A 143,605-nucleotide genomic window follows, 5' to 3' on the forward strand; every position below is an offset into this window, starting at 1 on the left:
CGTCCGGTGCCACATAAGGAGCGTCCGGTGACCCCGAATCAAGCGCATATAACCCGCGCCCAGGGGTGTGTCGCGGGCAGTTCTTTTCTCTCTCCCGTGACTTTGCCTAGCAGAAACCGCGCCCGTGCCCGTGCCCTAGCCCTCGTCACCGAGAAGTCCGCCCCCGCCGAGATCCTCCCCTCCTCCGGCAAGTCTTGCGCCAGATCTGCTCCAAGGGGCTACTCTTCTTCCTCCCCATGCGTAGGAGCTTTCTTCTCACGTGGAGATTGGTTTTTAGGGTGAGTTTCCTGAGCAGCACCCTTAAGGTGTTCGATTCATTGTCTAAACGAGTTGGGATGTTGTTTTTGACGACGTCCACGTTCGTTTTGTCTAAACAAGTGGCTTTGCGTTCTCCGGTGATTCTCGATCGTGATCCATCATTTGGAACGCATCTCGTCGCCCGATCGTAAGCCGTTCGTGCCCGTTCTTTATCTAATCTTGCGATCTATAGGGTTTTCTCACCTCTAGCTATTATGTTTGCTTATGTATGCCCTATCTATTCCATCTCTTGCAGCGCGTTGATCTCTCTTGACAGTTTGGCAGCGACAGTCAACTCGGGGCCAAGCCCGCGAGTACAGATTGAGGCCAAGCCTCTTGAGTGACAGTTGGTCAGTTGTCGGTAGTTTTTCAGGGTTAGTTTCTTGAAATGGCACGTTGCAAGAACGTTAGTGGTCCGGTAGCCAGCTCAGGGGGTTCTCTAGGAGGTGATGGTGGAGGTGATCCTCCCCGTCGCCTGTCAGCGGCTGAGAAGGGTAAAGGCAAGAAACTAGCCACCAAGAAGAGGAAGGCCAGTGATAGAGAGGCAGAGGTGGCAGAGGCAGTTGCAGTTGCAGCAGCAGCTGAGGCAGCAGAGAGGGGTGGACGTTCAGGTGCCCTGAGGATTGGGGCCGATCTCACGCCACGGCAGAGGCTTGCACTTCTAGAGGTTGAGGCACTCCATGGATCCCCTCCTAGCACTATCATGCTAGGAGGTCAGCGTGTCTGGATAGCAGTCAGAGAGTCAGCTCAGGAGGACCCGGACATGGAGACAGAGGCAGAGGCCCATTCAGAGGGCCCGATAGAGGCTCAGCAGCAGGAGCAGCCCCTCAGGAGGTCGACTCGCGCTCGTACTCAGGCCATCCGTAGGACTGGTACGCAGGGTCAGTCTACCTCCGCTGCTCGCTCTACTCCAGCTCGAGGCACTCTAGCTCCACGTCAGGAACCAGTGAGGATACACAAGGATCTATACGAGGCTCTCGTCCGCTCACAGGCTCAGTTCAGAGAGCACAGGGTGCTCGACCTTGAGATTCTAGGGAACGTGGTCGGTGCGGATATCAGGCAGTACTTCACCTACCTGACCGGTCTCTCAGAGTTACTTGCTCTACCTGGTACTTATTGTGAGGAGTGGGTCAGAGAGTTCTATGCCTCAGTGTGGGTTTCACCAGATCATAGCTATATCCACTACGCACAGGTAGGCACTGACTACAGGGTGACAACTCAGAGTGCCACAGAGGTTCTTGGGTTGAGAGCCTATTCCACCAGGATCCAACAGCTGTGCTACGGGAACTTCAAGCCCCTTGACGTCCTCACGGTGGTGCTCTACCACCGGTTGACTTTGTAGCTCCCTATTTTCGAGAGCCTTTTGGAGAGGGCTCTAGGAGGACTGTGGGAGACTTAACTTGCCCAGCTAGGATCCTTGACTTTGCCGTACTCATACTAGATCACCATGCTCATCCTTCGTGCTAGGCCAGTACCTCTTCCAGCTCACCTGCAGAGAGAGCTGTCAGACTCAGACATCGTGTTCCCCCACTACGACCCCCGATAGATGCTGAGGGCACACTACGACCTTAGAGCTCCGCTGCCTCCTCCAGCACCACGCGGCCAGGTGCCACCACCTTCTCCTAGGGGCACTCGCAGCTCAGGAGCAGTCCCAGAGACTGAGGAGAAGTAGGATATCGCCATTGGGGCGTTTGCAGATGCGAAGGCCAATGAGGAGTTTGACTTCGGTCGAGACAGCTCAGACGATGATTATCGTCTTCCAGTGCTAGACCTTCCTCCGAGGCCGCACGACCACGAGGTAGGAGGTTCCTCGAGTGCTACGGACCCCGCACTGCTAGCTATACTAGAGGGCATGAGGGCAGATTAGCGCAGAGCAGCTGAGGAGCAGGCCAGGAGGGACAGGGATTAGGCTGCCATCAATGCAGCTATAAAGGCCAGACAGGATGTGCTTTAGAGACAGTTTCTCGCTTTCCAGGCACAGCAGACTGCGATGATGGCCGCATGTTGACGGTCCTTAATGCTCCCATTTAACCGTCAATTAATCATGGAAAAGGACCTTTATGCAACCAACACCCAGACTTAGGGTTTTATCTGACAGAATTCCACGAGTTTTGGTGTTTGTCTATTTCTGTAGGGGGTTATCAGGAAATACGGAAGAAAGGCCCACACGTCGGGATTACATAGAGATATTAATGTGCTGCGCAATTATCTTACATCTAGAAGACTCCAGAAGCCACGGAAACGAACGCGAAGGCGATCGGGCCCGGGGGCAGGGCGCCCGCCCTCCCCCCTAGGGCACCCGCCCTGACCTGGAGTCCAATCAGGACTCGCTTCGGGGATCATGCTCCACCGACCTAAAGGATCAAGGATAACCGTTCAATCAATGTCGGTTTGATCCAACGGCCCAGATTCATCTGAAAAGACTATATAAGCAAGGCTCCCTAGCCCCTAGAGATCATACCTCTTCTACAGAATCAAAGCTAGGGTTTCAATTCTTCATCCAAGTAGAGAGGATCCCTCTAGTTCATCTAGTTCTAGCTCTAGTTCATCTAGTTCTAGTTCATCTAGTTCTAGTTCATCTAGTTCTAGTTCTAGTTCTAGTTAGTTCTAGTTGTAATCTAGAAAATAGGGAGAGAGAAGAGGAGAGCGGAGGAGGAGCCGGATCTGTCGGATCTTCCTAAACATTGTACTTTTGCAGCATCTGGTTCGTTCTTCATCGTTCTCCAAGTTCTTCAATTCATAATTCCTGAGTTCTTTAATTACTTTTATTTACATTCAAGTTATTTATTGGATTCCCACTTACATCAAGTGCTCTAGTCTTTATAACGCTAGAGTAGTAATTAATAGATTAGACGTGGTGTTTAGTCTTGCAATTACCTGGAATTGCACCCAATGCTGCGGATTGTTGTGGTAGCCCTGGGTAGTGACAGCCCTAACAGTCGACGTATTCCACCTCGTTCGGATCGGTGTTTGTAGGACCGTAGTCAGAGCTTCCTAGCCCCCTTCTCATCTCTTTCTGTGGTTAGCGTTCTGATGTCCCAAAATAAATAACCTTTGAAGTAATTCTTGATTCTTAGATCAACTAGAGAACTCTCAGGAAACTTCCTCTCTTCCCACCAAAAATAATTATATAGTTATCCATGGGCGATCTTGATTCTTAATTAGTACACTCACGTTCCCTGTGGAAAATCGATACTCTAGAATACTCCCGGGTGAAGGCTACATCGGTATCCGTGTGCTTGCGGATTTTTTTTGTTTGTGTTTAAAATACCCAACAAGCTTTCTGGCGCCGTTGCCGGAGAACGGTAGCTATGCTAGTTTCGAACCAAGTCATCCGTGTATCCTTTTCTTTTCCTTTTTTACCACACTCACCTTACCATTTTCACCATACCACATGGATTTCACTCCAAACATTAATGAGCATGGAATTTTTTCATATCCACTTCATTTACTCCATGCTCATATGTAACATCTTCACAATCCATTGGTCTCTCCAACATCACCACATTTGAGATCTCCAACCCCCTCTTCCTTTCTATTTATAAAAACTTTAAAAGGGCGGTTGTCGATGCATATGTCTATAATAAATATTGCAGATCTTGTTGAGTTGATATAGGTCAGCGTTGGAGGGGAAACCACTTCGCCGGCATAAATTGATGGTTTCCCAAGGACAAGCTTAGTGTCCTAAAATAAGCACTGATCAGATCGTAACATGAGCTTTTAATTATTTGCAACATTACCTTGTGTATTGAGCATATAAGGATAATTGTAAAAAAAATTCCTTCGGGTATTCTTGTCACTAACCTATCCAGGATTGGAGCAAGAAGATCAAATGAATGACAAGCACAAGGTATGTCCAACCAATCATCATACAATATTGAATTAAATTCATCCAAACTTGAATTTTGCAAAATTCAAGCTTGGGGGAGTACTTTACATAAAAACATCCTTTGCCAAGTTGCTATGTTGGTTGTCCATACCTTTGAGATATGCTCAATTTGTTAAATACTAATCACACTACTTCATCTCCACTTGAGTAGAACTCTATAAATGCTCTCATGCTACCTTTATTTGCTTTAGTATATGTCTAGGTTTGGAGTAGTTTCATTTATCTCTTAATTAAGCATGGTGCTTAGTTTAGGAATGATGATCTTACTTCCAAAGGATTTTAAATTAAGCATGGTGCTTAGGTTAAAATGCCCTCCTAAATCAAATTAGACATGGTGTCTAGGTTGATTTTTGAGCCGATAGTATGCTATAGTAGATATTGGATATTTTGTTGGACTAACCCCTGCAGGAAAACTTTCAATATCGACCTAGGAGGTCCTGAGATAAACTCACATTGGAGACAAAGAGAGAGACACATGAAGTTTAACAATTTACACAAGGAAGGCATAGCTCACAAGAGATGATCCATGGAGGGTGCCACAAACACGATGCATAACCGCTAAGAAAGGAAAGCTTCCACAAGGTGATACTTTACCATCACTCTTCAAGTAAGGTAACATCTTAAGGTACTTGACTATCACTTTTATAAGCTTCTCCTTGGTTCTAGCGTTCACATGAATAAAAGAGACAAACATGTATGATTTACAACTCTAGATTAACCAACCCAATCGATTCAACATGTTTAGTCCTTCTACCTTTGTGATCCCACACTCCTAATCATATGAGCTAAAATGTTGCACACTCAATCTTTGGAAGATATATATAAAAAAATATAAGTATAGATAGATTATCTTTCCATTAGGTTGAGTGATCTGATCTGACAAATGTTTTAAATGCTACACTCATGATCTTATTAACCATCAACTTTGTCTTGCTCACTATGCTTAAGGCTAGAGAGAACAAATACACTTTTGGTTCTGTTGGTGTTTTCCACCAACACGGCCCATGCACTTGATCTCTGCCTTGTCTCTATGAGCAGGTACACTTCGAGCAAAATATGGAGGAGTTTTACAACTCCTAGACTCCATCAAGTGAAGAACCTGGATCTACGAGCACAAACACACTGGAGATACTGGACACTCAGGCAATCACTGCCCTGAGATGCTTGAGGACATAAACTACATCAACAACAACAATTACTACTACAACCGTCTGTTGATATTTGGGAACGCAATAAGGAATTGATCTGCAAGCACACGGATATCGGTGAGCACTTCACCCGGGAAATTATCCAGAGTATCGTATTTATTTTTTTACCACTAGGAGAAAGAGTGCATCTGACTAACCGGTCTACTACTACTAACCCTTTAGGCATAAAGAATGTCTTTCGATATGAGTGATAAATAGAGAAGACTGCAACCATAGTCTCCTTCTAACCTTGGTAAGGATGATCTACTGTTCTAATGGGGAGGCTAACAGAATCTAGACACCACAAAGGATGTTCAACCCGCACCTATAAACCCTATCCTTCCTGCTAACGAGATATGGTCTGCAAAGGTAACTCGGAATTGTCACGTTCCTCACTACTACCACGGTCCAGCTAGTCAGGGAATATCTATGAGTACCCCAGCCTAAACACCACGTTTACGCCATCAATGATTACTCTAAACTCTACGCGAAGAGATTAAAGTAAACTCATAAACCATAAGAACAATAAAACAAGAACTTACTAGAATTTAGAAGTCGAAATATTGAAGAATCCTAGGAGCAAGCTTCGGGTTAGGAGAACTTGATCCCGCAGGTACAAGCTTGGAGTAGACACCGACAGGCCGGGCTTCCTCCAATCTACACCTCCACTCTATTCTCTCAATCTAGTAGAAACTAGAAGATCTATTTCTACTTTACATTGGTTGCTAAGCCTAAAAAGAAATATTAATTAGAGAAGAGGTTTTCCTTCGAGGGCACCCCTCAATCTCTATGATAATTTCTTCATGTCTCCTCCAGGGGCCAGGGGGGTCTCCTTATATAGTCCTCCTCCTTTATGCGTTTTTGGGTCGGTAGGCGAGGTGGTACTACATTATTCTGGATCCAATAGGTCGGTGGAACATCCCGTGCGAAGAGAGTCCCGATTGACATCCAGCAGGGGGCGGGCGCCCAGGTCACCAGGGCGGGCGCCCTGGGCCTGGCCCCTTTCGGCCTCCGTCTTCTTGCCCTGGCTTCTGGAGTCTTCTAGATGGTAGAAAATCACGCGGTGCGTTGATATCTCTATGTAATCCTAACATGTGGGCCTTTCTTCCTTATTTTCTGATAACCCCCTGCAGAAACAGATAAACAACAAAACTCGTGGAATTCTGTGAGATCAAACCCTAATTCTAGGTGTTGGTTGCATATTGGTCCTTTCCCTTATTTATTTAATAATTAAAATTGATACTTAAGAACCGTCAACAAATACCCCCATACTTAGGCTTTTACTCGTCCTCGAGAAAAGGATGGTTAAGAAAAATATCTGGGGTAAAACATTTAAAGCATTCTCTTTATAATTGCAGGGTGTTAAAAATTCCACTGTGTACCATAGTCAGGGATGTTTATGGTTAAGAGTAAAGATCCTTTCTTCTCAATCGTGTCACTTGGAGTTTTTGTATATTTTTGAAGGAAAGTTAGTGTACCTTTTTATCCTCATAGGTTCTCTCAGATCACTCATTATCTTTTATATATCTCACTGAGGTTATTTTAATTTGCAAAAATTCTCAAGCATACTTACTCTGCATTTATTGCCTGATCAAAACGGGATCCGAGGAGGGGAATGTCATACTCTTAGATCAAAGACTTTGGAAATTAAAATCTTTGTCAACTCTTGCTGGCATATTGCTTATTAGAGGGACCATGGGCTATCATTTTTTTCTCTTCTTCTTTTTCTTTTTTTTAAGTGGATACCGAGGTACCCCTAATTCTACTGCCGAACACTTGTCAATTTTTTTTCTGCGACGTTGTCGAGCACTTGCTCCTTTTTATTTCCTCGAAATATCTCTATTTTTGCATAGCCCATGCCTCTAATGCAATATTACTTCGGAAGAGTGAATCTTTCTGAATAAATGTCTTGATCTTAGGAGCATGATAAATCTCTCAACAAGGGTCTAACTCATTTTGAACAAACTCAATACAGAGGAGATAGCTTTTATAATCATAATTTTCAGTTTTATCACTGAGGATGGTAGCTAGAATTTTGAATTTTGAAATAAATTCTCCAAGTAACAATGATATCAAGAATAAGAAACTCATACTCTACCATCACATATTCCATATTGACTTAAGTAACACAGGGTTTTAAAATGATTTTATAATAGTTGCAAGTTTTTAGGAAATATCATAGATTGAGATTAATCATGATTAGAAATATTTTAATCTTTTTATTTTATCATGTCGGAAACAATATTCTGCATAATCCAAAATATATGTATGTGTAAAGTAAAGTGTGCAGAGTGTGTACCTGAATCGTGGAGTGGTGTAGTCGGAGTGTGTTTAGCATGTCGAGGGATCTCCCCCATACTTGTTTTCTGCTTTCTTGCACAAAAGTAAAGTAGAGACACACAAGACATAATAATAATAATACTCTTTATTAATCTTGAGGCATTTATTACAAAATACTAGTAGCAAACTGATAGCAAACTGATAATAATAAACTGATGATAATAGTAAACCTAAACCGAATTTAAAGATAACTAAGATGCATTGCCTCAAGGTCTAATCTAGATAACTTAGCGGCGCTCTAATTTCTTGATCTTCTTGTTGGCACTGGCAAGATCCTGCCTAAGGCCTAGTATAATGGTGTTGTGGTTAGAGAGCTGCCTAGTGAGGGAATTAATCGAGGACTGGAGGTCTATGATAACTCTGTCTAGTCTGCGAACGTCCTCATCAATATCCATTATAGTCTTGCGACGCTTGGGAGGTGTCTCAAAAGCATTGAGAGCGTGCTTCGGGGCTGCCTTTGGAGGGATGAAACGGACTTTGGCTGCTCTAATCCCTTCAAAGTAAGGCCTTTCTTCCTCCGTAGTGTAGCGAATACTGCTGATCTCGCCGCTCCAGTTGGTCTTGACTCTAACGACCTTCTCATTGGGTCTAGGTGGAAGGATCCTTGTGCCGGTTGGCACCTTGACAGTGGTCTTCGTCTTGGATGATGATCCTTTGACGAGTAGGGGTTGTGGCGGTGCGGTGAGAACTGGTTGAGCATGATAGGATTGGGCGGAGCTGCGTTGGCGTAATGGCATGGCTTCTAGCTGTCGCTCTGTGTTGACCGGGACGAGAGCACGAGCATCGGGGTCTTCCACAGGCTCGATGTTGAGGTTGAAGGGGACGACTTCCCAATCATCGTGGTACTTCTCGGCCATTGGAGCAGCAAGGAACTAATCAAGCTCTAATTGAAGGAGAGAAGGTTTGGTGGCTTGGTGTTTGAAAACTGAGGTCAGGGATCTGTTTATATAGGGGTCAAAAAGTGCCTCTATGGGTTGTTTGGGTTGCTCCCGTCGATATGCGTGCGAAACTTTCCATCTGAGAGATTATTCGAGTTACCATAAGTGCATTTTCCATAACAGAGAAAATCGGGACCGAGGGGGAACAGGAGCTGGGCGCCCGCCCACCTGATCTAGGCGCCCGCCCTCTCTCTGGCCCCTCTGTGGGCCCACTTTCCCGAGCGCGTTTCTAGATGTGAAATTATTTAGAAAAATATATATATGACCCAAAAACATCAGATTAAAAAGGTCGGGCTCTAATTCTCCATGGGAAGGTAAAAGTGGACTACGTCTATTTCTTCTAATCCTTTATTGGGATCTAAAAATAATTTAAGACGTTGACCATTTACCTTGAATAACGTACCTTCGTCATTTTGAAGTGTGATAGCTCCGTGGGATGATGAATTAATTACCTTGAATGGTCCTTCCCATTTGCTCTGGAGTTTTCTATGCCCGAAAAGCTTCACCCTGGAATTAAAAAGTAATACCTTATCTCCGGGTGTGAACTCCTTCTTCTTGATTCTCTTATCATGCCACCTTTTGACTCTTTCTTTGTAAATCTTTGAGTTGTGATATGCCTTCTCTCGCCATTCTTCCAATTCTGATAGTTGCATTCTTCTATAATCTCCAGCAACATCTAGGTCCATATTCCATCTCTTTATGGCCCAGTGTGCTTTGAACTCTAGTTCAACAGGTAGATGGCAAGTTTTCCCGTACACCAATTGGTATGGAGACATTCCAATTGGGGTCTTGTATGCTGTCCGGTATGCCCAGAGTGCATCAGGTAACTTGTCTTTCCACGCCGTTCCCATTTCATTTACTGTCTTCTGAAGAATATTCTTGATTTGTTTGTTGGAAGTCTCTGCTTGGCCACTTGTCTGAGGATGATAGGGGGTAGCGACGTTGTGACGGATTCCATGTTTTGATAGATATTGCTTGAAGCGTTTGTCGATGAAGTGTGCTCCTCCATCACTTATCACTACTCTGGGGACTCCAAATCTTAGAAATATAATTTCTTCAAACATCCTCTTTGAACTGACGTTGTCGGCATGCTTGCAGGGTAATGCTTCTACCCACTTATAGACATAGTCAACTGCCACCAAGATGTACTCACACTTCTTTGATGGAGGAAATGGACCCATGTAGTCTATTCCCCAGACATCAAAGAGCTCAATCTGAAGGTTGGTGGTGAGTGGCATTGCATCCCTTCTATTTATGTTTCCGTGTCTTTGACATGGCCCACATCTTCTGATATATTGCTTCGTGTCTTCATACATTGTAGGCTAGTAGAATCCACACTGCCAGATCATTGAATGTGTACGGAATGCTCCATAGTGACCTCCATATGGTGATGAATGACATCTGTCGATGATCTTCCATCCTTCCTCAGTGGTCACACATCTCCTGAGTAAGCCATCAGAGCATACTCGGAAGAGGTATGGCTCATCCCATATATGTGAACGACTTTCTTGAATAAGTTTCTTCTTGTCTGCTCCTGGTGGTACATACCCTGAAACCATAAAATTAACAATATCTGCATACTTGGGGTCAGACCTGTTAATCCCATAGAGCATGTCGTCCCAGAGTGAATCATTGATGGGGGTTTCCTGTGGACTCTTAAAATACATTCTAGACAAGTGATCAGCAACAGAATTTTCTACTCTCTTTTTATCTTTTATTTCTAAGTCAAATTCTTGGAGTAATAAGATCCATCTAATCAGGCGAGGTTTAGCATCTTTTTTAGTGAGCAAATATTTTAGTGCAACATGATCAGTGTAAACAATTATTTTAGCTCCAACTAAATAAGATCTAAATTTATCAATGGCAAAGACAACAGCGAGAAGCTCTTTTTCAGTGGTTGCATAATTAAGTTGAGCTCCTGTCAAAGTTTTACTGGCATAAGCAATTGCATGATGCTTCTTATTTTTAGTTTGTCCCAATACTGCCCCCACAGCATAATCACTAGCATCACACATAATTTCAAAAGGCAACGACCAATCAGGGGGTTGAATGATTGGTGCAGAGATGAGTGCTTTCTTTAATAAATTGAAAGATGTTAGACATGCATCATCAAATTCGAAAGGAGCATCCTTGGCTAGCAAAAGAGTAAGTGGTCTAGCAGTAAATGAAAAATCTTTTATGAATCTACGATAAAAACCAGCATGGCCAAGAAAGCTTCGAATTCCTTTTATATTCACAGGTGGAGGTAGTTGTTCAATTACTTCAATTTTAGCTTTGTCTACCTCAATACCTCTTTCAGACACTAGGTGTCCTAGCACTATTCCTTCCCTAACCATGAAATGACATTTTTCCCAATTAAGGATTAAGTGCTTTTCTTCGCATCTTTGCAAAACCTTGTCTAAGTTTTCAAGACAACTATCAAAAGTTTTTCCATAAACAGAGAAATCATCCATGAAAACTTCCATAATCTCTTCAATCATATCAGAAAATATAGACATCATGCATCTTTGAAAAGAAGCTGGTGCATTACATAACCCAAAAGACATTCTACGGTAAGCATAAGTTCCATAAGGGCATGTAAAAGTGGTTTTGCTTTGATCATCGGGATGGATCAGGATCTGATGATACCCTGAATATCCATCTAAGAAACAGAAGAACGAATGGTTTGCTAACTGCTCTAGCATCTCATCTATGAAAGGTAAAGGAAAGTGATCCTTTCTCGTGGCTTTGTTTAGTTTTCTATAGTCTATGCACATCCGCCATCCTGTGACGGTGCGTTGCGGAATTAGCTCGTTCTTTTCATTCATAATAACAGACATGCCTCCCTTTTTAGGCACAACTTGTACTGGGCTTACCCACTCACTGTGCGGCACAGGATATATAATCCCTGCATGCAGCAACTTTATAACTACCTCTCTCATAGTGTTATTGAGTCTACGTTGGGGTTCTCGAGAGGGTGGAACAGAAGGATCTGTTGGAATACGATGGGTACAAATTATAGGACTGATTCCTGTAAGATCTTGGAGTGAGTAGCCGAACACTGAGTGATGTTTCTCAAGAATGGTCATTAATCGCAGAGTTTGATCCTGAGTGAGTTTATCGCTAATGATTACAGGGAACTCTAGATTATTGTTTAGGAAAGCATATGTAAGACCGGGTGGTAAAGTTTTAAGCTCTATGGGGGGTCTAGGTGCTTCTGCAAACTCATCTAAAGGTTCAGGCTCAGAAGGCTCGGCTTCTTCTTCTGTGAAGAAAGGAGTTTTGTCTTCTAAGTCTGGTTCATCTAAAACCTCTAGAGATGCAGCCTTTGTTGGGTATTCTTAACATCATTACCAAAAGTAACTAAGTTCTCTAAATCTAGTAACGGTGCCAAAAATGCCAAACCTATCCCTCACACCACTTAAGCCAAGTTGTCATCCCCAGCATGATATAAGAGACGCGGTATTGAAATATGCAATTGCTCTTCTAAATAAATAATGAATGGGGTCTGCAAGCGCACAGAATAATACCGATGCAGCATTTTAACCGGGAAGTATTCTAGGTATCGTTATTTATATTTTTACCACTGGGAAGGGATTAACAATCATCAATATTGATTACAGAATAGAATATGAGATTGAGTATCTATCATTGCATGTATAATTGAGAACATTATATCTAACTCTTCATACAGGGATAAGTGTCACATAAAAGATATATGAGATAATAATAGTGACAAAGATAATTAATCTGATCTAGCCACATAATAAATATGATAAGCACCTCAATTAGATACTCTAGAAAGTCATTAGCATGGTATTAGAACGAACCACAAGAATATTCCCTAAGTTATTCTCAACTATATAGTCTAGCATTATCATAATTAGTGCAAGCATACTTAGCAATCATTGCGAGACAAGACTACGCCCATGCATAGTGATATTAGCAAGGTAAATGAGAAACATAGCAATCACTCCCCTATAATAATATTGCTCTGCCACCCCAATACACGAGAGGGGGACTATATAAGAATCAATGAAGCTGTCACTATCACGAACCACCCCACGATCTGGCATATTGGGTACAATCGCAGATAAATACGGTATAAGCACCACGCCTACACAATATCTATCATTTACCCATGGATCCGATGGATAAATGCTATACGATCCTAAGCATGTATATAGATCCAATCTAACTAAGCCAAGTACATAACTATGATAAACTAAGAACAATATAATCTTGAATATAAGCAAGTAGAGCAAAGTCATAAGCAATATATTGAAGTAGAACAAAGTCATATTCATAATATTGAAGAACAAAGATAATTAGAAGAACAATTAGAAGCACAATTAGAGAATTACGAAGAATCCTCTTGACAGATCCGGAAACCAATCGAAGATTGACTCCTTCTAGTTCTAATCCTATGTAGCTATGCTAATCTAGATATCTAATTGATGTGGTGGCTCTAATCTTGATCAGAGGCTTCTTCTCCCTTGAGGAACAACAAATTAGGGTTGAGAGGCTCTCTCCTCCAGGGGCCAGGGGGTCTGGTTTTATAGTCCCTTCAAGTGAATATGGGCCGTTGGATCAAACCGACATAGATTGTATGGTTTAGATTCATCCTTTAGGTCGGTGGAGATCTCCCACGAAGCAGAGTCCTGATTGGACTCAGGAGGTGGGCGGGCGCCTAGGGGAACAGGGCGGGCGCCCTGCCTCTGGCCCCGTTTCGCCTCCGCTTCGGTCTCGTGGCTTCTGGAGTCTTCTAGATGTAAGATAATTGCGCGGCACGTTAATATCTCTATGTAATCCCGACGTGTGGGCCTTTCTTCCGTATTTCCCGATAACCCCCTGCAGAAATAGACAAACACCAAAACTCGTGAAATTCTGTCAGATAAAACCCTAAGTCTAGATGTTGATTTCATTTGGATCATTTTCTTTGTTTATTTGATAATTAAATTTGATACTTAAGGACCGTCAACAAACTCCCCCAAGCTTACCTCTTGCTCGTACCTGAGCAAGGATAGACTGAGCTATGGATCATAAGTTGTTGCAATATCTTTTAAAAATTGACGGTACACATGCTTTTTAAATAAGATATCATCTCTGAGTTAGAGTAAACTGTCAAGACTTAAAACTTACTTACTTTACCTTCACCATGGGACTTGTAACCGTCACTTCCATCTTGAGTAGTTAAAAGATAGAACAGTCTAGTCAAGTGCCATGTCTCTTATTCTTGATCAGCTATAGCTCTGGTGTTTTTGCAGATTTTCAAATAAAACTCAGAGATTCCTTGTATGACTCTCTCATATCTCTCTTTTGTGGTATTTCTAGATCCTTACCAAGGCAGTGATGTTATATGCCTTCTCTCAAGATATGTAGTATTTGTAGTATAAAACATAGTGACATTATCTTCTCTCTCACCCTACTCTAATAAGGCTTTAATATCTGGAGCTCATAGGTGGGAGATAAAATATACATACTTACAAGACATTTATTGCATAGTCAAACCATGGATCCAAAGAAACAAATCAATAAGTCAAATCAAGATGTGCATGTGTGGCGAATGAATGGTGTATGGTGATGATGGTGATAACAATGGTGGAAGTCTAATTCTACTTTTGCTCTTTGAGGGGATACATACCTTCCTTGCTTTTTGAATAATGAGGAGAATGAGATGCTCTTCTTTTTCTTTTCTCTCAGGTGGGTATCTTGTACCCCTAATTCTACTGTCGGACACTTGTCTATTTTTACCTCTCGTCTCACTTTTTCTTTTCTTTCGAGGTTCCGAGCACTTGCTCCTTTTTATTTCCTCATATTTCTCTTCTTTTTTTAGAGCACTCATCCCTTGAGATAATATAGCAAGTGGTAGTAACAAGATAACTGGAGCATTTATTTCACAAGGGAAAACAGAAATATTTTTGGCTATTCTCTCCCGGATTAGGAGTAGAATATTTTTGGGTGATTCTGGAGATGAAAATGGATGGATATATGTGGATGGTACTTCCGGAGTAGAAGTAGCATATATGAGTGAACGTGCAAGTGAAATCTTGATTTAACCACATGACAAGCTCCTAAGGGTCTACACAGCTTGACCACACTCAATGCTCATAAGCAGTAAATAGTAAATGTGTGGCTTAAAGTCTAGCAAGCATGTATATATGGCTGTGGTAGGAATTTAAACTCTCATCATACAGGAACTCATCATGCAACATTTTAAAGATTTTTCAAAGATGAAATTCTCCAGAATTCTAGCATCTCTAGGAACAGATAAACAGCAACTCAACCTTCCCATATCGTATCCGTTAACAACTGAGACTTTAGATCAAGTTTTCATCCCACAAGTTTAGGTCTAGAGGAAGATTTAAATTATAACAGTTATGTCTAAACTTGAGAGAGAACTTAAAATGTGCAAATTAGGCAACGCAACTATTCATCATATCCATGCTTAAGTTTTATTTAGATACAGATTAGCATAGCCACTTTATTTATTTATTAAACATACTAAGCAAACGATATATATATAAGCACAAAATCTTTATTTGGTTTTTTTTCATAGTTATGTATATTTATATTCTAAAATAATATAAGTATAAAGATAGATAGATAGAAATACTTATCGAGATAAATGGGGGTGCTCTCCCCCAAGCTGAATTTTGACGTAATTTCTCTTGATGTAGCTAGCAGGTGGCAGAGGTGTATTTGAAAGTCAGCAGCATTCTAACAGCGATTAGAATGTCCTCCGTCCGCTAGTCTTCTTGATTATTAAATTCTATTGGAGCTCAAATAGACAACAAAGCTTGTGGAACTGATTAAGTGTTAGCATAAATATCTAGCCTTTATCATGTTGAGACTCCTTAATAATTGTTACTCCCTGTTTTTATATTTTCATTTTATAAAGCAGAAAAGAAATTTTTATTTTATTTTTATGCCACCACAGTGAATGTACTTATGGGTTTTATACCACTCGCATACTCACATGGGGCTTACTGTTTTCACATTTTTATTTTCTCTTTAAGATAGTATGAATATGATTAACTAAATAAACTATTTAAAATAATTGAAAGGAAAAGGGTAACTACCAAGTTTACCTCTTGGCAAGGCGTTCGGTGTTTTTAAGTCCTCCGAACGGGACTCTGTTTTCTCAATTGTCCTGAGGTTCGTTGGGTGGCGTAGTCGGTACTTCCGGTGGCGCCTCTTCTTCATGTATAGTTATCTTCTATTTCCATACCTGACTCGGTGCTTCAATCTCCTCTGGATAATTCTGTTTAAACTCTACGTCTTCTGACCTTACAACTTCTCCTTCGTAGTCTGCCCATCCGTCCTTGATGATTTGCCTCCTCTAGTTGCGGTTGCGTCTCTTTCTGACCTGCTTAGATTCTTCAACGATATAGTTAGGGTCAGTAAAATAACGGCGTACCTTCTCTGAGGGGAAGTGCATATGGACTTCTCCGGTTCTAATGTAGATGATTGCTTTAACGGTGCTGAAGAACGGTCTTCCAAGGATGATGGGTGGATCGTACTCATCTTCTCCCATGTCAATAACTTGAAAGTCTATGTAGACAAAATGATCGGTTACTGCTCCTTTAACTTCTCGAAATGTCTGATCTGCCATCTGGAGCTCAATGTATGTTGGTCTTAGGGGCATGGTTCCGAACAAGAGCCGATAGGTGACTGCGGCCATTATGTTGACGCCCGATCCGGTGTCACAAGTCGTCTTGTAGAAGTTGTATCCATTTATGGAGCAGTAAATGCTTGGCATTCCTGGGTCGTCCTTCTTGGTCAAAAGCGGTGACTTAAGTTGGTGATCTTGGCCTCCATGAACTACAGTGACCATTTTAGCTGACTCGGTCCACACTTGCTTGTTCCTGTTCCTCCTGTTGGTCCTCTTCCTTGATTTACGTCTGGATTGATCTGGAATTTGTGTAGTCTTGTTCTTGAAGAAAAATATCTCCTTTCTCCCTTTGACGTAGAAACTGATCTTGGCAGCACTGGCGTAGATGATAGCTCCCGTGGTGTTCAAGAATGGTCTCCCTAAGATGATGGGTGCCCTCTCATCATTTTCGGTCTCTACTACTACGAAGTCGGCTAGAGCATACAAGGTACCAACTCGGACACAAAGGTTCCTCAATATTCCTTTTGGAAAAGTTATCGTCTGATCTGCAAACTGCAAACACATGGTTGCTTCTAATAAAGGATATATAAAGAATTTTTCATAGAGTACCCTAGGTATAATGTTGACGCTAGAGCCAAAGTCGCAGAGTGCTTCTGGGACGTCCACCATGCCGATGGAGATCAGGATGACGGGGCGTCCTGGATCGCCTCTCTTGACCGGCAGAAGGTCAGTAGTGAATTCAGTGATGGGGTTACTCCAGTTACCTACATCAAACATGTCTACAAGATTTGCAGATTCTAATCCTTCCGGTTGTGATGGTATACCGAGGTTAGTAGTAGGAACAGCAGCAGCTATTTGATTTAATTGAGATTCAATCATTTTATTAAAGCTAATTTGATTCTTGATGGCAGTAGAAAAATTATCCATTCTATTATTTATATTTTCTAGCATTTTATCATTAGATGCCAATTTCTTAGATAAATTATCCATTAGCTTTCCTTGATTAGACACTAACTCTCTCAAAGGTGGAAAATTATTATTACTGTTGTAAGAATTGTTACCTTGATAATTCCAACCTTGATTTTGTTGAGGACGGTTGTAATAGTTGTTGTTGTTATTGTTGATGTAGTTCACATCCTCAAGCATCTCAGGGCAGTGGTTGCCTGAGTGTCCAGTGTCTCCACACTCCTCACAAGTCATGTGAGAGTCGTAGATGTGCATAACTTCTTTCTTGTCTCCAGCTCTATCATCGAGCTTCTTCATGAGCAGGTCTAACTTTGCAGACAACATGTCTACCTCCTTCAGCTGATGCATACCTCCACCTCTCTTGCGTGTCTGGGTCCTCTCTTCATTCCAGCTTTGATTGGACGCCATCTTCTCCACAAGAGTTGTGGCTTGTGGTATAGTAAGTGATAAGAATGCTCCTCCAGCTGCAGCATCCATGGTCTCTCGGGCACTGTTGCCGAGCCCATGATAAAATGTCTGCATCAATAGCCAACTCTCCATTCCATGATGGGGACATTCTAGGATGTAGTCTTGAAAGCGCTCCCATGCTTCTGGAACAGATTCATCATTTTGTTGCTGAAAACTTGTAATCTTCCCACGGAGAGCATTGGTCTTGCCCATGGGAAAGAACTTAGCCAGGAAGTTTGTTGAGCAGAGTGCCCACGTAGTATTCTTCTCCTTTGTAGCGTAGAACCACTGCTTCGCTCTTCCTAATAGTGAGAATGGGAAGAGGCAAAGTAGTATAGCATCTTTGGAAACTCCTGATATGGTGAATGTGTTGCAAATCTCCAGGAAGTGTTGTAAATGAGCACTAGCATCTTCGTGTGCCTTCCCACAGAACTGGTTGGATTGCACCATGTTGATAATTCTAGGCTTGAGCTCAAAGTTGCCATCGATCTCTGCAGCAGGTCCAGTGCGGATGTTGTCCGTAGTGGGAGCTGAGAACTCGTGGATTGATTTGTTCGCCATGGCCTCGAACTCTGAAGACAAGTTCCGGTGATCTTCTTGATTGGATGAAGCTTCTTGCTGAAGTGTTGATGATCTCTTCTTGAGCTTGGCTCTCGTCTTCTTGAATAATGCTTCGGGATTGTCAACAAAATTTCTTGGAAGATGTCTTCTATTCATACATTCCCCTGCATAAGATAAAATAGAAAAATATCGGGGTAAAACTGTATGAGAGAATAGATAAGCTCAATCATATTAGTGATGCGAATGATAACTCAAAATCTTTTATTCCATTCCTGATTAGTAATCAACCTTCCCCGGCAACGGCGCCAAAAAAATGCTTGTTGGGTATTCTTAACATCATTACCAAAAGTAGACTAAGTTCTCTAAATCTAGTAACGGTGCCAAAAATGCCAAACCTATCCCTCACACCACTTAAGCCAAGTTGTCATCCCCAGCATGATATAAGAGACGCGGTATTGAAATATGCAATTGCTCTTCTAAATAAATAATGAATGGGATCTGCAAGCGCACAGAATAATACCGATGCAGCATTTTAACCGGGAAGTATTCCAGGTATCGTTATTTATATTTTTACCACTGGGAAGGGATTAACAATCATCAATATTGATTACAGAATAGAATATGAGATTGAGTATCTATCATTGCATGTATAATTGAGGACATTATATCTAACTCTTCATACAGGGATAAGTGTCACATAAAAGATATATGAGATAATAATAGTGACAAAGATAATTAATCTGATCTAGCCACATAATAAATATGATAAGCACCTCAATTAGATACTCTAGAAAGTCATTAGAATGGTATTAGAACGAACCACAAGAATATTCCCTAAGTTATTCTCAACTATATAGTCTAGCATTATCATAATTAGTGCAAGCATACTTAGCAATCATTGCGAGACAAGACTACGCCCATGCATAGTGATATTAGCAAGGTAAATGAGAAACATAGCAATCACTCCCCTATAATAATATTGCTCTGCCACCCCAATACACGAGAGGGGGACTATATAAGAATCAATGAAGCTGTCACTATCATGAACCACCCCACGATCTGGCATATTGGGTACAATCGCAGATAAATACGGTATAAGCACCACGCCTACACAATATCTATCATTTACCCATGGATCCGATGGATAAATGCTATACGATCCTAAGCATGTATATAGATCCAATCTAACTAAGCCAAGTACATAACTATGATAAACTAAGAACAATATAATCTTGAATATAAGCAAGTAGAGCAAAGTCATAAGCAATATATTGAAGTAGAACAAAGTCATATTCATAATATTAAAGAACAAAGATAATTAGAAGAACAATTAGAAGCACAATTAGAGAATTACCAAGAATCCTCTTGACAGATCCGGAAACCAATCGAAGATTGACTCCTTCTAGTTCTAATCCTATGTAGCTATGCTAATCTAGATATCTAATTGATGTGGTGACTCTAATCTTGATCAGAGGCTTCTTCTCCCTTGAGGAACAATGAATTAGGGTTGAGAGGCTCTCTCCTCTAGGGGCCAGGGGGTCTGGTTTTATAGTCCCTTCAAGTGAATATGGGCCGTTGGATCAAACCGACATAGATTGTATGGTTTAGATTCATCCTTTAGGTCGGTGGAGATCTCCCACGAAGCAGAGTCCTGATTGGACTTTGGAGGTGGGCGGGCGCCCAGGGGAACAGGGCGGGCGCCCTGCCTCTGGCCCCGTTTCGCCTCCGCTTCGGTCTCGTGGCTTCTGGAGTCTTCTAGATGTAAGATAATTGCGCGGCACGTTAATATCTCTATGTAATCCCGACGTGTGGGCCTTTCTTCCGTATTTCCCGATAACCCCCTGCAGAAATAGACAAACACCAAAACTCGTGGAATTCTGTCACATAAAACCCTAAGTCTAGATGTTGATTTCATTTGGATCCTTTTCTTTATTTATTTGATAATTAAATTTGATACTTAAGGACCGTCAACAGCCTTTACCTCCTCCATGGGATCAGGCATAAGATATGATTCGGCCTTATTGTTTAAGGAGTGTGAAATTGTTATTGGGAATTTAAAGGTTTTTCCAAAAGAAATGTGTAGCTTTCCAGTATGACCTTCATAAAGGAGTCTTCTAAAAGGTTGTCCTATCAACAGGTCGAAGTCCCATGTATCAAAGATATAGAAGTTCAAATGAACCATGGAGCCTTCTACCGAAAGAGGTAGGACATTAATAATTCCAAGACTGGGGACTAATCGTCCCGAAGATTCCTTTATGACCTTTGTTGTGGGGGTTAAGGCAAGATTTTTAAATAATTTAAGTGCAAAAGATTCAGACATGATGTTGATCCCCACAACAGGATTATAAAGAGCATTAAATCGATCAAAATTATAAGCACAGCGTATAGTTATAGAGGGTGTGTCCAAACGGATCACATCAGAGGTAAGCTCTGATTCCTCCAACCATTCGCTACTCATTACTGAGATAAGCTCTATTAATTGTTGTTCACTTGGTAAATAAATGCTAAACTGGCCGTTTTGGGGTTTGTCGATAGAATGATAGTTTGAAATGTTTCCAAAATCGGCAAAAAGATCGGATTCTATATCCAGCATGAAGTCCGGTGGTGGAATTTCTTCCTCTTGTGGCTCAGAACTTGGGATAGCTAAAGTAGATGAAGAATTTGGCAGAGTGTCTACTTCGGCTTCGTAGGTTTCATCATGAATGGTATTATCCATCTCAGCTTCTAGGATTCTATCTAGGATCACTCTAGCTTCATCAGTAGGGATGCGAAAGAAAGAACCTCTAGACATTGTGTGTAGCATTTGTTTATGATTTTTCTGAAGACCTCAAAAAAAGTGAAATAAAAGAACAGGGTCTTCAAGATTAAGGTTTGGACCAGATTCTAAAAGATCAGAAAACGTTTCTAGGATTTTCCTAAAGTTTCATTATCTTTTTGTTTAAAAGATAGGACTTCGAGTCTAAGGTTGGCTATACGGTCAAGGGAATAGAAATCTAGACAAAAGTTGGCTCGTAAAACTCCCCATTCACCTTGTTGTTGACTTACCTTCTGACTGTACCATTGTCTAGCTTCTCCCCTTAAAGAAAAAGGAAAGCTTCCAACGTAAAGTTTTATCAGAAATGCCTTCAATGCGAAGATAATCACATGTTTGCTCAAAATCTCTAATATGAAGGTAAGGGTTTTCGTCTTCCTTTCCCGAAAAAGATAGGTTTTGAATCATGGCAATCAACCTAAAACTTAACTTGTATTGGGATGTTTGGATAGGCTGTGATGATTCCCATGGTAAAAGGTCAGTTACTGAAGGGATTGCAGATTCATGGATCGATTTAGAATTTTGGTTTTCCATAAGGTAAGAGTAAAGAAAATAAATACAGAATATAAAAGATAAGAAAAGATAAAAGTATAGATACAAGCTAGTAGTAAGACTCAGGTTATCTCAGCAACCGTCTTTCTCCCCGGCAACGGCGCGAGAAATGCTTGTTGATATTTGGGAACGCAATAAGGAATTGATCCGCAAGCGCACGGATATCGGTGAGCACTTCACCCGGGAAATTATCCAGAGTATCGTATTTATTTTTTACCACTAGGAGAAAGAGTACATCTGACTAACCGGTCTATTACTACTAACTCTTTAGGCACAAAGAATGTCTTTCGATATGAGTGATAAATAGAGAAGACTGCAACCGTAGTCTCCTTCTAACCTTGGTAAGGATGATCTACTGTTCTAATGGGGAGGCTAACGGAATCTAGACACCACAAAGGATGTTCAACCCGCACCTATAAACCTTATCCTTCCTGCTAACGAGATATGGTCTGCAAAGGTAACTCGGAATTGTCACGTTCCTCACTACTACCACGGTCCAGCTAGTCAGGGAATATCTATGAGTACCCCAGCCTAAACACCACGTTTACGCTAGCAATGATTACTCTAAACTCTACGCGAAGAGATTAAAGTAAACTCATAAACCATAAGAACAATAAAACAAGAACTTCCTAGAATTTAGAAGTCGAAATACTGAAGAATCCTAGGAGCAAGCTTCGGGTTAGGAGAACTTGATCCCGCAGGTACAAGCTTGGAGTAGACACCGACAGGCCGGGCTTCCTCCAATCTACACCTCCACTCTATCTCTCTCAATCTAGTAGAAACTAGAAGATCTATTTCTACTTTACATTGGTTGCTAAGCCTAAAAAGAAATATTAATTAGAGAAGAGGTTTTCCTTCGAGGGCACCCCTCAATCTCTATGATAATTTCTTCATGTCTTTTCCAGGGGCCAGGGGGTCTCCTTATATAGTCCTCCTCCTTTATGCGTTTTTGGATCGGTAAGCGAGGTGGTACTACGTTATTCTAGATCCAATAGGTCGGTGGAACATCCCGTGCGAAGAGAGTCCCGATTGACATCTAGCAGGGGGCGGGCGCCCTGGGCCTGGCCCCTTTCGGCCTCCGTCTTCTTCTCGTGTCTTCTGAAGTCTTCTAGATGGCAGAAAATCGCGTGGTGCGTTGATATCTCTATGTAATCCCGACATGTGGGCCTTTCTTCCTTATTTCCTGATAACCCCTTGCAGAAACAGATAAACAACAAAACTCGTGGAATTCTGTCAGATCAAACCCTAATTCTAGGTGTTGGTTGCATATTGGTCCTTTCCCTTGTTTATTTAATAATTAAAATTGATACTTAAGAACTGTCAACACCGTCCTCAACAAAATCAAGGTTGGAATCAACAGAGGCCTAACTACTCAGGTAATTATCAAGGTAATAATTCTTACAATAATAATAATAATTTTCTACCTCTGAGAGAGTTAGTGTCTAATCAAGGAAAGCTAATGGATAACCTATCTAAAAAATTGGCATCTAATGATAAAATGTTAGAAAATATAAATAATAGAATGGATAATTTCTCTACTGCCATCAAGAATCAAATTAGCTTTAATAAAATGATTGAATCTCAGTTAAATCAAATAGCTGCTGCTGTTCCTGCTACTAACCCCGGTATACCATCACAACTGGAAGGATTAGAATATACAAATCTTGTAGACATGTTTGATGCAGGTAACTACTGGAGTAACCCCGTTGAGGAAGTAATAACTGACCTTCTGCCTGTCAAGAGAGGCGATCCAAGACGCACCGTGATCCTAATCTCCATCACCATGGTGGACTTCCCAGAAGCACTCTGCGACTTTGGCTCCAGCGTCAACATTATGCCCATGACTTCGTGGTGGTAGAGACTGGTATTGATGAGAGGGCACCCATCATTCTAGGGAGGTCATTCTTGAACACCTCGGGAGCTGTCATCTATACTAGAACTGCCAAGATCAGTTTTTACATCAAGGGAAGGAAGGAGACATTTTCCTTCAAGAACAAGACTACACAAATCTCAGAGTCCCAGCATGAACCAAGGAAGAGGACCAACAGGAGGAACACGAACAAGCTCTAGTCACTGCAGTTCAAGGAGGTCAAGATCGTTGACTTAAGTCACCGTTCCTGACCAAAAAGGATGACCCAGTCACCTATCAGCTCCTATTCGGAACCATCCCCCTAAAACCGACATACATTCAGCTTCAGATGGTAGATCAGACATTCCGAAAAGTTGAAGACAAGTACGATCCACCCATCATCCTTAGGAGACCGTTCCTCAGCACCATTAAAGCAATCATGTACATTGGAACTGGAGAAGTCCACATGCACTTCACCTCTGAGAAGGCACGCCGCTGTTTTACTGACCCTAACTATATAGTTGAAGACTCTAAGCAGGTCAGGACAAGAAGAAGACGACGCAACCGCAACCAGAGGAGGCAAATCATCAAGGACGGATGGGCAGACTATGAAGGAGATGTTGTAAGGTCTAAAGACATACAACTTGAACAGAACTATCTTGAGGAGACCGTAGCACCGAGTCAGGTGTGGAGAGAGAAGATAGTTATACATGAAGAGCAAGGCGCCGCCGGAACCACCGACTACGTCATCCAACGAATCCCACGATGAAGAGCACGGAGTCGCCGGAACTCTTAGGAAACTTCCTCTCTTCCCACAAAAAATAATTATATAGTTATCCTTGGGCGATCTTGATTCTTAATTAGTACACTCACGTTCCATGTGGAAAATCGATACTCTGGAATACTCTCGGGTGAAGGCTACAGTGGTATTCGTGCGCTTGTGGATTTTTCTATTTGCGTTTAAAATACCCAACACCGCCTCAGGGATTCACCTTCCCCAGGTTCAGCTCCTAGGCACGTCGTCAGTCAGGCCTTCTACTCCAGTGCCTCAGAGTCAGTCTCAGCAGCCGCTTCAGCTCCCTGCTCAGAGTCAGCCATTCTCGATGCCACAGCACCAGGTTTCTTAGGGTGCCATCTCGTCTAGCTTTGAGCAGGTACCTCAGTTCACGCCTCTACGCTCTGGATTTACTCCACAGTCAGCGACAGCGCCACAGCTCGTGTTGGACTCGTTGGCAGGCCAGCACATCAGTTTCTCAGGTGCTCTGACTGGTGACCCTATGCCTCCACCCCTGCAGGCTCCTGTAGCTTTTACGGTCCCAGTCACCACTACTGAGCGCCTGTCGTCGTTAGTAGCTTCGTCTGAGCAGCTTGCACCTTCGTCTACTATGCCAGAGACGTCAGCTACAGCGACCGAGTCCGTGCCAGCCTCGTCAGCAGGTCTTGAACAGCCACCTCAGCCTGTGACAGCTTCAGAGCCCGTAGAGCCGACCCAGACCGCTTCGCCAGCACGTGCAGCTTCAGAGGGTCACTCTATCTCCTCTCACTCGACGGCCGATGGATCAGACGATGAAGCACGTTTTCAGGCCGTGCCGAGGGACTCCACTGCTCCGCCTCCTTCAACTTAGGATTTTGCCGCTTGATGCGAAAGGGGGAGAGAGTTGAGAGTATGAGAGTTAGGGTGAGCTAGAGCTAGAGAGGGCTTTTCATCTTTTGATTCTTTTGTGTGCTACTTCATCATGCATCATGTTTACGTTTATGCTTTGCACTTGTGTGAGATACTTTTATGGTTGTGAGACATGTCTTTTATGCTTATTTGTGAAATATTTATGTCATGTGTTTGGCTCATATTACTTTGCTTCCGTGTTTTTACTCTGATGTACTATGAGCTATTTGTGATATATCCTGTTGTACACATCTCACATATTTGGATGCAGGATGGTAGACTTGGTTGATATAAGCATGCCTAATCCCTTTGCTCTTTTGTATCATGCTTATAGAAACCAAGTCATTTGAAAACCTCATTTCTTTTCATACTCGAGGTTATTGTCATCAATCACCAAAAAGGGGGAGATTAAAAGAGCATCTAGGCCCCTAATGATTTCGGTGATTAATGACAATGTTGATTACTATGACTAACGTGTGTTTTGTAGAGGCAAAGTCATTAGTGAGGTAATGGTAATAGGTACTCGATGAACAGGGACGTACATGCCTACTTAATAGTGGAAATCGTTTCGCTTTTCAAAGGATGGATGGACATCGTCAAGACTAGACTAGGTCTAAGTGCCATATGGTGAAGAAGGGCACTTAGAGTAGTTTAGGACTTTGTTTTCCTTTGACCGTACTATTAAGAGGGGCTTTGATCTAGTAGCTTGACTTAGGCAAGGCTTTAGGTTTAGGTGTGGTGCACACTTGGTAAACCTAGCACTAGGCAGCTCAGAGATAGTCCTTAGATCAAGAGGAACCAACTTTGTTTTGGAACGATCGCGTTTCGAAGAAGTTAGGGTGCCAAAGTAGGCACCGGACGCTCTGTGAGTGCGTCCTATGAGGTCCTTAGCCGTTGGAGAGCTTTGGTGCCTAGGGTTAGGCACCGGACGCTGGCACCGGACTCACCGGGCAGCGTCCGGTCCCATACCCAGGGAGGTTGCAAACCTGCCCCGAGCACCGAACGCTAGCACTGGACGCACCGGGTAGCGTCCGGTCTTAAACTCAGGGAGTTTGTAAAACTCCCCGGAGCACCGGACGGTGCCACCGGACGCTGGGAAGTAGCGTCCGGTGACCTGTCAGACGCAGGTACAGTTAGCCGTTGGGTGTCACCGGACGCTCGGTGCAGAGCGTCCGGTGCAACATCAACAGCGTCCGGTGACCCCGTTTTCAGTGGAAACCGTTTGGCTGACCTTTGGACTTCGTGGGGTGTATTTATACTCCTCCACCTCGTCCATGAGAGGTCTCTTGCCCATTTGAACATCTAAGAAACTTGTTGTGGAGCAAGAGAGTAGCAAGAGCCTAGAGAGGATTGAGATTTGAGTGATTTCTTGTGAGAATCCTCCTCTAGTTGAATTTCAAGAGTCAAGTGTGCATCCACCACTCTCTAGTGCCTTGTTTGGGTCAAGTGAGACTTCTTTGCTTGTTACTCTTAGTGATCGCCATCACCTAGACGGTTCGGTGGTGATTGGAGGCACAAAGACCGCCCGGAGTTCTTGTGGGTGGCTCGTGTCAAGCTTGTGAGCGGTTTTGGGCGATTCACCACCACGGAGTGTCGAAGAATCAGCACGTAGAGAGCACTTGGTCCTTGCGCGGACCAAGGGGGAGCAAGACCCTTGCGTGGGTGCTCCAACGAGGACTAGTGGAGAGTGGCGACTCTCCGATACCTCGGTAAAACATCGTCGAGCACTTTCTTCCACTACTCCTTTACATTCTAGCATTTACTTTGTGTTTTTACATTCTTAGAAGTGCCATGCTAGAATAGGATTGGAACTAGGTTGCAAAACGTTTATCCGGTAGCTCTCTAGTCACACTAGGCACAAGGGGTTGAATTGGAGCTTATAGGTTGCTTAAATTTTTAGAGAAGCCCAATTCACCCCCCCCCTCTTGGGCATCTTGATCCTTTCAGTGCCCATTATCTCTTGTCCTATTTGGTTGCGGGCGTGGCAGAGATTGGACCCCCATCTTGTCTGAATGTACCGTGGCCCCGTCATGAGATCGTGGATGACATCATGGATGGTCTCGAGCGCACCAATGGGAGGAAAGCATCCGAGCCCTGGGGTCGGGCGAGTCGGAGTTGGCTGGGTCTCAGCCTCACTCGAGGCCTTGTTGTTGGGCCTCGGACATCGGATTGGTCTTGGTCGCGCTTGAAGCCTTGTCATCGGGTCTCGGGCGAGACGGAGAGTGGTTGTTGGTTAGTTTGGCCTCTTCTTTGAGAGGAGTGGAGGGGGGTTTTAGTTCTTTACTTTGGGTACCCCGGATTGTAGTACTCAACAATACTTCAATAGGAGGAGCTAGAGTTAGGATGTATCTTCTAGTATGTAGATTTAGGATATCTCAATATTATTATTTTTGGATATTTGGGAAGTTCCTACAACAATAGCCTAATATATCTTCCTTAATACTAACATAAAAAGTGGGTCCTATAGATGTATTGTGTATGTACAGAAATATGGCTAAAAAATGATGACTAGGCTAGGCCCTATGGTATTATTAGGGACATATTAGGGAGATGCAACTCTCCTTTTACGTGAGTACAGTCGAGTGACATGTTGGTGGCCAAAACAAAAAGAAATGTTGGCGCATTACCGGAGCAAAGAAAAAAATAGTTAACACAATTTTATAGAGATAGAGGAAAACATGGAAGACTACTACAGATGATATGATGTCTTTGTTTACAATGCAGGTCATCATACTTTAGATCATCTATATTAGTTGGCATGATTAAAAAATAGCTCTTTATTCTAACTCCCAATTCTTCTACTCATGTAAGACAGAGACATCCACGTGCAAAGATACACAAAATGATTGCTACTCTCTATTATGGGATGGTAATTTTTTTTCTTCAACATTTCATCGCCCCAAGCGCCACTGCCTGGAGGTTCATCTAGGGATGAAAACGATTTATAGGATAGGAGCCCAAATCACTTTCATTTTCATATTTTTTTCTTGAAAATGAAATCGATACAATATTGTCAAAAACAAATATGACACCGATATTTCGGTGACTTTGAAAACGATAGTAGCCAATCAATAAATACATAGATAATGATTGGAATCCATGAGAACGATATCCTAAAAAATAATAAACACGCTAAACCGTGGAACATGAGAAGAACCATATAATTTAACCTATCTCACATAACAATAGTAAATAAAGCCACAATTAATAAGAAACAAGCTAAATCATGATTCACACCATCTTAGATCTCAAACAAAGCTAAACCCTACAATATGTTCATGTTCGTGGTCGATCACTAGCTAGAGGTAAGGTGCAGTATGTGATTGCCTGATTGCCTTCTTATTCCTATACGGTTGAAATACTTGCCACATAGTTCCTTTCAAGAAAATGTCATGTGCTTTGTGTGTGCAGATGAGATGCTTAGCTGTGGGCCAACTCGGCCTAAAGTCGTCTTTAGGATTCAAGGTCTTTGAATCGGTAACTACCAATGGCAAATTATTGGCTAAATACGGTAATCTTCAAAAATAGTTGGAACAGGGCAAAATCATTTTCATTTTGTTTCTGATTATTTTATCAGTGTCATTTTTGTTTTTTTACCACTACCATTTTCATTTAGGCATGAAAATCGAAAAAAAACTCAGAAATAATTTCTAAAATTATCATTTTAGTTTTATCTCTAGGTTCATCTAAATTGAATCTTCGCCCATTACTTTTAGATGTGAGAATAATAAAAAGTAGAACAGAAAATGGTGTTTTTTTAATAAATTCTATCTATGAGTTAGGGTGCTAGGATGGCGAGGCAGTCATAATTGCCCTGTCACTATGTGGGAGGATATCAAACCATTAATTTCAGATCTAGGCCTTGTTTGGGTTTACCTAGCTAACTATTAGTTGTATTAGCTTGGAGAAACCAATGACCTATTTGGATTTACCCAGCTAACTATTAGTTGTGTTAGCCAGAAAAAGCCAGCTAATATATATATAGCTAAATGGTAGGTAAGATATTAGTTGGGTACTAAAACAAGTCTTACTAATCTTTAGCAGCTAAGTATTAGTTGTAGGGATCCAAACAAACCCCACTAGGAGGTAGAGCCATAAATGGAGTTTCCATTTTAGAGGTTGGTGTGTGCTAGGTGCCAAGTTGGTTAATTGTGGCTTGTGGGGTGATTGTTAGCGGTAATGGTGACCATGTTAGCGTAGGTACAACATTAGATGGTGAAAAAAATCTTGGAAGTGGGTTTTTTAGTTTAGGAGTAAATTGTTAGAACTGTTAATGACTAAGTAATTTTTTTGTTATTTGTTGTAAATATTATAAAACTAGATTTTTAAATTATTTTTCGATACCGTTGGAGGTACTCCAATAAGTGCAGAGTAATAGATGGACAAAATATAAACGTTATAGTCACAATAATATATGAACAGAAGGTTTGCGTCAAAGGAAGACAAACAATACAACCCTTTGTTAGATGTATGTAAATTTATAGTCCACCTATTGACCTATTCATATAATTAATGAGTTCACCTCTGACTCATTTGTTTGTCTTATAAAATTTATTAGTTCTTGTGGTGTAGTTTGACTGCAAACTTACAACACACGTCTCTTGTTAGGTGCCAAGTTGGTTAGTTGTGGCTTGTGGGTTGATTGTTGGCGGCAATAACGATTGTGTCAACGTCGTTATGACATTAGTTGGTGAAATATTTCTTGAAGTGGGTCTTTTTTTAGTTTTAGGAGTAAATTATTAAAAATGATTAGTGACTAAGTTTTTTTCTAATATTTATCGTAAAGATTATAAAATAGACTTTTAGATTAATTTTTGGTATCATTGGAGGTACTCCAATAAGTGCGGAGTAAAGGATGGACAAAACATAAATGCTATTGTTACAATAATACATGAACGAAAGGTATCCGTCAGAGCAAGACAAATAGTATAACCTTTTGTTAGCTGTATGTAAATTTATAGTCCACCTATTAGCCTACTCATATAATTAATGAGTTCACCTCTAACTCATTTGTTTGACTTATAAAATTTATTAGTTCTTGTGGTGTAGTTTGACTATAAACTTACAACATGCGTCTCTTGTTATGTGCTAAGTTGGTTAGTCGTGGCTTGTGAGGTGATTGTTGGTGGCAATAGCAACTGTGTCAGCGTTGGTATGATGTTAGGTGGTGAAAAAAAATCTTCATGTGGGTCTTTTTTAGTTTTAGGAGTAAATTATTAGAAACTATTAGTGACTAAGTTTTTTCTAATAATTTGTAAACATTATAAAAACTAGATTTTTGGATTATTTTCTAATACCATTGGAGGTACTCTAATAAATGCATAGTAACAGATGGACAAAAACGTAAACGTTATAGTTACAATAATACATGAACGGAAGATGTGTGTCATAGGAAGACAAATAGTATCACACTTTGTTAGCTATTTTTTTGGTACAGTTGGAGGTACTTCAATAAGTGTAGAGTAATGGATGGACAAAACGTATACGTTATAGTTACAATAATACATGAACGGAAGGCGTGCGTCAGAGCAAGACAAATAGTATGACCCTTTGTTATAGCTGTATGTAAATTTATAGTTCACCTATTAGCGTACTCATATAATTAATGAGTTCCCCTATGCCTTATTTATTTGTCTTATAAAATTTATTAGTTTGTATGGTGTAGTTTGACTATAAACTTACAACACACATTTCTTTGTTAGGTGCAAAGTTGGTTAGTGTGTGGCTTATGGTGTGATTGTTGGTGGCAATAGCGGCTGTTTAGGAGTAAATTATTAGAAATTGTGAGTGGCCAAGTTTTTTTGTAATATTTATTGTAAACATTATAAAACTAGATTTTTAGATTATTTTTTTGGCACCATGGGAGGTACTTCAATAAATGTTGAGTAATGAATGGACAAAACATAAATGCTATATTTACAATAATACATTATATAAGACGTCAAATAATACAACTCTTTGTTAGTTCTATATAAATTTATAGTCCACCTATTATCCCACTCATATACTTACTTATTTGTTTATCTTATAAAATTTATTAGTTCCTGTGGTGTAGTTTGACTATAAACTTACAACATGCTTTCTTTTTACTACGCCCTCTTCTATCTTCCTTCATATATAATGTTCACCTATAACCTTATACTTGCTAGTAATTATATTAACTATGTATTATAAAAGTATAATCTAAAAATCTAAATAATTACGATGTTAGCTAGTAATTAAAGTGATGATTAAAGCCGAACTACTTATTCTAGAATAAACGTTAAAACAGAGAAAATACTAGTACTTCGTCCAGAAAAAATCAATTCCTAGAATTTGTGTCAGTGAATTTTTTTTTAAAATTTGACTAATTTTATAGTAAAGAGTAACAACATCTATAACATAAAATGTACATTATATGAAAATATATTTTATGATGATCTAATGATACTAATTTGATACTATAAATCTTAGGGCTTGTTTAGATCCAAAAACTTTTTGGATTTTGATGCTAAGGGGTTCACGGCGCAATGGCAAAGGTCATTGGTTGGGGGCTCCCATCCAGGGTTCAAATCCTGGGTGCGGCACTTTATTCTGGATTTATTTCCAGGATTTTCCGGCGCTATGCATTAAGTGGTAGGCGACGTGCCCGTCGACAGCGAGGCGCCTGTGGTGACTTCGTGAACTTCAAGATTTGTCGGCTCAGTCCTTCGAAGGTGCTCATAGGGGTAGGGTTTGCGTACGTGTGTTCATAGGGGTGTGTGTGCGTGCGTGTTGAGTGTCTGCGTTGTACTATGTAATCTCAAAAAAAAAACTTTTTGGATTTTGACACTATAGCACTTTCGTTTTTATTTGACAAACATTGTCCAATCATAGAGTAACTAGGCTTAAAAGATTCGTCTCACGATTTACAGGCAAACTGTGTAATTAGTTTTTATTTTTATCTATATTTAATACTCTATGCATGTGCCGCAAGATTCAATGTGATAGAGAATCTTGTAAAGTTTTGGTTTTTTTGGTGCATCTAAACAAGGCCTTAGTATTTTTTTTAGAAAATTGATTAAAGTTTAAAAAGTTTAATTTAAAATATCTCTAAAACACAACGGAGTCTTTATTTCAAACAAACGTACCAACGCCAGGCATACGTAGGAGTATACGCTAGGGGTACTGTAGGTGGTAGGGGGCAGGCTACTAGGCACTAGGCGGGTACTATCGTGCTTTTTGGTGCAGAAAAACACGCATCCCGCTCACGCCAAGGACACGAGACGAGAGGCGGGTGTGAAATCCGGTGACCCAAGGATTTCCCGCCGCGGCACCGCAGCCAGGCTTTTTGATCCCTCCGAATCTTCCGTGCGAGCCCTCCTTTCCTTTCCCCACGCGCGGCATCCCTATCCACTTCACTGCCTGGCGGGGCCCAGAGTGGCGGGGCCAGTAGGGACACGAGAGGCGCTCGCACGACGATGAGTAGCTGCGACCTGCGGGGACGGGTCTTATCCTGGGACAGGTCCGGGTCTGCGGCCCCCACGGCCGTTCGAACTGAGGCGCGGTGAATTGTCGGGTCCCGCCGAGGATCCTCTGCGTCCAGTTTTGCTTTCTGTGTCCTCTGGTGTTGCTTCATGCTAGTGCGCTAATATGGTGTCCAAATATAGCAAAGTGTGGCAGAAGAATCTACCTGAAGATAAGATGGGGGTATAATGCCTTAGTTTCCCAAATTATAGCAATTATAGGACCATGCAAAGCTTCCACACCAAGTTACCTATTTCATTTGGTACTCAAGGCATGGATATTTCCATGTCGAGTCACAACAATAGGCAAAGACAGCATGCTCCACCGTTACATGCAAATCCATCAATTCTAGGACATGCATAATATATCAATTCTCAAGTTAATTTACCTAGATGCATCCAACTATTTTAGTGATTCCTTTGGTACTAATCAATGAGAAAGGATGCAACCTTCTCTAGATAACCGCAAGCACGCACAATAATTCTGGATTACATGCATGCATGAGGGATGTAACTAATGCTAGTAGCCCGCCCATAAGCTATAGGGCTTGTTTGACACAGCTCAACTTCACTAGTAAAGCTGTTTTTTTAGAAAATAGCTTCATGAGTGACTTTATAGATGAAGCTGAGCTGTTTTGGAAAAAGTATTTGGCAAAATAGCTTCACCAACTACTTCATACATAGTTGAGAGAGAGAAATGAGGAAGAAGCTGCAATAAGCTACTTTTTTCCACCTTCATCCAACTTATGTTTTTGTGAGAGGTGGGAAAAAAACAGCTTTACCCATGAAGCTGTTTTGGAAATAAGTGTTTGGCAAAAAAAACAGCTCACAACAGCTTACAGGCCCATAATGTTATGTTTTATGGGATAACATTCAAATGCTACTATGATATAATACGTTTTAAGAAGAGAGGGAGCAAAGTTTATCTGTGTTTGATAAAATAGCTATCAATTTCGTGAGCAAATTTATTTTCTACTCAACCAAAGCCCAAGATTTGAAATGCAAAGGCGTCATCTTTTGGTGCCCTCAACTGATGCCACTAATCCATGTTTGTTAGGTATTATTCGTGAAATATAATCACCTTTGCTAGATGGAATAAAATATGTTAATGTTCGTGATAGATAGCATGTTGGTAGATTACTTGTGTGTTTGGCATCGAGTAGAAGGAAGAACATCAACTGATGTTATTAATATTTTTAAAATGACGTGAGACAAGAGGTCACGATTAACACATATGAAAAACTAAGACCCGGAATCAAGTCACCAAAAGATAAGGGATAATAACTCAAGTGATTTGGTAATAACAACCAAAAAGATAGGGCCACCGTCCATTTTAGGCAACATGCTTATTACACGATAATTTAGGAGAACTCACGGAACTTATGCGCCACAAAACTTATCCCGTATTATAGGCAATTTTTAGATGAAAGAAGTTGTATTTTAAAAGCAAGTTTTAGCTCCGCCCATAAGCTATAATGTTTAGGGTTTATGGGACAACATTTAAATGCTACTATGATACACCTTTTAAGCAGAGGGAGCAAGTTTCTCTGTGTTTGATAAAATAGCTACCAATTTCATGAGCAATTTTAGCTGCCTCCACCAAAGGCCAAGATTTGAAATGCAAGGCGTCATCTTTTGGCGCCTTCAACTAATGCCACTAATCCACATTTGTTAGATCTTAAATGTGAAATATAATCACCTCGTGATTGCTAAATGGAATAAATATATATGTTAATGTTCAACCACTAAGTGCGATAGATAGCGTGTTAGTAGATCACTTATGTGTTCAACATTGAGTTGAAGGATGAACCCGGCCGATGTTAATTATTTTTTATAACAACGTGAGACAAGAGACCGCAGTTAACGCATATGAAAAACTAAGACCAAAAGATAAGGTCTAATAATTGCATTATTTGGTAAGAACAACCAAAAAGACTGGGGCATCGTCCATTTTAGACAACATGCTTATTACACGATAATTTAGGAGAACTCATGAAACTTATGCGCCACAAAACTTATCCCGTATTATCGGCAATTTTTAGATGAAAGAAGCTGTGTTTTAAAAATCAAGTTTTTAGCTCCGGTAACAAGATAACACAGTTGTGCATTTCTATTTTGATCCACAACTACAATGAGTGCTCCGCAAAACTTGCAGTTGAGATGAGTAGTCCGCATTTCCTTTCATATACGAAGGAGGCATCACTTCCAAGGGAAAAAAAATAGTAGCCCTGCCACTACCAATGGCCAAAAAAGAAGGTGCTCTGAATATCATCGACTTTTAATACTCCAATTTGTTTGCAATAATAAAAAACCGAATGATCGATCCTGAACTGTTAGAGGAACATACGAATCTTCCATACTGGTGCACAGAGACTCTGAGCAAAAGCATGGGTTGAAAGTACTACTACTGTCAGCCAAAGACTGCAATTAAAATGAGGCCTTGTTTAGTTTACAAAAACTTTTGCTTTTTTGCTACTGTAGCGATTTCGTTTGTATTTGATAATTATTGTCCAATCACAGACTAACTAGATTTAAAAGATTCATCTTGCAAATTACAGGTAAACTGTGTAATTAGTTTTTATTTTTATCTATATTTAATACTACATGCATGTGACCAAAGATTCGATATGATAAGAAATTTTAAAAATTTTTATGAACTTGAGAAGAAAAGCATCCTAAGGCCCTGTTTAGTTACTCGTCCAAAAATTTTTCATCCATCCCATCGAATCTTTGGACACATACATGGAACATTAAATGTAGATAAAAAAATAAACTAATTACACAGTTTGGTTGAAAATCGCGAGACGAATTTTTTAAGCCGAGTTACTCCATGATTAGCCTTAAGTGCTACAGTAACCCAAATGTGCTAATGATAGATTAATTATACTTAATAGAGTTGTCTTGCAGTTTCCTGACGAGCTATGTAATTTGTTTTTTTATTAGTTCCTAAAAATCCTTCCCGACATCCTTCCGACATATTCGATATGACACACAAAAAATTTTCATCCTCAAACTAAACAGGGCCTAATGGAAGCATCCATCTATATAGCTGCAGCTATATCTCCGGCGTAAGCAAGCAAGCGCAGGCACGCCGATGGATGGATGGAGGGATGCCTTGTCCTAACCAACTCAAGCCCAGAGCCCAACTCCCACCACCCAAATTTAAACCCACCTCCCACCAGTGCACCGCTCTCTCCGCCGGATCCCACTGCAGCGCTGGTCCCATCCCTTTCTCCAGTAACTGACATGGCGGCCAGCCCAGACGTGGGCGCCACCTCGTCAGTTTCAGGTGGTAGTCGCAAGGACCCGGGGCCGCCGCACGCGCCCGCGGTGCCGTGCTCCGCGGTTGCGGTCACCGGGGCGTCACCGCGGGGTCCGGTATAAAGCGCGTGCACACCCCCCCCGTGTCTCGCCGCCCCCACCGCATTTGGGTAGGTAGTTTTGCTCTTCTCCCCTGTCCCAGAGGCCGCCTGCGTCTCCGCTTCGTCTCACCACCCACCACCTCCTCCTCGCCGGGGGACCCCTCGCCGGAGCCCACCAGAGCTTCCGGCGAAGAAATCCGGCGGGCACACCACAAGGGGGCGGAGCAGGGGGGACGGGGGCGCGCGCGCCGGAATGGGGGGCCAGCGGCCGGTCGTCGTCGTCGCTGGTGTCGCGTCGCTCTAGGGTTAGGTAGGTGTCCGTAGCTTTCTTCCCTTGGCTTCGCTCCCCGCGGCCAGGGCTGCGCTGCCCCGGCGTCGCATTGGGGGTCCCCGGCCGACCGTCTGGCCGCGTGATCCACCCGTGCTCGACCTCCGAGAGGGTCCCGGTTCCGTGGCATGGGGGCATCTCTTCCGCCTGCTGCCGCTGCCCGCGAATTCGGCACCATTTTTGAGCTCTGAGGAGGAGGAGGTGGCAGCAGGCGCCGATCTGGTGAGCCCCCCACTCGCTTCCCGTTGCTGGTTTTTCTCGGGGATGTTTCAATTTTGGGAATTTTGGGAAGCTCTCCCTCCTCGTATCCTTGCTTGCTTTGTTTTGTGGGTGTCCTTTGCTTGCTGTATGTGATCTGAGCTGGAATTCGGTGGGCTGGCAATTAATTTCGGCTGTGCTCCGCGGAATTCCTCGTTTTGTTTTGACGGTTACCTTTGATCACAAGGGACTTGCTTGTTTGGAGCTCGTAGAGCCCGAGGCGCATTAAATTCCACATCTTCTGTGCTGTTTTATTGGGGGAATTAAACATTTCTCTCACAAGTTTTGTGGGATTCGCACTCGGATTTGTCAAATCTACTGCTTCTGATTCAGAAATGTTGACTTTGGAAGCTCACACGAACTAAATTCCGCTTTTTTCTCCGCTGCCCTATGGCTCGGTTGTCACGGATTCACAGATTTCTGCGCGTAAAATTGCTCTGATTCGTCATGTTTACCCCCTCGACGCTTCATCTTTTCGGCAGTTTTCTGTTTCAATTTTGCCTTGATCCCGGGCAATTGAGGTGCGGTGCTGTTGTCAAGGTTTGTGCCTAACACGTTATATGGTCTGGACGCCTGCAGGATGCCATCTCAAGTCATGGATCCGAGGCGCCACCTCTCCCAGTTCAGCAATCCAACCCTGGCTGCGTCCTCCTTCTCTGAGGAGCAGCTTCGCCTTCCCACTGAGGTAATAATCTGCAATTGCAGAATTGTTGCCCCAGTTATTGTTTTTTTCCTGTTTTTGTTAGTTTATTTATGCTAAGCCCAGTGATGTCTTTATTGTTTTAGTTCATATTTGACACCTATCATTTTGTCACTTGATCATCTTTCTCGAGTCTTGACTATGGCATGCACTACTTTTTTTTTCCCCTTTTATCTTTGCAGAGGCAGGTCGGATTTTGGAAGCAGGAGTCGTTGCATCACATTGGTGAGTACTGAATTTGCTTCAATCTCCCTTAGCTTTTCATTCATTTCCATGCAAAGGATGCCTTTCGGCTGCAAAAATCCACTGTGTTATTTGGGGGCATTTTGTGCATTTAACGAGTCACAACATTTTATGCATGACTAAATAACATAAATAATTTGTTTGCATGGGATGATTTTAGCTTACCCTAACTTCACCGTCGTCGTGTTGGACATCATTTATTGCATTTTTCTTTTGTTGTTTCTGTATTTAGGTGAAGTCGTTGTTTTGTGTTCACCTTGGTTTCCAAAGGATTTTTGACCTATTTGATGTCCAGGCTATCCTTTGATAAACAATCGGTTGCTGGCAGTTTCTATCTTATTATTTCTTTTTATTTCTCTGGCACTCGTGTCATACACTCTCTTTATTACCACAATGGCTCATGCATTTTGTTGTTCATTATCAAGATGTTTTCTCAAAACAAGATGTTTCTATTGTTGTCAGGAAGCAAGTCAGTTGCATCTTCTCCAATTGAAAAGCCCCAACCCATTGGGACAAAAACTGTGGCTCGGATAGATCCACAACCATACAAGCTGAGAGACCAGAAGACTGCATTTAGCCTTGAGCACAAGACTTTTGGTCAAGAGAGACATGTTAACTTGCCACCATCTCTGTGGAGAACTGATCAAGACCCTAACCTCCAATCTGATTCATCTTTGTTTCCCGACGGAAGGAGGACTAATCCAAATGAGGCCTACAATGAGAATGGGCTTTTCTCAAGCTCCCTGTCAGAAATTTTTGACAGAAAATGTGAGACAGTTTACTCTGGCACTTCCATCAACTTAGTGATTGATTGTACTGTACAGTGAGCTTGAACCATGAGAACCATTATCTTCATCATAGAAAATGCATTGAACTGTATCACATATTCCATAGCATGTATTGTGTATGGGTGCACCTTGAAATCAATAGAAAGGAATAAAAGGTACAAGAAAGGATATCAGTGAGTTTGAAAGGGAAGAACAAATAAAAAGACTTTCATCTTTTTTTTAGCATTTTTGCATCTTATTTTCGAAGGAATCTACCTGCTTTATTTTTCTTTGGCCTAAGAATCCTTTCACTTTAGTTTGGTATCGTTATCCTTTTATTTTCAGTCACATCTTGTGCAAGATTTGTGCAGTCAGACACTCCGATTAAATCATTGCTATTGTAGTAAGCAATATATTGTTCCTGTTTATTGCTTCCTAACCAGTTTTATGCTTCAATCTGTAGTGGGACTGAGATCCAAGGATGTGCTTCTACGTCAGCCAGTTGAAAAGGTTGATCCAACTCATGTAGATGAGGAGCCCTTTGAGTTAACGGAGGAAATAGAAGCGCAAATAATAGGAAACATACTTCCTGATGATGATGACCTATTATCAGGTGTTCTTGATGTTGGGTACACAGCCCATGCTAACAATGGTGATGATGTCGATGATGATATATTCTACACTGGAGGCGGGATGGAACTGGAAACCGATGAAAATAAAAAAAATACAGAAACTAATGGTGGAGCTAATGATGGCCTTGGGTTGCTTAATGGCACAATGAATGGTGAACATCCATATGGGGAACACCCTTCAAGAACTCTCTTCGTCCGAAACATTAATAGCAATGTTGAGGATTCTGAATTAAGGCTCCTATTTGAGGTACGCTGCTTTTTACCGTTTTCTGCTCAAACCTATTGTTTTTGTACAGAACATTTGTTTCTGAAGATCATTTACTCTTTACCCACAGCATTATGGAGAAATCAGCAACCTTTACACTGCCTGCAAACATCGTGGTTTTGTGATGATATCTTACTATGACATAAGATCAGCATGGAATGCCATGAGGGCACTTCAAAACAAGCCACTCAGACGTAGAAAACTTGACATACATTACTCCATTCCGAAGGTATTCACAACTCTGCCTTACTGGCTTGATTTGTAGACATATTTTGCCCAAGGATGCCAGTTTGTATGTAGTTTGCAGTTTTTAGTCTTGTAATGCTTGTGCTAATTGTCACCTTTTTCCCTTTAGGACAATCCTTCGGAGAAGGATATTAACCAGGGGATGCTTGTTGTATTTAATGTTGACCCGTCTGTAACAAATAATGATATCCATCAGATATTTAGCGACTATGGTGAAATAAAAGAGGTAAGCTATACTCTTACATTAACTACCTACTACTCCATTATAACTAGGACTATAATATCTTAAATTAATTGCAGATTCGTGATGCACCGCAAAAGGGTCATCACAAAATTATTGAATTTTACGATGTCAGAGCAGCCGAAAGTGCAGTTCGTGCTTTAAACAGGAGTGATCTTGCTGGCAAGAAAATAAAATTGGAGACTGGCCGTCTGAGTGCTGCTAGACGGTATGTATGTATTTGAAATGTTAATCTTGCTGTCCATTCTCGTATTTCATCAGCAATACTTCCTTTATTACTTTTGAACACTCCGGATTTAACCATTGATCATTTGATCACAGCTTTAGTGAACCTTTGGTTAGTTTTTAGCAAGCTGAATGATTCTTGCTTAGGCATCACTGGTATATAGTGGCATCACTTATTCTATATGACGGTACCTGTGGATAGTATGCACATTAGTTATATGCTCTGGATTTTTATTTTCTTTTCTCAAGTGGAAAATCTCTTCCTGGAGCTGTAAACATTGCACTGTTTTTATCTTGTCATGTATAGATAGTTACTTAGGGGGTGTTTGGGACTGCTCCGCTCCACGTTTTTCAGCTCTTCTTCATGTTTTTTAACCAAATGGTTTCAGCTCCATGCACTCCGTTCGAGGAAAAAAAGGTGGAGTTGTGAGAGCACCTAAAGAGGTGCTCCATAAACTCCAGTTTTTTTGTGGAGCTGCTCCACTGTGTGTGGAGTTTGTGGAGCAATCCCAAACACCCCCTAATCTTTGTTTATTTCTGTATATGGGCTCTCCTGTCCTAAACAAAACATATTTTTGTTTATTCTTTCATATTGTATTCCTAATTCTTTGTATCATATTTAGGTGTATTGATATATACTTAGTATGTTAGTTCTTTAATTCATCCAGAAAAAGAGCAATTATTATGTGATGCAACAACAACAACAACAACAACAACAACAACAACAACAACAAAGCCTTTTAGTCCCAAGCAAGTTGGGGTAGGCTAGAGTTGAAACCCAACATGAGCCCCCTAGTCACGATTTGTGATGCAGCATTCTAATTTTGATTCTATTGTACAAACTTTTGAACATGGTGGTGAGAAAAACACATAGGTTTTAATCATTGCTCTAACATTTATTTTAATGCTGTTTTGTAACAGTTTAACACAGCACATGTCCAAAGAGTTGGGGCAGGAGGAATTTGGTGTATGCAAACTGGGCAGTCCAAGCACAAATAGCCCTCCATTGGCTTCATTGGGTATGATGTTTATTTTTTCATCTTTATTGTATGTCATGTCAATACCTGCATTTCCTGACATGGAGGATTTATTCTTGAAGGTTCATCTAATATGGCAGCAATGACATCTTCTGGTCGTGAAAATGGGAGTATTCATGGTTTGCATTCTGGACTTCTCACATCAATGAGCCCGTTCAGAGAGGCTTCTTTCCCGGGTCTATCATCTACCATACCACAGAGCCTGTCCTCTCCCATTGGAATTGCATCTGCTGCAACTCATAGTAGTCAGGCTTCCCTTGGTGAGCTCAGCCACTCACTTAGTCGGATGAATGGGCATATGAATTATGGTTTTCAAGGCATGGGTGCCCTTCATCCCCATTCCCTTCCTGAAGTTCACAATGGAGCAAATAATGGCACCCCTTACAATCTAAACACCATGGCACCAATTGGTGTCAATAGCAACTCGAGAACAGCTGAAGCAGTTGACAGCAGACATCTTCATAAAGTGGGTTCTGGTAACCTCAGTGGGCACTCATTTGATCGTGTCGGCGAAGGAGGTAAGTTTGTAAATTTGGACAAGCTAATCTCCATTTTTATTCTCGACCCCATTCTCTCTCAATTCCATTCCTTAAGCATGTGTTTTGTAATAAAAATGTTAGGTTTATCAGGATTGTGACAGCTAACTGTGAAAAGTTGATCAATTAATGTATGTTATTTAATTGTTCCCTGCATGACTGCATGTGTACCAATTTTTGCAGCTATGGGATTTTCAAGAAGTGGAAGCGGTCCTGTCCGTGGTCACCAGCTAATGTGGAATAATTCAAATAACTTCCACCGTCATCCCAATTCCCCTGTGCTGTGGCAAAATCCGGGATCATTTGTAAACAATGTACCGTCTCGCCCCCCAGCACAAATGCATGGAGTTCCAAGAGCACCATCACACATGATTGAGAATGTTCTTCCAATGCATCATCATCATGTGGGCTCTGCACCAGCAATCAATCCGTCACTTTGGGACAGGCGGCATGGCTATGCAGGGGAATTGACGGAAGCATCAAGTTTTCATCCTGGCAGTGTTGGGAGCATGGGATTTCCTGGTAGCCCTCAGCTTCATGGTTTGGAGCTAAATAGCATATTTTCTCACACCAGTGGGAATCGCATGGATCCAACCGTGTCTTCCGCTCAGATCAGCGCACCATCTCCTCAACAAAGAGGTCCTATGTTCCATGGAAGGAATCCTATGGTTCCTCTTCCATCATTTGATTCACCTGGTGAGCGGATGAGAAGCCGGAGAAATGACTCAGGTGCTAACCAGTCTGATAATAAACGGCAGTACGAGCTTGATGTTGACCGCATAATGCGGGGGGAAGACTCACGAACTACACTGATGATAAAGAATATCCCGAATAAGTATGTTTTGAGATCACCCAATTTTATGCTACATTTATGTTCTGTCTCAATAATATATATATATATTTGTTCTGGTTGTCTCTTTTGGGTTCCAGGTATACCTCCAAGATGCTCTTGGCTGCTATTGATGAAAGTCATAAGGGCACTTATGATTTTATTTACTTGCCGATTGATTTTAAGGTAGTTTGAATTTAATTCATAAGCGACCGGTGCCTCATATTAATTTGGACTGTACCTGTTCATGTTACTAAATGAGATCAATCTGCTTTTCAGAATAAATGTAATGTTGGCTATGCTTTCATCAACATGACCAACCCTCAGCATATCATCCCGTTTTATCAGGTGAGAAAGTTATTCAGTTGACAAAGTGCTACTGCATTGTTGCAATTATGGTTATTTTGGCCTTTGATCAACTTGTATGGCTTGCAAAATTTGTACTTTGATAAAATATCTAGCTTGAACATCTATGTGCTATCCTGAGCCATTTTGTCATCTTTTTCAGACTTTTAATGGTAAAAAGTGGGAGAAGTTTAACAGTGAGAAGGTGGCATCACTTGCTTATGCCAGAATCCAAGGGAAAACAGCCCTGATTGCTCATTTCCAGAACTCTAGTTTGATGAATGAGGACAAACGCTGCCGCCCCATACTCTTCCACTCAGAAGGTCCTAATGCAGGAGATCAGGTATGCTTATTATGTCTTTTTTTCCTGGGTAGTTTCCCTGCTCTTGTTCTACAGTAGTCCAGTTACATTATGTATCGCTGCCCTGTGACAAGTCTTCTCTATACCATCTTAGTCATCCGTATATACCTTGAAGCCTTGATGGGCTGATGGCAGCTAAAAACATAGGTTTTGTGCAAAAAAAAGGTGTGAGGTAAATGTACACCTGCCATTTTTGCTGCATTAACTGCCCTGTGACAAGTTTTCCTATAGTCATCCTATATTCCTTGAATCCTTGATGGGCTGATGACAGCTAAAAACATAGGTTTTGTGCAAATAAAAAGCTGGGAGTTAAATGCCCACCTGCCATTTTTGCTGCATTAACTGCCTAACTGGTAATGAGTCCACAATTATAGAAAATGTAACGTCTGTGGATATCTTTTCATCTGCACTTTCATACTGTGCACCAATGAACTAAGATGCACATTTCACAAGTGGGGTAACATTCTTTGAACACTGAAGCAAGTTTGGTACATAGTTGGAATCGTACCATACTTATATGGTCCCAGTGTCTGCTTAATAATTTTAGAACTTGCTCTATTATTGTGCCTGCAATGCTTTTAAGCATATGGTTGCAATTTTGACATTTTGTTGTGATCTTTCTCAGGAACCTTTCCCTATGGGTACAAACATCCGAGCCAGGTCTGGGAGATCCCGAACTTCCTCTGGTGAAGAAAATCACCATGACATCCAGACAGTCTTGACCAACGGTGACACTTCTTCCAATGGAGCTGACGCTTCAGGTTCCACCAAGGACACTGAGTAGCTGAACTGCAGCTTGCTGCCTCGCTAACCACAAAGGCCCAAGCTATAACTTTTTGCAAACCCATTTTCAGTTCTAGTTTTCCCCCCTTTCCCATTTTGGTTTTGTTTGGTAAGTCTCCCGATCTGTATTTATTAACATCCATGATGTGGGTCACTGAAGACTTAGGTTGCTGCAAAAATTTTGTCTCTGGCGGGAAGCTATATGCAAAGAGGGTGCTACCTATTCCCCAGAATCTATGTGCTTGTTAACCTGAAGGCCGAGAAAGGTGAAAGGCGCAGGGAGAGCCTCCAGATTTTGGTCGCTGTAAGAATTAACCCCATGTTGTACAGCAGGTCCCAGTAACTTGTGCTGAGGGGAGAGTGAAGGAGTCATTTTAATCAGTTTAGTGGTGGTGTGTGTGTGTGGAGAAGAAGAGTCTTGCCTGCATTTTCTTTTGGAACCTTCTCTTGTGCCTTCACCTGTGTTGCATTTTGAGTCGAGGGCTCCTCTTAAATTGTGTGCAGAGGGGCTCGATTTTGTTAACCGGAACATGGCGCATTTGCGTCTGGATCAACCCCGGTCTTGTCTTCAGGGCACTGTCGCCGTATTTATCAACCTTCTTATGTACATCTCCATCTTCTTCTACATATAGTACATGAGTTTTGATGTCATCTATTTTGTGGCTGTTGCCTCACAAGGTTGTTTATCCATATCAACGTGTCTGTTATGCTTGCGGTGTGTATAAAACCTTCATGAACCTTGTGCTTGGTTGCTTACTATGTAAGCATGAATGCGAGCTCTATGAGTGCGTAATCCTTGTTCAAATCCTTTCAAGAGTATACCAATGTATAGGAGACGATTTTACAAATCACTAGTCTTTGGCTCTTCATAATTACCCGGCTACGTCGACGCATCCCAAAGAGGAAGAATGCCAAAGTGGGCACACGACTCGCATATCCGACCACTCCTTGGTAAATGGTTAGAAAAACGTGTCGTTTGAGATTGAGTGCAGTCAATACCCTTACTTGTCAATCAATATCTCTTTGAATATTTTGGTTCAACTTTTGAAAACACATATTTGTCTTAGGGTCTGTTTGGTCTGAATTCTGAAGCGGTAAAGTTTATCACCTGTCACATCGAATGTTTGGACACATGTATGAAGTATTAAATGTAGACTATTTACGAAACTAAAAGCATGGCTAAAGAGTAATTTGCAAAACGAATCTTTTTAGACTAATTAATATATGATTGGATATTAATTGTCAAATAAAATATATTTAAACTTTAATAACCTCAACCAAACACCTCAGAATTTGGAAACCGGTGTAGGGCAACTTTAGTGTATCCCTAGAGTATATATAAATATAAAATAGGGTTGGTGATATAAGTAGTCGAAAATTACCCGGGCGTGCTCTGCATTCGACTCGCAAATGCCAAAAAGGCTTTGGCCGTGACATCATAGGAACTGACTGCAACTAAAGTTTACCAACCAAACATCAGAGGTTTTCATACAAATTCACCCGAAAACATAATGATAGGCTGATAGCTAGAGAAGATAGAAAACTAATTACAAAGTGAATAAAGAAGAAAGAAAATGCACAAGAAAGATTTAGTCTGTACACATACCAAATGATTATGAGGCAAAGTTACCACAGGAACCTAGTTAAGAAAATGTGATCACAATTCACAAAAAGAATCAATGTACCAAGCCGAGACCTTTTAACCGAGCTACAGAACCAAGTTTTCAGCCTTGTCACAGAAAAAAGGAGGAGCAACTACTGATCATCCACTATCCTATTGGCACCAGCAGTTTGTGCCAACAGGATAAAGAATCCAGAAGTATATGCCTATCTATCTCGTCAGTGTATGCATAATTCTCGATCTATAGCTTCTCAACAAATGCTCACCATACTCATGGTCAGAGACGAACTAACTTTCCTCCTCCGCAGTGTGTTTATCTGATATCTCACCAGTGGAGGTGGAGCCCTCTACCTGGTCAATCTGTTGATTTGATGTCTCACCGCTGCAGCTACCTATCTGTTGTTGACTTGGACTCTTAGCGGCCGGGCTTTCTGTCTTGTCAGACCGCTGACCAGAGCTCTCACCAGGAGTCACAGGACCCTCAGGATGGTATGGGTATAAGATGTCATAGTGCTCCTGCGTGTATAGCACGGTCACACGGGGTACTTCATGATTAGGGGGTATTTGATGATGACGACGTGGCCAACACGTGCTTCTTGGCATATCATCTTGGGGACCTTGGCCAGTGTAGAGGTCTTGACCAGCTTCTTGAAAGAGGTACTCCACTCGCAGAGGCACCCGAAGCGCCCTTACTAGTGCTGTTATCTGAATATGATCTGTAAAGACCCTACGCTGGATAACTTCTTGAAGGCACCACTGTTTTAAATAAAGAAAGATGTGAGTATAGAATGAGTGTCATGTTTTCTGGAAAAAGATGCATTGGGTGGTCCAGAACTAAGTAATCCAATAACCCAAGGTAAACTGGCGGTGATACTTACTTGGGTGAGAGTGCGACCTTCATTGAGCTCAGGTATAAGTGGTACAAACTCTTCACGGTGCGAGCATATCCAGATAGCTGCTACCAATCTGAGGAAAGTAAAAACTGACCAACAAAATGTGTTGGAACAATGAACTAGGAATTAGGATACAAGTGGAGGAAGGATAGCTTGGTTCAAAGGGGTGTATTACTCACTGTCGTCTGTCCTCTTATAATCGTTGAAGAACTCAAGAAGTTTCTCTATGCGGTAGCTGAAAAATGGCACATACTCAATACATTATGTGAAATGCATTGGCAGCAACACTCTAATGGAATTGCTGGGAAGAAACATATTAGAAACCTGTTAATTGTTGGTACATGCTTCAATCGTTTGTGTATCTTCCATCTCATTACTTTCTTTATCAGCTTCTTAAATGCCTAAATGAATCAAATAATCACTATATTTTCTTGCAATAAGGCTTACACATTGACTATTATAACAAGGTACGAAAAGATATAAACAACATAAGATTTGCCTGCGCAGCTTCTACCAGTAAACAGCAACTATAAGATAGTAGTTGAGAAAGAAATTATTTTATAAGCAAGTAGGAGAAACAAAACATTAGTGATTTGATCAGATGACCACACAAAGCAGCATGGGCGCATTATCTTGGTGTAAGAAAGAAACATGATCTCTTTTATCTCTCTACAATGATATCTCATTATTGCTGTTTCATGAAAGTGAACTTATGTAAACATGTATTTTTTTTATTAGCATTAGATTGTTACGTTTCAAATAAAATCAAATTTGAACCCATGTCAACAGGTTGTAATGTTGTGATGGCATGCTCCTATGCCACTACAGTGAAACAATGGTGCATATCCTGCAAACGATAAAAGAAAAAAAAAAGGAAAGTGAGATGCCAGATCCAGTTTGCGCCTTGATATTAGTTGAAGAAATGATCTATCAATTAAACATGTTTATCTCATAAATGGTAAACTTGAAGGTGAGCTTACTTTGTGGCTCCTGGAAAATTCGGAGGCCCACCCAAGGCGTGCATGTTGCCTAGCCACTCCTTTAACAGCAGCAAGAAGACGGTGTTCCTCATGTGTATCCTGCCTATGAAGGACTTGCTCCTGTTTTAGAGTGGTGCATACTAGGGTGTTAACCACAAAACATAAATCTTATTCAAAGGAAAAGGAAGGAGACTTACGAGGTAGGAAAATATGAAGCTCCTGTAGAAACACTCTCCATCTCCATGCACTGGCCTAAATTCAGAATAGGCACGGCGAAGATTCAGAGCATGTGAATCAAATAATACTCCTCGTCCAGCTACCATTTCAAGGAGATTGTAATGCGTAATGATCTCGGTTATGTGGAGTTTCTGCACAAAAACAAGAGCAAAGGAATTGAAATCAAAATGATCTGAACCACGAAGCAGAAGTTCTAATATGGGATTGTAATTTGATAAGTTTTCAGGTTTCCACATTATAAGAAAACCTTAAGCCACTAATAAATGCAATGTTTTTGCTGATATTGATTTGTTCGATGAATAAAGAAAGAAAGAACATATACTGCATTTCTTGAATTCAATACAAACTCAAAGCCGATTAAGGTCCCATCACAAATCAATAATATCAATTAGAAGAGGCACGTAAACAGTGTATGGAGTCAAACCTTGTAGTTCACATGAGGTATTGTGTAATTTCGGTTGGAGATTCCTATCCTGTCCAAAATCTATTCCACATAAAATGGGTTAAAAATTCCACAATTTTTGCCAGAATTAGAAGCAACAGTAAATAATTAATGCCAAGATCCATCCAATAGTTCACAGAAGGAAACAATGAAGAAGGCAATGGAACTTTTTAAATATTTATTACTACAGAAATATCCAAGATCTTATGTATATGACAATTGTCTCTTTTGTTAATCATATAATTTCAACTATTAGACCATTCATCGACATCAGATACCTGTATGTTTGTCTTCAGAATTCCTTAGAAACACGTCAACAAGGACAATTTGTGGTACAATGAAGAGTAAGACATAAATACTGACCGTTAATAATATCAGTGTAAGCAATAGCACTTTTAAAATTATGAAAACATCACAACAACATTGTTTTTCCCCTTGAAATTCCATATCAGATCACAACAATAATCAAGAATCATCTAATCTTGGCAGAACAGAAACTAACATTTGCCATTGCTCTCATATCTATGCTTCACCCATTTTGAACATGATCTCCTGCCAGAATAAATTTTGTGATCTCGATATTTCATATAAGCATGGAGAGAACAAAGACTGAAGAAGCCTGAATTCCTGATCCAACATCTCAAACAAAAAATTGGCACAAGAGTGCTCACACCAGTTACCAATCACAACCAAAGATGTAAGAAATATTCAGGTCATATTGTTATTGTTACCTTTCTCCAGAGCAGTTTCTTGCCTTTTTTGGGCCGAAGTGCTGATGACCCCACCTGTTCCAAAATTAACGTCGAAAGTCAAATATTCAAAGGAGCAGTGATAACAAAATCGACACTTTCGAGTCTCCTCTCAGCTATTCAAATATGATTATGCTTTAGGCAAGAAATCAGCCAGGCAAGGGCTAAAACCAGCAATGCATGTAATCCGCCAATGATCTAAAGAAACTACATTGGTTTATGCTATCTCAAATAAACATAGAGATTGGCCCTGACATTTGACGGTGAAATGAAAGCATGACATCAAACTGAACAGAAATATCGATCATAATAGTTTGGTCAAAAAAGAAAAAGAAAAAAAAAAGAACATGCACCTAGAAAAGCCCCTGCAAGATCGTTGTCACTCTAAGCAACCCAGAAAGAGAAATTAGCCCCAACATCTGACGAAGGATTCCACCCCTATTCTAGGATGCAATACAATTTCTTAGGTCCAGACTCCAGTATCCTAAATCCTCCCCCAAGATCCCCAAGAACGGCAGAATTCAATATCCCAAAGGCCAAATCACAAGCAAACAGGAACCGCGCAAGAACGTAGTCAAAATATCCAGGAAACAGCACCTGTTCATTCTGCTGCCTCGGCGTTCCCTCAGCCTCGGCTTTCTGGTCCGTCTCCACGCTCCTCTCCCTCTGGGACTCCAGCATCAGTTCATCGAACACGTCCTTCAAATCGATCGCGGAGCTCGGACCTCCGGCTCTCGAGAAGGAGGGAGGGCGTGGAGGAAGAGGGGGCTTGCCGCCAGCGGGGTCCCAGACCGCCCAGAAAAGAGACCCGGTCTCCTCGCCCTTCTGCTCGGCCGCCGCAGCTGTGGCGGTGGTGGCGGAGGGGTTCCGGCCTCCGGCTTCCTGTGACCCATGGACCTCTTCCTCTTCTGGGATGACCTCGAGCGGCGGAGCCGAGGGCGGCGGCTCTGTAGCGGCGGCGGCGTTGGACTCCTCGCGCAGGCGCAGCAAAACGACCGGTTCTTTGGTTTCGGTGTCGTCTTGGTTCTTTCCTGAACCGGAGGCCATCGTGGCGGGAAGAAAAGCCTGACGGGAAGGGGGTGCGGAGGGTCTGCTTCGCGAAATCTGGGAGAGCGAGGGGGCGGAGGGGAAATACGTGGAGGGTGTCGTTGTTAATTGTAGAGATGATGGGGGGATATTTATAAAGGCCGTAATGGTCGGTGCCCTCGAGGCCTGGAGGTACGGAAACGGGGGAGCAAAAGGGATTTGGGCACTTTGGTTCTTGGATGATTTTCTTGCTGTTGTATCTGAGGAGAAGGTAGATTTAAGTTCTGTACATACTCTTTGTATAAAAGTATTATATGTTTTTGTCTTTATTATGATTATTTTTTTTATATCACACTTTGTTGGATTATATTCAAAAAGCATATAATCTCAAGAAACTGAGATCCCCATGTTGCACCGCTCACGCCACCCTAGCGTCTAGCCTTCGCTCGTACATGTGCACCACCGCCTTGTGCAGGCTACACTCGTTATGTCAACCCTGGCCTTGGAGTCAAGTTGCGCCCACATGACAACGTCTACCTCACCACACCCTCTACACCAAACTCGTGTTGCCCCTTCGTTGGTGTCATGCGCTACACCGTGCCCTTTGTCCTCTATGCCCGCTCTCTTAACAGACTGTAGTGGAGAGACAACACCCTTGTGTCACGCTTGTCGCCACTCGCTCGCCCATGTCTTGCTCCTCCTTCCTCCCACCTACATCACGGTCACCACCACACGGGCCCAATGCACTCGCCACGGCCCCCCTTGCCCCGCTGCGTGCTTGCTGCCACTTGTGCCTATCAACCCTCACATGCGCCTACTACTCACGTCGAGGAGCTCTCCTCTAACCGACGGTAGGAATGATGGGAGGGAGAGAGAGAGAGATGTGGACAGGGTAGGGAGATCGAAGTGAATGGGTGAGAGAGGAAGAAAAGTCTACAACATTTATTGAAATTGATTTGGGCCCACGTAAAGAAACCATGCAATGTGAGGAGTTTCTACCACTAGTGTCTTGCTAAGGTAGCGTGTGTAAAAACTATGGGTGGTTTCTGCCTTGTGACTATCCTTAGAGTCTTGGACACGATCTCCCCACAGAAGCCTAGGGAACACGTTGGGGCATACCATTAGGTCCCATTAGGCATATAGCCACGTTGTCGTTGGGAAACCAACCTCTCCACCCTCACCATGGTTTTTTCCAATTACCATGCCCTAGAGACGCATACTGCACAAGCTCTGCCACTGCCATGTCAGGGAAGCTCCAACTACTACCCTGCTTTGGGATGGAGCCACTTTAGGTTCAACAAGTGTGATGGGCTGAGAGTTGGAGCAAGAAGTGGACTCAAGTGAGACTATAGCTGCTAGAGGTAAGTTCAACTGAGCCTCCACATGGGATGGGAAGTGTTGAACTAAGACTAGAAGAGGAAGATGATACACATCGATGAGTTGCGTTGTGCAACCCTAAGGGTGAAGAATTATCTCTAGCATGGCAAACCACCATGGATCTCGTTCATTCCTTGGGGCTATCATCAAGGTCATGATCATCATGTCGAGAAGGAGCTCTGGCTACCGTCATGGAAAGGGCAAGGAGCTTACCATCAATACGTGCATCTCATGCCACTGCATTAATGTCACTTGGTCACTTTCTCGCTCATGCTTTCACTAAAGAACAAATGATATAGGGTTCAAAAGGAGCCATCGATACTGGAGAATTTTATTCGCTACATGGTGGATCTCAAATTTTTAATCTGATCAGACGATATTGTGGTCAAGGCGGTATCAAGTTATGTTTTGAGTTTTCGTTCATGGGAAGTTTCTCTATTAGCCCTCTAAATTTTTTTATTTATTCATATATTGAAATAACAAACATATTTATGTGTTGCAACAAAATGTAAGGTTATTGTGTGGCCACATGAACGAATTATGGTTGGGAGATTAATTCAATGATCACGTCATTTGTTCCAATATATCTAAGAGTATGACTCTGTATCGTCGCTAGACATGTGAACACACATATTTATAACTCACATGAGCATGAATCATGAGTCTGGATCACATATGACTATATGAGATAGGAGTAGTGTAAGGACATTGGGAAAAGTAAATGGCACGGTTGGATAAATATCCTTTTGACTTTAATGCTAGATATAGATATACTAGAAAACATGCCAAACTGGCTAGTTCAACCTAAAATTCAAACTTATAATAATCTATAGTAATTAGTAAATAACTTAATTTTATGGAGCCAAAAATTAATTTTGGAGTAAATGGTCCTAAATTGACTTGCACCACCTGTAACTTAATGGACCTCTGGTGGATTTAATTCTTAAAACAACTCAAAGCCATATCTCTTACAATTTATCAACAAGGTTAAACACCTAAACCTGACCTATCAAAATAACCAAGATGTCACTTAGAGGAGTTTTAAATTGACAATTATGCAATTTAAAACAAACTTGAAAAAGTTAGTGAAAATCAGCCAAGCTGGTTGGCCAATTTTCACAATGAATATGCAAATAAAGTTTAACAACCCCCTTTTGATTTCTAAATGCTTTTATAGATGTTCATTTGCAAGTTTATGCCACTACACTCACAAACAAGAAGCTACCTAGGACAAAGCGAAAACATAATTATTAGATATAAATGTGAATATGATGTGAACCAAATTGGAGATGCAAGATTTGTACCCCAAAGTTTTTTAGCTTCACCAAAGTGAACCAGCAAGCTTCTTCATCAAGGAAGCCCAAAGTGACCCAAGGGCCAAGATAAGGCCGAGTCTCTTTAAAACCACTTCTCACTCGATTCACTAGCTTGAACCAGCGGCAGAGCATAGTGGTGGCCAACCTAGACACCACTCCCTTTCCTCCACAATAGTCTTGATCACCTTATTTTTGATCACTAGTTATCATCTAGCTAGCGCTGCTACGAGACAATAGAAAACAAAAAGCAAGAGTACAAGGCATGTGAAGAAAAAGACTACGATGGTTTGAAGCTTTTATATGAAAGTGTTTGAGGATCACAAGCAAATGGGCTATAACTAAACTAAGCTAACAGTTTAGTAGAGTTGTATTGAGCCAAGCAAGTAAAGACAACTAGGAATGTTGGTTTTAGGCATAAGCATGCCATCATGGAGGTGGAGCATCTTGCCTCGTTATTGACTTGTCTTGGCATCATCGATATAAATCGGCCCCCTTACTTTTGTGTCATGCTTCGCCACTGCTAGATCTTTTTTTTCTTCCCAGAGCATGATAGCCCTAACAAATTTCTCACAACACTCCATGAGTTAAGGTTGATCTCACTTAAACCACACAAATACAACAAAAGGGAGGATGTGGAGAGCTCTAATGGCTTTCTAACTGCTAGAGGATGCAAAAAAACACTAGTATCAAGCGCAGGCAGGAGAGGATGAGTGCAAATACCTATTTCCCATAAACTAGTTGTTAGAAAAAGGATGCTAAAACCAACATTGCATTTTTTTCTCTAACTAGCAAGTTGAGATCTGAAATTGTGGAACTTTGTATGAAGTCTTTGTCATCAACTACCTCAATATATGGATCTGCCAAGGATAGATATCATAAGTAGTTAAATCCTCATTAGAATCCTAGTTGGACAAATCGACCAAAACGATTTCCTCTGAGCCAGCACACTCACAAAATACTATATGTTAGTGTTTCTATTGGCTTTTCACCAAGTTTTCCTTGAGAACTTTACACCTTGTATTTTGACCAATGTTGCACCACTCTTAAGTAACACATACCTATGATCAATCAAATATATACAATAATTCGTGTCTAGAGCTTCTATATGTCAAACTAATGCCACCACTTATTCAATCTCAACCTCGGGCTTTCAACATCGCATGCAAGTGAGAAAATCTCCCTTGAACTAATGACTTCCAAACCATGTGATCAAGACTTCACTTTTCATCCATATAAGTCACCACAACATATGATTCAACAATACTTGCTACTTCACATTGCATGGCTCATCATGGCTTGATTAGTTCCTTGGAGTTAACACATGTACTTGCTTCTGCACCTAGCCTTGGTTCCTCGGTCCTCAAGCCATTATTTGACCTTTACCTTTGCTTTGTACCCTAAAGACAACCATGATTTAATCATTCACCCTATTTTGTATCATCAACAACATTCAACTTGAAAGCCATTTTTCCTGTATCCAGTTTATGCAAATCATCAAGAATGATGATTACGCATAAGATGCAATCTTCATTCATTTGCTAGGTGATATAAACCATCTTGTAAATGAGCTTCCAACTAATGAGGCCAAGGATATACGTATGGTGTCTCTTCTCTCTTTTCAACTCTATATAGTGGTAGGGGATGGATATAAAGTGAGGTGTGGCAGAACTATACCAATAGAGCTCCATGGCTCGATTAATAGTAAAGACATAGGAAAAGAACACTAGAAAAAACTAAGATATAAAAGAGGAGAAGATGATGAAAAAACAAGGTATGGCGGAGGTCCTACCTAGCCCTCTGACACTAACTCTATACTTGTCATTTGATTATTTATAACACATCTTGTTAGACTAATAATCATTTGACCAAATTTGAAACCTAAATGTCAATGCTCCTTATTTGATGGACAAGCCATTCATGTGAGACAAACTTAAAACTTTGTTTGTCACCTAAACATTGAATCTTTTTGGATGACTTATCTCATTTGAATGGCATTTTCTTCTCACAAGTCCATATACATAAATCATCATGGGAGTAAACACATGATCATATATCATCAAAACATGTTATAGTCTCTTAATTGTATTGTCATTTAACATACCAAAGCTGCAGCAAAGTTTTCTCTTGTTATTTTTAACATCATATATGTGGTGGATATGGTTAGAATTGCCTTGTTCTATGGTGATAGGGACAAAGGAGGCACAAGTTTTCACCTGGTTCATGTTACCCAAACGTCTAATTTGTTAAGTAGAATCTATGATTTTACAATTGTACTCAGTATGGTATGGCGTAGTAGTTATATCCTAAGATTTGTGATCCTACCATCTGAAATGCTCCCCATTTGCTATCCCGCCATCTAATGGCAATATGGCATCATCAATGTCTTGCAGCAAATGACCTTATTGTAGGAGGATCCATAAGTGCATAAATTCTTCAAGCTGTGTGGGGAGTAAACCTTAGTGCCTTTGTTCAAATTTCATGTGGCCTTTGTCCCATTCCCATGATACCATGACTAAAATCACTACTTTGATTTACTAGCTGCACTGGCCTTTATCCTTTCTAAACTTTCTTCGGAGTCGTGTTTCAAGGATGGCACGTTGCACTATTTAGAAACACATGTAACTCCACAGCATGTTCGGCACGACAATGGTTTCCCGTGCTGAAGCGGCATGTTCTTACTCCTGTTGCTTGAGCTTATCTGCCGAATCCGCCAGCCATTCAGCAGTGTTTTTCTCTCACAACAAATCATCAAACAATACTTTCAGCTAAGCTCGCGCTGTCGTCCTGAAGATTGACACTTAGGATCTAGTGCCACCAATCAATGAAACAACAAAGGGATAATGATACGTAAACCTCATCAAAAGCTAGTGCGTATTGCAGGTTAAGATGATTTGCATCGATTGCCAGGTTCAAGGAACGACTGGGGTTGATACAGCAGTAATTAGGCATCGACTATCTTGACATCTGCAGACTACAGCCCAGCAGTAAAGCCTACTATACCGTATCTGTTATACTATCACTTGCGATCTCCAAAGGTTAGTCATGCACCAAATTGGTTTTTAGAATGGTTAGCTGCATGCAGTACTCTAAAGCAAGTTCCACACATGATGAAACCCATACGGTACACAGCATAGCAAAGCTAGTGCAAGCTGCATAAAATGAATAGCTGAACATAGCCTGAGGTTGAGACCAAGGAACAGCTAGAAACACAAATTTTCCTTTATTAGGGGGGCAGCAGTACAAATTTATCAAGACATAGATTGAATTTCAATTTTTCAGTTGAAAATTTTCTTAACTTAACAAGCCATCCCCCCTCTCCCACTTCCCCTGGTTGAAGCTGCAACGGCCTGGATGCAGAGCAACATGGGCGGGACTTGCTAGTTACTTTGTTTCGCAATGATCATATACGAATGAATACTACACCAACAAATTCATGCAAGGCAAGTATCTCTCATCAGAACCATAAAGGTTCATATAATATTTGTGTTCTGTTATCGTCACATCAGGCCAAACGACATCTGAAGATTCTGAGGTTGCCATACAAGTTCGGGCAGATGACATCATAGGCTGATAGCTAAAGAATATAGAAAAAAAAAAAGATTACAAATGAGATAGAAAATGCAAGCTCGTCAGAAAGAATAACCGTAAGAGAATGCACAAGAATGATTTTCCTTCTATATACACCAAAGTATTATGAGGATATTTCAGAGATTTGATAACAATTTGCAAATGAATCAACATATCAGACTAACTGACCAACTAATCATCCAATTTGCACCAGCAGTTTGTACCAACGTAAGAAAAAAAGTCCAAAATATTATCTATCTCGTCAGTGTATGCCTAATTCTCTATCCACTTCACTCAGCAATGCTCTTATGCTCATCATACTCATGGGCACCAGTAGAAGTTAACTTTAGCCCTGCATGTTGATCTGGATTCTCACCAGTGGAGATCTCCTTCTGGGCAATATTTTGACTTGAAATCTCACCACTGCAGCTATCTCTCTGGGCAATTTGTTGACTTGAACTCCCACCACTGCAGCTATCTCTCTGGGCAATTTGTTGACCTGAACTCTCAGCAGTTGGCCGCTGTACCTGCTCAGTCTGCTGACTACAGACAGCACCATCTCGACGGTGGGGGTAAATGATGTCATAGTGAATGTTTGTGTAGAGCACGGTCACATGGGGGACTACATGAGCATGGGGTAGTTGATGACGATGACCAGGCCAACATGTACTTCTTGGCATATCGTCTTGGGAATCCTTCTGGGGAGTGTAGAGGTCTTGACCATCTCCTTGTAAGAGGTACTCCACTCGCAGCGGCACCCCAAGCGCGGTGACTAATGCTGTCATCTGAACATGATCTGTGAAAACCTTATACCTGATAACTTCATGAAGGCACCACTGTTTTTAAAGAGAGAAGTGCAGGTAGAATGAGTGTCAGATTTTCTAGAACGGGTGTATTATTGGCAGTTCAGAACTAAATAATGAAAGGGTCCAAGGGAAAGCGACAGAGGTACTTACTTCTCTGAGAGTGCCATATTCATTCAGCTCAGGTATAAGTGGTTCAAACTCTTCACTGTGCGAACATATCCAGATAGCTGCTACCAATCTGAGGAAAGCAAAAACTGCCCAACAAAATGTATTGGAACAATGTATTAGGACGAAGTGGAGGAAGGAATGCTTGGTTCAAGAGAGGTGTTTCACTTACTGTCGTCTGTCCTGCCATAACAGCTGAAGAACTTGAGAAGTTTCTGTTTGCTGTAGCTGGAAAATGACACATGTTCAATAAAATTCTGAAAATGCATTGCCAGCAACACTTCAATGGAATAACAGAGAATCAAATATATCAGAAACCTGTCGGTTGTTGGTACATTCTTCCATCTGTTGTGTCTTTTCCATCTCATTACTTTCTTTATCAGTGCCTTAAATGCCTGAAAGAATCAGATCATTACTATATACTGCAATAGCTTACAAAATACTGACCATTTATAACAAAGGTATGAACAAGTATGATCAGAATAACACTTGTCTGAGAACCTTCAGTCAGAGCACAGATTACAAGATAAATACTTAAGAAAAATGTTTTAATAGAGAAGCATGAAAGAAAACATTTGTGATTGAATCAGATGACCACACAAAGCAGCTTTGGGTGCATTATCTCGTGGAAGTAGAAGCATGAGTTATTTATTACTATAACTGTAAATATTACCCATCAGTGCTGTTATATGAAAGTGATCTTATTTCAACATGTATTACTATAACTGTAATTTCAAGTTGTGTTTGTTGTTTTCGGTAATCTTTGAATTACCGTGGGTTGTACTTGAACTATCCTTTTCTACTTAATGAAATACATGCCACACATGTTCTCGAAAAAAAAATTGAATCCATGTCAAGAGGTAAAATTGTGATGGCATGCCAATATGCCACTAATGTGAAACAATGTGCATATCCTGCAAATGGTAAAAGAAAAAGAACAGTGAGATGCCAGATCCAGATTGCAACTTGATGTAACTTGAAGAAAATCATCCCTCAAGCATGTTTATCTCAAAAATGCCAAATGTGGATAAGGTGTGAGCTTACTTTGTATCTCGAGGAAAATTCAGAGGTCCACCCAAGCCGTGCATGATGCCTGGCCACTCCTTTAACAGCAGCAAGAAGACGGTGTTCCTCGTGTGTATCCTGCCTATCGAGAACTTGCTCCTGTTTTACAGTTGCATAAACTAGGGTGTTAACCCCCTAAACATGAAGCTTGTTCTAAGGAAAAGGGAGGGACACTTACGAAGTAGGAAAATATGAAGCTCCTGTAGAAACACTCTCCATCTCCATGCACTGGCCTAAATTCAGAATAGGCACGACGAAGGTTCAGTGCATTTGAATGAAATATTTCTCCTCGTCCAGCAGCCATTTCGATGAGGTTGTAATGCTCAATGATCCCGGTCGTAGGAATTGTCTGCGCGAAACACAAGCACAAAGGAATTCAAACCACAATGATCTTAACCAGAGAGCAGCAGAACTAAAAAAATGGATTGGTATGTTAGTTATGCTTTTCAGGTTTCCACATTCTAAGAAAAAAAAATCGCGATAGGGCCATCACCCGTTTTTCATTAAGAGGACATTTTAAGAAAATGATTATACCACTTATATCTCAGCTGATATTGAGTGGTTGTTATTCAGTGAAATAAGAAATTAAGGCTGATAAGGTCCCATCACAATCTGATTGTATCAATTAGAGAAGGCACATAAATAGTATATGGATTCAAACCTGATGATTCACATGGGGTACGATTACTGTAGAATCTGGATTGGAGTTGTACATTTGCCTTCCTATCCTCTCCAAAAGCTATTCCACAGAAAATGGGTTAAAATTCACATTTTTTGCAAGAATTAGCACCAATGAATTAACACCAAGATCAAATATACAAGGAAACAATGGAAAAGATAATGGAACTTGTTAAAAACAATAATACAGAAATATCAAAGGACCTATGTATTGTCTTTCTTGCCAATGATATAGTAACATCTCCTATTACCTTGTCAATTTCTCGCAATCCATCAATGCTAAACCCTGCACATTTGGCTTCAGGATTTCTTGACTTATAAGTGACCCAGAACCATCTAATCTAGGCAAAACAGAAACTGAGTTTCCGTAACATTTGCCAATAACTGAGTTTCCGTAACATTTTCCAATACTTTCATCTCTAGTCTTGGTCTCTTGGATGCCATGCTACACCATTTTTTAACAAAATTTGTTGCCATACTTACACTTAGGGGGTGTTTAGTTCCCCTACCATTCCAAAAAATCTGGGTTTTACTTTTGGTCCATCATTTTGCATATTGAAACTAAACACCATGCAAAATTTTTTGGCAAAAATGTGGTTCCTCTCCATTTTGGATTTTGGCCTCAAGAGGCCACAAAAACCCAAAAGAGCCTCAAGAGACCCTCATGAGGGCAATAAATTCTGCATTTTGGATGGAACTAAACATAACCCTAAAAATTTTGACATTTTGCATTCCATCGTTCCAAAGTAGTTGGCATTTTGCATTTTTTTGAACTAAACACCCTCTTAGTCATCTCAAGATCTTATATGAGCAAATAAAAGCACAAAGATCGCAATGCAACATGTCAAGACAAAAGTTGGCACAAGAATGCCCACACTATCCACCAATCACAAGTACGGAACAAAGGAATATTCAGGACATACCACGTTTGCCATGCCACCTTTGAATTTGCTCCAGAGAGATTTCCTCTGCTGCGCCTACAGAGAATTAAAATCAAAGCCAAATATTCAGACAAGGGAGCAGCCATCGCCAACATACAAAAATAAGAAAGGAATCGCTCATCAAAACATGATCCCAATATTTATTCAAATTCAACAGTAAATTGTAAAACATGCTATCACAGTCAAGATAAGATGCAAGCACTTAAACTGCTGCAAGATCGTTGTTAGTACTCGAAAAACAGAAAGACAAAATTTCCCCACGGATTCTGCATCTGCAGTAGGATGCCGCACAATTTCTTGCTTCCAGTACCCTAAATCGTCCCCGATAACACACAAGAACGATAGGAATCCAACTCCCAAATCACAAGAAAGCAGTTTCGACTCAAGAATGCGGTCCAAAGATCCAAGAAACCTTACCAGTTGCCACTGTTGCATTTCCATGTCCTCCGCCAGGGCCCATTGCTGCTCCAGCGACAAGTTGTCGAGCCCCGACTTCACATCCATAGGCCTTGTCACCTTCGGCACCTCCATCGTCGCCACCACTAGTGGCTTCTTCCACGACACCCCCAACCTCCTGTCGCCGTCCGGTAGCGTGTTGGCGGAGCTCGACTCTCCGGCTCCCTTGTCGAGGACGATGTCGGACGATGCCGGGGAGTTGGTGCCCTCGGAGCGCGTCGGGGAAGGCAGCGGGGATGGAGCCAAGACCCCCTTCCCCTTCCGTGCGGCGGCGGCAGCAGAGGGGCTCCCGCCTTGGGCTCGCGAGGGACCATGGGACCGTTCTTGGGAACCGTCGGAGGGCGGAGCGGTTGGAAGCGCCTCCGCAGCGGCGGCGGCGGCGCCGGCGTTGGACTCATCGCGGTGCCTATCGCCCGGTTCTTGGATTCGGATGCCGCCTCGGGCCCTTCCTGGACCGGAGGCCATCCTGGCGGGAAAAGCCTCCCTGATGGGAAGGGGATCGGCGGGGATTGATTCGCGAATTCTGAGAGAACACGAGGGGGCGGAGGAGAAAAGCTCCGAGGGTGTCGTTGTTAGATATGGAAGGATGGGAGAGGCTATTTATGAAAAATGTTGGGGGACTTGGGACCTTGGTGGAGGGGGAGATGAGACAGGGGGGTTTATGGTTTTTGATTTTTGATTTTTGATGGGTTTTCTTGTTTTTTTTTGGATAAACGATAGGTTGGTAATTGCTCGTCGGATAGTCTTGTGCTTGTTGGCATACGAGATGTTTGGGCTGAATTGTAGTGTACGTGACCTTTTTTTTTCTTTGCTATATTCATATATTACAAAGAAGCTTTGATGATGCAATGGTTTTTGGCTGAATAATCAAACCCTGGTTTTCAAACTAGACAATTTTATCATGATCTTAACATGTACTTCCTCGGGCCCAAAATAATTATTGTTCTCATTTCCCAAAAATAATTTTAACTAATTATATTAAAACATATTAATATTATGTCACATAGTATTATTAAAAAGATCTTTGCATCTAGTTTTTTTAACAAATCTATTTCGAGATACAAATATTGTACGTACTTTATACAAATCGAGTCAAACTTGCGGCACAAAAACTAAAAACAACAGTTAATTTGGGACGGAGGGAGTATAAGCGTAGCTTAGAAGAAAAAAGCGAAGCCACTGCACCACAATACCAATATAGTCGCTATAAGCAGAGGCGAAGCCTATTAGAGGCGAAACTAGGCTCACACCCCTTGATATGTGCAATTCCATTGAGCTGAGCTGTTGCGTATGTGTGATGGTTGTTGTTATTAGACTGTTGAAGAAGATGAGCAGACATCAGAGTCCATAGATGTAATGTTGAAGAGATATTACTAAATAGGCTATGCCTTATGTACCCTAGTAGTATTCTCAAGGCCCGCGTAGTAACCGGAAATGCCCTCTATTTTGGTGCCACGCTCCACCCCTACCTACAAGTACTAATTGGTATGAATGAAATCAAAATTGTCATTTGAGTCATGACTATATAGCAAAGCTACGATAACTTAGGCTTTGTTTAGTTCACCTCAAAATCTAAAAACTTTTCAATATTCTTTATCACATCGAATCTTGCGGCATATGCATAAAACATTAAATATAGATAAAAATAACTAATTTTACAGTTTGTTTATAATTTACGAGACGAATCTTTTGAGCCTAGTTAGTCTATGGTTGGACAATAATTGCTAAATACAAACAAAAGTATTACAGTATCAAAATCCAAAAATATTTTGGATCTAAACCAACTACATGTTCCTATCATTCATTCTAGTGCTCGCCTCCCCTCCTACATTTTTTCAACAAAAAATTATACCCATGGATGATTCCCATATTTTTTGTTTCCTTGCAACTTGCATGACGTAACTTATGTGACCCAATATTATTTCAAACAAGTACGTACAATGGTCTACATGGCACCAAGTCTCTTCTCATCTTCTCATCGCAATAAGGAAACAAGCAAGCTGACCTGGAAATCTCCTTCCATATTTGTCCTCACAACAAGAACGAAACAAGCAATATGTCCAACGTACAACAAGGAAACAAGCAATTGCATTAGCTAATTATCGTTTTCATATTTTTTGTAATGTCTTCTTTCGTCAATGGCATACACAAGCAATTTGGTGTCTAATCTCTCACCATGGACATACTCATCAATTGCATTTCCTAGAAATAACAGACACCAACCCTAAGCGGTTTGTATTGCACATAATCCATCATAGACTACTTCATCTACTACGTTGCCCACAAGCAGGCATCATCATCTGGCGCTAGAGTCCACATCATCATCTACCACTAAAGTCCTTTGCTCACTTGATCGTCAAGGCAACAGATATCTCCATAAAAATCTCCCTTGTTCAACCGTTACACATGCATAACAGGTCCTGGTGATGCAAGAATAGAAATAACACCAAAGACCGGCAATAAAACAAAGTAAAAAGGACTTAGTACGCACAAGATGCACTCATCAGATTATCTAGTGACTAATGAAACAAACATGTGGTATAACCATGCGTGAGGTCTAGCGAGACCCCGTGCAAAGGCATTGTTGAAGTACATATGATGGATAATCCGTCTAGAAGAAAAATGAAGCATCTAACAATTGAAGAATAGAAACATCCAAGGGAATATTCCACACCAGAATATGTGCTAAAGCACTCGGTGAGGTGAAGTAAGAAGGCTACCAGTGACCAGAGGCTTGGACACTATGTGACATTTGTGCAATGGTGTGCGTTGGATGACCCAACGGATGCACACAATAGTAGATCATCTTATGCATATAAGATATAAGGTGGCCAGGAAAGATTGAGTGCACTAGACAGTCCAATTGAAGAAAAAAGACAATAATATCGGGCCACTCGGTGGTTGGAAAATTGCGGCTAGTTCAATGACTAATAGCCAGGAAAAACCGAATGCACTGGACGGTCCAACTGAAGAAAAAAGACAATAATATCGGGCCACTCGGTGGTTGGAAAATTGCGACTAGTTCAATGACTAATAGCATTGCATGATCCGACAATGAATATTTTGAAGGCAATGGATCATCTAGTGTTTACACTTTTGTAGCAAACTTTTTCAAGTACTAGTTAAGGGTGATATGGCTATAAATATATATGAGTTTGCTTTACTTGTTTGAGGTTTGAGTGTGCTAGGGTGCCCTAAGACTGTTACAGACTAGAGCAAATATTTCTACAATCAATTTACCCTCTTAAGTGATTTAAATCCCATCAAAGGTTAGGATAAATGCTATAGTGCATCCTTATGAGAGGTTTAGGGTTTAGAACTTGAGAGCTTTGAGTGATTGGTGTGGGGGTATAAACCCCTATACCCTCATAGTCCTATATGGGCCGCACCATCAGAGGTGGCTCGGCCCACAGGATGAAGACGTGCGGCGCACGACTGGTCGGCGTGCACCACAAGACTACAAGATATTGTACTAAATAGGATAGTTTACTTGTAACTCTGTCCCTTCACGATATATAAGAAGGGGCAGGGGTCCCCTAGAGGACAAGTCAGACACGATTATTCTCTCAACACAATCCAATACAATCAGACGCAGGACGTAGGTATTACGCCCACACGGCGGCCGAACCTGGATAAAAACCTTGTCTGTGTCTTGCGTCACCATCAAGTTCGTAGCTTGCGCACCGTCTACCGATAAACTACTACCGTGGGTATACCCCAAGGTAGACTGCCGACCAGCTTTCGTCGACAATTGGGTTGTGTTGCCCTTGTAAATTGGTGATCTGGATCACTTGAAGTCATTGTGAGCCTCTTGTAGAAGGCATGGTGAGCTTCAAGCTGACAACCCTACATACTTGTGTGGAATGAAGTCATGTTAGTGTGGGGGACAAGGAGACCCCCCTATGTGGAGAAACTATGTAGTGAACACAACTCAAGGAGAATGGAAGAGTCGTGTGGTCACAATGGGGACATTCTTGGAAGTTTGGACTTGTACACTAGCTATGTACATAGGGGCTACGTGGAAAGAACGAAGATGGGTTTCCCATCCCCTTTTTGCCATCCTCGATGGGGGCAATTTCTCCTTATTAAGATACCGTGGAGGTAAAGTTGTCTCATCCTCATCCCCAATAGTGGAATTCCCCACTAGGAAATAAGGAACAGGGTCCATTGACATCTCTACGCGTGGTAGTAGTGACTAGTGAGACTATGTGACTCGCTGAAGGGCCGAGATGGCGAACTAGAGGGGGTGAATAGTCCTTTCTAAAACTTTATGGCGCCAGTTAACCGAAACAAATGCGGAATTAAAACTATCAGTCTAACCAAGACTGCACCCTTTTATCTAAGTTCTCTAGCACCTTGTAAAAGATCCTAACACAAGCAAACAAGATGCTACCTTAGCAAGAGCTCACCTAACCAATTCTAGGAGCAAGGTCACACAAACCTATGCCACTGGTACTTTACAAACCGAGGAGCTCCTACACAACTAGTAAATTAAAGTACAAAGCTCCTAAGATCACTAGTAATGCTCAATAACAAGGCAACCAATGCCAAATTAGAGAGCGCAAATTACTTAGCTACACAAACTAAGCAATGTGACTAAAAAGGTTACACAAACCAAATTAGTCACGCAAGGGGAACTATTTCTAGCTACACAAGCTAACTATTACAGGAGCAATTACACAAGCACAAGTATAAGAATGTAAATACAAGCTTGTGTTAGGGACTTGCAAACCATCAGGAAGAACAATGTTGACACGATGATTTTCTCCCAAGGTTCACTTGGTTGCCATCAAGCTACGTCCCCATTGAGATAAGCTCCAAGGTTGCCGTCAGTCCTCTTGCTAGTGGTGACCTGCAAGGCACACTCTCCCACATGGAGTGCTTACCACAAGCTCTAGCACTTGACCCAGCCAGACCACTTGTCGCCCTTCATGTCTCGCTCTACTAGAGTTGCTCTTCGTGATCCTCACGGGGTGAGCACCATACCCCTCACAATCTCTTCTCCGGAGCACCGCACAATCTTCTTGCGTGCTTCGACAGAGTCACAAGCCACCAAGCCATCTAGGAGGTGGTAACCTCCAAGAGTAACAAGCACCACCAGCTTGCAACATGAACACCTAGTGCCACTTGATGCAATCTCTCACTGCAACGCACTAGAATCGCTCACTCACACAATCGGATGATCACTATCAAGCATATGTGAGTTAGAGGGCTTCCAAGCACCACCACACAATCCACCAAGGCCTTAGTGTGCTCAACCACCAGCCAAAGCTAGCCAATACTGCTGTTTATAGCCCCAAGAGCTGAAATAGTCGTTGCCCCTTCACTGGGCAAAAGTCGTGGGCACCGAACGCGCTGTAGGGAACCACCAGACGCTCGAACCTAGCATCCAGTGCTCAGACGACAGCCACGTGTCACTAGCCATTTGAACTCGACCATTGTCGCTAACGGCTAACACTTGCATGCCCCTGAAGCAGTAGCACCGGACTCTCTGCTGGTCCATACCGGACGCGTCTGGTGCACACCGAATCCGTACGCAGAGAGGGTGCAAAACACGCGGGGGCACCGGACGCAACCACCACACGCTCTCCTGGGCATCCGATGCTCTATGTTAGAAACACTCACAAAACTTATTGCTGACATCATGCACCACCGGACGCACGAACAGTGTCCGCCCTGCGTCCGATGCGTGCGTCCAAAGCGCACTGCTCACTCGCACCAGAAACTAACAATACACCGGACGCGCAGGCTCAGCGTCCGATGCCTCCGAGGCCAGCATCCGGTGACACTCTCGTGACTTTTCTAAACTTTCCACCGGCGCAATAGAAAATATGCACTTAATTTTCTCAAAAGCGTCGAATCTCGCCGAGCAAGCTTGGCGGGAGGGAGAGAGAAACTCAAACCCCTCTCTACCCTACGAACTCCTCCTCCTTTGCAAATGTGCTAACACCAATAAGTGTCCACCACCAATGTGCATGTGTGTTAACATTTTACAAATATTTTCCCAAAGGAGTTAGCCTCTCAACTTGCCACGCCACTCGATCCTAACACGTACGCAAAGTTAGATCACTAAGTGGCACTAGATGGCCGATATGCAAACAAGTTTGCCCCTTTTGATAGTACGACCATCTATCCTACATTCAGTCATAAAACTTCTCTACACACCTATGACCGGTGAAATAGAAATGCCCTAGGTTATACCTTTGCCATGTGCATTCTATTCCATCTCCTCCGATGTTGATGCAACACATGCACCAACCAATCACCAAATGATATGGCCCACTTCATATCATCACGTGACCGTATTGGTTCATCGATCTTGACCTCACTTGCTCTTCACCGTTGCCTTGGTCTATCGGCGCCAAGTCTTGCTCAAGCTTCACCGTCACACGCGGTCCCTCGCTTTAAAGCCCTCGACTTGCCCTTCACTCTTGCAACCGGTCCATCGAGCCAAGCCTCATCTTGATCATCTCCACCTTAGTCATATGACTCCATGTCATGTCTCATATGCAATGAGCTCCTCCATCATCACATAATCACCTGTGGACTAATCTCCGATGTATCTCACATAAACACTATTAGTCCACCTAAGTTGTCACTCAATTACCAAAACCAAACAAGGTCCTTTCACTCGCATACTAGCCTTTGGTTGGTAGAGGCCTTACATGTAGAATTTAACACTGTGACCAAAAGAGACTTGGTAATTAGTAGCAGAACTTTACTGCGGAGTAGGGGTTGCGACTTGGCAGCCGATACCATGAGATACATCATCATGTGTCTAGATGTTTGCCCTCTCTATCCTTAGCTCTTTACTTCTCATGTTTGTAGCTTCTGCACTTTACTTGTGTGATATTTACCTTCCTAGATTAGATTTAGCTAGGCTAATTAATAGGGTTGACTCTAGGTTGCAAAACTCATTATTAGTGAAGGATAAGTTAGAGCACACTAGGAAAACCTTAAGTGCACATTTTGATAGAGTAGGTTATTTTTTTAGTGTTGTTTAAATTGAGCCATATGATTTAAGTACAAAATTATACACCCAATTTTTCAATTGTTGGATGAGTTCAATTTTCTCATGGCGTCTAGTTTCATTTCTATTTTTTTCCCATACGAACTCTATTGAAATGAAATTTGACTTTTTTGTTCCTTGCTATATACCCAAGCTCCCTAGACCATTTGTTTACCAAGAATGCACCATCATGCACACTAAAAAATTTGGTCGAGCTTCTCACATTCATATAATTATTGACGATATGCCTAACTCTTGAAAGGTCTTCAATTGTCAGTCCTCACTTGCAATACTTCACTCTCTTTTTAGATCTATGCCCTTGTCCTCTACTATTTTGTTTGACTCTTGATTGATATTCATCTTCAATCTTGAGTTCTTGATTGTATTGTCATTAACTCTTGAGGTTGTCTTCACCTTTACGCATTGTGGCTTAATGTTACACTTAATTCTTGAGACCATATGTTAGCCACACATGCTAGCTTGTCATTAGTTTCTTTTGTCATCATCATGTGAGGACATTTTCATCTTCATGTTTTGTGACCCAACATAAAACATGTTTCTCCAGAACACACATGATAGTCACACAAACAAAGTTGTCATTAACCACTAAAATCACTTACCCAAGAGGCCTAGAAGCTCACAACCAGAACAACCAAAATGCCTCGTACTGCCACAGAGACCGGCACAACATGAGACGAATCTTGTAGTAACACAATTCTGACCAATTATGGTCAATTCAAGGCATTTTGGGACTCCACTAATAATTCAAGGCATTTTACGACTCCATCAATATTGGTAGCACCACCTCAATGCTTGTAGACTTTCTTGTATCACATACTCCTTTGGGAACCACTAACACCTATGCCTGCATACGCGTGGAGCCACATGCAATGGGTAAGGTCATACATGAAAGTTTTATTCTTTTCCTTAGTTTCCCCCCTTTGAATGAAAAAGGAAGCCGATGTCTTTAGCTTAATCCACCGCACATCCCTCAAGTACATGTATGGGCTCTTTTGCCCATCTAACATAGTCATATAGTCGACTTTACCAGCTTATTAAAGTTATGAACTTATGATGTATAAATGCTACTTCATATTAGGTATTGTTTGTGTTATTGTTAACTATAATATTCTATTTATTAATATTATGACAATACAATGATGTTGTTGGTACCAAAATGTTTCATCCCAATGAAAAATGATATTAATAAGTTTGACATTAGATTCAAATTATACTTTATTTATTCACGAAAACCATTTGCATGGCTGCAAACTGTGCACAGTGCACCTGACAGGTAGAGCCTACATGCTCTCTCCCTACTGTCTCTTTGGGAGGGCCACCCCTCGAGCTGCGCTTCTCCATTCTCAAGGTCACACTAGGTGTCAAGTATCTCAAGTAACAACAAACCGTCTATTAATAAGGGCACTAGAACCAATAGTAGACAGAAAGCCTAAGATGAGGCTAGTCTCAATGCATGTTTCATAAGAGTGTTATGCACATTAAATAGGATGCCACATAAGCAAAATTGCTGACTTGATAGAGTTATTAAATAAAGGAGTTTCATCAGATAAGAGAAGAGTTTCATCCCATGAAACTCATGTGACTCGGTTACCTAATTTATAGTCTTGATAACTATACATTGAAACTATACATTAAGACTGACATGATAACTCTACCACAATCATCATCATAAAGTGACATAACTGCAGAAGTACGGCTCTGCATACACGACATACTTTACTATAAATAATATAATTTTAGGTATTAATAAAGTGACTTTGTAACTTTACATATCTAAATATATATACAATTTTAAACTTAGAGATTATTTACCTCTTTATCTTCAACTATGTATCCGTTTTGTATTTGAAGTGCATATTAACTTTAAGTTCAACAATATATATAAATAAAATATTAATATTTATGATACCAAATAAATATGATATTAAAATAAAACATAATAGTGCAAAGGTTAGAGTGAACTAATTTTACTCTTTACGTTACGTCGAGCAAAAGACAAGGCCAGAGTCAAACCTCACTCCTGCCGTCCAGGGACAAAGCCGTAAATTCCGCCACGTTTCCCTGTGCCGGCCCCCACCCTGTTTCCGCCTTTCTGCGCGCACTGTGCTCCTGGGTCCAAGTCTCCATGTCGTCTCTACGACTCCCATCCCCACTTGCTGCTGCTCTTTGCTGGCTCTCCTCTGGCTACTTGCGGCAACTCCCATCCCCACGCGCTCGCTCCCATCCGATATCTGAGATCTCACCCGCCTCGCCGGCGAGCGGCTGACGGTCCCTCCGGCTATGGGGAACTGCTGCTCCGACGAGGTGAGCCACGCCGGCGCTCACCACGTCGGCGCCGCCGCCGCCGCCAAAGCCGCCTCCGCAGCCTCCGCCGCGGCCGACCGCTTCCTCCGCTCCCGTGGCGCCGGCGCGTCCACGCAGATCGAGGTACGGAGCCTCCCCCCAGCACCCTCAAGGTTCTACCTATCTGCAGCGTTGGGTCAGTGGTACGCGGCGCGGGCGCCAGCAGCCAGCAGCTCGGGCCACCGGCATTGCGCCCGGCGCTGGCGACGGCTCGCTCCCGCCGCGTGTTGTCCGTTTGCTTGTTTGCGGATCGGTGCTGTCGTTTTGTGGCGTTCGCGGAGGACACACCGGGGCAGCGGGGACTAGTTGGTTTGTGATTGGAGCGATGGAATTCTTAGTATCTTCGGTTTATACTACTAGCTATCTGGTCCCCCCGTCACGCTTTTTAGGCTGCGGATTACCCTTTCTGTGAGGATTCGATGTGTTACCATTTCGTTCACGCGATCTAAAAGTGGCAGCGCGGGAAAATGACCGGTGGGCTTAGGCTGGGATAGGACACTGTCATGTATTCATGTTACTACGTTATTCCCTCCGTCCTGCTATAAATGGGCTTCTAAGATTCTTTGAAGATTAGTGTTTTTATGAAATGACATTGGTACCCCTGTCAAAAGTTTTCACAACATACAATAGTTGCACTTTTGAAATAGTGCTAGGTGGTTAAGTCCATTTATTGTGGGGCAAAATTTAATTGCTAGAACTAGAAGTGCATGGGAGGCAGGACATATATGCTGTGATGATTGGGCACTAGGCTGATTTGACCTTGCTGGCCACTGGTTTGGTGCTTTTCCAACAATTCTGCTGATTCTGGTCAGTGGCTTTTGTGTTGCCATTGAGCTGTGATTGAAGGTGATTATGATGGTTGAGTCATATGTCTTATGATATCTCTATTGATTTGATTTTGTGAGTAGCAGGCTTTAAGCTGTAATTAAGCAGTATGACCATAGCAAGTTCTTCACTAATGCTATGTTCCGGGGTATACTTACTTGGAATTATTTGATTTGGGTACCTGGGCATTTCATATTGCTGTTTTAGTGTTATTTGGTACTGATTCCTAAAGGTTTGCTACTCCAATTTGCTCCATGTGAGGACTGTGGTCATATATGTGATTTTATGTCATGTGTTACTTTGATTCTGTTGCGTTATCTGTTATTTGTAGTAGTAGAATTTTAGTTTCTGAAATTGATCGGGCTTGTTTAGTTGTGTAGTATTTTGATTCTGCCAGTATAACATGTTGCAGTTATCTCTCTCAGCATCAAATTTGGGCGATCAAGAATATTTTCCCAAGGTATACTCCTTGTTGCACCTCTTGCTATTGTTCATTTCCTTGCATCTCCTTCAAAAAGACAAGGAAAAGGACTACTTATTGTGTTAAATTCTGCTTTGTATCTTCACTGGAATCTATATATACTGATCTGTCATGTCACTATTGAATGGATTTGTTAGTGCATGTTGGATCATCTTTTTGGTTTAAAAGCCTAAAGTGTTTAGTTGAGCATTATTAATTTCTAAGACTGCAAAGCATAAAAGGGAAGTAGCAGGCTAATTATAACAGAAACAATAGACTTATCTCATAGTGTACAATGTTAATCCGCTACTGTAACGTAACACCATTTGAATATGTTATTGGGATTCTGATAAAAAAAATCTGTACGTCATCCAAATGGGGGAGATAGTAAGGCAAATTCTCAAAGTCTTATCACACAAATTTTCAAAATCTCAGAATCACCTTCATGCTAGATAATCCAGATTTTTAGAATCCCGGATCATCCAAACGGCACCTTAATATGCTACATAGATATAGGTTAGTACTGGCAAGAACATTCTTATGATGAAGTCATTTATTTTTAAGGACTCTATGCACGATTTAATTCTGTTTGATTAGCATTTGATTATGTCCCAGTAAACTTATAATAGAAACTTGAGAAGCTAGCTCGTGTTTCAGATGATACTTTACCATTTACCATTTTATCAATATCACCAAATTTTGTGGCATATTCTTAGAGTTGTGTATCATTATGTTAAGAAAAAAGGGGGAAAACCCTTACAAACCCGCAGGCTCTAAACACACTCTAGAGAAGTTAAACCCTTCCTTTTTCTCTTTTTCCTTCCCTCTTTTTCTTCTCACCACAAAGCTAGACACACTCGCAGTCACAGGCGGGTGCCATGTCCTATACACTCACTTCCTCACTTGTTCTACCATACACACAACTAGTTACTACCAAAGTCTTCCCTTTTTCTGCTCCCATCTTCTATAGCTTCCTCCTCACATGTACCCTCCTTCTCAAGCTCCAATTTCATCATGTTTCCAAGGCCTTTATTGAAATTGAAATTCGAAATACGTCATTGAACTGACACTTTGTGTTGGATGGCAACGGGGCAGGTTCGGATCGGGTGGAGTCTCTGGTCACCCAAAACTGAAACCCGAACTTAAAACCCGAAACCACCCCCGAACACCGATTCGGGTGAAAATCCATCGCCAAAACTGAAACTCACGGATCCCTGGAATCCGACGGATTAACTGAAACCCGAGAATATATTACAATTAATCAGCAAAGACAACACTACAAAACATGATAGATGATACTGTCATACTGAGCTTGATAGATGTTACAAAACATTGAAGTACTAGCAGCTAGCCAGAACATAGTTGATAGTCCAGAACATGATACTGTCATACACGACACTTGAGATTGTTTAAAAAAAGCATCGCTACAAGTTCAGTACAGGTACAGTTCACATAATACAGTCCAAACAAATGACAGAACTTGAACAGGCTGTGTGCGGGGAAGGTCGGCGAGGTCGCGGACTGCTAGCCTGCTGGATTCGCCGTGTGCTCGCCTCCCTAGTCCCCACAGGCTGCGTGCACCCGGCGGCGTCAGAAGCCAGATGCCGGCAGCTGGCGGATGCGGGGAAGGTCGCGAACGGGGTGCAGGGAGGCCGGCAAGGTCGCAGACTGGCAAGGTCACCCGTCGGGGCTTTGAGTGGGTGCGGGCATGCGGCCACCATGCAACTGCAGGGCACCAGGGTGCGAATGAGGGTCGAGGGCTGAGGGATTTCAGGCATATATACTTAGGGTTACTAGTTGGGCTTCTAGTGGGCTGAATCTTTTGGGGCCCTGATGGAGCTCCACGGGTGAAAATAAGGATCTGCCCCAAACCCGCTGTATTTCGGGTACCCGAACCTGAAAATCCATGGGCGAAAACCAGACACCGAAACCGAAACCCGTGGATATCCTCCCTGAACCCAATCCGCTGCCATCCTTGGATTTTGTTTCCTTTCTAGCACCTTTCCTTGCTCACTGCTTCAAGGAAAATAGCTGCAGCTACCTTTCTCTCTGCATCCAAGTTACCTCTGAATATTTATCGAGTTCTTATGTTGCCTCCCTTTGTTAATTGCTTTCTCTTTTACCTCAGAGTAATCCCATGGTGGTTGTGTATTCCAAAAGGAGAGATGGGGCACTTGAAGAAATTGGGCGTAGTGAAGTCATTTTAAATTCATTGAACCCATTTTGGACGACCAAAATCAGTGCGCAGTACCAGTTTGAGGTTCTTCAGCCATTGGTGTAAGATTCTGTCAATGAATACTTTAAACTTCTCCAATGTTGTATCTTATATAATCGTCAAGAGTGGGTGTTGCCTCTTAATTATCTTATTGCTTTAACTGATATTTTTACTTGCAGGTTTCAGGTCTTTGACATCCACCAGCAGTTCCATGATGTCAGTGAAAAGGTGACTACTGTTGCAATTCTGTATTACTTCTTCTCTTGTACTCCCTTATCCCAAAGTACAGGCGTGCACACATTTTAAGATTCAAATTAAGTGATATTTGACCCACAATTAGTCTAACTTTATGAAAAGTTTGTGATATAAAAGTGGTTGCATTGGATCAGGGCCGTCTTGGCATGAATCGGGGCCTAGTGCTGAACTATAAAATGGGGCCTAGGAGGCTAGCAAAAGAGAACGATAAAACAGTATATGGATGATAATGTATTACATTGCAATGGGGTATATTAAGAATTGTACCTATTCAAATGGTTGCATAATCTGTACTTGAACAACATTCTTTTGGTGTTCTTTGAAATGAAATTCTCTTCAATCATATACTCATAATCAATCTTCTCCAATATGTCACTCTCAAGCGCTATTGTGCAAATCGTTAATCCTTTGTTGATTCATTTTAGAATGCAAGTATGGCTTCAATAACTTCAACTTAGAAAAGCTTTTGGTAACCTGATTCATAATTTCTAGACCAATTTGCAAAAGACATGGCTTGGATCTTGGAACACTAGACGTCTTGACCAATTGATGCACATGTATACAAAAGATGAAAAGAACAAAATTTAGGGATATACTCTACATCATATATCAAAAAATAAACAAGCTTGTACTTATTCTGTGGTTCACTAGTCCTATCATAAGCACGGTTGGGCTTGCATGTTGCAGCGCTAGAAATTGGATCAAGGAGTAGAGGGTAGGCCTGATGTGCTATTTGGGGGCCTATGCGGTCAACTAAAAAATGCTGCACACCTGTATGTCACTTGCCACTGAGCCTGCTAATTGCTAATGGTCAAGCAAGCTTGATACTATTAATTGGCATGTTCCAAGCTGAAAAAAGCTGGCATGTTTTCAATCTTCAGGACCTTGTGATCTATGTATTTACTGTTTTACTTGGGTTCAAAATGGAATTATGTAGAATCAGATTCAGATATTTTTATTTTTATTTTTCACTGATACTTTTATACCATATGCCACATTTAAATTTGGTTTGTTTCGTGCTTAAAAAGTATTTAGTTGTCTCAAATATATGTAGAATAATACACACCTATTTTTATCTTAAAATGTCAATAGTATTTTTTTCATTGAACAGATTTCCGGAACACCTACAGATATATTAAAAGTGACTGTATGTAGAATTCCCAAACAAAAAAGAAGCAAATGCATATTCTTGGTCTTGTGCTTCAGAACTGGGAGTTCCTGCCTATTTGAATCATGATTTGATCCATTAAGCATACATTCGTATTGATTTTTTGCAGCTGCTTTGCAATTCATATGCTAATCTGCTCTGCAATGCAGATGCTTAAGCTGGAGGAGCAAGAGTTTCTTGGAGAGGCTACCTGTCTTTTGTCAGAGGTATTGGCTAATGGAATTATTAATTTTTTTTTCTGGTTATATTGACTTTGGTGAAGACTTTAAAATACTTCATTTAATTTCTAGCAAGAATAAATTTTCTGTCCTAATATGAACAGAACTTCAAATAGTTTAACAAAAAAGGAAAGGGGAAAGAACAATGTAAAGTGACTAGAAGGCACTATGACAGTGCATAATGCATGTGCATTCTAATATTTGTCATGTTTGCCTGCTGTGCAACTTGGCTTGTGTGGAGTCATGTGGTGTTTTTTAGTGATCAATAAATAGCAGGTAAGCTCTGAAGCTGAACCTGTGAAGTCAAACTTCCATCCATTTTTATTTGTTTGCTTGCACAATCAAATCTATGATGCCCGAGTACGTGGATACAGATACTAGTATGCTATACGGTGATACTCTGATACTTAGGGTGTGTTTGGTTGCCAGATTGGGATTGCATCGTATATCCTGCATGCGCGGACACAGGCTTGGTGGAACCGTATTTCAGAAAAGAATGTGTTTGGTGAAGTTGCATGAGCTGATGCAAGAAAGCTGAGATGATTTTTGGTTGACTGCATGAGCCGATGCTGCCTGTCTGTCCTGTGAGACGGTCCGCAATCTTCATCCTGCATCCGCCCATGAATTGCATCCACTCGTGAAGGCTAGATAGCGCATACAAGCAACCAAACAGACTGCTCAGGCATCTTTATACGGCTCCGGTCATGCAGGCTGGGGCAGCAGAGCAACCAAATATACCCTTCATTTCTCCCAAAACTACAGGGATATGCTGATTAAAAAAAATAAAAATAAAAACAGCTATCAGTTCATCAAGTAAGCTATGGACTTCTCCTCTGTTTAGATCTTCCTCTTAGGCCTCCCTGGTTTTTGGCCTGCACTTCCCTTCCCGCCGTGGCTACCTCAGCCCTCCGGCTGGTTGGTTGGTTGTTATACAGGTTTCTGTTTTTGTTTAATAAAATCCTACACTGGGGGCTTTCCCTTCTGTATTTCCCGTTCAAAAAAAGTAAGCTATGGACTTAATTGAAGCTAGATTCAATAGCTAAAAACATCCTCCTCTTCCTAAACTTCTCATTGCTCTCTTTCGGAAGTGAAATATCTGTAGGAACTGACCTGCCAGCAGCAATTTCAGCTTGCAGTTGTTCAAGAACGTGAATAGTCTCTTGTACAACTTCTTTTCTTTTTATTAATAAAATCTTGTAGTGGGGGCTTTCGTTGCTGTACTATATATATATATATATATATATATATATATATATATATACGACAGCGCTATATATATACAAAACTCCCCCCCCCCCCCCCACACACACACGCACACACCAAAGAAAAGTAACTTTTAACCAAGGAGAATCAGAGGAGCTTATAAATCAGCACATTAGGAGACTGAGAAAAGTGAGAAGGACAAAGGAAGGACCAAACTGAGGAGAGAAGGTGGACTGACCACACAAAAAGGGAAGGAGCAGCAATCGCTGGTAGCGCGCATGGAGGCGGAATGGGTGATGTGGTCCAGAGGGAAGAGGGAAGAGGCACAAGCAGGTAACGGGAGGTGTCCGGGCGGAGGCGGAGAGGCATCGGCGGCGGGCGCAGCTCCACAGAGGGAAGAAGTTCAGGTGGGGAATGGGAGCTGTTGGGTCGAGGTGACGGCGGTGCAGAGCTCCATAGAGGAAAGAGGCATAGGTGGGGAATGGGAGGTGGCTGGGCGGAGGTGAGAGCGGTAGCGGCATGTGCAATGCACCAGCTCTACAAATCTATGGCGAGCGACATCAAGGGAACATGTCTGCCACGTATGAGGCATTGGCAGCTGTGTCTATGTCTGTGCTGATGGCGATGAGAGGGGACCAACAGAGGACTTCTATACGGAGTGAACAAGTGGTAATAGGGTTTTAAGGTATCCCCCAAAGTACCGGTGGGGTGTCCCAGGCATATTGGGGTTTTTTTTGGAGTCGAATTAATTTCTGATACATCTTGGATACATATCTGGCTGTTTCTGCGGAGTATCCGTATTGGATACGGTATCTGATACCGATGAGTTTTACGAAGTATCCGTGCTTCATAGAGCAGATTTGGTGGCTAACATGAATGTATCATAGGAATTCGATTGCATTTCATTGAACTGCTCGTGCATGTTCAATTAGGTCACTGAAATCATAAATTGCATATTTAAGCCACTGAAGGTGTTTGAATTGCTGATGTCATCAGCAGGCCAGCTAGGCATGGACTGATGATTTGTACCTGCGAACATGCTAAATGGCACGCTGGCACGGAATTCCCAATCCATGTTTGTTGTTTTTATTGCAAAGCAGGCCCACAGTTAATATATTGCTAGATGAGGTACTTAATCTCCTATTTTGCTATCTCAACTCTCAAGCCCTATCTCCTTACTCCACTATTTCAATCCCTTGCACCCAGTGGTGGAGCCAGAAAAGCTGGACAGGGTTTGCTGGACTAGACAAGATGTGCTAAGTAAGATTGATTAAAAATGGATCAGATTTTAATTTTAAGGCTTATTTTCCCCCTTAGGAATGGTTTTACATTTATATTTCCCTGGTGAATTTTACAGGCAAAGGCGGTGCTGCACCCCTGACAGCACTGGCCTTACTCCGCCCCTGCTTGAACTACCAGCCCAAAATCCATCACACTGTTGACTCCCACTCTCTTGCCAGTTGACCCCACTGATCGGCAATGCTCTCAGGTTTCCCTTTAGCTGCTCCATAAGTCCCCATAGTGCCTCCTACAATGAGGAGCCATTTGCAATCTTGCCAGTTCAAACAATTGGCTTTGCCATTTTGCCAGTGAAGATGGGCCCACATGTCATTCACAACAAATGGCAATGTTTCCAATGGGCAAATTGGAAAATTCATCCTCAATAATCCATAGTACAATTGCCCCAGTCCATTGACTTCAAAATTGAAGTTGTCATTAAAAGTAACTGTCCCTGGGGGAAGACAGCCCACAAACACCAAGGCATTGTAAGTAAGGCTGAGATAAGGCTCCAAAGGCCTTGGCTTTGCTGAAAGCGGCCATGGTTTCAAAGGTGACAAGGTGAACCAAGGCAAGCTGGGTGTGATGAACACAGCGATGCCTTTGAAACAGAGAAAGCGACTCACGTGGAGATATGATAACAGTGGATATGATGAATTAGGTAGTAGCTTTAACCAAGGCTGTTTGTTCTTGGTCCTTTTGGGTGCTGCATCATGCTGTTTCTCCTGTAGTTCTTTTACTAGGTACAGAAAATAGAGTTGTTCTTGTTCCACTATTGGACGATAGCACAAGACACTGGACATGAAATATGTTGCTCTTGGCAGCAGCTTCTCTGTTGCACTACATGGTTGATAGATGTGTTTCTCAACTTCTGATTCATGACCATCTAGGGGCCATTATACCATGAAGGTTGTGTGGTTAGCTTCAGACTTTGGTACAGGGAGGGAACAAATCTAGACAGTATATACAATTTTATGGGGATTCAGTGCAAAATTCAACGAACCTCTCTGCAAAGCACCATGTTTGTGCCAATGTGTTGTGGCACTGGCACCAATCAGAGCCCTCTGCCTAATGACGTTAGTTGACTCAATTTGTTTAGTGGCCTAGATGTGCAAGTTTGGAGTGCATGTACCCAATTGAACCTATATGACAGCACAAATCTCATGACCCTTAATGCAATTTACTTGCATTTACAACTTTAGTATGACTGGTAGCTTGTGCTCAAGTGGCCTAAGGTAACATGCATAGGCAACTTAGATGTGAGCATCATATTTCACAACTGCAAGGCAGTACTTGCATGTTGCATCACCTGAAAGATTGTTGTGATTCCAGAATTTCTTAATGTTAAAATGTTTCAAGACCATCCTAATTTTAGATTAATACTATTTTTACTTCGTTGAAGACAGACTGTTTTTGCAGGTTATCACCAAACGGGACAGACTGCTGACGCTGAAGCTTGGTGTCTCTGAACATAACTTGCCAAATCCTAATAAATTTGGTGAGCTAACTGTTCAGGCTGAGGAAAGTTCAGGTTCAAAAGCAATAATGGAGATGATATTCCGCTGTTCGGATCTTGAAATCAAGGATCTTCTAACAAAGAGTGTAAGCTTACAGTCTTATGTTTTTAATACTTAGGTCTTCCATTCCTTTTTCCTCGGTACATATTTGCGATTGTTGTGCCTATCTTATTTTTCGTGTCATATTTCACCATTCTGACAGCCTACCTTCTTGTTCGCTTGTGTTGCATACCATTCTGATTTCTAAACATGCTGTGACAGGATACTTTCTTGCTAATATCTGGAATATCAGATAGTGGAATGCCTGTTCCAATTTGCAAGACAGAAGTAAGAAAGAATGATCTCAATCCTAGGTGGAGGCCAGTGATTCTGAATCTTCAACAGATTGGAAGTAAGGCATGAGACTATCTTCTTCCTTTTTACATTTGTACTTTTGTTGATGTTTGCTATTAAAACCATATATTATCTGACTATATTTAACCCTGACACTCCTAGGCAACACCATGCCTTTGATTGTGTAACCACCAACTATGAAATATATTTTTTTAATCTAGTCGTTACGGTTATATTGTGTTGCAGGAGAACCCTCTAATTATAGAATGCTTTAACTTCAGTAGCAATGGGAAACATGACCTAGTCGGGTAATTGTCCTCTATTTAACTCATTTCACTGCCTGCACTTGATATAGCTGTTTTCTATTCGCTACTTTTCCACTTTAGTCTGTTCATAAGTATGTTCCATGGTGCCTTAGAGCCTGGGCCATTAATACTTGAATTCCAATTTGTTTTCTGATTAGATACCCTTTGTAATTCGACAGCAAGATAGTCAAGTCAGTCGCAGAATTGGAAAATATGTACCATAGGAAGAATGGTGAAAATTTCTTTGTTCCTGCCAGCAATGCTCATGAATGTCACAGTAAGGAGGTAATTTTTTTTTACTTTGGAATGTCTTCAACTGTTGCATTGTGTATATCGTTTTTCATTCTGATATGCAGGTATTGAAGAGTCAGCTATATGTAGAGAAATATGTTGAGAGCAACAGGCATACTTTCCTAGATTATATTTCTGTTGGGTGCCAGTTGAATTTTATGGTAGGCGTAGATTTCACAGGTATGCAACAGACATGGTAGTGCAACTTGTCCTTTCCGCATTACTGCTTCTAGTCATGAACTCATGATTCATGAACTCATGCTTAATATCATAATATGTTATTGTCGATGTTTATCCTTTCTAGCTTCAAATGGAAATCCACGGCTTCCAGATTCTTTGCATTATATTGACCCCTCAGGTCGGCCAAATGTATATCAGAAGGTGAGCTGCTGATTGATTACCCATTTATTCTTGTGTTCTGATGAGTGATGGCCTTCTGTGGTTGTGAGCATATACTGATTTTGAATTCTTCTATTGCTGTTTCGTGGTAGGCAATACTGGAAGTTGGAGATGTTCTACAATATTATGACCCAGCGAAGCGTTTTCCCGCTTGGGGCTTTGGAGCAAGACCTATTGACGGTCCTTGTTCTCATTGTTTCAACTTGAATGGCAGCACTTATCAACCTGAGGTATTATAAATTTTTTGCTACATTCAAATGCTTGTTTTCTTCAGAATAATATCAAATGTTGCTTCTCAAAAACTGACTTCGACAGTAGATTGGCTAATATATTTATTTCGTGAAAGTAAAATACAGTTCTCGAACACAAAGTAAAGCACATTTCATGTTCAGCAGGATTCTTATTCTCGTTGGAGCTATTTACTGATAAGCTGATCTTATCACTCTTCCTCAGGTTGATGGAATACAAGGAATTATGTCAGCTTATATCAGTGCTCTTCGTAATGTATCATTGGCTGGTCCCACCCTCTTTGGTCAGTTGATAAGCACTGCCATGGCGATAGCTAGCCAATCTCTTGCTGACAATCAACAGAAATACTTCATTTTGTTAATAGTCACTGTATGTATAACTGAACACATCATCAAAAAATGGCGTTCATGTTTTTCTTCTTAGACATCAAACTATTTTCCAGGATGGCGTGGTGACTGATTTTCAAGAGACTATTGATGCCATCATAAAGGCATCAGATTTTCCTATATCCATCATTGTTGTTGGAGTTGGAGGGGCTGATTTCAAGGAAATGGAGGTAATGTAAGGACCAGATAGTTGTTACAGTTTTATAATTCATTTGTTATTAGTATTTTCCTTGGGATATAAAATTGAAATGTTTAGAAATAGTTATTGGCTGCATAGATGCAGCGCTGTAGGAACATGGGATATAAAAAATTTCGTTCCCAGCAACTATTGGAGCTCCAGGAACAGAAGTTAATGATTCAATGTTTCATTTTTTTTTCCAGTTCTAGTTCTCTCTAGCTGTTACTTCCTCAGTTTCATAGAATTAGCAACCATGTACTTTATATATCGAGTGATAGTAACAAGATTTGGTTTCTGATGTTTAAGCATAAGATAAATGGTGTCAACATAGTTTGATATTAAATTTTGTGTTGTGTAGTTTCTAGATCCAAATAAAGGAGAGAAACTGGAAAGCTCAACCGGGAGGGTTGCATCAAGGGATATGATACAGTTTGCTCCGATGAAGGATATGCACGGTATGCATATGGCACAGAATTCAATCTCTCTTTTATTTTTTCAGTTTCCTCCCTGAAAAGATGAAAAATAGATGATCCGAGTGTAATATAAAGTACTCCCTCTGATTCCAAATGTAAGTGGAGTATTGAATCGATATTTGATAGTCTCCAACAGGAACTGTTTGCATATATAGCCACACATATTATTTTCATATAATCCCACATTCTGCATCTTTACTGGAACAAGCGGTCTTATAATTGGTGCATCTTTATTTTCAGGCTCTGGGATATCTACACTTCAATCACTTCTTGCTGAGATACCAGGGCAATTCATGACGTACATGAGGACGAGGGAAACTCAAACAATTAGTTAGTACATGATGCCTCCAATCAGTGCAGGATGCGCCCTCGAATATCATTTTCGGCCTTTCCGTTACATAGTGGTGCAAGTTTCAAGTCATGGATGTGAGATAGATAATATGGACGTGTCAAGTGTAGGTGAAAGATTGACCTCCTGGAGACGTCAACATCAAATTGGTGAGTTGAGCTTGTTTAAAAAGGCTGGCATAAAAAAAAATGCTGCCTGTGAAGAGAAATGAGGACCTCGACCTCAATTCCATGCCATTTTTCTTTTACCAAGGTTTATTCTGGTTTGAGTCGGATTCCTAGGCTGAACTCTCTCTACCTGTTTGTAAGATATGTGATTTTAGGGTTTGGGCCTTTATTATCCTTATTAGGTACGCTAGAATAGGAACTATTTTGGCATTGCACATTCAATTTTTCAAGCATGGACAATATTCTGCATGGCTGTTTAGTTCACATATATATATATGGTGGTGACTTGTGACCTGTATAATATAGACACCGGAATATAGAGAATTTGTGGTTAGCCATGTGACAATCTCAGTGAAGATTTCAGGCTTCGGGGTGCAATACGTTTTTGTATTCTCTTCTTTTAATTATGAGCCATGTGACAATCTCAGTGAAGATTTCAGGCTTCGGGGTGCAATACGTTTTTGTATTCTCTTCTTTTAATTATGTATATGTACGACCCGCGCGTTGGTTAAGATGTCAGTTGAGACTGTTTAAGTTGATGGAGGCTGGAGGAGGCTTGCAGTGGTCTGAACTCAAAATTGGCAGTGTCTGTTCCCGGACATTTTTTTTTTGAGCAAATGTTGCCGGACAGTTTCCAGAGGAGAAATTGTTAGATATTGCCGCTGGCTGAAAAAAAAAAAGCTGATGCTGATTTGTTATCTGATAAAAATACTGCTTTATGAAGTGCGGCATGGTCACCCCCGAATGATGACATGGTGATGGAGTGCATGTCTAGTCCCATTCGACTAGCGACTCTTGAGTTAACGATTTGGTGTCTACCTGTCGGAGGGCGGATGGAGATCGATCGATGTCTACGAGTAATCTGGGTGAAAGACCCAGCAGAGTAATTAATTTGGTTCAGAGGTTCAGTGCACAATCTAATCGGGCAGTGGAAGGAAATCTCGTATCTCCATTTCGATACGCTCGATCTGGAGATAACAGAACAGACTATTCCCAGAATCCCAGTGGTAACACGATAGGAGTATCTACGAGCAACTTTCAAAAGATCTTATGTGGACAAACATGGCAATAATAAGCCAATAAAGCTCCGGGTACCGTCGATCGATCTCCCTCTTTGTGTGTGTCTCTTTGGCTGCTTGTGCCAGCGGATGTGGTCCTGCTTAAGTGCTTCTCAAGGTCATAGCCACAGCCCACACTAACATGTCATGTTCCATCCAACAAAGCTGTCACCACCGTCCACTGCACAATCTCTCTCTCGGATCTTATTATCTTTTCTCTAGCTAGAGCCTTAGGTCAGTCAATGGAATTTCATGGGAGGCTTTATGCACATTTAAGAGGGTGCCACATCAGCTGTATGAAACGAGGATGAGAGAGAAAGAATTCATTTCATGGCCACGAAACGAGTGGGGCGACGTTTCCAACACTACGAAACGAAGATGAAACCCGTGTTGAGGAGCTTAGACATTTCATAGGAGTCGCTCAGCTTCATGTGGGAAGAGATGGATGAGATAAAAGACAGGGATGAGAGGAAAAATAGTAAAATAAACTATGAAACCGTGCAATGAAATTTTACACGGTGAGAAAACCTCATTTCATATCAATGTTTTATATGTTGACAATTAGGAAATAAAACTCACTATTGAGACTGGCCTTATGCCGTAACCCGTCTAGACTTGGATGGAGACATTAATTGCTAGGTCTTGCTGCCTTGCTGGAGAGACAAGAATCGTGGGTGCAAAAGGGAAGAAAGAAGAGCCAAAATTTTGGTCGCCAAGAGGTAGAAACAACCTAGCTATTAGGGTTCAGCTTTGGCCTATGGCTAGATAAACTAGTGAGAACTTACAAATATATCCATATAAAGATGCAATTATTATTATTTAGGGAGGGGAATAAAAAAAACAAAAGTTAGGTTGTCTGGTATACTTATTTTGGGATAGATTTTAAATTCTAGAAGTGCACTCGAGAGGAGTTCAAATCAAAGGGTACGACGTTGAAGTTGGAGCTAGTTGTCACGTCCAGTGCCTAGTACAGTAACCATTGACTCAGGCCTTGTTTAGTTGGCAAAAATTTTGGGTTTTGGCTACCGTAGCACTTTCGTTTTTATTTGACAAACATTGTCCAATCACGGAGTAACTAGGCTCAAAAGATTCATCTCACAAATTACAGGTAAACTGTATAATTAGTTTTTATTTTCATCTATATTTAATGCTTTATGCATGCGACTAAAGATTTTAATGTGACGGGAAATCTTGAAAATTTTTGTGAACTAAAGAAGGCCTCAATCCAATGCAGTTTGAAAGAAAAATGAGAAAGGGGATACGGTACCATCGTCGGATGCTGTGCATGAGGAAGGGAAGATCGAAGCCAGTCTGTGGATGCTCATGCTGGTGCATTATCTTTGTTGAATTTGGGCACAGCATCTTTGACTATAAGCCTACGTTGCACACACGCGCGCGCGCGCGGGCACGGATACATCCATTTGCTGGCTGCTGCTGGTGGAGGTACGGCGTTGGTGCTATGGGCTGCGCCGCCCATTCAACTTGGACCGGAGACCCCTTTAATTTGGTCAGATCAGATCGTTTCTTTTTTTCTCTCTCTCTCTCTCTCTCTGTGTGGCTGCTGCCATCTCAGACCAGAACTCGATCGTCATCCAGGAGGCGCGTCCTTATCACGTGACAATTGCACTCGAGTTAAGCTAGGACAATGCCATGCATAACACGTCAGTGTGATCCGTTTGACCATCATACTGCGAGATAAGGTCGATCGGGAGTGCAAGCAATTAAGTTTGTGAGAGACTGGTCTTTCCCTATTCCGAGAGACATCCCTTATATATATATATATATATATATATATATATATATATATATATATATATATATATATATATATATATATATATGACAAACTTGAAGAAGCTCCAGCCGCTTCAATCTTAAGTTACCGACGCCGCCGTTAGTACATGTACGTCATTTAATTTGTGAACAACAGGCGTTGTTTGCATCGAAAGCCACCGAGATGGACCTTGCATTGTGCCGCAGCTCCGACCGGCAGCCGTTGTAGGGGCCAGCACAGTCTCCGGTCGAATGCTAAGGTCTTGATGGATGTTAAGGTGAGGATAAAGAAGCGAACTCAAAGTAACCATATATACTTTGACCCATGCACAATTACATAAAGTTAATTGAGTTAAATATACCAACGTCCAGCAGACCTTAAACTCATAAAGGTGTGTCACAACTGATTACTCCTACGTGCGTGCATGTTTTCTAAGTTTAAGTGCTCATCTTTCCTCCTCTCACGAATATAGACCCTTTCTTCTCCTTTTGCTTCCCTCTTCTACCACGATGATTGCAGCCTCTAGACGCCGAGGCGCCTCCCCTCACCTTGCTACTGTAGACACTACCGGATACCAGTCCTTTGCCGAGAGATCCGAGCGCTCAGCAAAAAGGCAAACACGCTCGGCAAACGTTTTGCCGAGAGCGGCTCTCAGCAAAGAACCGCAGGCAAACAAGCTACCGGCAAATGAGAGTTTGCCAAGAGATGCTCTCGGCAAAGTGTTTGCCGAGCACATGGAGCCCACTTCTCGGCAAACTATTTAGCTCTCGACAAACGTGAGCGTTAGTAACGCAAAATGACCGTTAACGGTCAGTTCTGACAACTATTCAAACTCCTTTGCCGAGAGCGCCGCTCGGCAAAGATTTTTTAAAAAAAATAAAAAAGAATTGCGCAGCCGAGCTGGTTTGGAAATAATATTTTTTACTAAGGTTTGCCAAGAGTCCAGCACTCGGCAAAGACGACGTTTGCCGAGAGCCTAGCTCGGTAAAGACTTTTAAAAAAAATAAAAAAAAGGTTTGCGCTATTTTTTTTTACTAGTCTTTGCCGAGAGCCTGTCTTCTAGGCGCTCGGCAAAGGTTGCAACTTTGCCGAGAGCCGCGCAGTCCCGGCTCTCGGCAAATCTTTAGCTCTCGGCAAATGCTCCAGAGAGCTTTTTTTTAATTCTGTTTTTTTTCCAACTGTTATTCACAGATAAAACAAATATTAACAATTAATAGATATAACACAGCCAACTCAAAGGACAAAACCAACATGTCCATCACATATATTCACAAAGTATTACAGTATCTAGAGGACGTCATGCTACTGCGCTGCTGGCGCATATGAAGAGAAGCTACCTACTGTTTTATGCATGCACGCACGCACGTAGGAGTAATCAGTTGTGACAGTAGTTGTCATCACATCTTTGTTTTTGTCTAATGGCCATTCTTGGTAGGTCCATATTTTAGAAACAATGTAGAAGAGTTTCATTCACGTGAAACTCTTTCTACTCCCATAAAACTCTTATCATCTCTCTTTTTATTAATACTGTGTCATATCAGTATATTTAATATCCCACTATGATATATGGCCTAATAGTCGGTGACCATTGGCCGTATGCATGTTGTTGCGGGTATGACCGCATCTTGTTGCATGTGGCATGCCGAGGGGATGGAGCAGCAGTACGGGTGCGGCAGTCACTCTCCTTTGATCACCGACTTGTCGCCGCGCTCTTCTCCACACACCTCAATGGCGGTGACAAGCTCCTGCGCTAGCTATATGGATGAATGAGGCCCTGTTTAGTTTCCCACCTAAAATTTTTTCATTCATCCTATCGAATCTTTGGACACATGCATGGAATATTAAATGTAAATAAAAAATAAACTAATTACACAGTTTGGTTGAAAATCGCGAGACGAATATTTTAAGTCTAGCTAGTCTATGATTAGCTATAAGTGCTACAGTAACCCACATGTGCTAATGACAAATTAATTATGTTTAATAGATTTGTCTTGCAGTTTCAGACGAGCTATGTAATTTGTTTTTTTATTAGTTTCTAAAAACCTTTCTCGACATTCTTCCGACATATCCGATGTGACACCCAAAAAAATTTCATCTCCAATCTAAACAGGCCCTGAGGCGTTTGCCAGTGGTGGGGTGGAACGACAATAGGTAGACGAGCAACAACAAGGTGAGGGCAGCCATGACATTCGATGGGCTAGGGGTCACGTGAGAGAAAAAGGAGACAATGATCTATTCATATGAGAAAAGAGGAGAAAATAGTTAAATGTAAAAAGGCATGTGAGAAATGTTCATGTGGCTGCTACGAACCCATGGTGCACCACTTGGAAGTTTAGGGACATAGAAATAGTGCATTTTCAAAGTTCATGGACATAAGTGTGACACACCCTTTACAAGTTTGAGGGTCATTGGTGTATTTAACTCAGGATAATTATATATTTCTATAGTTTAGTAACCACAAAAAATTTCCTTGACTAATCACATATCAATACCACTAGAAGTTTGTTTTAAGTTATGTAACACTTCATGGCAACAAATTATTTACAATTTATACAATTTGCTATTCATAGCATATCTATATTGACTGATCAATTGTAAGAACTATATATATATATATATATATATATATATATATATATATATATATATATATATATATACACACACACACTACCGCACTAACAATTTTTGTTGTGTTGCAGGTTGAAACGATTATTACTGCAGAATCCTCTTTTTTAAATATAATGTAGAAAAAAAGATGTGAATACGAAATATAGACTAATAAAATAAAAAAAATGAAAGACCTGTTTGGTTGCTAGCCACAATTTGCCACACTTTACCTTAGGTAAGTTTGACCAAGTTGGCAAGTGTTTGGTTCACAACTAAGCTTAGGCATGATTCTTTTGGGCTCCACATGTCATAGAGTTAAAAAGTGTGGCAAGATTTCTTTAGGCATGACAAAGTGTGGCAACCAATTTGCTAACCATATTTTTGTGGCTTGCCACACTTGCCTAAAGTTAGTTATGGTAGATTGTGGCTAGCAACCAAACATCCCCTAAAACTAGAATAACGTTAGATCACATGGGTTTCAACACGACCTAGCCCAACGTAAAGTTTCAAATAACAAGTATTAAAGCAGACACATGGATATATTATATATGCAACATGGTATTGTTCACCCTCTAGCATATGAAGACCAAAATTCAAAGCTTGTCAGACATCATGCTTGTTCTCCGAGAAACGCACATTTTAAATTCATGCAAATGAATAGTCGGGGCCTTGTTTAGATGCAAAAAGATTTTAGATTTCGCTACTGTAGCACTTTCATTTGTTTGTGATAAATATTTCTAATTATGGACTAACTAGGATCAAAAGATTCGTCTCGCGATTTACAGTTAAACTATACAATTATTTTTTATTTTATTTTATATTTAATACTTCATGTATGTGTCGAAAGATTTGATGTGACAGAGAATTTTAAAAACTTTTTAATTTCCGGTGAACTAAACAAGACCCTATTGTATAACAGAGGAAGAAGTACGGAAAGATGTTCATAGACGTGTCTGATTAGATTGATTGATTATTTAAAATATATATATATTTTTAAAAAAGATGGCCCAAGAAGGGAAAGACCTTTTCAACGCGTCGATGCTTTTTGCTTCCTCCTCCCCAAAGCAAGCAAGCAAGCAAACCTCTAGCATACCGTAATCACAGTGACAGGCGCCATCGATCAGTCTCTCTCCTCGCTCCCCCGATTAGGTCAGTCAAATACGCAAGGTGGTGGCGGTGGTCAATACCAAGATCAGAAAAAGGCATCGTGTACGTGATCGAAGGTGGATCATCGGCGGCATGGCAGCAAGCGACCCCTGCCTGATCAGTCCGACGGCGGCGAGGAGGCGGCGGCTCATCAATCGTCGGCGTCGCAGTCGCTGGCGTCGTCGTCGTCGGCGCCGAGCTCGAGTCAAGAGCGCCACTTCCAGCGGCGGCAGCAGCAGATAGACCTCGGATGGGGCGGCGGGGGTATTGGTCACCATCACCGCTACCTGGCTCAGGCTGCTGCGCCGGCACCGGCATGGTACCACGAGCAGGCCGAACAGCAAGGTGTGTACTACAGCTCCAGCACCATGGCGTACTACGACGTGGGCACACGCTCCTCCGCCTCCTCGTCGCTTCAGCCCGGCGACATGGACGCCACAGCCGTGCCGCCGGTGGCCACTGGTGGGTCTCCTCATCACCGGGTTCCGCTGGAAGCGGGGGCTGCCGCGGGTGGTTCCTCCGCGGCCGGGCAAGCAGCCGTGGAGGTTGAAGAAGGTACTTTTTTTTCCCCCTAATCCAATCTATGAAAACGTGCAAAAATGCATATGTATGCATATACTAATTCATTCACTGTACTGTGGTACAACTTTAATTAACAACCAACCCAAAGTTTCTTACTCCTGAGCCTGATTTTCTCCCGGAATTGCATTGTGCGGATCGCCAGATCTCAGTCGGTGTAGTGTGCCTGGATGATCTGGGCTTTGTGGAATTTGCAAAGTTCCCCTAAAAAGGCTCAAGCTTGATCTTTCGTGATAATATAAGTTGGCACGGTTGATTTGCCAAACTCATCATTCATCAAGACAAGATATAGATAATTCCGTTATCTTTTTTTTTCAGTCCTAGCAGATGCAGACTACAAGAAACATTTCCTTACGTTTTCAATCCGTTTAGTTTGAGCATATTATATATTTATAAGCCTAATAAAAGTTCCAGCTAGCAGAGACATGCATCAGAATGCAAAAATTCATGTTGTAACGTGAGAGCGCGGTGATATATGATATCGATCGATGCATAAATTATATACGCAGGTACCTCGACGACGACGATGCGTCACTACCGTGGCGTCCGGCGGCGGCCATGGGGCAAGTGGGCGGCGGAGATCCGCGACCCCGCCAAAGCGGCGCGCGTCTGGCTGGGCACCTTCGACACCGCGGAGGCCGCCGCGGCTGCCTACGACGACGCCGCGCTCCGGTTCAAGGGCGCCAAGGCCAAGCTCAACTTCCCCGAGCGCGTCCGGGGCCGCACCGGCCAGGGCGCCTTCCTCGTCTCCCCTGGTATCCCCCAGCCGCCGCCGCCGCCAGTATCAGCTCCCCCATTATTGCCATTGCCACCGTCGTCTCCGGTGCCGTTCCCGGACCTGATGCGGTACGCGCAACTGCTTCACAGCGGCAACGTCGTGGCCAGCAGCACCGGTGATCTCGCGGCGCCGTCGTCGTCGTCACAGGCATCGTCGTCGTCGGTGCAGATTCTGGACTTCTCGACGCGGCAACTCCTCCGGGCCTCACCGCCTTCAACGTTCGGCCGACCGCCGATGCTGACATCGGCATCGATGTCTATGTCTTCTTCGACCAGCATGTCGGTGCCTCACGTCGAGGCCAACGATAGCGGAGTAGGGGAGGAGACTGGCACTGCTCCGCCTGACTGATTTAATTTTGCCAAGCCTGCCTTAGTCAGAGCATCTCCAAGAGATGCTCTTACTGACCATGGTGCCAAGCTTGGTTCTTGATTTAAGGTCTCATTTGGTAGGGAATCAACATATATAGACTGTTTTCTGTCCAGAGTTAATAAATGGAAACCTGTTCCGGAGAAAAACATGATAGTCTCTAACATTTTCTTTTTGGCCACAAACACGACCATTTCTTTGATTCTTCTGAAAACTAGAGAATCAAAACACTTATCTTCTCTAGAATTTTGTTCGAGACATTATTTTAAAATCTAGCAACTGTGTGCAAACTTGTTGAAATTAGAAGAGGAATCTCCAAAGCATTTGAATTGGAATCAGTTGAGGAGCCATTATATTCTAGCAAATGTTCACTATAGCTCCTTTAATTGTACCTAATTTTGATGTCAGTTTGAGGTTCGTGACTTCTTGTCTGTTTGAAATACTGGCCAGTCTCATGCCACAGTCAAATAAAAAGAGTCGAATTTAACTATTTAAGCATGTGCTCAGTTGACAACTGCCTAACATGGTCTTATCAGCTAGCATATATATATCCAACGGTTCCTTTTTTCATGACTCGAATTAATATTTAATGACTATTGGTGAATGCCTTTATCTCCTTATTTTACCGGTGCTTTTTGAAAATATAGCTATCGTATTATATATATAAGCAACTTGATACGCATCATAGATCTCTCCACTGTTTCATTAGTTATATCGTTACTCTTGGCAATGACAGGAACACACACATATAATACACTCTTGGGGTGTAAATTAATAATACTAAACTATTTCATATACACGCTAGGGTGCACTCCAATTAGCCACGAGCATTTCACTATAGCTATTCTTTGGGATCTCCCGTGGGGACGAGCACAAGAGCCTCTTATAAAGCTTGATCGAAGCCAGTAACAATCACCAATAGACGCTCAATGGTTTCTTCAACTCCAAACCTGCTAGGTGATGGGAATCACTAAGAGTAACAAGATCTCTAACAGTCACCACACCTATCTAATGCTACGAGATGCAAATCAATGATGCAAATGCAATAGAGGGTTTCAAATCTCACCCAAATGTGAATTGAATGACTACAAGTGAGTGGAGTGTGTTGTTGAGTTCTCAAAGGGTGCACACAAGTGTTAGTAGGTTCAAGATAGTTGCCAAAGCCGACCACAAAATCTATTTATAAGCCTACTAAAAAAATCCAATCGTTACCCACTTGTCACACAAGCTGTGCACAGACCTCTCCGGTGGCCATGAACACCTACACCAGATGCCTCCAATGACTAATTTCCAACAACTGGAAAACTAGTTGTTGTCTTTATCAGAGGTCTGGTGTGCACATCCGATGAACACAGATAACATATACCTCAGATGAGTCTTATCTCCCATGCGCCTGATTTCAGTGCTCTCTGGTATAGTGCGAGCTCTGGTGGTCCATTTGAATTACCCACGTTCGGCTAGGGCTGCATCGGACGCCTCTGGTGATGCACGACTAGTGCACATCAAAAGGAAACACGTTTTGCTAAAAAAAATCTTAGTCAAATACTAGGTGATAGCTCTGGTGGGCACTCCGGTGCCACACCAGACAACTCTGGTGAGTGCAAAACACCGACATCTCTCTTCTCTCACTTCGCAAGTGTGACAACTCTCAAATGTTTTGCCAAACATCTAAGCACTTGAGTTAGCATTTTTTCCAAAGTATTTTCAAAGACATTTTTGCTTGCTATTCACATAGTCACTAGGTGTAATGCAAATGCATGTAAATCAACATCTAGTGGCATTAGATAATCGTGTTTGTTATTTTGAGCTCTCCTCTTATACCTTTGCCTTGATATAAGGTTTTATTTTTCTCTTTATTCTTTTCCAAGTGTGAGCTTGCTCCAATTGGATTGATCACCCTTTATCCATCTCCAAGCCTTGCTCACCACCGGTGCAAACTTAACCTAGCTTAATCACACACTTAGCAAAATGTTAGTCCACTAGTTGTCTCAATTGTTAAAACCAAATATAAGACTTTCAGTGTGCTAGCCCTTGCTGAAGTGTGACCCAATTTGACGTTAATACCACAGGAATAGACAGGTGAACCAAAGATTAATCTAGCGATTATCCGAGATCACCTTCCAACGAAAACGAGCCCATCTTAAAAAAAAATCTTCAAGAAGCGGCACCAAATTATATATTCTATGATAAATCTAATAGTATTAATCTGGTACTATAAATTTTAACATTTTTTTTCTAAAAATTTGGTTAAAGTTTTAAAAGTTTGACTTAGAACAACTCTAAAAGTTGCAGCTTTCAGAAACAGATTGAGTATATTAAAATCAAACAACAGTGTGCCAACTTGTTTAAATTAGAAGAGGAATCTCCGTATCATTCAAATTGGAATTAATTGAGGAGTGATTCTAGCCAGTAATGGTTTTTTATGTCACGGTCAAATACAAACTTCAATATATGCATGCATATGCTTAGTCGTTCACGTGGTAAATGCGTTTATCTCCTTTTCTGGTGCTTCTGAAATGCACACGCTACCGTATTTATAACTTTGCTTAAGGCTGCGTCATGGATTGATGGATCCAAATCTACCATATATCCACTGTTTCTTTAGCTACATTGTTACTTCGACGGAAACGTGGTGCTATACATTAATACTATAGCTCAGAAAATATAATTAACACTTGTAGATTGGGAAGTCATTGAAGAAAGGATTGAAAGAAGTTGGCAAGTTGGAATGGAAAATGCTCTCTTACAGTAAATAAATTTGTTTTTGACAATACGTCAACGAGCACAAGTACAACGGGGCGAAGCTGATAAAGAATGCATTCTCCAAGTTTATCATGTTCTAGAGCCAACGATAATGAATTTATTTTTACCTAGATGGCCCCATAATGTTAGAATTAGAAGGATTTTTCACGCATTGCCACAGGATATGAAGGAGGAATATAAATATATCCTTACTACAGTCTATCGAGTTATCTATATATAGCTTGATTATTAGTAGTCAGTTTTCAAAGAGGAAGAGAGGAAGTCACATATGTGAGAGAATAATGCTAGCAATATATGTGTATGGTCATGTGTAGGTAACTGCATCCACTACTAAAACCATTTGTGAGTGGACACTTGCATACGACAGCAGAAGTGGATGATGATGTGGCTTAAGGAGGTGCTTACAGGAGATATAGATTGAGTTTTAAGTGGAACATTTGTGTGATTCGACTTTTTTTTAATAAGCGGTATATTCTCTTGTTGACAAGAGATGAAGCCACATATATTTTCATATCTAAAAGATACTAATATGTTTGTTAAGAAAATATTTCTCACTATAAATATAATGATATTATTACATATCATAATACAAATATATTATTATATATTTATAAAACGTTTAAAAAAGCTGATTACTCAAAAAAATGAGATTTTTTGAGTGGAACTCAAAAAGTGAGAATTACAAAAGGCAGTTTTTTAGGCCTTGTTTAGTTGCAAAAAAGTTTGTAAAATGAGCACGGTAGCATTTTCGTTTGTATTTGACAAACATTGTCCAATCATAGACTAACTAGGCTCAAAAGATTCGTCTCGTAAATTATAGATAAACTCTGCGATCGTGGCGGTTCTTCCGGTACCTGTGAAGAGGCCCAAACCTCACAGAACACTTAAGGCCCAGAAACTACTACTGGGCCAGCATCTTCCGTGTTCCCTCTTCCTTCCTCGTGAGCAGCACGCACGCTGCCCCTGCCTCCGCGTCGGCGTCTCCTCCCTGCCTGAGGCCCCGAATCCATCTCCCCCACCAAACCGGAGCATTCCATCCTCGGAGGCCGGACCCGGCGAGAAGCGAGCGACTGCAGCCAGCTCACGTCCCCTCTCGATCCACCATGCTCAGGGTCGCGGGCAGGCGCCTCTCGTCCGCTCTCTCCTGGCGCCCCGCCACCGCCGCCGCCGGCACCCGGGGCCCTCTCGCCGGCACGCTACCCGGCCGCGACGACGACGACACGCGCGACCGCAGGGCGCGTTTCGCCATCGACTCTCCCTTCTTCGCCGCCGCCAGAGGTATGTGCTGCGGTCGCTATTCTCATCCTCGCTCCGATCTGCTCTCCCGTTGATTGACGGCTAGATTCGGGCGGGATGCTATCGTGGCCCTGCTCCTAGGGTTCCGCCTGCGGCTGTTCGATCCACGGTATCTGATCTCGGTGTGGGTCCGGTTTGCTTATGTGCTCAGGGTGCTCGCTGATCTGTGTATCCCCCGCCTGCATACTTGATGTAATCTTAGATCGCGCCTTGGAACTCCCTGGTTACGATCGTTGCGGTTCGTTCGTTTAGCGTGAAGCAGTTTCATTTTCTGTTTTCGGTCATGTCTGTTGGTACTGGATGGTATATGGAATGGAAGAACATGGCTTTTGGTGTGCTTGATCTGAATTATGAAACATGACTTGTAACATGTGCCAGAATTTGCAGTTGGTTTCTGCAAGATAATTGTTGTTCTCTAGTTAGTCCTAACTCTAGTGACGTTGTTAGTGCTATTATCGACATGCAAACAACATATTGTTGTGATAGTGGAGTCCAATTAATAACAACAGTTATTTTCTCATGGTATCTTGATTGACTTGGTGATTAGTCCACTCCAACCTTAATTTGGCTTTATAAGATAATCTCAAATGCAACTGTTGAGGCTGTATTGCTTGACATCTCAAAAATCATTGAAGAAAATCTGTTCTTTTAATGTGTTCTTGAGTTATTTAGTTTCTTCTACTGGAATGGTCAGTCTAATTTGTAGCTAACTTTTTCAGATTGATTTTGTCTGAAGAAGTTGCTAAGGCAATTGAGTACAAATGTTATCTAATTGTCATGTTAGATTGTGTCTTTATAAAATAATAACTGTGGAAGTTTAAGGCCAGAAGTACCATTATGCTCAAAATATAGGCAAACATGTGCTTTCATGGTTATCAGTTTCTGTAAATTAACTATTTTTTCATATATCTTGTAGGATTATCTACTTGCATTGTTACAGCTATCATGGCCGATTTGTTGCTAAACTAGTGTGCATTTAAATTTGGCGAGTGTTGTTTCAAATTATCCCATTGCTACACTGCTGCATGTGAGATGGTTCTTGTCTGCTTTTATTTGATTCTCCACTAGTCAGCACAAATCTTTAACCATTGAAAACCTGTTAAGCTTAGAAACTGTTCTTTTTTCTCACACGCTTAGATCTTTTGGTCTGTGTAATGGAATTGATAGTCCAACATGAACCCATTTCTTTTGGTTGTGTGATCTAGACAATGATTCTGGGTATCCTAACTTGTGGTTTACTGCAAAAGCAATTTCATAAATTGTTAGTTGGCAGATGTATAGTTGACTTGTTGAGCACTCATGATTCTATTTTCTCAATGCACAGATCATTCACGTTATAGGTTTCACAGATCAGAAATTTTGATCTATGTTATGACATGTTGATCGTTGAACAAGCTTGTCAATACATAACTGTTAAGTTTTGGCAAAAATGATACTTTGGATGCTAACGGAATGGGGAGAAGCATGCCATGCTGCTCTGTGTATAGGATACTTTATTGACTAGATGCAAAACAAAAGAAATTGAAAACTGTTAGTCCGTATAACATGTAGCTAGTGAGCAGTGACAAGAATACAGAATCAACAACAGTAAAAGTTTAACACTTGACTCAAGAAAATGTCAAATTAACTATGAAAATGGCTCCTTTTTGTAATGTAACACTTGCAAAAGCTTCAGCTTTAGTCTACTCTGCTGCTATGAATAACTGGCCCACTGACTTGTTGGTCCTCCATTAACAGTCTTCACGTGCTATTTTTTAATGTTATTCTGACATTATAGTGCTACTGTTCTTCTGGTACTGATTTTATTGTTCTAATGGTAAGATGTGAACTAATGACTCCCATGCAGGGTTTTCAGCGGAAACTCTTGTTCCAAGGAACCAGGATGTGGGCTTAGCTGAGCTCCCACCAACTGTGGCCGCTGTGAAGAATCCTAGTGGAAAAATCGTGTATGATGAGTCTAACCATGAGCGCTACCCGCCTGGGGACCCCAGCAAGCGTGCATTTGCCTACTTTGTGCTGAGTGGTGGGAGGTTCATTTACGCATCTTTGCTGCGACTTCTCATCTTGAAATTCGTCCTGAGCATGTCAGCAAGTAAGGATGTTCTCGCACTTGCCTCACTTGAAGTTGACCTCTCAAGCATTGAGCCTGGCACCACGGTAACTGTGAAGTGGCGTGGCAAGCCAGTCTTCATCAGGCGGAGGACAGATGATGATATCAAGTTGGCCAACAGTGTTGATGTTGCGTCCCTCCGCCACCCAGAGCAGGATGCAGAGCGTGTCAAGAACCCTGAATGGCTGGTCGTCATTGGGGTCTGCACTCACCTGGGCTGCATCCCGCTCCCCAATGCAGGAGACTTTGGCGGCTGGTTCTGCCCGTGCCACGGCTCACACTATGACATCTCTGGTAGGATCCGCAAGGGCCCGGCACCCTTCAATCTGGAAGTGCCGACATACAGCTTCTTGGAAGATAACAAGCTTCTCATCGGCTGAGATTTCTGTTAGTGCTGCCTATGGCCCTGTCGTTTTGTGTTTGATCGACAATTTTACCTTTTCTCTTGCCTGGTTTAGGGTATACCTTTGGTGGACTGTTATCTGAGTGCAGTGTTGTTGCTAGCACCTGACAGTAATGAATAACCTGCTGCTACTTAAAGGATACTGTTAATTGTTGTCAAGTTTGTTCTATTTTTTTCTGATCTCAAGAGGGTTGTTTATGTAACACATTTAGCTGGTACAGTCCAATTTTTTTATCTCGTCTGTCAGTAACTCTTGTATTGCATTACTTGGAAGAAAAGGACGTTGTGTCCTTTAAGCCGGCATGATATATTGTTATGTGAAAACGATAAATCACCAGAGATTAAGTATTTATATTAGAAATGGGAATGATTATATTTAAAGAAAATGGGGAAAATGTAGAATTCCATAATCATTATAATTGATATCTAATTGTGTTTTAAAAACTTCACACAACAAAATATGAGATGCATCAAGCATGAATGCAACATGCATAAATGTTCAACGCATTCATGCTTGTTGTGGGAAGTTTTCAAAACCAAGTTAGAAATTGATTAAAATGTTTTGGGATTTTTTAAAGATTTTTCTATATATTTTTTCCTAGAGCTAGATCTCAGTTTTGAGAAGCTTCTAAAGATATTTTTATGAGTTCAAAAATCTATTTTTTTGGGGGAATTTTTTCAGAAATTTTAGAAGCTTTCAGATATTTTCAGTGGTTTGAAAACTTTACAAGATATTTACCTAATTTTATCTAACTAGAAAGAATGAAACCATCTTAAAAATAACGTACCGGAGTAGGTAATTTAAATAGTTTTGAGAGTTTAGGGTATTTTAAAGTTTGAGAAAGAAAACTAGACTCCTAAGATAATTCTGTTTTTTCTTTTTCCATATGGAGGAACTGAGCAGAGCTTTGTGTGGTTTGCCTATTTGGTGGTGGATCAAGAGGCCAGAAAGTTGTAGGAGATCTAGTCAGCAGCAATTGGGCCTCCAAGACCTGCTACCTGCAGAATTCCATATTGCTTTGCCTCGAAGTCGAAGCCCCCTTTGCAGCCAGGCAGCTAGCACGGCTTGAATAGCGCCTGCTAAGGCCTTGTTTAGTTTACCCCGAAATCCAAAAAGTTTTCAAAATTTTTCGTCACATCAAATCTTGCGGCACATGCATGAAACATTAAATATAGACGAAAACAAAAACTAATTACACAGTTTGTCTGTAAATCGCGAGACAAATCTTTTAATCCTAGTTAGTTCATGATTGGACAACATTTGTCAAATAAAAACGAAAGTGCTACAGTAGCCAAATTCGAATTTTTTCTGGACTAAACAAGGCCTAAGTATTCAAAGTGTTCCTCTCAAAAAAAAAATATTCAGTGTTAATTGTCAAAAAAAAATGTATTCATAGTGTTATCTGTTTATTTAAAACATCTCAAAAAGATTATTGAAAAAAGATATACTTGGCCCTTGACGATGAGATCTATTAGTACAACTTTAGAGAGCCAAATGCATTTGAGACTCGGGTCTGGATGACATTTTTAAGCAATTTGATGGACCACCGGTGAATTGTACTCGTGCTAGGAAATCAAGATTAAGACTGGCTAACAGCAAGTATTATAGTGGGTTGTAAGAGCATCTCCAAGAGCTTGGCTAAAATTAGTAGCCAAATTCTAATATTTAGCCATTTTGTAAAATAGAAAATTTCTTAAAAAAAGAAGAGGTCCACAACAGACTTGCTATCAGATAGCTAGTGTCGGTGGTTGGCTATATATGGCCAACGAAAATTAAGGAATAGCAAACTTTCTATTTTACAAAACCAAATAGCACATCTGTTGGAGCCTATTTTTCTGCTATACAAGTTCTAAAAAGTCTTCATAATAAGAATAGCAAAACCGTTGGAGTTGCTCTAAGCCAGCTAAATACTGAGGTGGAGAAAAGAAGAAAGGAGAGAGAAGAAGTAGACAGCTTAGGCATAAGAACCAAAAAAAAATTTGTGAGAGAAATAAATAGGTCATGTATTAATAGTAAATAGCTAATTATTGTATGGGTGGGCTGAAAGAAGGCTACAAAGAACTTTACAACCAGCAAGTGGTTGTATTATTAATCTTGCTCTAACGGTGCTCATTGCCTCTTTGATCCCCGTACCGGACCTCCTTCCTCTATTCTAAACTAAAGTCACTTTGACTCTTTTAATCATAAATTTGGTTATATATCTAGGTACTCTCTCTGTCCCACAATATTGGTTGTTTTGGCACTGTTTTTAAGTGTCTAGATTTACAGGGGATTCAATGCATCCAAATACTCCATCTAGGTGCAGTTAATGTCTGTTGCACTTTATTAAAGGCTAAAACGTCTAGTATATCAAGACAGCGGGAGTACATGGTAAAATTGATGTACATGAAAATCGAAAACGACTCGTAAATTGAAATAGAGAAGTACTCCCTCCATTCCAAATTGTAAGTCATTCCAACTTGAAAAGTCAAAACATTTTCACGTTTGACCAAAATTAGAGAAAAATACTAAGATTTGTAACGTAAAGTGAGTATACTATAAAAATATAATTAAGAAAGAATTTAATGATACTTAGTTAGTACTATAATAATAATTATTTTATAATATAAATTTGGTTAAACTTAGAAAAGTTTGACTCTCCAAGATTATTGAAAATATAATTAAGAAAGAATCTAACGATACTTAGTTAGTACTATAATAATAATAATTATTTTATAATATAAATTTGGTTAAACTTAGAAAAGTTTGACTCTCCAAGATTATTGAAATGACTTACAATTTGGGATGGATGAAGTAGTGTATACTCTCTCCGGACGACCGGACGTGCGTACTACGCGTGTACATAACGCTGTGCCCATGCCCACCCTCGACTCAACTGACAGATCCCGGATCCTGCACCGCCATTTTTTGCTCGATGAGTCGAGACTCAATTTGCTGCAGGAGGGTAACAGGATGGGTCGGTTTCGAAGCTTTGCAAGAGCGAAACCACGACAATTCCGTAGTGTGTTCTTTGTTTGTTTCACGAAAAAACAGCAACAATTCCTGCAAGAGTTCAAGTGAACTCCAGATGGGGACCTATCTTTTCTCCAAGGTAGAGTGAAGCTGCCAATTTGCGCAATTGCGGGACACGTCTCATTCGCGTGCGCCCCTTTTTCTTTGGATCTTGGTTGGGCGACTTTGCTACGACAATCAATTAATAATGTGTTTCCAAGTACAGGTTGGAAGCAGATTTGATGGCACTCGCTGACAGGAGAGTAGTAGGACACGACGACTGCATCGAGTAGGTTCCCTAACCCTGATTAGTAAGTAGTTGATCAGGTTAGTTGGGACAATACATGCATTCACCTGTCATTTGTGATTTCTATTTCTTCATCAATTGTTTACTTGAATTTATTAGCCGAATTTACCAGCTATTCAACAAATCAGCTAATATTTCTACCATAACTTATCAGCCAAACGAATAAAACCGTGCTAGACAAGCGAGAGCAACACGGTCTGTTCTTCAAACTGAAAACTGATGATCTCTGAAGAAACCAATAGAGAAGGAAGCGCGCGCAGCTCTGTCTAGCGAGTTACTGGAAAAACGATTGCTTTAGTAATAGCTCGACATATTGACAAATTACAGAGACTCCTCTTTGTCTCCTTTTTTTTTTTATTATTATTATTACAGAAACTCATTCACTGAGTGAGGAAGAGCCCTCCCGAGCAAGCCCATGACACACCCTTTTGCCCTAGGAGTCGAGGACCAACCACCGGAAAACAAACACAGCAAAAATCAAAGTGCTCACCTACCATAGTACCAAATAGTTTTTATTACCTTTTCCACACCAAGAATCAAAATACAAAATCTGCTGATTGATCAATGCTTAATGGTGCTTCCCCTGCTTCCATAACCTCCCATGACCCATTCGACCAATCCATTTCCAATCCTTCCCTCCTCTCGGCAAATTTGTCGTCACAAGCAACTAACAAACCCCTCTTTTGGGTTTGGCTCGTTCTTCTCCCATCCCAAGGCAATCTCTATCTTCTCTTTCACTCGCCGCTGAATCGCTGATCATTCTGCGCATCTCTCTCTTACCTCCCACCATCTCGCGGCTGAATCTCTTCACCGGGTTGGTTCTTGGAGGTGGTGGCCGCCATGACGCGGGCGAGGGCGGTGTGGCGCCCCGCTGCGGTCGTCCTCCTCGCGGTCGCTTCCCTCTCCTGCGTCCTCACGCCGCCGCTGGTCTCCGCAGCCGCGGGAGCAGAGGTGGCCGGCGGGGTGGCTCGTCGGAATACCGAGCGCATCGCAGGTGACTCCCTAGTCTCTTCTCGCTCTGCCTAGTGCTCCCGATTTCCTCGTAGGAACATTTTTTTTAATCATTTATCTTATGGATTGGTCGTGGGTTGTGATTATTAGTTGTAGAATAGCTCAGCTTTTGTCTGGTGGAATCGTCAGCGAGCTTTGGGACTTTCTGAATTGGCTGTTCGAATTCAGTTCTTTTCCTTTGCTTCCTTGCAGTCGGCATACCTTATTACTACAGATATGCGGTTGCGATAGCTGCAATCATATGTAAAATTCGATCTTTCAACAGCATTGTGCCCCCTCCTTATATATAATAAACAAAAAAGATCAAAGTTGGCGCCAGTTTTGTACTGCCCCTTAATTGGTCTGTGGATCATTCTTAGTATATTTTTGTGAGGCATATAATCTCCACGGTAAAAAAAGGGAAAAAAACATTAGTGACAAATACGGAGCTACCATCAGAATAGCCTTTTGCTTCTCCTCCAAGTGCTACGCGGTTGATGGTTGTTGGTAGTTTAGCCAAAGCCAACCATACCTGCCTGCACTGCTTGCAGAGTAATGCCACTCACAATTTCTGCTGCAATAAACCAAGCCTAGTGATGCCTGTGCCATTATGTGCCTAGAATTAAAAGGCAGTTGTAGGACAGAGACAGACAGTTAGCTCATAAATTCTGAATCTGTCAAAAAGAGATGACAAGGACCAAGCGAAACATATCGCAGAAAGATGCACAACATCATTAATTTGGTATGATTCGATCATGCTCGAGTGGTTTGTCGAAATTGGACTTTCTAAACCTATGTTATGTTGCTACCTTTTCACCTCTTTAACATTCTAGATATACCTAATTACCATGTTCGTCTTAATATAGCTGCATGATGTCATGATGATTGGCTTACTTTACAATTTATTCGTCAGCTTTCTGTGTACTTGGTTTATATGGAGGATATTCCTCCGTTCATTAGCTGTTACTTAGGCAAGAGCATTCACATGCAGGAAGTGCTGGTGATGTGCTAGAGGACAATCCTATTGGAAGGTTGAAGGTTTTCATCTATGACTTGCCAAGCAAGTACAACAAGAGGATTGTCACCAAGGATCCACGATGCCTCCATCACATGTTTGCTGCCGAGATATTCATGCACCGGTTCTTGCTCTCTAGTGCGGTGCGAACACTCAACCCAGAAGAAGCTGATTGGTTCTACACGCCGGTTTACACTACATGTGATCTTACTCCTGCTGGACTTCCACTTCCATTCAAGTCCCCAAGGATGATGAGAAGTGCAATCAAATTTATTTCAAACAAGTGGCCTTTCTGGAACAGAACTGATGGAGCTGATCACTTCTTTGTTGTTCCACATGATTTTGGTGCATGCTTTCACTATCAGGTGAGGACATCACTGCCCACTATTTCAGTTCCCCATTAAGTGGAATTTTATCAGATACAAGGTTTTCGCTTTCCAGGAATGTTCCAGCCTTTAGCGGCCATAACTCTGAAGTTATATTTGCAATTTTCGTCTATCTTATTTATAGGAAGAAAAAGCTACCGAACGTGGAATTCTCCCAATGCTCCGCCGTGCTACATTGGTCCAAACATTTGGGCAGAAGAACCATGTCTGCCTGAAAGAGGGTTCTATCATTATACCGCCATATGCACCTCCACAGAAAATGCAGGCTCACTTGGTTCCCCCTGACACTCCCCGTTCAATCTTTGTTTACTTCAGGGGACTGTTTTATGACAATGGTAATGACCCTGAGGGTGGGTATTATGCGAGGTAAGGACATGCCATATGCGTAGAATTTTCTATCCTATACTCTCAAAACATGATGTCTGGATCCTAATTACTCAGTTTGTTGAGATGTTAAACAGAGGTGCCCGAGCATCACTGTGGGAGAACTTCAAGAACAATCCTCTCTTTGATATCTCCACAGATCACCCTGTCACTTACTATGAAGATATGCAGCGCGCAGTCTTCTGCTTGTGCCCACTGGGATGGGCACCATGGAGCCCGAGGCTGGTGGAGGCCGTGGTTTTCGGCTGCATTCCAGTCATCATAGCTGATGACATTGTCCTACCATTTGCTGATGCTATCCCATGGGAGGACATTGGAGTTTTTGTTGACGAAGAGGATGTTCCAAAGCTAGATTCAATCCTCACTTCCATTCCAATCGAAAATATTCTACGGAAGCAAAGATTGCTGGCCAATCCATCTATGAAGAAGGCCATGTTGTTCCCACAGCCAGCCCAACCTAGGGATGCATTCCATCAGATCCTAAATGGCCTTGCTCGCAAGTTGCCACACATGCAGAGTGTATACTTGCAACCAGGAGAGAAGCACCTCAACTGGACTGCTGGACCTGCTGGAGATCTGAAGCCTTGGTAGCAGGAAAACTTCACTGCAAGACTAGTTTCCCCTGCTGATGGTATTATTACTATAAGTTTCTAACTTCTCCCGTGGAGGAGTTCCAGCAAAGAATCTGTTGATATATATTGACTGAGGGTGTTATAGTGTTTTCATGCCACAGAAATCTTAATGCTGATTCTGTGGACCGGGTTGTAACTTGTAATTGTACAGATGCTCATAAAGGAATGAAATGCATGTGTTCTTGTGTGAAGTTGGTAAATTTGTGTCACTGATTCCTCATTGTGTTTACTCTGTAGTGCATACTTTTGCAAGTGGTTGGAGCAAATTAAATGAGGCTACAAACAACAACAGGTTTTGCAGGTTAGGTTCATATATATGTTGCTGGCCTGGTGCCGAAGTGCCTGGACTCCTCCAGCCTGACCATTGCACATGCAGTTCAGCGGCTTCACCTCTGAACTTTCAGATGTCCTCCACATTGTCACGGCAAATTCATTCCATCATAATCTGGAGAGCTGCTGGTGCAGGTTGCATTTGCAGAGATGCAAGGATGGTGACTATATATATTATGGCTTGGTTCCAGCTCCCTGTATACTATTTCCTTTCACAGATGAATGTGAAGTGATTCATCTTTTTAAGGTGGGATTTGGGAGAGGTTATCGAAGAAATGTATTGGTCCGAGTTTATGCAGTTAACCTTCTTTAGAGAAGTTGTACGTGTAAGTTCCGGGAGACGGAGATAGCGAATAAGCGATGCATTCACGGTTGAATAATAGGAGAATTTTTTTTTTAGATGAAGGAATATGAAAATATTCTGTCCTCCAGCATAAATAAATAGTATTGATTCTTGCATTACATACTTAATTACAAATAGCATTGCATTTGAATAAGGAGAGCAAAGTACATTCATCATATTGAAAGATCAAAATACATTGATCATGTTGTGTACATATATATACTACTCATTTGACATAATTTGGCCTTCACCCTGAACATACTAACAGAGTGTAGCACATTGCGGCAGTAGAATCGACCGGGTTAATTATATAGCATGAGATCAGTATCTTTTTTTTAACTTAACGGTTATAATAAATATATTTATGCTCATTTTATGGAGTATATATTTACTGGTACTATGGATCGGTGGATAGCTAGCACATGTGGGCATATTTAGGCAGATGTTGCGGTCTTGCGTCCGGCGATGGCGTAGGGCGGGGTGTAGGGCGGGCCGGGTGCTGGCGCGGGCTTTGGGTGGCTCGGGCGTGGGCGGCTTGGGCGTGGGCGGGCCGGGGTAGGGCGGGCCTGGTGGCGCGGGCTTTGGTGGCGTGGGCGGCTTGGGTGGCTTGGGCGACGGCGGCTTGGGCCCCGGCGGCGAGGGCTTGGGCGGCGACGGCGACGGCGAGAGCGCGCAGCGGACCATGCAGACGATGCTCTTCTGGTCGCAGCTGATGATGCAGAGCGGCAGGTCGCCGCCCTGCTTGCCCATGCACCCGAACGAGCACCCGAACACCTGCGTGAAGCAGCCCATCAGGCACTGCATGAAGCCGTTCAGCTCGGCCGTCGGGTACGACGTCGACGGCGGCATCGTCGTCAGAAGCGCCGCCGCGTTGTTGTTGTTGTTGTCGTTGTCGTCGTCGTAGTCGTAGTCGCCGCCGCGGCCGCTGAAGGCAACGACAGTGGCACTCGCTCCGGCGGTGGCGCCGGCGGACGCGAGGTCGGCGACGCCGCAGGCCAGCGCGACGAAGAGAAGCAAGAGGAAGGAGCCGGCGCTGGCGCGAGCACTGCCGCCGGCCATTGCTGTGGCCACCATGATTCTTGTGTGCGTGCGTGCGTCGTCGTGTGACGGTGAGCTTGACTTGATGCTGTGTGGGCTGTTACGTACGTGTTGTTGGGAGGGTTTATATAGGAGGAGGAGGAGAAGGGGGACTTAGATTTAGATTTGGGCGTGGCGTATGATGCCGCGACGATCGCGTTTTTGGTGTGTTGTGAGGTTGCTTTTCCGCGCATGCGCACACACGATACGGGTGGCCTGTGGTGGACACTGCTGCTCAATCACGAGGGAAGTATGACTTTGGGATTATTATTTATTTGAATATGTATAAAATAATAGAACCTTAGGCACATCTGATGGGATGGCCGAGTTGGTCTAAGGCGCCAGATTAAGGTTCTGGTCCGAAAGGGCGTGGGTTCAAATCCCACTCTCATCAGCATTTTTTTTGGTTTTGTTTTCAGCTTTTTGTTTTTGTTTTTGTTCTCATTGCCACTCATCAGCTTTTTTTTTTTGGTTTTGTTTTCAGCTTTTTTTTGTTTTTGTTCTCATTGCCACTCTCATCAACTTTTTTTGGTTTTGTTTTCAGCTTTTTGTTTTTGTTTTTGTTCTCATTGCCACTCTCATCAGTTTTTTTTGGTTTTGTTTTCAGCTTTTTTTTTGTTTTTGTTCTCATTGCCACTCTCATCAGCTTTTTTATTGGTTTTCTCATTGTAAACCTGGTGTCCATCAGCACTATTTTAAATTCTCAATATAATATTTTTGTTTTGTTTTTGTGTTCTCATTGTAAACCTGTTGTCATCAGCTTTATTTAAAATTCTCACTGTAATTTTTATTGTAAGGGAACATATCCGGTGGAAACCACAATTTTTATGAAAACTCGTACAAATCACGACATTGTAAAATATGATGATACACAATATTGTAAAATATTACACATGTAGATGATATGATGATACACAATATTGTAAAATATCTTGTCCAAACTCGACTTCATCTGTGAGATATAAAAATAACAAATTTCAAGCCAGAAAGTTGTCCACATGATTCGTTAGAAATTTGTTATTCTTATATCTCACAAATAAATTCGATTTTGCACAAGATATTTTACAAGATTGTGTATCATCGTATCATCTACATGTGTGATTTTTTTGGTAAACGTAGATGACTTTTTGGTCATGGTTTGCACCGGTTTTCACGAAGGTTGTGGTTTGCACCAGATATGTTCCCTTATTGTAAACCTGCTGTCATCACCTTTATTTTTTTATTCTTATACTCTAACTTTTTTTTGTATATATACTCCCTCCGTCCCTGAAAGAATCAATTCCTAGGATACGTGCCAGTCAAACTTTTTAAAGTTTGACTAACTTTATCGAAAAGAGTAACAACATCTATAATATAAAATACACATTATATGAAAATATATTCTATGATGAATCTAATGATACTAATTTGATACTATAAATCTTAGCATTTTTTTCTAGAAATTTGGTCAAAGTTTAAAAAGTTTGACTTAGGACAACTCTAGAAATTGACTCTTTCGTGAACGGAGGGAGTATAAGGCCTTGTTTAGTTCCAAAATTTTTGGCAAAATGAGCACTGTAGCAATTTCGTTTGTATTTGACAAATATTGTCCAATCATAGACTAACTAGGCTCAAAAGATTCGTCTCGTTAATTCCGACCAAACTGTGCAATTAGTTTTTATTTTTATCTATATTTAATACTCCATGCATACGTCTAAAGATTCGATGTGACGGGGAATCTGAAAAATTTTGCAAAATTTTTGGGGAACTAAGGCCTAATTTTGCACGCATAATTAATGTCGACGACTTTTATTTTATTCGACGCCATGTGGATTAGAGTATGTTCAAAGCTTCTAATGCAGGGCGCGTTGACTGGCCACCTGGATATTAGTTATGTTCCCTCTCTATGATGTGTGACTTAAAGTATGATAATTTTGCTCCAGAGTCTAGGAAATGCTGGAGCTAAGAACTTGGATCACACAGACCAAGTAGAAAAAATAGTCAAGCACGCAATTATTAGAAAATAAAGAAAAGAGGTACTGTAATAAAAAAAGTGCATTTTATCAAGTACATCCATCATGGAGAAACTACTAATATATAAAATACTCCCATTTTCTTAAAATATTTCTTCCCAATACAAGCCTTTTTTCATTCTCTAATAAAAAGATTAGTAGACATGTATGTGCATTGCAACAGAATGCATATAACACTTACCTACTAATCTGTCAATATGTCTTGGAATCGATGTATTATGATTGACTATGCTAACTCATATTATAGCCAAGTACGATTCTTATCTCAAATTCATCAGATGCTATCCTACTACAAAAAAAAATCTTTTGCGAGGTGTTTCATAACTTTTTTCGAAGGCGATCAACACTTTCAACCGCCTCGGTTAATGCCTCAGATTAACCGAGGCAAGTGTCTTTTATTAACCGAGGCGGTTACAAAAGACTGCCTCACAAAATCAATTTACGGTGGCGGTTAAAAATAGCCCGCCTTCTAAATCCAATTAACCGAGGCGGGCCTTATAAGTGGCCCACCTCCAAAATTGCCTCATTTTTCGGAGGCGGGTCTGCTAAAAGGCCCGTCTCGGATAAAAAAGGTGAGGCCCAGATGGCCCAAATGAGCCCACTAACACAAGCTCTGCATATATACGGTCACCCTAGGGTTTCACTCATCCTCTCCTCTCTCCTTCTCACTTCCTCTACCGAGCGGCGCCCCTCAGCTCGTGACTCTGACCGAGCGAGCAAGTGCTCCATCGCTCCACCTCCCATTCCCTTCCCCTTCACTCCTTCAAATCCAATCCCAATGGCGAGCACCGCGATTCCACGAGGCAGGTGCGGCCTCCCGACGCCAGCGAGCACCGCGAGAAAGGCGTGGCCTCCCAACGCCGGCACCCTTCCTCGCGCAGATCCAGCGGCGGCGCCCCTCCCTCACACAGATTTGGCCGTGGACGTCCCTCCCCATATGAAACCGGCGGCCCCGACCCCTCTGCACGCGGATCCAACGGTCGCGGTCCCTCCCTACGCGGAGATCCTCCGGCGGCACCCCTCCCTCACACGGATCCCACGGTGGCAACCCTCCCCCACGCGGATCCTCTTGCGGCGCTGCGGGTGGATCCTCGAGCGGCGGCAGGGATCCGGTGAGCAGTGGCAGCTGCCCGTGGATGGGCTTAGCGGGCTCATCCAGTTTTTTTATTTTTTATTTGATTAACCGAGGCAGGCAGGAAACCGTCTCGGTTAATACTTGATTTATTTGCGATCTTGCATCGGAGGCATTTCTTTTGCCCGCCTCCTAAAATAAAAAACACCTGTCTCTATTAAGATTATTGTAGTAGTGTATACTTTTCTAAGTAATACTAGTTAATGCTCTTGTGCTTGGGGGAGTGGAGGAACATATGGATCGAGAGAGAAAGTGAAGGACGAAGAATTGTATGAGAGAAATTATTACTATTTAATACTACTAGCAAATAAACTCGTGTGTTAGAATGGAAGAAAAACAATTTCATAAAAATATTACATATCTATTTATATTTTATATTTTCCATAAAATTTAAAGTTTATAATTATTTTTTATGAGCACGAAACATATAATATCAATTAGTATTAGCGATAATATGATAATATCTTATTAAATCTATTTCCTGAAATAATACTGTGATAGAAATATTTCACCTATTATAAGGCACACCGTAATTCTAGATTTGGTAATATCTATATGTAAGTAGAGTTTAACATTGAGTTAGGCCTTGTTTAGTTCGCAAAAATTTTCAAGATTCCCCATCACATCGAATTTTTGGTCGTATGTATGGTAGACAAAAATAAAAACTAGTTGCACCGTTTACCTGTAATTTGTGAGATGAATCTTTTGAGTCTAGTTACCCCGTGATTGGACAATGTTTGTCAAATAAAAACGAAAGTGCTACAGTAGCCAAAAACCAAAATTTTTACGAACTCAACGAGGCCTTATAGCCCTTGTCTTGCAGGGTCGTACGTTCCTGAGGCTGGGCTGGCGTGGATCGGATTTGGGCTCGAAACTGCCTACTGGACAGCAGCAAAATGGCCCGATTCAGGGTTCCTAATTTAATCTTTCCACTCTATGGCCGTGTTTAGTTGGCAAAAATTTTGGATTTTGAGTACAGTAGCACTTTCGTTTGTTTGTGGCAAATATTGTACAACCATAGACTAATTAAGGTCAAAAGATTCATCTCGCGATTTACAGACAAACTGTGTAATTATTTTTTGTTTTCGTCTAAATTTAATATTCCATGCGCATATGCCGCAAGATTCGATGTGACGGGAAATCTTGAATTTTTTTAAGAACTAAGGCCTTGTTTAGTTCACCCTCAAAAGCAAAAAGTTTTCAAGATTCTCCGTCACATCGAATCTTACGGCACATGCATGAAGTATTAAATATAGATGGAAGTAAAAATTAATTACACAATTTAGCTGTAAATCGCGAGACAAATCTTTTGATCCTAGTTAGTCTATAATTAGATAATATTTGTCACAAACAAACGAAAGTGCTACAGTACTGACATTCGAAATCTTTTCGAAACTAAACAAGGCCATCTTGATCAGATCACTATGGTGCAATTCTCAAAAAAAAAAAAGTTCAGTATGGTGTGGAGCTGCAGCTAGCATGTGTTACTGTGTACGTATACGTCGGCAACTGGGCACGACGGGGCAGCCGGCAGCGTGTGTCGCGGGCTCGCCGACCGACCGACGTGTCGCCGTCTCTGCCCATGCATGCTGCCATGCATAGATATTCGCATCGTCGTTCTCAACGGGACACGGGACGTACGTGAATTGCACACGACGGAGATCGGGACTGCCATGAACATATATATGGATCGTGAAACGTCGTACGTACACGTACGTACTGAAATAAAAATCACGCGCATTTGAACGACTCGGTCCGCCGGCACCGGAAGGGGAGGATCCAACCCAAGACTTGTGGCTGTCTCGCTCGTCGCGAATCATCAGAGCTAGCTAGCCGACGTCCATCGATCGCGATCGACCGCGCCGGCTGGCGGCGCGGAAGCTTCGTGCTTCCGTTTCGCTCTGGGCATGCAGCAGGTCCCTCATGCAGCAGATTGCAACTAGTACGTGCTTGACGCGCGCGATCGACGACCAATCCAATTAAGGCCGTGTTTAGCCACATCGATTCTTTAGACGTATACATGGAGTATTAAATATAGATGAAAATAAAAACTAATTGTACAGTTTGGTTGGAATTGACGAGACGAATCTTTTGAGCCTAGTTAGTCCATAATTGAAATTTTTTGGAAGTAAACAACGCCATATCCATCTCGCTGGTCGCATGGATTTCGTACGTTCCGGCCGCCTACCGCGCCCAGGATCCTACAGTATCCCAGTACTGTAGTATCCAGCAGCCCAGCAGGCACCCTGCTAGTGCTAGGCGCGCGTAGACAGACTTGGCGGCCGACGGCGGGCAATCCATCGGAGGAGGACTATTGCCGGGCCTTGACTTGATTGCGGCATGTCGGCAGCACGCAGCCGCACTGGCCCATGCATCCGTTCTACCCTGGCCCTACATGTGCATCTTTTTTTTATATGCAATCAAAGATCGATTACACACAAACCTCTGTACGCACACGCCTACGTACGTTGTTTACCTCCTGCCACACGAAATAGTTTCGTGGAAAATTTGTATTAGGATAGGAGAGGCAACCCTGCATCTCCCCTGTCACAAGTTCTTCACATATATATAGTACCTCCGTTACGGACATTGACAAAATCCGTCCTTACAAAGTGCTACGGCCGCCGGTATGTCGTTTCCAACTTCGAAGTTCTTGGCACTCTCAATAACATGTTCTTTATTCAACTATTTTAAATTGCTCCCCTTGTCTTATCTACTCCTTGTTACTTTCTCCCGGCCCACCACCTCCGATGGAAAAAATATAAGTTCATCTAGGTTTATTCAAAACCAATCAATTTTATAATTATTCACAGCACATGACCTCTTTGGTTTCAAGAGAGAGTAATGAAAATCAATGTAAGATGTCCTAAGATCTACATGATTTATTGTAGTTTTGGTGATCATAATGACAACCCAATCACTAGGGCCTTGTTTAGATCCGAATTTTTTTTTGGATTTTGACACTGTAGCACTTTTATTTTTATTTGACAATCATTGTCCAATCATGGAGTAACTAGGCTTAAAAGATCCGTCTCCTGATTTACAGACAAATTGTGCAATTAGTTTTTGTTTTCGTCTATATTTAATGCTCCATGCATGTGACGCAAGATTCGATGTGACAATAAATCTTGAAAAGTTTTTGGTTTTTGAGGTGAACTAAACAAGACCTAGGACTAATGAGCTAAGATGTCCTAGGGCTGTGTGAAGAGATTGGTCAAGATATGAGTTCCAGAAGGTACGACAAAGATTCATTGACGATTCCTTGTTGGATTATTCACATGATTGGTTTAATAGGAACAACATATCATACAGTGATGACAAGTGAAAAGGTGAAAAAAAAAACAGATATCACTGAGTGATATGGTGATAAAAGATAAGAGTGTAGCAAATTATAAGGTGTACATTAGTAAAGGTGGCCAATAATAACATTGGAGGAAGCTCAAAGGGTTCATGTTACACCTGCTGTAGTCAAGGGCACTTTTCTCGGGATTGCCTATTCAGAAGAATATGGGAGCTCCAAATGCTCCTAAAGGCCCAAGGAACACCCACAAGGGGCACATAGATGCCCAAACGTGGGTGACTCAATTATGCGAGTGCAGAAGAAGCCACAATGAATGAACAAGTTCTTGTTGGTATGCTACATGCCTACATGTTAATTCTCATATTGCTAAAGAACAATTTTATTCGGTAGTGTCATGTTCTTTCATACATGAGGGTATTTCTTTGAGACATATGTTCCCAATTAGATAACAAGTACAACACTTCTATAGAACCACACCAATAATTACCCATGAAACCCAAGACACAGTAAACTAAGCCAGGCGAGAAGTCTTTGGCCTGACTATATTGCTAACATCATTGTGCTAGGAGACCGAGCTTCAGCTGGCAAGGCTTGCGGTGTGCAGTCTGCCCGCCATGGTTTGAACCGAGTGCTCACCGGGATTTATTCCCAAATTTCTATAGTCTCTCTCCACGTGATGCCACAAAGAGATTACGATGTGTCCATCGTCTACGAAGCTATGTTGGTCCCGATGATCTCTAGAAGGACGTGATCTTCTGATCTGTGTGTAGTTGTAGGTCTAGTAATGCACATGTAGTGTGTGTGTGTATGTGCATGAACAGATGCTACAACTATACTCAGATGAGAGGCTTAGAAAAACATCCTAGGTTTAGGGTATTTAGATGTCTTTTGGGAATGGCATGGCTTTCCCAACATAATGGTGTCACTACATTCCAACCAAAGTCTTAAGAGCTTGGTCATTAATCCTACAAGCGGCTCATTGCATCCATATTTAACAAAAGGACCCATATTGTATGTCTTGAATGCCAAATTCCTACAAGAACTAGAGGTGGTTCTAGTAGTGCCTAAATTCCTTGATGTCTTTCTTGAAGAACTTCTGTGGATGCCTTCTGACCGAGATGTTGAGTTTGTTATTGAACTTGTGCCCGAGATAGACCCAATATCTAAGTGACCTTATAGAATGCTCCCTCATGAGTTGGAAAAGTTGAAGAAGTAGTTGAAGGATTGTTAGACAAAGGGTTCCTTCAGCCTAGTTCTTCATCATGGGGATGCTTGTTGTTGTTTGTGAAGAAGATGGTTGATAGTCTCCATATGTGTGTGGATCACCAGCCTTTGGAGGAAGTGATAATGAAGAACAAATATGCTTTTCCAAGGATTGATATCTTGTTTTTCAACTAGTAGGACCTAGATTTTTATCCAAGATGGGTCTATGATTGGGCTATCATCAACTTTTCTATTAGTCATATCAAAATCCAAAGTTGTTTTGAAAATTCTAAACTTTGAATTTTGAAATCTTGGATCATAAAATGAATATTTAGGAATCTAAATGATTTCAAATCATTTTTTTAGTTATACAATATTAGACTATATTGGTAACTACATATTTGCTATAGACCATATTAACATTTGAGGCTGTTTGAAAATTTTAAGTTTTAAAAAAATTATAATACATTGTAGGACTCTATATAGTTTCCAATAAAAAATTATCATCAAAGATGTAGATCATATAAAGCTCTACAATTGTGGTATAAAGTTTTTCTTCATCAAAGTTTACATAAAGCTCTATATAAAAATGTTATGATTTTTTAGATATGAGCCTATTAAGCGTGTGCCTGTTAGGGTATGTTAGGATCTATCAGCACTAAAAATTAGCAATTTAATTTAGTACTAAGAGCAACTCCAAAAGCTTGGCTAAAATTAGTAGTCAAATTTCATTGTTTAGCCATTTTGTAAAGTAGAAAATTTCTTAAAAAAGAAGAGGTCCACAACAGTCTTGCTATTTTACGTACTAGCCAACTGAGCTAGTTTACTTTCTCGTATAAAGAGCATCCGTAATCATATTTATTAGGGGCAGACATGGAAAACTAACCCCTAATTAATCACTCCTTGGTTACCACAATTATGTCCTAAACGTCAAGAATTATGGGTATGGAGGGAGTATAGCTATGTCAGTGGTTGGCTATATATGGCCAGCGAAAATTAAGGAATAGCCAACAATTTATTTTACAAAACTAGATATAGCACATCTATTGGAGTATAATTTTTGTTATGCAAATTCTAAAATAGACTCCACAACAAGAATAGCAAGCTGTTGGAGTTATTCTAATGGATCCAAACATACCTGCTAATAAAACTACTAATATTAGTTGGTGTCGCTAAGTATTAGTTGCATTAATTAGTTTGGAGTTGCTAATAGTTTATATGCACCTTCAACTCATTATCCATCTACCTATTAGCGTAGCTATTAGCTAGTTTATTAGTGTTAATGGATTTAAACAGATCCTTAGTTTTTAGAGATGGACCTGCTAAAAACAATTTTCATAGGTAGGAACTAAAATCCGCCTAAAAATATCTGTTTGTGTTGATTAGGAGACCTGTCTTTTAAGATTCTTTTTTAGCAGTTATTCCCAGCCTTCGAGCTCTCACGGTCCCTTCAGTTTGGTGGTGTGACGAGTAATGCGGAGAACTGGAGAAGTAGAAATGATCACGAGGAAATAATGCAGCAGACTATAATGGTCTGATCTAGGATAGCTCGTGCAAATGAAGGCGACCCAGCTGGTCAAATTGACGCAGGTGCTTGTTCGGCTAACGCAAGTGCTGACACCCGAAAGGATCTTGACCCACTAGTTTTGCGATCAGAGGATATTGTTGCAAATCATTAGCAGGATCGAAACGCCATACGCCAATTGATCAGTTCTGTCTCCATGTGCTTTTCTTATTTCTTATAAAATGCCATACGCCAATTTAACTGCAACATCGTTTTCAAATTAAGTTGAAGGTATGTACGGTAAGGGCATCTATAATGATACAAATCGGTTACTAGCTCTTAGTCAACGTCTTCAATAATACTAATAGCTCTTAGCAATGACTTATATGTAGTCCTAAAAACTTTTGTCAAAAAAGTCTTCAAAAAATAGGACATTAACCCCACTGAAGCGGACCTTATAGACTTGATGGTTAATTTGTTGTATACACCCGCAATTAGACTATACAGAATATCTGCAATACAGAATATCCAATGATGCTCGATATATAATAAGTTCATGTTGCGTTATCATTATGTGCACCGTGAAACTATCCAACACCTTTGCTTTAGTTGTTTGGTGCCCCACCCTATAAAGTCCAGCTCACTGTTTAGTTCTTATTTTATTTTAATTTTTTTTTTTGGGGGGGGGGAGCTTACACATTGTCAATGGTAGGAGTTGGCATGCTTTGTTGAGGGCAGTCCTAACTGAAAAACTATTTTTTGGTTCAAATTTCCATGAGTAATTTGGCTCATAAGTTTTTCCAACAGTTTATCAAATGACTTTCTATTTATAACTTTTTTTAGTAAAATAAGGAAAACACTTGTCTAACAGTTTTTATCTAGACATAATATATATCTAGATCTATAGCAAGAGCTATGTATCTAGAAAAGTTAAAACAACTTATATTTCAGAATGGAGGAGGACTATACAAGACAATTTTTTTGTTTTGCTAGTAATTCGCCTGTCAATATATATAATCATACTATTTATTTAAAATTATGTGGAATGCTCAAGTAGGCCTTATGGAAATACTATTATGTATTGTGTACATGGTCTTGGTCGCTTGTCTGAAAAGACATGACTAAAAGTACTGTTCGTTGATTTCTTGTGAGAGAAAAACACTGCTGAATGACTGATAGATACGACAGATAAGCTCAAGCAACCGGCTTTTAATCTGTTTTCAGGATGTACACTACTTCTGAACCCAGCTATCGCAACCTTAATCATGAGAAGATTCCCTCAACTGATCCGGGGAGGATGTGATTCCTGTCAAATTGTGTTCTGAATATAATAATTTAAGAATCCAAGTACAAGTTCACAAATTTTTATATCAATGATTCTAATACCAATACGTTTGGGATCCTGAGGCGAAGTTTCTTGTTGCTATTAAAAAAAGTAAATAATAAGAAACAAACTTGTAACGTATCTGTCATCTATCTTTTTATATACTATAAAAGACGAACAAAAGAATTAAGAAATAATCCTCATGCTAGGATCTCCTACCCACCTTTAATTTATGCATCTCCTGTTGATTAGACACTTTTCTAAATTTAATTCACTTTAAACAAGCAAGATGATTTGCACATATAGTGTGGGTAGCTTGATTTTTCATTATAATATTTGAATCTTTTAATTAAAATATATTTTTGTAAATTATTTTATTTATCTGTTTTATTACATCGCTTCTCTCTTCGTATGTCCCTGATGAATACTAGTGGTCACTTAAACTATTGATAAATACTATTACCACAAGATCGATTTGAACTTCTTGACAGCCAAAGGCTCAGGGGCTACACAACACACCTAGCTGGTGCCACACTCGTCCCCACTAATAATGACTGAGGCCTCTGAGGCTTAGGTTAAACTGATCGAGGCCTAGATCTCCAAGATAACGATGAACTGTTCACCCGCTTTGTCGAGATCCTTTGACTATGCCCGTTTGACTCCCGGTTACTCAGGTTATGGACCGAGCTCATCGCTTGGGACATTGCATAAGGGTGCCAAGATGGGCAATGAATCCTTGGTGGAATCTTTGTGGCCTAGGGAAATATCTGGAATCCCCCATTAGGAGCACATCATGGGACTACCACCTGACATCCACACGATGGAGCAGAAGGTTGTCTCCCGTTTTGGTGTGAGGCTGCTTGCTCATTTCAGCAAGGGTCACACCCAAGGCATATGATGCTACATGCCAAGGGCACGCACGTTGGATCCCTTGCCAATGCAATCGTCCATAAGAACTCTAGTAGCAAGACTATCACTACTACTAAGCACTCAACAAAGCAAGAGGCTAGCAACTACTCTAGTTGAACTAAACTGGTAAAGCAACTAAAACTAGCTACTCTACTAACTAGAGCTACAACTACAATCAAACTCTACCAAGCAACTACTACACAAGCAATAAAGCACAAGTATAGTAAGCAAACCACCAGGACAAGAAATAACACAAGGTTTATCGTTGAGATTCGGTTGCTTCCCGGCAATTTACATCCTCATTGAGGTGAGTCTTTTGATGATTGATTTGCGCACTAATAAGCCTCTCAAACTTGACCCTCAACTTGGGTGCTGCAAAGAATCCAATCAATGAAGAGTTATAACTTTGTAGATTCAATGCCTTCCTTCTTGAAATGTCCCCTATGTTTAAAATGTGTCCAAATAAAACCTTAAATTAAATCTAGTGGAAACAATCCTATAGCCATTTAAGGACCTTATGTATATCTATGTATGCTTGTATGTATGCTTTACTTCAACCATACCATTTATCCAATTGATGTAAAACAAAACATCATTAATCTTCGAGAGAACCCATCTCTATTAATGCATTCAGATAGTTCCAAAACTGTTCATAAGCTTATGTTGAGAGAGGTAAAAGGAAGAATGTGTGTAGATATTCAGTTGTTGTTGTTTTCATGGGAGTGATATTCTTAGTTTTGGCAAAATAATTACACTTATTTTAGGATTTAGGAGGGAGGGAGAAGCTTAGTTACGCTAAGTTTATGGACCTTGGGGGTACCTTTTGGTTCCTCCCAAGTACCATGAAAAGACTTGGCATATTAAGTTCTTTCCATGAAAATATGGATGCATCAAAATGAACATATTGACTCTACCAACCATGAAGTTAGGGGGTGGGGTTTGAAGGAACCACCACATATTAAAACTGCTGGTGCATTATGAGTTCATCCTATGAATTATGGTAGAATGACATTCTTCATGCTTATACTAATTATTAGCATGTGAGAGAAGATAAGGTTGTGCATCAAGCCATTCTATTTTAAACACCCCTAGCATTACAATAGGAACCCCTAATTCCCTTGCAAGTACGGCTCTCTTAATCATTCTTTTGGCACATATATGCAGTCACATTCAGGTAATGCCCCTTTATTCACCATTTTTTCCCTTTCATAGAATGAGATAAAAATGAGAAATCTTTGCTATCCAATCTTTTTCGACTACCATAAATTTTAAGTGGCATATTTTTTTCTTTATTGTTTTATTTACTCGGTTTTATTCCATTCCTACCCATGCTAAACTCGAATTTTCATTGAAATCATCTCTATATTACGTATGTGGAGTTCCCTACAATTTCATGTGATTCAATAAAAACCAATTTCTTAGCATTGAGGTTGATCCTAAAGAGATACCACTTCGTCATGAATTTATCTTGAATTGCGACCTTTTGGCTCAATTTATCTTAGTTTTGTTGAAGGTGCAATCCTCTTCTTTACCTTGAGTGGGTCCAAACATGCAGATCTTTTTAGTTTTCGTGGATGGCTAGATCCAATAACCGGTAGTCTATGGTTGAGCAATATTGCACACCATCTTTTACATGTTGCTATTCTTTTCCTGGCATTGATCATATATTCATATGTATAGGACCAACTCGGATATTGGTCATGGACTTATAGATATTTTGGAGGTTCATAAGGGCCCATTTACACATGGGCGGATTTAGGGGTATTCCCCTGTATTCCCGGAAATACCCAACTATTTTGGTACACTTTTATGTAAATATGTATATATACTTATATATTAAAATGTATAATGCTATAATATATAGTATTTTCGCACTTTTGAGCTCAAAACACGTAAAAATTGGCATTTCAATTAGAAATCTATATTCTAGAAAGCAAATTTTGGTTTAAAGTTGTTGACTTGTAGTGCAATTAGCTATATTTTAAGCCTATGGATTCGACTTTATGGAAGTGGGAATACCCAAGTTTCAAATCCTGGCTCCGCCACTGCATTTACACGACAAGGCCATAAAGGTCTCTTCTATGAAATCCTAACAACATCATGGCATGCTCAATTATCTCTTAACCTAACTACGCTAGGTTCTACAACTATTGTTTTAGCTCATCGTATGTACTCTATGCCCCATAGTGTATGTAGGTAGCATAAGATGTACGAAGTGTGTGCAGTAAGATGTATGGTAACTAAAGTGTATGATAATTAGGGAGTCTTTCTATTTCTATTTCTTTGCAAAGTCACTTCTTCAATATTTTTAGATCGAAAAAGACTTCCCTTTAAGGAACTTTGGTTACAAAAATTTCTGACATCTTTAGTCGATACAAATCGTGACCTAGATCTTGCAAACATATTGATTTCTGCCAATAATGACACTATGACTTCAATTTGACTAATTCTTAATAAATTAGTATTTGCAATTTCGGAGGGCCATTCTCTCTATTTAAGAAATCGTTGATTAAGAAGAATAGTTAATTCATGGGCAAACACATATCCAAACACTTTCCCTAGATTGACTTCAATATATATATAATTGTTCAAGTGAATAATAACTAAGAAAACATAGGGTTAGCAACCGATTTTTTTCTTCTATTTGAACTCATTTCCCTAATTCTTCTAGTTTCTTTAATATGTGCAGTTACAACGGCTCGACAACAAGAAAATACTTAAGAATGAACAGGGGCATCCTCTGTTCCTGCTGTGTATATATAGTTACAACAGCTGCGGTGTAATACTAGCGTCTTTTTACCACTATTGAGATCGGCAAAAAAAAAAGCATGAATCAAAGGAGCCATATGCCATCCATATATATTGCCGTGCGCCAATAATTTGATGAGTTGCTATCCTATCCTATCCTATCCTGCGTGGTGCTTCAGAGCGAGTATCTAGTAGTAGGCAGCACATCAGCAGGACACAGGACACACATTTCAACATCAACTGAGATATAGTAGTATATCTAGGAAATCTAGGTTTGGTCTATGCAGTCCAACCCTTCTGGCATTGTCTCCTCTCCTCTCTTGAACTCTTCCAGATTGTTTGGCCCTCCTCTCGTAACCACAGTCAGCTTGGTAAATTTAGCACTCCACGTTAAAATATGGCATTGCCATATGGTTCATTGTTACCAGTACACGCCATTGTATTATTCTGCAATCCCCACAAATAATGCATCTAAGTTGGCATGAATTGTGGTATACTTCGGAGAGATCAGCAGCTTGTACTCAATCCATCCAAATTATAAGAAGTTTGACTTTTTTGACACTAAGTTTGACCACTCGTCTTATTTAAAAATTTATATAAGATATTACTTCTTTTGTCGTGGCTTGGTTTATTAATAAAAGTTCTTCAAGAATAACTTAAATTTGACTATATTTACACAATTTTTTTAATAAGACGAGTGGTCAATTTGGGTCAAAAAAGGCAAACGTCTTATGGTTTGTGATGGACGAAGTAACTCCATGTGGTGGTGGTTGCAGAATTGTAGTAGCTGAAACAATTTGGCTAATTGGATATTGAACCGTTATCATTAGAAATGTGTAAAGAAGAATTCATTGGCACACAAGCTATTTCTACAAGTGGTTGGTCATGCGTAACGTCTGGTGGTTTAGTTAAGTCAACCGCTAGTGTAACTACCAATAGAAATTGATTCAAAAGTTAATGTGAAAAAATAGGAAGGGAATTTCTAAGTAGTCATGAATTGTGGTTATTAGCATGAAAAATAAGGGGCAGGGGGTGAGAGAGGAGGAGGATTTTACACTCAGAGGCCGCACCACCGAGCTTGTCATACGCCTATCAGATGTAACGAATTTTCATTTGATCTAGGATTTGAACCCGCATCCACCCCATTATGCAATCCTTTCTTGCCATCCTACTACACAACTTTGTTGATTACAACATGATAATCATCCTTATCGAACCATCAGTGGAGACTATTTTAGTCATGGTTTTCTTAAGGGTGCAAATGAGTGATGATTAGGTGCACCTCTAAACCTCTTTAGTTCAAATATTTATACTACTTATTTAAAAAAATTAAGAAGTAGTACAAATATTTGAACTAAAGTGGTTTGGAGGTGCACCTAAAGGTTACCCCTTTGCACCCCTTGTTGACACCGTTTTTAGACACGTACCCGGGGATCAGTGGGGTATAGGTCGGCAGGTGGAGCAACGGTAACTAGTCTGCAGAGAAGTTGCCGATGAGGGTGGTTGCCGATGAAGAGACGATTGAATGTGACTAAGTCCAGAGGTGGTGACGTGTTCTTACCGATGATCAGTATCAGTGTTTGCCGATGGCCATAACAGAAGGTCTGCCGATGACTCTGAAGGAAAGCGTGGAGATTGCCGATTGATTTGTGGCGGTGTCCCGGTCGGTTACAAGGGGATAGTTTTATGTTTTTTTTAGTTATTTAAATTCGTTTTGTATACGGATTCTGTTTAATTTGGAATTCGAGTCCTAGTCGTGTCTGATTGTAGCTCTTTGAGCAGGGTATAAATGTAGACCCTAGGGCCTTGTAATGAAGAATCTATCAATCAATCAAACACAAGTTTTTACTCATATTCCAGCATCTACTTTTTCGACGACTTCGTCATATTTTCCTTTTTACTACGAGTTCTTAGGAATTCGTCGACTTAAGCTCGGCGTATTCTCGAGTTTCGCGTGAATACCTCTTGGCCGTGACATCCAGGCGCATTGCTGTTATTGGGACCAAAGTGTTCGAGTTATCACCTTTGCCGATAGTAAGGTCAAATCGGCTGGCATGCCTTAACGTTTGAATCGGGTATTAGCCCTTTGTGTTTGCAGATCAGCTTTTGCATCAACACATCTTTTGGCACGCCCAGTGGGACAAATTCAAGATCAAGATCAACATGTCGAATACCGATTTCGACCTAGAGAACGTCATCCCCGTGACGGAAGCCAATCTCAGAGATGAGCAGAAGCAAGCTATTGCAAAAGCTATGGAGGACTACAAACAGCAATGTTTGAAATCCTTCAGCATCAACAGGAGTGGCGCGGTGATCCAGAAGGAAGCACTGCCGGCACCTCGGCACGTTACTTTTGAAGCCAATCCTGGTAAACTCCAAGACATGGTTGACAATGCTATCAACCGTGCCTTGATTAACCAAGCTGGTGTGTTGTCCAATACGGTTTTCAATGCTATGGCTAGAACTTTTAAGGAATGACAATTGCCACCAAATTATGTGGGCCCTGTCTATCATCAGCCAGGATCACCAGTTGTCACAGCTCCATCGGCTACTACGGCCGCTGCGGGTACAGAAACTACTGCTCCTCCAAGCACACTAGGACTCACTAATGTGCAATCTACGCCGATGACGACCAATCCATCAACTTCAGATGAGCAAATCAAGCTTGCCACAGATCTATTGGCATCGGCAATGTCGGGGTCTGTTCCTCCCAACTGGTGGGGTTATGGTATGCCCCCAGAGATGATGTTGAAGACTCCTGGAACATCTCAAGTGGCTGACGTGACAGGCAAGGCTCCTATGGCATCGGCACCTCCCAATCTGCCGATGAATCAGAGTCCCCAGTATACTACAACTACTACTACAAGACCTTACACTGGGAATTCTCAAGCTCCAACGTTCCAGATGCCTAACGCATCGGCAGATTCAATGCCGACGCAGCAGAGGTTTATGACACAGCTAGGGTATGTCAATTCAATGATGATGCCCAATCTTCAGCCATCAGCAGGGTTCATGCCGATGAATACTAACAGTGGATGGACGGGGCAGTTAGTCTTTCTACAGATGCCTCAACAGAATCATTAGGCTCTAGGGTTTCAACAAGGCTAGATCCAGCCTGGGTTCCAAAATAAAGGGTTGGCCAACCAGCCGATGAATCTTGGTCAGCAAATTGGTGGTCAGATGATCAACCCTACGTTCCACGCAGATCGTGCATCTCAGAGACACGTGGAAGCGTATCAACAGGTGCCAGATCCGCAACCACCTCATCGACAAGATGCCGATGCTTATTGGGCCGATAAGATAGCTGAAGTGATGAGGAACCAATTTGGGATAAAACCCAAAGTCAACACTTACTCTTATCGGACACCGTATCCTCCTGCATATGATTTGATTCCACTTCCAAATCGGTACAAGATACCAGATTTCACTAAGTTTTCTAGACAGGATGATACATCAACTATGGAACATGTCAACAGGTTCATCATCCAATGTGGGGAAGCTACTAACAGAGACGAGTTAAGGGTTCAATTGTTCTCGTCATCGTTGTCTGGATCGGCGTTCACTTGGTTTATATCATTATCTCCCAACTCTATGATTACTTGGGCCTATCTGGAGAAGCAATTCCACAAATACTTCTTTTCTGGAGTCTATGAGAATTACCGATTTGGTCAGATTGAAGCAGCGCAATGATGAATCGGTTGAAAGCTTTGTGCAGAGGTTGCGGGAAGTCAAGAATAAATGTTATAGCCTGGTTCTGGACGATCGGCAGCTAGCCGATTTGGCTTTTCAGGGTTTGTTGCCACATATCAGAGACAAGTATGCTTCTCAAGAGTTTGAGAGCCTAAGTCACTTGGTGCAGAGGATTTCCGACCAGGATATCAAACCCTTTGAACCCAAGAGAGCATGGAACAAAAAGGTGTCATTTGTTGATGAGGCAGCGAGCTCGGATTCTGATGAAGAGCCTGTCATCGGTTTGGCAGAGTGGGTGAAAAATAAGAAGCCGATGTCTTGCCCTTTTGGGCATAAAGAGCCAGAGAAGTTTGCATTCGACATTACTAAGGCCGATAGGATATTTGACTTTCTACTTCAGGAAGGGCAAATCAAATTGTCGCCTAATCATGTTATTCCATCGGCCGAAGAATTAAAGAAGATGAAATGTTGCAAGTGGCACAACGCGACTTCTCACAGCACCAATGAGTGTAAAGTTTTCAGGCAACAACTGCAATCGGCTATAGAGTCTGGGAGAATCAAATTTGATAATTCCAAAGCTCAGAAGCCGATGAAGATCGATCAACATCCTTTCCCAACAAATATGTTGGATGCTAAGGGAAAGACCAAGGTCTTGACGTCGGAAGCCGCTGAAAGAAGTGCATCGGTAGATCATCAGCATCAAATTACTGCTGCCGATGCCAAAGGAAAGGGTTTGATCCAGGAAGGAAATAGCTCAGGAAGGCCTCCCCGATCTGGCATTGTGATAACTCATAGAAGGCATCGGGAGACTTGGCAGCAACGTGAGGATCGGTATCGGCACCAGCAAGAAGACTACCGTCGGGAAGAAGAAAGACGCCGACAAGAGTGGAATCGGCACAAGGATCATTGGAACTGCCCGTTCTTTATCCATTGCTGGGAGCAGAACATCAAATTACCCCCTGTTAGAGATTGCCCTGAATGCAATGGTTATGATCGATATGACAGATCTGATCGGCGCTATTAAGATGATGATCAGCGATTTAATGGGCCGATTAGGGGGAGAGCGTCCGTTCATGATCGGCTGGGGGGCAGACTCAGTGTTTACGATAGGCTTGGTGATCGCGTTGAATATTTTCCCAGGAACCAGGAAGAGCTTGAAGAGATGGCCAATGCACGAGTTCCCGACGAGTTCATATTTTGTAGGGACGCTAATACTTATCGGATGGAGTCAAGGGAACGTCGTCGCCCATCGGCAAGGCAGCCACAACTTCCTCCATGGTGTCCAGAGGGGTTGACTAGAACACAAAAAAGAAGGCTGCAGCGCGAAAGACAAGAAGAGCTGAACAAAGGTGAGAGTTCTGGCCAATCTGGAGATCAGCAGCAACCGGACCCTAAGGGAAAAGGGCCATCGGCAGGTGTTAACATGGTATTTATGTTGCCGATGGAGTTCCTTACGCCATCCAGTGATGATGAGGAACTGGATTTTTCCGACCATATAGCTCAGCTGGCTCTGGATCTAATGACGGCTGTCTTTGAAAAGCCTGCCGACAATGAAAGGCAGCATCTTAAAGCTCTGTTCGTCAAAGGGAGAGTTGATGGTCAGCCTATGATCAAGATATTAGTTGATGGTGGGGCGCTATTAATATCATGCCATATGGAGTCTATCGGAAACTTGGGAAAGGAGATCAAGATTTGACCAAGACCGATATGATGCTAAAAGACTTTGAAGGAAATATGTCTCCGGTTAAGGGAGCAATATACGTCGAGTTAACCATCGGCAGCAAAACCTTGCCGACAACTTTTTTCGTGATCAGTGGAAAATGTGCTTATAATTTGCTGCTAGGGCGAGATTGGATTCATGCCAATTGTTGCATCCTATCTACAATGCACTAGTGCTTGGTTCAGTGGGTAGGTGACAAGATTGAGATTGTCCCGGGAGATTTCTCTTATGTCATTGCATCGGCAGAAGCGGACACTTATGAAAGGACCAGGTGTATCTCGGGAGAAATTTGGGAGAAAGATTTCCTCAAAGTTGCCGATTATGAAATTCCAGTGATCCAAGCAGTCGGTTCTGATGAGAAGTTTTAATGGATAGAGTCGCCGATGATGGAAAATTGGGCCAGGGGTTCACATCGGCCGATGATTTGGTAGAGATAGACATAGGTAGTGGTGATAATCCTAGACCTACTTTTATGGGACAATTGTGCAACTGTCCCTATTCTGAAGCTCAATTCCTCGTTTGCCCCTATTTTTTAAATTTTGCTCGTTTGCCCCTATTTTTACAAGACGAATCCACCGTTTGCCCCTCTTTTCTCTATCCGTTAGTTGGTGAAACATTTAGGCCCAAAAAAAAAGATTGAGAAAAAAGAAAAAGGAAAAGAAGACCAGAATACCCCTTATCCTTTCGCTCTCGTCCCTTCGCTCGCGAACGAGTCACGACGCTCGCGGCTGGACGGCGACTGCTAGGGTTCCGGCGCTGGGGATTTGTAGGCGCAGGAGGCAGGCAGGCGAGCCGCAGGAGGCAGGCTCGCGCGGCAACCCGGCGCGGCGAGCCGTCGCGGCCTCGCGCGGGCGCACAGCGCGGCCTCGCGTGGACAGGCGCGGCGACCTGGCGCGGTGAGCCGTCGCGGGCGCACGACGCAGCCTCACGTGGGCAGCCGTCGCGGCCTCGCGCGGGCGCACGGCGCGGCCTCGCGTGGGCATCCGTCGCGGCCTCGCGCAGGCGGTCCTACGGCCGGGTCTCGTCCTCGCGCAGGAGGAGGGCGCGCAGGAGGAGGCCTCGTCCTCGCGTAGGAACAGGGGCGCTGCAGCTGCGACATGGAGCCAATTGGGTAAATTTCTTGGCCTCCATCGTTTCTGCGTTCATGGCTGCTCGGTCAGGCTGTAGGATGAGCATTGAGTTTCCTTGCTATGGTTTCTAGGTCAAATATTGGTCTTATATATATAATATTATGCTTATATATATATGTAAATATTATGCTTATATATTATATTATGCTTATAAATAGTGGAAATATATAGTCAATTGTTGAGAAATATATATTGTCAATTGCTGAACATACGTGCACAGTAAAGAAATGGGCGGTGTGCTTCTCTGGAGTGCAAGCGTTCATGTTTTCCAAAACAAGGGCAAATGAGCAATTTTCAGCCAAGGGTGTTTTGGTCTTTTTAGCCCAAACTTAACACCGTTAAGTGGACTTAACTGGATGGGGCAACTGCTGGCTTCGTTTTGAAAAAATAGGGGCAAACGAGCAAAGTTAAAAAAATAGGGTCAAACGAGGAATTAAGCTCCAAAACAGGGGTAGTTGCACAATTGGCCCTACTTTTATTAGTGCTAAGTTAAATTCTGAGTGTAAGCAGCAGTTAACCGATTTGTTAAAGGAATATAAAGATTGCTTTGCTTGAGATTATACTGAGATGCCTGGTTTAGACCGATCGATTGTTGAACATCGGTTACCCATCAAGTCTGGATTTCGGCCACATCAACAGCCAGCTCGCCGATGTAATCCTAATATTCTTCCTGATATTAAGGCCGAAATAACTAAACTTATCGAAGCTAAATTTATTCGGCAGTGTCGGTATGCCGAGTGGATTTCCAATGTTGTTCCAGTTTACAAGAAAAATGGGAAGCTTCGGGATTGCATTGATTTCAGGAATCTTAATAAAGCTACGCCGATGGATGGTTACCCAATGCCAGTTGCCGATCAACTGGTTGATGCTGCGGCTGGGCATCGGATCATAAGCTTTATGGATGGCAATGCAGGGTATAATCAAATATTCATGGCTGAGGAAGATATTCCAAAGACTGCATTTAGGTGTCCTGGTCATGTTGGTTTGTTTGAATGGATAGTCATGACCTTTGGTTTGAAAAATACTGGTGCTACTTATGAGAGGGCTATGAATTTTGTCTTTTATGAGTTCATCGGCAAGCTGGTGGAGATTTATATTGATGATGTGGTGGTTAAGTCTGGAGATTTCACAAAGCATCTTGCCGATTTACGAAAAGTGTTGGAATGCACAAGGAAACATGGTTTGAAGATGAATCCCAATAAGTGTGCCTTTGGTGTATCGGCAAGGCAGTTTTTTGGTTTCATGGTGCATCAGAGAGGAATTGAAATTAGTAGACGATCTATTGATGCTATCAACAAAATTGTTGCCCCTACTAACAAGACTGAGCTCCAATCCTTGATCGGCAAGGTAAATTTTATCATACGGTTTATATCTAATTTGTCTGGTAAAATTCGTGCTTTCAGTCCGTTACTTAAATTGAAAACCGATCAAGAGTTCGTATGGGGGGAAGAGCAACAGTTGGCTTTGGATGAAATCAAGAATTATTTGATAAATCCTCCAGTTCTGATTCCACCTCAGCAAGGAAAGCCCTTCAGATTATATTTATCTACCGATGGGGTAGTCATCTGTTCGGCTTTAATTCAAGAATTTGAAGGGAAGGAGCGTGTAATTTATTATTTAAGTAGAAAATTGATTGATGCTGAGACCAGGTATTCGGCTATTGAAAAATTATGTTTACGCCTATATTTCTCCTACACTAAGTTGAGGCACTATTTACTATCGGTCGAATGCACTGTTATATGCAAAGATGATGTGGTCCGGTATATGCTATCTATGCCGATCATGAGTGGCAAGATCAGTAAGTGGATTTTGGCACTGTCGAAATTCGATCTGCGTTACGAATCGGCTAAAGCGGTTAAAGGATAGATTATGGCCGATTTTGTGACTCAACATCGCGGTGCAGTGGAAACTTTGGAGATTGTGCCTTAGACGCTCTTCTTTGATGGATCCACGTGTGACCGGGGGGCAGGAATCGGCATAGTGTTAATTTCCCCTCAGGGAAGGAAGTATGAGTTTTCCTTGCCGATTGTTGCCACGTCAACAAATAATCAAGCTAAGTATCAAGCTTTAATTAAGGGTTTGGAGTTGTTAAAAGAGGTTCGTGCTGACGCTGTTGAAATCTTTGGGGATTCTATGCTGGTTATAAATCAATTAGCTGGAAGTTATGAATGCCGAAGTGAAGTTTTAATAATGTATTTCGAAAGGAGTATGCAACTGTTAAAGGAATTCAAAGATTTTCGATTAGAGCATGTTCCTCGATTGCATAATGAAGAGGCTAATCGGTTGGCTCAGCATGCCTCTAGGTATCATCCTATAGTTAACATGTTATCGGCAATCAGTGCCGATGATTGGAGAAAAGAAATCGTTGATTATTTAAAGGATCCATCCAAGAAAGTTGAGAGACGTGTTCGGTTTCAAGCCACCAAGTATGTGCTCCTCGAGGATTATTTATATTATCGAACCATTAATGGAATTCTTCTCAAATGCTTAGGTGATGATGAGGCTAAAAGTTTAATGGGAGAAATCCATGAAGGAGTATGTGGAGCACATCAGTCGGCATTTAAGATGAAGTGGATGATCAGGAGAAATGGGTATTATTGGCCGACTATACTTGAGGATTGTTTTAAATATTTCAAAGGGTGTCAAGGATGTCAAAAATTTGGCAATGTTCAAAGAGCACCCGCATCGGCTATGAATCCTATTATTAAACCTTGGTCGTTCCAGGGATGGGCTATTGATCTAATCGGCCAAATTTACCCACCATCAAGCAAAGGGAATAAATTCATCTTGGTTGCCACCGATTATTTCACTAAGTGGGTTGAAGCTATTCCTTTGAAGAAAGTCACATCGGCCAATATGATTGATTTTGTGAAAGAGCATATTATTTACCGATTTGGTATTCCTCAAACAATTACTACCGATCAGGGTACTATGTTTACATCAGGGGAGTTTGATAAGTTTGCAATCGGTATGAGAATTAAAGTGTTAAATTCCTCTCCTTATTATGCTCAAGCTAATGGGCAGGCCGAGGCATCTAACAAAGGAGTTATCAAACTTATTAAACGGAAGATTGAAGAAAATCCTAGGAGGTGGCATACGTTGTTGAATGAAGCTTTATGGTCATATCGGATGGCTTGTCATGGGTCGACCAAAGTTTCACCTTATCAATTGGTGTATGGACATGATGCAGTGCTACCCTGGGAAATCAAGACTGGATCTAGGCGGTTATCTTTTCAAGATCAATTGACTGCCGATGACTATGCTACTTTGATGAAAGACGAGTTGGATGATTTAGCAGGGCATCGGTTGAGGGCTTTGATAAGCATAGAAGAAAATAAAAAGAGAGTTGCTAGAGGGTATGATAAGAAAGTAAAGGCTAAGGAGTTTGCCGATGGAGACTTGGTATGGAAACTAATCTTACCGATCGGAACTAAAAGTTCAAAATTTGGGAAATGGTCTCCTAATTGGGAAGGTCCCTATCGGATAAATCGATCTGCTCCTGGCAATGCTTATATTTTAGAAACTCTTGAAGGAGTTGAATTTCCCAGGGCATTGAATGGCAAATATTTAAAGAAATATTATCCTAGCATATGGGTTGATGCATGAAAGTTTAAAGTGCCGATAACATTCCTATCGGCTGGATCAAAGTGTATGTGGGGCCAGACTCAATGTTTTAAAAGGGTGCCGATAACAGTCCTATCAGCTAGACCAAAATAATCAGGAGTTTTTAAAAGGAAAAGAACAAGACATGCCGCCGATGAAGAGTTTATGTGTTTAGCAGAGCTTGGATCGTTGATATGCCACGTAGACGGATCTGATCGGCTTCCTCTATCTCCTTCATATCTTCATCGGTAGAACCCTCCACTGGCCTCAGTTTCTTCTTCATCTGCAGTGCCTTGCGAGCCTGGATGTTTCGCTCCTCTTCAAGAGTCTTGATTGCTTCAGGCAGCTGGCTTTCTTCCTGTTGAGCTTGGGACAGAGCTTCTTCTCCTTGTTTGAGTTCTGCCAACAGGGCTTCTCTCTTTGCCGATAGATCAGAGATCTTTTGCTTCAGCACGTCTCCTGAGGATTTAAAAATGCCGATGCTCTTATGCTTTTCATCGGCAAGGAGCTTTACTTTCATCATCTCTTCTGAGAGCTGGGCGTGAGTAGCTCTATCGGTGAGGCGCTGAGCGGCCTTTTGATACTGAAGCTGCCGACTCTCCAAGTGAGCAGCCTTGAAGAGGATCTCCTCGGCATCGGCAGGAATTTGGCCTCTCAGAGCCTTGAACAAGGCCTTAGCTGGATCAGAGTCATCAACCAATTGGGCCGTATCTTGATGAAGGAGGGCCGACAAATCTTCCAACTTTGCTCTAATCTCCGCCGATGAGATTCCAACCGCTGGAGAAGAACTTGCTTCCTCGCCTTCATCCTCAGAGATGTCGATGGCAAAGGAGAACAAGTTGTCGGGAGAGTCCTATTCCTGAAAAGGAAGACAAAATAAGTTATTTTATGATCAAGTACTGATAACAATAAAAATAGAGATCAGGTAACTTACTTGTTTCAGAGCTATTTCTCGCCTCTGACTAGATGAGGCCGATGGAACCACAGGCTAATCGGCTGGAATTGCCGATGAAACTCTGTCAGCTGAAAGATTGACAGAAGTGATTAATAAAGTGGAAAAATAGGTTCATCGGCAATAAATGGAAAGTATGTTACCTTGAGGGGGTGCAGTACTTGTCTGAATCGAGGAGACTACCGATGCTATGATTAGGCTTGCTGGATCGGCGGTCTGCTCGTGTACATCAGCCGATGTTTCTTCTAGCTGAGGTTCTTATGGCTGGAGTTCTTCTGTTTGGGGTTCTTCTTGTGGCTGAGGAGGAGATGGTACTTGCTGTGTCTGGGCTTCTGGAGAAGAAGGGGATGCTTCTACTAGGATCGGAGACCTTGGGGGAGGAGGAGGCGTTGCTGTTCTCTGGCGCTTCGCTTGTGATCTGGTACTCTTGGAACCTTTTCTCTTTGGTTGACTGGACTGGGGGGCATCGGTAGTCGTACTTCTGGTCTTTGCCGATGTACCGGTGTGCTGATACAACAATGAGAAGTTTATGAGTACAAGTGTAATAGGTATAAGAATGGAATCGGTATGAGTTGAAGAATTCGAAAATTTACCTTGAAGGCTTGTGCTAAGGCAGTGGCAGCTACCGATGGGGATGTCTTCGTCCGCTTGGTGGTAACTTTCTTGAGACGCACACTCCGATGCATTATAGCAGCCAAGGTTGGAGCGTTGTTGCCGATCAAAGAGATCGGGCCCGATGGAAGGAGTTCAATTGGCCTACCACTCCTGCTGACTAATGGTGGCGTGTCATCGACCTGTATATGACAAAGAAAGTAAGTTACCGATGGAAAATGAAAGTGAAAGGATTGAAGCATTGGTATTAAAATACTTACAATATTATCAGGGACTTTGTACTTGGGGTCGATCATGCCACGGTATGTGAGAGCCGATCTGCAAAACAGGTGTTCTTTCCACTCTTCCCACCACTGTTTGTATGCCTGAGTGATGAAGAGAGCTGGGATCCAAGCCGATAGATCGACATCTGTATCGACGTTTGGTGGAAGTTGAGCTACCCTGATCCATTCCCGATTGCTAGTGATGGTCTCTCTCGGCTTTATCACATCGGCGTAGCAAAGTGCAATCGGCAGTTGGCCGAAAGCTAGTTGGCGAGCTAGTGCCGATGGGTTATGAAACTTGTAGGTAAGATTGGAGGCTTTCCCACTACCAAAGAAGTTCACTGGTATGGCTCTTGGGGTGACAATTGCCATCATCACGTCACGGTCCTTGTTGAGAGTATCATTGAAAGGGTGGAAAGTCAAGGGAAATCTAGTGTCTGGATCTTCATAAGGCATCCATGCCCGCTGTTCCCTGGTCAGACCCTCGTACAAAGTTTGAAAGAATCAGCTAACCTGGTCTTCGTTACCACCAGTGCCAGGCAAAACTATGGCTGCTTCGCCAAAGTTCAAGGGAGAGCGGGTTGCCGGTTCTTCTTCATCCAGTTCATAATCTTCGGCTATGTCCCGGGGGAAGCGCTGTGCAAAGAGGTCGAATTCAAGGCGTCTATGCATGTGGAGATTAAGCCACATGTTGATGAACCACCAAGGACCCCCTAAGTTGCCGATGGGTTGGCCGAGCAGAAGTTTCCTGGCTACTTGGTGGAGGAGGTGATAAGCCGAGCCGAGCAAGTATCGGCCAAGAGGAAATCGGCCGCCATCGGCTAGTCTTTCTGCTGCCGACAAGTAAACGGAAGTTGGTCTTGCCGATCGGCCACGGAACACAAACTTGTCCAGCCACATATTCAGGAAAGTGGTCTGTTCCTTTACGTTGACAGGACCTGTTTTTCGGTACTTCTGAATATATCTAGACCAACCGCCGATAGCGCGAGTTTCCACCTTAGCGCTAGGTTTGGTGTCAAAAAGATGACTGTTATCGGCAGTGGATATATCTAGGCTGGTAAGCATGAGCACATCGGCAAGTGTGGGAGAAGCAGGGCCATGGCCAAACACAAAAGCGTTGAGCGTGTCTGACCAAAAGTATGAGGCAGCAATTAACAGTGACTCGTTCCTCTCCATATCGGCAAGGGGTAACCTAATGTACTGATCCAATTTTCGCTCGCCCCATTGAACCTCATTTGAGTGGCTGACTCTCAAGAACCAATCCTTCCATCCCTTGGTAGGACTGGGCCAGGAACGGAAGGCATCATTCCATAGATCTAAGGAGAAGTTTTCGGCTCTAAAAGGAACTCTGTGTGTCTCTGCGTTTATCAGATCGGTGGGATCTGGGTTTCCTAGCGGGCCAAGACATTGGAGGTGGGGTTGATCGGTAGGGATTACAATCTTATCGGCCAAATCCTAGAAATTTTTGAGGATAAAAGAGAGAATAAAAAAAGGGGAGAAGTATTCAGTAAAAGGAATTACGGATGAACAGAAATACAGTAGAGGTGCGGAAAAGAAGGGTAGTGAACTGACCTCAGGCACGGTGAAGTTGATGGCCATTTTCTTGCGAGGAAGAAGATCGAATACTTGGGAGATTGGTGAAGAAGGCCTTCGTTGAAGTTCTTGAAGTCCTCGGGTGGTGCCGCCGCCGTGAAAGTGGATTTCGGGCTGTAGAATGACAAGATGGAGAAGGAGTACCCGAGAAGAAAGTATTTATAGGACAAAATGGGTAGGGGCAAATTTGACTTATGTCTTTACCGCATCCGTGAAATCTGAGGGTGTTCAGGTGGATATGGTAACTGTTTGCGCGGTAATCAAGGGATTGTGCAGGTGATTTGACAGCAAGCGGTCACAATTTTGGAGATATTTCACTGTGCGTGATCTCCTGGTCGGTCCATCGGCAGTTCCCTCTAACGGTAATATTGCCGATGGGCGCATAAAGTGGAGAGATCCGGTTCGGGAGGTTGAGAAATTTGAGGAATCTGTAGGAGAATCGGGCCAACGTTGTTTAGATTTAACGGTCGGTTACCAAATTGGGAGAATTAATTACGGAAAGACATCATTACTGCAGAGAATTTCGGAGCATTAATGATTTTATACTCCGAAATTGGGGGGCATGTGTTGATACCGTTTTTAGACACGTACCCGGGGATCAGTGGGGTATAGGTCGGCAGGTGGAGCAACGGTAACTAGTCTGCAAAGAAGTTGCCGATGAGGGTGGTTGCCGATGAAGAGACGATTAAATGTGACTAAGTCCAGAGGTGGTGACGTGTTCTTACCGATGATCAGTATCAGTGTTTGCCGATGGCCATAATAGGAGGTCTGTCGATGACTCTGAAGGAAAGCGTGGAGATTGCCGATTGATCTGTGGCGGTGTCCCGGTCGGTTATAAGGGGATAGTTTTATGTTTTCCTTAGTTATTTAAATTCGTTTTGTATACGGATTCTGTTTAGTTTGGAATTCGAGTCCTAGTCGTGTCTGATTGTAGCTCTTTGAGCAGGGTATAAATGTAGACCCTAGGGTCTTGTAATGAAGAATCTATCAATCAATCAAACACAAGTTTTTACTCATATTCCATCATCTACTTTTTCGACGACTTCGTCATATTTTCCTTTTTACTACGAGTTCTTAGGAATTCGTCGACTTAAGCTCGGCGTATCTTGAGTTCCGCGTGAATACCTCTTGGCCGTGACATCCGGGCGCATCGCTGTTGTTGGGACCAAAGTGTTCGAGTTATCACCTTTGCCGATAGTAAGGTCAAATCGGCTGGCACGCCTTAACGTTTGAATCGGGTATTAGCCCTTTGTGTTTGCAGATCAGCTTTTGCATCAACACCCCTAGGTTTTCTTAAACCCACCATCTATAGAAATCATTATCAGAGACAGTTACTTAAGCAACCCACCTTTAAACATTATCTTAAAATTATCTTTCATAATAGATAAAAGAATTCCTGATGAATACTTAGGCCTCTAAGTAATCTCAATTGAAAAAATAAAAATCAACTACAAACTTATAGATCTCATTGAGCTCTATAATTTAATATAAAGCTTGTCTCCATCCTACATACTCCATATGAAAGTTCTATCTATTTTATATGTGTCATCCTGAAATGAATTTCTTGTGGTGGTTGCTTAAGACATTCACATCTCGAAGTAGGGCTATTTATATTGATATAATATATGTATTCTATTGGCGGTATTTTACACCACCACTACTACTGCTAGCAATATTATAGGGAACTTTTAATTTCTATAGGTCAACAATTTGTAGAGGAGGTTTTTCAGCTGCCTGTACAAATTGAATTTCTAGGATGGCTGAGAAAAGGAGCCGTCTCTAGAAGATTTGTAGACGCGGCTACAGAAATCATAAATATGGGTAGTAGCAAAAAAAAATTAATCTGCCTCTACAAGTCATAAGTCGTGCGATTTATCTCCTGAAAAATGCACATGCGGCTGTTTTTCTTTTCGATGAAAGAAGAATTATATTATATAGATGACCGCATCGGCAAACTCGGCAAATGGCCGAACGACGGCCAACATTCCAGTAGGCGAAATTGAGGAACTTCTTCTTTCTAGTGTCGTCCTTCTTCTTACTGCCACCAAAGAGTGAGGATGACTATAAATAAGTATTTGGTACCATAAATGAATTCAAATGAAAAAGTTTTTCTGCTTTAAAGTTATAGATACGTTGAGATCTACAACTTTAGTTTTGGTCATTTTTCGAGGTCACTTCAAAATTTTAAATTTCAAATATGAGAAATTCAAACATGATTTTCCATGGATTGATGATTTTTTTTAAAAAAAATGTCAACTACAAAGTTACATAAACTCTTCGAAATCTACAATCTTGGATTTGATTATTTATTCATCTAAGGTCGCTTGAAAAATCCAAATGTTACTATGTTGCATTTTTTTTCATGAGATGGCTAGCTACATCTATAAATTGATTTTTAAAGGGCCCTTGATCCGGCCGCCTCTAGAAATCCATTTATAGAGAGATGGCTGTATCTAGATCCGCCTCTAAATATAGAGGCATTTAGAGTATCTCCAAGAGAGTAGGTAAAAATATTATCTAAAAACCAGGATTTAGCATTCTGTAAAATAAATAACCACTTTAAAATATAAGAGTACTGCAACAGCCTCTCTAAAAACTAGCTCTTAACTATATTTAGTAGGTCCACGTCATACATCGGTGCGGCATCTTGTGAGAATAGGTCCACCTGACAGTGGCGCATGCACAAACGCTAGGCATGTGGGAGCTGCGGATGGCGAGCAGGTGCTGCTCGGAAAATATAGACAGCGAGATACCAGGAATAGCTTTCACAGCAAAATAGAAAACATTATAAAGAAACTATTGGAGGCCTTTTTTTTTGCTCCACAATCGGCAAACCGGGCTTCACGGAGCCATATACAGAGGCTGTAGGAGATGCTCTTATAGAGGCTACTGAAAATAGCAACTACATACAAATGCATTTTTAGAGACGATTCGATTTGAAACGATTTGTAGAGGCAGCTATAGATTGAACCATCACTATTAAAAAATAGAGACATTGCTAAAATTTAAATTTGTACTAGTGTTAAGTCAACCACTAGTTAGAAATATGAGTATTTCTACTTGCAGTCTTATTATATGATCGCCACTAGAAATAATTTTCCATATTGATGTGGTTCATGGATGATGGACCCCAAATAACACTGTACTCATGCCAACTCTTACGTACTGAAAAAATTGAGGACGTCAGATAAAGCATTTCTCCACTAGCGTTCGGGCCCAGATACAATTAATATTTGGTTTATGTCTTTAAATTTGCTTGACATGTGTAATGACGACACCTATCTATGTGGTGTGCTAATCACTATCTGTCTCTGTCCGATTATAGACATAGACATACAAGTGACTAGGCAGCGAAGAAACCATTATAATTTTTGCAGAAGGTTTGATCTGGTCCTAAACCACGTGTCTGGTTTCTTTGTCTCCATCATGCCGAGTCTATTTTCGGTGATGTCTATCTTTGTTACAGTACTACTCAAGACAGTCATTGTTTTATGTCTATTTTTTTCAGTGAAAATGATTTGTTGATGAAAGCCACAATTTTTGTTCGGAAAAGTTGGCATATACCAATCTAGTGATCATATGGCTGACGGACTGATAATTGGTCTCTCATCATTCTTCTTTGTTGCTATAGCCCGGATCAAGATTCTAACATGTCCACGCGAGTAGGTACCGTGCTAAGTTTCCAGGAAAAAAAAAAAAGAAATTTTGTTCTAGCCTAAGTTATGCACATAGATTAGCCTCTCGCCGTTTAAAGCAAGTTCTCAAAAAGCAATTCTATAGCTATGTTTGGTGAAGAGCCCTAATGGTAGTTCCAATGAAACATTGTTGATACTCCCCGTGCTGTCGGTTTTAGGAATGGAGGCTCGGGTGAAGCTCCCGGAGCTAGCCATGGAGGACGGCCAAGCCCGACGTCCGTGTTCTATCTCTGAAGCACATGTCTCTGTCCTTTCTCTTTGCTTTTTTCTTTGACTGTCCTTTCTCCTTGCTTGTACACCAGCAGCAGCACGTGGCCACACCCCTTCAGTAATCGCATTTCATTTATCTCCACGTGATTAATTAGCGTTTCATTTATCTACACCGTTTACTGAAGAAATAGTGCCGATACAAATTGTGTTGTTCTGGTGGCTACATGATTGATTGCCACAGTTGATCTTTGTGTTACATTTAATTTATCTTTTGTATGAATAAGTCATTGAAACTATGTATTAGGAGATATAGTTTCTACTGGACATTAATTATTCTCTTTCTCTATTGGAAACTACGGCTAGAAATCATCCACTGGCACTGCCTTTATAGTCTCCAACATATATATGCCTATTTATTAGCTTGTTGCTCTCCTTGTAGACTATAGGTGTCTTTGAAAATAACCTGCAAGTAAGAATTTAATCTTGTTGTATTTAAGATGCACATTGTTTCTACTCAACCAAATAGAACCCTAAAAAAACCTACACTCAGCACTCATAGAAGTTTGGTATCCCATTTTCTCAGTCTACTTAGTAAAGCCAAAGAATCATATAACATCTACCATATCACGGTGTTTATGAACTCAATGCGTCTTAATTAGAGGGTCTCTCCAAATAAAACATGTAACCTAAAGCTATAGCCCCGCTTCCGCAAAATAATTGGAATTGCAAGTTTGATAGATCTCCACATCAGAATGGGGAAGCAGTCAAATTGCAATTAAGTGGTTTTGGTGGTTGACCTAAGCCAGATTTTATAAGCCTCCATTATTTATGCCTCCTCTTGCCTTATTTCTAGATTCGAACCAAGGTGGGAAATATTAAACAAAGGGCCTTGCTATAACCCATGTGCCTGATTTTTTTTCCAACTTCTAAGGCGACCATATTCTTTCTCCCTCGTGCTCCCCCGCCTCCACTAGTACACGTTTTGTTTTAGGCGACGATGCCATTTTGAGATTGGAGGCGGGTACAATTTTTGCCCACCTCCGTTGTTCCTGGCCTGACCAGCCCCACTCGGCCACACAGGCCTACCTCGGTTAAATTAATGGAGGCGGTCGTTTTAATAGGGCCGCCTCCGTTAATGCATAACAGAGGCGGTTGCCTTAGGCTAACCACCTCCATTAATGCATTAACGGAGGAGGTCCATTTATAGTAACCGCCTCCATTAATGTGTGATTAACAGAGGCGGTTTCATTATGGAGCCCACCTCCATTGTTCCTCTAGCTATCAATGCCCAGCGCCGGCCCCTTCTTCCTCGCGGCTCCTCTTAATATACGTTTTAGGGTTTTGACCTTCAAAACCCTAAAAATCAAGTAAAATCTAGGGAAAGGAGTTTTGCTCTTGGTTTATTGAAGGACACTGCATGGTAGAAACACCCTATACAACCTTATTCCCTGTATCTTCTTCATCATTGGAGACTCTCTAGATTTAGATCTAGATTCACCTTATCATGGAAGAAGGAGAAAATTATGTTTTCTTTAGGTTTAGATCTAGTACTCCCTCCATCCATGAAAGAATTAATTCCTAGAATCCGTGACTAACTTTATAGAAAAGAGTAACAACATCTATAACATAAAATACGCATTTTATGAAAACATATTCTATGATAATCTAATGATACTAATTTGATAACACAAATCTTAACATTGTTCTATAAATTTAGTCAAAGTTTAAAAGTTTTGACTTAGGACAACTCTAGAAATTGATTCTTTCATGGATAGAGGGAGTATCTTGTTTGTAATACTTCTTTTTGTTGGGCAATTAGGTTTGTAGGTATGGAGAGGTCTAAATGGATGTACCGAATGAATAGAATAGAACCGCAGTATTGGTTCATGTGAGGAAGTTTATTTCAGACGCAAAAGCTCATCGTTAGAGTTAGCGACGAAGCCAGCAGTTGGGCTAGGGGGGCTCCAGCCCCCCTACCGCTGTTTGCCCAGTGGAATTTCTAGTGTCCTCCTTCTAATTTTAGACACAAATTTATAAGGTAGGGTGGGCTGAGAACTTTATTTTTTAGATATATTTTGTGAACTTCATCATTAATGTACATTTAAGAGAGATAATAGTAGAGCTAAGTTGATGTAGAACTTTTGTTCAGCTCCCCCTAATTTTTTTCCTGGCTTCGTCCCTGGTTAGAGTCTAGATCGGATGACAACCATATGTCCATGTTCTAGTTGTAAGAACATGAAAGCCCATGCAGATAGTGAGGTGCAATTTCACATGCGATTGTGGGTGTGTATCTGGAGGGAACTTAACATCATCGACCGTAGAGCATGTAGGATGACAACCTGCCTCCTCATCGGCCATAGCAGAGCTAGCGATGACAATGTTTGTGATTATATCACGATGGAGGACTTACTCCAAGATATGACTACTAATGATGATGGTGGTGGGGATGGTGATAATGATGCTACTGTGAAGGACGTAGAGGGTGCAGAGCTTATGGTGAAAATAGCTAATCGTCTTGACAAAGATGACATTCTGTTTGGTAACCCGAGGTGGCTGGAGAATTTTTGAGAGATGAAGCAGGATACAATTGACCCTCTCTTAAGGGTTGTCTGAAGCATTGGATGGTGTTGCGTTATGACCTACTGATGCTGATATTGAAGGCTCGACATGGCTGGTCCGACACTAGCTTCATTGACCTCATGAGTGTTCATGTTGACACATACCCATCGATTAACCGAGCCTTTTCATTGGAGACGGTTGTATTGACCTGCCTCCATTAATAAAAAACAATCGTATTCATTAAATTTTTTGTACTAGTGCTCTGCCCCACTCGGCCGAGCTGCGGTAGCATCCATGCCACCGCTCTCGGCCATGATCAAACCTAACAACCTGAACCGATGCTTTAGATCTGACGTGAGCACCCCCATATCCACCACTGCTAAGGCTTTGGCGGTGTCCACACCACATCCACCGCCATGATCGACCACGACCGCCGCTAAATCGAGATTATCCTTCAGATTCAGCGTCAGCGCCCCTACATTCATCCACCACCTGCTGGGCTCTAGTGACCTACCACCGCCTCCACCACCGCTATATGTTCCCTATTCTTCCTTTATGGTTGTTGCCCCCGCCAGCGGCTCTTGCAAATAGGATGTCTCACACTGCCTAAGCTCGCCGCCGGTCAAACCCGCCATCACCATCATTTCATCCGGCCTTTCCCTATTCTTCCTTCTAAGTCTGGAAACAGCAAATCCCCTCCCCCCAAAGACTCGAAGCGGCAGAGGAAGAAGAAGCCATTGCCGAGGTTCCATGTGTTAACGTAGCATATATGTTTTCAATCGACAGATGTTCTACCTAGGCCTATAAAATACCCAGCAGGTATATATAGGCTCTGGACAACCCCGGCCTTTCACGTGATAGAACTGGTCGGTGTTGCTATACATTTTGCATATTGGTTCGTACTCGACTCCATGTCGGCTCGAGGGCGCGTGCACTGCGCATTCCTGGTTGATGAGCTGAAAGGCCTGAAGTCGCCGCCTCCTCTGACTTGCTATCCTAGTCATCATAGCCTAAATTTACGAGAAAGCAATGCAGAAACACGGTGCGGACTGCGGAGTCCGGGGCGCTCCATTTCTGAATTCAGATGTCGGGCTGGGAGACGGTCGCGGGCGGTCGGTGGTGGGCAAGGCAATGACAGCGGCGACGGCCAAGGCAACGCAACCGGGCCAGCCACATTGACGTCTTCCCCCTCCCTCCTCCTCCTCCTGGCGCCCTCCCCTGCCTATAAATCGGGCGCGAACGCAGAGCGCGTCGCCCGCCCGCCCGCCACAGGCCTTCCTGCTCTTCAAGCTCTGGCCTTTGGCAGCAGCCAATCGCCTGTTTCCTGTCTCTTCTTCCCTTCCGGTGGTCTCGCGTCAGCAGGTAGCTGCGCCTTTTTTTTTCCCCCCCTTTTCACGCTCGGTGGGGATAAGACCGTGGCGTCATTGCCACCATCTCACCACCGCAAGCGCAAGCATCATCCCGGGCTGCCGCTACCGGCGGGGCAACAGCGTTGCCTTGCTCTGCCTCCCCCCCTCTCGCTCGATCCGCTGTTGCCCTGTCCCTGTTGATCGCTCGCTTAGCTTTGTCTATCTATAGACTATATATATATAAGGCAGAACAAGGTGAGTGGTGGTTCCCTTTTTCTTTCTTGTGTAGCTCCGATCGATCGATCGGGACCTCTTGTCTGTCTCTGTCTCTGTCTCTCGTGGCCGGAAAGCTAGCTGACATGTCCGCCGGCGGCGGCGTTTTCTGGCAGCAGCGCGCAGTGGCCATGTCGTCCGACGCGGTGGCCGCCAGGAAGGGCCGGTTGAAGCAGCGCTACGACAACGAGTTCCGCCTCGTCGCAGGGTGGGGCAACCTCCTCTGCCTTGTGATTCCTTCCGTCTTGGAAATGGGATTCCGGCGGCGTTGCACACTGCATCTGCATGCCGCCGCCGCTAATTTCTTGCTCCGTCGTCGTCGCCGTCGTTGCTGAATCACTCATGCATGCCACCCTTTGGCTGGCAGGTGCGTGCCGTACCGGGCGAACAAGAAGGACGACGAGCTAGGCAACCCGTGCAGCAGCCTCGGCGTCGGCGACGACCACACGGCGGAGGTGGAGGTGCTCATGATCTCCACGCCTAACCGGACCGACATGGTCTTCCCCAAGGTACGTGTACGTTCGTACTCGTACGTGCAGAAACCTGCTACGGCTACGGCGACAACACAAACGATCGATTGGGCGCTCCGTCTGCTTTACAGCAACCTGTTGGATTTGGATCGGAGTAATAATTATTAATTAGTTTAATTTGGGATCGATCAGGGTGGGTGGGAGGACGACGAGGACGTGTACCAGGCGGCATCCCGCGAGGCCATGGAGGAGGCCGGCGTCAAGGGCATCATCAACGTACGTCACCAATGCATCTTCCTTTGCTTTCCTTTCCTTCACTCACGGCCTTCATGTTATTGTTTATCTTACGCTGGCAACTAGATTTACAAACGATGATGCTGACCTATATCGGCTGACAGTATACGTGTCCCTCCCCTCCCCTGGCCTGCTATTCCGTGACGAACGTGCGTGGCTAAAAGATGCTTGTTGGAAATTACTACTATTAAACGCAGTCGTGTAGTCCCGAAAAGTATGCGGATGATCACCGCGATTCGGTGTCGTTTCTCCTGATCCCCGCAGTAATTTAACGCCGCAGTTTGGAGCCATTATTGTCCACTTGATTTGTCACCTCGAAAGCTCCTGAAATGCTAGTAAATATTTCAGGGTGGAGGTTGACGTCCCCAATCAGACAAACTTACTTAATTCACCCCTACGTCCCCAATCAGACAAACGACAGGGAAAGGGACGGACGGGGAAGTTTCTCTTCAGAGCAGGCGTCGCATTCATTCAGTCCCTTGCCAACAGTAGCATTAGCATTAGCACTAGCAGGTGCTAGCAGCAGCATCACCTCATTTGGTGGTTTTCGACCAAACTAACAATATTATACTACTTATACTAGCAAGCAACGATTTGCATTTGAGGGGAGGGGGGATGATAAATCATGCTGTTAGCTAGTGTTAGCTGCGTTTTATAACGCGGTGTCCCCTAAATCATTGCGATTTCCTAGTTGACAAGATCTCGGCGTAAAGCGTATTATTGTTGGCCCCTGTTTCTTGCGTACTTCGTCTGTTGGCCGGCTCGTCCTCGGAATTTATTTCCTTCTGGATCCGAGTCAATAAGCTGCTATTTTTTTTTTATCTCTGCTCCATGCCATGCATTGCCCCCAACCACTATGCATGTGGTGTGTTTCCTGTGTGTCCTACAGTGCCCCTGCTCCACCCATCGATTTGATCAGCATGCAGCAGTCCTCCTGTGTTTAATTTCTGACATGATTCTGCATTTATATATATCATTATATATATATATGTATATGATTCTTCTGTCCCTAGCTCGATTCAACTATGAAATGAAATGAAATGTTTTCATGTACAACAACTGATAATAATGTGCATCATTCTACATCGCCGTGTTGACTTGCAATATTCAGTTCACTGATCATTATTCCCATCTGCATGCCGTGCCGTTCTTGCACTGACCAGAGAGCTGCCTTGGGGCACTGGGTGTTCAAGAGCAAGAGCAGCCAGAACAGCACCAGCCTTAGTGGAGCCTGCAAGGGCTACATCTTCGCCATGGAGGTCACCGAGGAGCTGGAGACGTGGCCGGAGCAGGACACGCACAACCGCCGATGGGTGAGTTAGTTGCCTGCTGCCGGCCCTGGGTACATCTCCATCTCCTTCAGAATTCTTCAGAAAACTCACCTGACTCTGCTGCCATGGACCATTGGAAAACAGGTCTCTCCCGCCGAAGCCTACCAGCTCTGCCGGTACGAATGGATGCGGGAGGCGCTCACCGCGCTGCTGGAGAGGCTGTCGGTGCTCGAGCCGGTGGCCGCGGCGACGGCGGCAGCCACACCGCCGGAGCTGACCGACCAACAAGCTGGCATGTACATGATGCTGCAGGCGTCCTCGGACGGCGCGGTGGCGCTGTGCTAGCTGATCCTCCATGGACGCTGCTGCTGTTGCTGTTGTGGATAACTGTCCTAACTGTCCCCCTCCCCACGTTCAGTTCAAAGCAAGTGCAAAAAGCATGGCAACCAGAAGATAAAACCCAAGAAATTCAGGTCCTCTCTGTCTAGTCGCTCGTTTTAGGCCTTCGATTCTCAGCTAGTCATGACGAGTCTTCAGTATGCCTGCTGCAAGTGTCGTCAGTCCAGTGTCGCCCAGTTTGCAGGCGCCGTTTCCCATCCACAACATTTGCTGTTGGTTGGCTAGCTTCAGAGGTTAGGACAAAACTGTCCCCTTGGCCCTTGCATCATCAATGCGATTAGTGAGGGTTCCTGTGTGTCATCTTCTGTGTCTGTAAATGTAATATTGTGAAAAATGGTATGGGAATTTACCC

General features: G+C 42.0%; 9 protein-coding genes and 1 non-coding gene across 12 annotated transcripts in view; 7 read left to right on the forward strand and 3 right to left on the reverse strand.

The window, feature by feature from the left end:
* On the forward strand, positions 35,979-44,427 carry LOC8059600 (protein MEI2-like 4). Its single transcript, XM_002452124.2, has 15 exons — positions 35,979-36,491; positions 37,107-37,212; positions 37,410-37,452; positions 37,933-38,238; positions 38,701-39,116; positions 39,205-39,363; positions 39,490-39,606; positions 39,681-39,829; positions 40,768-40,865; positions 40,946-41,401; positions 41,603-42,254; positions 42,350-42,434; positions 42,528-42,596; positions 42,757-42,936; positions 43,580-44,427. Exons 2-15 carry the CDS (start codon positions 37,108-37,110, stop codon positions 43,736-43,738), a joined length of 2,994 nt encoding a protein of 997 aa, XP_002452169.1. The 5' UTR covers positions 35,979-36,491; position 37,107; the 3' UTR covers positions 43,739-44,427.
* Positions 45,351-49,721, reverse strand: LOC110434359. Of its 2 annotated transcripts, XM_021458238.1 has the most exons (10): positions 49,257-49,721; positions 48,642-48,695; positions 47,893-47,952; positions 47,429-47,599; positions 47,232-47,351; positions 47,004-47,098; positions 46,576-46,652; positions 46,431-46,486; positions 46,237-46,340; positions 45,351-46,114 (listed from the first exon to the last, which is right to left on the reverse strand). In XM_021458238.1, the coding sequence occupies exons 1-6, from the start codon at positions 49,704-49,706 to the stop codon at positions 47,066-47,068; spliced, it is 888 nt and encodes a 295-aa protein (XP_021313913.1). In that variant the 5' UTR covers positions 49,707-49,721; the 3' UTR covers positions 45,351-46,114; positions 46,237-46,340; positions 46,431-46,486; positions 46,576-46,652; positions 47,004-47,065. The 2 variants fall into 2 exon arrangements, with proteins under 2 accessions (XP_021313913.1, XP_021313912.1); XM_021458237.1 differs by having other exon boundaries at positions 46,576-47,098.
* Positions 56,032-60,870, reverse strand: LOC8056799. The gene is made up of 9 exons (XM_021460273.1): positions 60,018-60,870; positions 59,583-59,636; positions 58,643-58,720; positions 58,160-58,330; positions 57,961-58,080; positions 57,235-57,830; positions 57,089-57,144; positions 56,902-57,005; positions 56,032-56,781 (listed from the first exon to the last, which is right to left on the reverse strand). Exons 1-6 carry the CDS (start codon positions 60,519-60,521, stop codon positions 57,807-57,809), a joined length of 951 nt encoding a protein of 316 aa, XP_021315948.1. The 5' UTR covers positions 60,522-60,870; the 3' UTR covers positions 56,032-56,781; positions 56,902-57,005; positions 57,089-57,144; positions 57,235-57,806.
* LOC8059601 (protein BONZAI 1) lies at positions 69,209-82,130 on the forward strand. Its single transcript, XM_002452125.2, has 16 exons — positions 69,209-69,513; positions 70,667-70,714; positions 72,843-72,991; positions 73,109-73,157; positions 74,502-74,558; positions 78,471-78,653; positions 78,830-78,964; positions 79,148-79,209; positions 79,386-79,491; positions 79,563-79,677; positions 79,802-79,878; positions 79,989-80,126; positions 80,350-80,514; positions 80,588-80,701; positions 81,068-81,164; positions 81,423-82,130. Exons 1-16 carry the CDS (start codon positions 69,367-69,369, stop codon positions 81,515-81,517), a joined length of 1,737 nt encoding a protein of 578 aa, XP_002452170.2. The 5' UTR covers positions 69,209-69,366; the 3' UTR covers positions 81,518-82,130.
* On the forward strand, positions 88,141-90,284 carry LOC8056800 (ethylene-responsive transcription factor ERF113). Its single transcript, XM_002452126.2, has 2 exons — positions 88,141-88,841; positions 89,375-90,284. Exons 1-2 carry the CDS (start codon positions 88,655-88,657, stop codon positions 89,989-89,991), a joined length of 804 nt encoding a protein of 267 aa, XP_002452171.2. The 5' UTR covers positions 88,141-88,654; the 3' UTR covers positions 89,992-90,284.
* On the forward strand, positions 93,704-96,831 carry LOC110434950 (cytochrome b-c1 complex subunit Rieske, mitochondrial-like). The gene is made up of 2 exons (XM_021460029.1): positions 93,704-94,050; positions 95,915-96,831. The coding sequence occupies exons 1-2, from the start codon at positions 93,876-93,878 to the stop codon at positions 96,556-96,558; spliced, it is 819 nt and encodes a 272-aa protein (XP_021315704.1). The 5' UTR covers positions 93,704-93,875; the 3' UTR covers positions 96,559-96,831.
* Positions 100,290-103,493, forward strand: LOC8056801 (probable glucuronosyltransferase Os02g0520750). The gene is made up of 4 exons (XM_002452127.2): positions 100,290-100,874; positions 101,862-102,250; positions 102,396-102,637; positions 102,733-103,493. Exons 1-4 carry the CDS (start codon positions 100,721-100,723, stop codon positions 103,244-103,246), a joined length of 1,299 nt encoding a protein of 432 aa, XP_002452172.1. The 5' UTR covers positions 100,290-100,720; the 3' UTR covers positions 103,247-103,493.
* Positions 104,208-105,086, reverse strand: LOC8056802 (subtilisin-like protease 1). Its single transcript, XM_002453861.2, has 2 exons — positions 104,353-105,086; positions 104,208-104,212 (listed from the first exon to the last, which is right to left on the reverse strand). The coding sequence occupies exons 1-2, from the start codon at positions 105,032-105,034 to the stop codon at positions 104,208-104,210; spliced, it is 687 nt and encodes a 228-aa protein (XP_002453906.2). The 5' UTR covers positions 105,035-105,086.
* Positions 105,351-105,431, forward strand: TRNAL-AAG. Its single transcript has one exon. It is a non-coding gene; the product is annotated as a tRNA-Leu (tRNA).
* The window catches only part of LOC8056803 (nudix hydrolase 12, mitochondrial), a 3,427-nt gene continuing 63 nt past the window's right edge, over positions 140,242-143,605 (forward strand). The window contains exons 1-6 of one of the 2 annotated variants that reach the window (XM_002452129.2): positions 140,242-140,801; positions 140,936-141,027; positions 141,187-141,328; positions 141,482-141,565; positions 142,747-142,896; positions 142,999-143,605. The exon at positions 142,999-143,605 is cut by the window's right edge and continues 63 nt beyond it. In XM_002452129.2, the coding sequence (XP_002452174.1) occupies positions 140,951-141,027; positions 141,187-141,328; positions 141,482-141,565; positions 142,747-142,896; positions 142,999-143,199 (654 nt within the window). In that variant the 5' untranslated portion in view covers positions 140,242-140,801; positions 140,936-140,950 and the 3' untranslated portion in view covers positions 143,200-143,605. The remainder of the gene's footprint in view (positions 140,802-140,935; positions 141,028-141,186; positions 141,329-141,481; positions 141,566-142,746; positions 142,897-142,998) is intronic. The other variant, XM_021458570.1, reaches the window with a different exon arrangement.

This window comes from Sorghum bicolor, chromosome 4 (assembly GCF_000003195.3).
Source record: "Sorghum bicolor cultivar BTx623 chromosome 4, Sorghum_bicolor_NCBIv3, whole genome shotgun sequence".
NCBI lineage: Eukaryota > Viridiplantae > Streptophyta > Magnoliopsida > Poales > Poaceae > Sorghum > Sorghum bicolor.

Excerpts from the sequence above, each read along its gene's own strand:
- LOC8059600 (XM_002452124.2), top strand. The coding sequence starts at position 37,108 with ATGCCATCTCAAGTCATGGATCCGAGGCGCCACCTCTCCCAGTTCAGC. Across the intron at positions 37,453-37,932 it reads GGAGTCGTTGCATCACATTG|GAAGCAAGTCAGTTGCATCT; the intron begins GTGAGTACTGAA and ends TATTGTTGTCAG. Across the intron at positions 42,435-42,527 it reads ACTTGCCGATTGATTTTAAG|AATAAATGTAATGTTGGCTA; the intron begins GTAGTTTGAATT and ends TCTGCTTTTCAG.
- LOC110434359 (XM_021458238.1), bottom strand. The coding sequence starts at position 49,706 with ATGGCCTCCGGTTCAGGAAAGAACCAAGACGACACCGAAACCAAAGAA. Across the intron at positions 48,696-49,256 it reads CGAGGCAGCAGAATGAACAG|GTGGGGTCATCAGCACTTCG; the intron begins GTGCTGTTTCCT and ends ATTTTGGAACAG. Across the intron at positions 47,099-47,231 it reads AATTTTCCAGGAGCCACAAA|GATATGCACCATTGTTTCAC; the intron begins GTAAGCTCACCT and ends TATCGTTTGCAG.
- LOC8056799 (XM_021460273.1), bottom strand. The coding sequence starts at position 60,521 with ATGGCCTCCGGTCCAGGAAGGGCCCGAGGCGGCATCCGAATCCAAGAA. Across the intron at positions 58,721-59,582 it reads AAGGTGGCATGGCAAACGTG|CTTTTGGAGAGGATAGGAAG; the intron begins GTATGTCCTGAA and ends TCTGTGGAATAG. Across the intron at positions 57,831-57,960 it reads AATTTTCCTCGAGATACAAA|GATATGCACATTGTTTCACA; the intron begins GTAAGCTCACAC and ends TACCATTTGCAG.
- LOC8059601 (XM_002452125.2), top strand. The coding sequence starts at position 69,367 with ATGGGGAACTGCTGCTCCGACGAGGTGAGCCACGCCGGCGCTCACCAC. Across the intron at positions 74,559-78,470 it reads CTACCTGTCTTTTGTCAGAG|GTTATCACCAAACGGGACAG; the intron begins GTATTGGCTAAT and ends CTGTTTTTGCAG. Across the intron at positions 80,515-80,587 it reads TCATTTTGTTAATAGTCACT|GATGGCGTGGTGACTGATTT; the intron begins GTATGTATAACT and ends ACTATTTTCCAG.
- LOC8056800 (XM_002452126.2), top strand. The coding sequence starts at position 88,655 with ATGGCGTACTACGACGTGGGCACACGCTCCTCCGCCTCCTCGTCGCTT. Across the intron at positions 88,842-89,374 it reads AGCCGTGGAGGTTGAAGAAG|GTACCTCGACGACGACGATG; the intron begins GTACTTTTTTTT and ends TTATATACGCAG.
- LOC110434950 (XM_021460029.1), top strand. The coding sequence starts at position 93,876 with ATGCTCAGGGTCGCGGGCAGGCGCCTCTCGTCCGCTCTCTCCTGGCGC. Across the intron at positions 94,051-95,914 it reads CTTCTTCGCCGCCGCCAGAG|GGTTTTCAGCGGAAACTCTT; the intron begins GTATGTGCTGCG and ends ACTCCCATGCAG.
- LOC8056801 (XM_002452127.2), top strand. The coding sequence starts at position 100,721 with ATGACGCGGGCGAGGGCGGTGTGGCGCCCCGCTGCGGTCGTCCTCCTC. Across the intron at positions 100,875-101,861 it reads GAATACCGAGCGCATCGCAG|GAAGTGCTGGTGATGTGCTA; the intron begins GTGACTCCCTAG and ends ATTCACATGCAG. Across the intron at positions 102,638-102,732 it reads GAGGGTGGGTATTATGCGAG|AGGTGCCCGAGCATCACTGT; the intron begins GTAAGGACATGC and ends GATGTTAAACAG.
- LOC8056802 (XM_002453861.2), bottom strand. The coding sequence starts at position 105,034 with ATGGTGGCCACAGCAATGGCCGGCGGCAGTGCTCGCGCCAGCGCCGGC.